Below are 144179 nucleotides of genomic sequence, written 5' to 3'. Positions count from 1 at the left end.
TCTTCTTGAACAACCGAAATAAGATTAAATTTTCATATAGGCCAAACAAAAAAATATTGGCTTGTTTCGTACCTCCTGACAGTATATACTACCATATAGGCCAAACAAAAAATATTGGCCTGTGTCGTACCTACTAGCAGTATATAATATCATATAGGCCAAACACAAACTATTGGCCGGTGTCGTACCTCCTGGCAGTATATAATATCATATAGGCCAAACAAAATAATATTGCCCTGATTCGTACCTCCTGCCTGTAAATGATATCTTGTAGTCAAACCAAAATATATTGGCCTGTTTCGTACCCTCTGGCAGTATATAATATCATATAGGCCAAGCACAAAAGTATTGGTCTGTTTCGTTCCTCCTGTCAGTAAATAATATCATATAGGACAAACAAAAAATATTGGCCTGTTTCGTACCTCCTGCCAGTATTTAATATCATGTAGGCCAAACAAAAAATATTGGCCTGTGTCGTACCTCCTAGCAGTAAATTATATCATGTAGGACAAACAAAAAAAATATTGGCCTGTGTCGTACCTCCTGGCAGTCTATAATATCAAGTAGGTAAAACAGTTATATATATTCATATATTTAATATAGACTATATAGGAGAAAGTTTTGGATATTATATGTGCTTACCAAAAATGCATGTAACTCATGTGGCGGTTGTCGTATGCTGCACATCATACTACTTGTTTTTCGTTTATTGTTTTGTGCATAAATCGTGGCGTTAGTTTTCACGTTTGAATTGAATTACATTTGTCATTTCTGGGCCTTTTATAGCCTGCTATGCGGTCTTTGTGTTGCTCATACTTGAAGGCCATACAGTGACGTATTGTTGCCAACTTCTACGTCATTGGTGTTTTTGTGGAGTGTTCATACCAATTTTTGTATTTTTTTATATAACCAACAACATCCATACGCATGAACATTTAGTTAATGTAATGCAGCTATGCAAGCAGGAAACACAACTATATTTTTGTTTGCCCTTGTATATATTGTATTCTCCCGAACAAGGCAAAATAAAATAATTGTATCTTCATCAATCGATACTATTGTGGGATATTTATAAATGTGATATGTCGTGTTTTTTACACTCTATGATCTTCGGATTGAAATCCTATCGAAAGAAATAAGACACAAAGGATACTGTTGAAAAATTTGTAATAATTCAACTATACGTATTCAATTGTAGAAATTGTTAGAATAGTCTGACATTTTTACAGTTTATCATATGCTCTCCACATATGCACACAGGAGAGAGAGAGAGAGAGAGAGAGAGAGAGAGAGAGAGAGAGAATACAATCTTACTTGATACTAATGAACAAAAGTATATACATTTTGTATTAAATGAAAATAAAATAATTATAAATTGCATGCCCTTTTTTGGATTCATTTTAAATCCACATTCAAACCCAAACATTTGAAAACCAGCAGCTCCTTTCACAAATAATCTTACGAGTAAAATCATTCGTAAATCATGAACATTTAGGAAAAACTTACGATCAATCTAAAAATTTAAAAGGGTGTCATCAGGAACGTTCAAATCCAAACATTTGAAAGTCAGGTACGTCATTCAGAATGTTCATACCCAAACATTTGAAAGCCGGGGACGTATAAATTCGAAGAAACGTTGGAAGCTGTGCGATCAAGGGGACTTGGACAGTAAAGCCAAATTCTCCAAAGAGTTGAAAAGTATAGTTTAGTTGTAACAGAAAATATGTTATAAAAAATATAGAGATCAAAATAATTTGAAATTTTGGAATTAGTTATCAAAGGTACCAGGATTATAATTTAATACGGCAGACGCGCGTTTCGTCTACATAAGACTCATCAGTGACGCTCAGATCAAAATAGTTATAAAGCCAAACAAGTACCAAGTTGAAGAGCATTGAGGAACCAAAATTCCAAAAAGTTGTGCCAAATACGGCTAAGGTAATCTATTCCTGGGATAAGAAAATCCTTAGTTTTTCGAAAAATCCAATGTTTTGTAACAGGATATTTATAAAAATGACCATATAATTGATATTCATGTCAACACCGAAGTGCTGAATACTGGGCTGGTGATACCCTCGGGTACGAAACGTCCACCAACAGTGGCACCGACCCAGTGGTGTAATGGAAGAGTTACAAAATCGGTCTAAGGTTCGAAAATAAGATGTAATATGTAGGATTTGTTTATTCATTGAAAATAAGATTTTCCGATTTCCAATATGAATATATATATATATTTTCAAACAATGATCTGCAAGTTTGGTGGCCTGCTTGTCCTTGAGAGTATCCCCAGATCAGTAGTAAGTACTTCGATTCTGACGGGATTTATAACATACTCCGCTGACAATTCAGAAATGATAAAGAAAAACTATAGTTCGATTTACCTCAGTCATAGTCGATTTCAGATGAAATTATTTATATTGTTTAGGTCATACAACTATTCACGTATTCAAATAACTATAAAGATATAAGCAGCTGTGGTATGAGTGTCAATGAGACAACTCTCCATCCAAGTCAAAATTTATAAAACTAAACCATTATAGGTCAAAGCACGGCCTTTAACACAGAGCCTTGTCTCCTTACTACCACCTTTAATCTCCGTACACCTACCGTGTATCACAGTACCACCACCGTGTATCTCCGTACCACCACCGTGTATCTCCGTACTACCACAGTGTATCTCCGTACTGCTACACATGTATCTCCATACTACCACCCTGTATCTCCGTACTACCAACGTGTATCTCCGTAGTACCACCGTGTATCTCCGTACTACCACCGTGTATCTCCGTAGTACCACCGTGTATATCCGTATTTCCACCGTGTATCTCAGTACTACCACCGTGTATCTCCGTACTACAACCGTGTATCTCCGTACTACCACCGTGTATCTCTGTACTACAACACGAGTATCTCCGTACAACCATTGTGTATTTCCGTACTGACAGTGTCCCCGTGCTACCACCGTGTATCTCCGTACTACCACCGTTTGTATCTACTGTTACTAATATGATAAAAAAAGAAAGGGAACATTTCGAGAGATATTGAAGGGAATCTATCAAGATTGAAGAACGGCAAACATAAAGATAAAGCAAGGGGACATAATTGAAAAAGGAAAAAGGATTATTTCTAGAGAAAAAGAGAGGCATCATTTCGGGAGATAATGAAGGGAATCGATTCAGATATTAGAACAGGAAACTTAAAGAGAGAGGAATAAAGGAAAGTGGACATATCGGGTAAAAGGAAGGACAACATTAGGCCTTACGGTCATACAAATTTCGAGCACAATTATCGTACTAAAACATTGGATTTGGTGTTTCCAGCACAAGTTTTATACTCCGAGTACTGAGTACAGTTTTATGACAGAGAGGTCAAATGAAAGGGAGGAGGCTACATTGAGAGGACACGAAAGGGAATATATCTGATGATGATGACCGGGAATATAGTGAGAGACAAATAATGGAATTTGCAAGCGATTTTGTTATGATAATAAAGCACCAATAATGTCACATCATGATGACAAAGTATTTCATTAATTACGATAGACATTTATTATTTAGTTTCTTATCCGAATGTTTACAATAAATTGTAAGATGTATGCTGTTCGCGTGATCTTCAAAAATACTTAAAAGCTAAAACGATTTGATTAAAGTTGAAGTCTAAGACGTCCCAATCCTCTATAAGTGTCTAGTTTGTCCTACAACCGCCCAGGGTCGTCATCTATAGAGTGTATATACACATAGTCCTCTGTGTACTTTGTGGTCGAATTCCAAACGCACTTCATTTACTTCTTTAATTTTAAAGAGCGGTCTCTTTGAAGGCTTAGTTTTAATCCCTTTAATACAAAGTGTAATATTTTGTTTTCTTCTTTGAACTCAACATAAACTAACAACACTACATCTGTTTGAAGATTTGGATAAAGTTTCTTCAAATGACTACATTTAAAACTTATTGTTGGTGCAAGGTAACCCCTTTTATATTGTTAAGACCATATGGAGTTTCCTTCTTTGATTTCAATAAAACAAACTGTCTATATCATTGCTCGGACCGTGTCTCTACTTTTAAATTTGGTCTATTAATTTACGACAGAAAACCACAGTGGCTACTCGCACGTGTTTGGGAAACAATATGTTGGTCTTAATCGAGAATTAATATCACAAGGAGATCTTAGTTCTTAACTTTACGGTCAAATGAAACTAACTTTTGATAAAAGTCTTCGATCGTCCAAACTGTTATATAATAGTATTATATTTTTAAAGGAAGAAACTTATGTGGATGTGTTTATCTGTATTCTTTCATGTTTTAACAATGTTCTCTTCTTTATATTTTAGTAACCAAATTATTCTCGTTTCTTTAAACTCATCTGGCATAAAAGGCCATGTGAGCTTTTACTTGGCGTCTGTCGTGGTCTTTCGTCGTAAAATTTAAAAAAAAATCATTTCCATTGAAACTGCTGAGCCAAATGCTACCAAACTTAACCTGTTCCTAAGGATATCTAGTTTAAAAATTGTACACAGGGACATCTTCAGAAAAATTGGCTCACCCATTTTGGAGTTATTGCCAATGAAATGTCCATGTTTTAGTAAATTTTAAAGTTTTTGGCTCACATCTCAAAATTTTAGGCTGAATGGCAAATGTGACATAAGTAGAATTGACCTGCAGGTCTGTCTTCTGCGCAAATTTTTAGAAAAATCAAACTAATTAATTTGGAGGTACTGTTCCTGAAATGTCATTTTTTGCAAATTTCGCTGTTTTTGCTTATTATCTTGAAAATATACCCTCACGACACTTACCAAAGAGGAAATCCTGGATAATCATAGGTCTGTTCTATGTTCCTTTGGAATTTCAACCAAAGATGAAGAACTGGATCTTCCATCACTGTATTGGATACCTAAACTACATAAGTGTCCTTACAAACAACGGTATATTGCTGGGTCTTCCAAGTGCTCCACGAAACCTCTTTCTAAATTATTAACATCTATTTTATCAGCAATCAAAGCCGGGCTCCAAAGTTATTGTGAAACTGCCTATTCTAGAGGTGGCGTGGCGTGAATCAGATGTGGATACTAAAAAATTCCAAAGATCTTTTAGAGCACATACAATCTAAGACTCTCTCATCTTGCAATAGTATTAAAACATTTGACTTTTCTACACCTTACACAAGTATTCCCCATTCCAAACTAAAAGACAAATTGAAAGAGTTGGTATTACTTTGTTTCATTAAAAAGAATGGCGAACGTAGATACAAGTATCTTGTCTTGGGGAGGGATAAATCCTACTTTGTAAAGAATCACTCTGATTCAAACAAAAAATTCTCTGAAACTGACATTATCAAGATGCTTGATTTCTTGATTGACAACATATTTGTTACGTTTGGAGGACGTGTTTTTCAACAGACTGTCGGAATTCCAATGGGAACCAATTGTGCACCTCTTCTTGCCGACTTGTTTCTTTATTATTATGAGGCTGACTTCATACAGGAACTTCTTAGGAAGAAAGATAAGAAGTTAGCAATATCCTTTAACTCTACGTTCCGCTATATAGATGATGTTCTCTCACTAAATAATACAAAATTTGGTGACTATGTTGAACAAATCTATCCCATCGAACTAGAGATAAAGGTTACTACAGATACAGTTAAGTCTGCCTCATATCTTGACTTACATCTAGAAATTGACAATGAGGGTCGGTTGAAAACAAAAATTTACGACAAAAGAGATGATTTCAGCTTCCCAATTGATAACTTTCCATTTCTATGTAGCAACATTCAAGCAGCGCCTGCATACGGAGTATATATCTCCCAATTGATACGATATTCCCGGGCTTGTGTTTCCTATAATGATTTCCTTGATAGAGGATTGCTGCTCACAAGGAAGCTATTAAGCCAAGAGTTCCAAATGGTGAAGCTGAAATCATCCCTTCGTAAATTTTACGGACGCCATCACGAGTTGGTTGAACGTTATGGAATAACCGTTTCACAGATGATACCGGATATGTTCCTTATGTCGTAACTACAATACCCTTCCCTTTTCACGAATATGACTTACCGAATTAGACTATTTACCGGATTTGAAATAACATAAGCAACACGACGGGTGCCACATGTGGAGCAGGATCTGCTTACCCTTCCGGAGCACCTGAGATCACCCCCAGTTTTTGATAGAGTTCGTGTTGCTTAGTCTTTAGTTTTCTATGTTGTGTCATCTGTACTATTATTTGTCTGTTTGTCTTTTTTTTTTACCATGGCGTTGTCAGTTTGTTTTCGATCTATGAGTTTGACTGTCCCTCTGGTATCTTTCGTCCCTCTTTTATAAATAGAGAGAAATTTTAAAGAGTAAGAATGACCAGAACAGTGAGATCCATAAATAAGTCAAATGGACGAATTGTCAATTGACCCCGTAAATGAGTTATTGCCCAAGACAGACTAATTTTACTGGTTTTATAGAAACTATTATAAAAGATCAAGAGAAATAGTAAAACGCAAAAGTGTATAGCAAATAAGATCAACAAATAAGTCAACATGGACGAATTGTCAATTGGCCCCTTAAAAGAATTATTACCCTTGAAAAATGGTTGTTATCTATTGTTTAGCTGATCGGGCCCGAAGGGCCCCATGTGAGCTTATGCCATCACTTGGTGTCCGTCGTCGTCTGTCGTCATCTGTCGTCGTCGTCGTCGTCTGTCGTCGTCGTAAACTATTTTAATAATCTTCTCCTCTGAAACTACTGGGCCAAATACCTTCAAACTTAAACTAAATGTTCCTTATGGTATCTAGTTTGTAAATTGTATCCGAAGTTTTGATCCATCAACAAACATGGCCGCCATGGCAAAAAAAAGAACATAAGGGTCAAATGCAGTTTTTGGCTTATATCTCAAAAATAAAGCATTTAGAGCAAATCTGACAGGATAACAATGTTTAATAGGTCAAGATCTATCAGCCCTGAAATTGTCAGACGAACCGAACAACCCATTGTGGTTGCTGCCACTAAATTAGTAATTTTAACGAAATTTTGCAGTTTTGGATTATTATCTTGAATATTATTGAAGATAAAGATAAACTGTAACAGTAAAAATGTTCAGCAAAGTAAGATGTACAAAAAAGTTAATATGGCCAAAATTGTCAATTGACCACTTAAGGAGTTATTGCCCTTTAAAGACAATTTTACACAATTTGTTCATCATGTTTGCTAACTTTTAAAAATCTTCTCTCCTGAAACTACCCGGCCTAATACTTCTAAACTTTAACTGAATGTTCCTTAGGGTAACTGGTTTATAAATAATATCTGAGGTTTTGATCCATTAACAAACATGGCCGCCATGGCTAAAAATAGAACATAGGGGTCAAATGCAGTTTTTTGCTTTTATCTCAAAAACTATAGCAGTTAGAGCAAAAGTGACGAAGTTAAAGTGATGAATAAGTCAAGATCTACCTGCAATGAAATTTTCAGACCAATTGGACCACCCATTGTAGGGTTACTGTCCGAAATAGTTTATTTTTATGAAATTTTACTGTTTTTTGGTTATTATCTTTAATATTATAATAGACAGAGAGAAAGTGTAAATGGCAAAAATGTTCAGCCAAGTAGGATCTACAAATAAGTCAAATGATCAAAATAGTCAATTGACTCCTCATGGAGTTATTACCCTTCAAACGTTTATTTTTTACATTTTTTCTTGCAAGTCTATTACTTTTTCAAAAATCTTCTTCTCTGTAACTACTGGACCAAATACTTCCAAACTTAAACTGAATGTTACTTAGGTTATCTAGTTTGTAAATTGTATCCGAAGTTTTGATCCATCAACAAACATGGCCGCCATGGCTAAAAATAGAACATAAGGGTCAAATGCAGTTTTTGGCTTATATTTCAAAAACTAAAGCATTTAGAGCAAATCTGACAGGATAACAATGTTCAATAGGTCAAGATCTATCAGCCCTGGAATTTTCAGACGAACCGAACAACCCATTGTTGGGTTGCTGCCACTAAATTGGTAATTTAAAGGAAATTATATCTCAAAAACTACAGCAGTTAGAGCAAAAGTGAAAGGTTGTTAAAGTGATAAATGTGTCATGATCTATCTGTTATGAAATATTCAGACAAGTTCAACAACCCATTGTTGAGTTACTGTTGGAAATAGTTTATTTTTATCAAATTTTACTGTTTTCGGTTATTTTCTTTAATATTATAATTGATAGAGAGAAAGTATAAATGGCAATAAATGTTTAGCTAAGTAAGATCTACATATAAGTCAACACGATCAAAATAGTCAGTTGACCCCTTAAGGAGTTATTGCTCCTAAAACTTTTTTTTTTTTTACATTTTTTGTGAAAGTCTAATCACTTTTTCAAAAATCTTGTTCTTTGAAACTACTTGACCAAATAGGTCCGTGTATATTTGCGTCCATTCGTTTTTCATTTTGAAATATCAAAAACAAAAAACAAAAAACGAGAGTGTTTTCATTTTTCGTTTTTGATTTCTCAAAAACCAAAACGAAAAACAAAAGTGTTTTCATTTTTCGTTTTTGATTTCTCTAAAACCAAAACGGAAAACGAAAGTGTTTTCATTTTTTGTTTTTGATTTCTCTAAAACCAAAATGAACATCAAAAGTGTTTCCGTTTTTCGTTTTTGATTTCACTAAACAAGAATTTTGTATTTAATTTTAATTATTTCTCGTTTTATAATGTACAATGTTTTCCTTTCTTGTTTCACAGTCATTGATAGTAATATTGCCAATGTAAACATCCTGGTGTTCTTTCAATATAATGTAGACAAAATAGACCGCCTGACTTATGAATTGAACTACGGTGATAAATGAATCAAAGCCTTTCAAATTACCTTGTTTATATCTTTAATAAAAAAAAAAATTATTATATTTAAATATTAAACGAATCATAAATTTAAATTGTACAAGACAATATTATATAAAGATGGTACATATAAATAGATTGATTACAACATCACAATAACAAGGGAGGTTACTACTTTTTAAAACTTATAAGAAAACTATCCCGGTCGTTAAAGTATACATGCACAGTTACTGTGGTTATCAGATCTTTAATCGAAGATAATGTCGACGGATGCAAAAGACTTTATCAATCTGAACAATAAGGGTGCGTGATCTTTACTTTTAAATTTAGAAATGTTGATCTCAGATGATAAGAATTCATGACCAAGGTCCATTATACGAACATTCAGGACGATAATGTGTTTTGCTTGATCAATTGATTAAAAAACAAATTTCCGCAATTTCATAATTCAAACCGGGATTAGCATTCAATCATTTTGCCATTCGGAGCCTACTCGGTATTAGTTTTGCTTATTTTTGAAAGCTATATGGTGACCTTACCTAGAGCCTGGGTGTGGATGGGGGTTTACGGAATAGAGAATATAGGGAAAAAAATATGAATAATAGAGACAATGGACCAAGAAATAAAAAAAAAATAGAATAATGAGGTGTTAAAATATAAAGAGAACAGAATAATTGGCAAAAAGTATAAAGAAATAAAGAATAGAGAAAAATGGCCTGAAACACTGATTAAAGAATAGAGAAAATCGGCATAGAATATCAAAGAATACAGAAATGAAGAACCCCGTATCCAGACCATCATACTAGTTGCCTAAACCAACGTTATTTTTTCTCCGGTAGATTGTTATTGGTTATCATACGTTTTCTTTTTATTTCTATGCCTATCAATTAAGACATGAGCTTTCATAATTTGCCAGCTTTTTACATTATAAAAAAAGACTAAGCCGAACATCACTCTGGATTTTTTCTCAAGTGGACCTCAGCTACCTACCCTACCACACCATTACCGAAAAGTTAATAAAAAAAATCTACGGCAATACTAGGTGCAAAGGAAATTTGGGTAGCTGAAGTCTACTGGAGAAAAAAATCCAGGGTGTTGTTCGTCTCAGTTTTTTTTTAAGTAGGTACAAAGTTGGGGTCCGCGGACACCCAACCCCACCCTTACCGAAAATTTAATAAAAAAATTTCTAAGGCAATACTTTTGTCCGCACTAAGACAAAGGGAAGCTTAGTAGCTGAGGTCTACAGTAGAAAAAACACAGGGTATTTTTCGGCATAGTTTTTTTTTCTAAAGTAGGTCCAAAGTTTAGGTCAGATACCCTACCCAACCCTTACCGAAAAGTTAACAAACAAAAATTCTATGGCAATACTTTTTTCCGCACTAGGTGCAAACGTAAGCTAGAGATCTAGCGCCTACTTGATCAAAATTCCCAGTTTGGGTATAGCACGGATTATTTTTTAAAGCTAATAAATAATTTCCTTACCCACCATACTTTGAGTACAAAAAATAAACCTTTCGTCCAATCATAAGTAAGCGAAATCCACTGTTTCAGAAGTAGAATGTCTGTCAAAACAGTTTTGTGTGGCAAAAAAAATAGTTAAAGCACGAGTGCAACTTTTTTTTTTCTAATGCAGAACAATTGTTCTTTTCATGAACTATTTGGGATGCCGAGAATATAGAAAGCTATTTCACACAATAGTGCAATTTTGCCAACATTTGAAATGTAAAGCGTGCAGCACGCTGTGTGATGTATTGAAAGCGATTTATATAATTAATGAACAAGAAATGAAATTTTGAAATTCATTGAATAGTGTCTTTGACTGCTTAATTATATATTAAAAACTGATAATATAGTGGTTATATATTAATAAAAAACATTTGAAGTACGTTTGAATCTTATGCAACATTTGGGTTTATATAAACATCTGAAAACTTGCTGCTAGCGAAGTGGCGCTGCTAGCGAGTGGCTGCTTGCTTGAACCTGGTCTCACAAACTCCGCATTTTCATTCACGTCTTCACATTACAGGTTTCAATAAACGTTTAGTAAATTATGTCAATGTGAAGAAAATGACCCGTATTTTGCCAACAACTGGTTTTAGAATTAATTAGTTTATTTCCGATGCAAAGACCTTATAAGTGAATCAATATTAATACAAAAATATGTCATCTTTAATGATTCCTCATGGGGTTTTTGATTATGTGATTACTTGACCGTTTTTTTTGTTGTTATTATGTGATTACTAGAACAAATATTTCATGATTATTTGATTATCTAGGACTGTATTTTAGATTAATTGATTACCAAGTTTAAACAATAAATTTGTGTGTATAGCATACATATAAAATTTGGCTTGAAAGACGTTATTTTTTTTCGAATTGCTCCGCTCGGTAAAATTGTTAAGAATTAAGTCCGAAGATTGAACGCGTTTGTCCAGTGATCTTATTAAAATTCATACAAAAAAGTTATATAAGTATAACGAAATCAGAGATATATCTTTTAATTAGATTGGTTCGTCTAATTTAGTATTTTTATCTGAAATAAATTTACTAACTTCTTTAATAAAGGATTTGAACAAGAATGTGTCCATAGTACATGAATGCCCCACTCGCACTATCATTTTATATGTCCAGCGGACCGTAAATTGTGGTCAGAACTCTAATTTGGCATTAAAATTAGAAAGATCATATCATATGGAACATGTGTACTGAGTTTCAAGTTGATTGGACTTCAACTTCATCAAAAACTACTTTGACCAAAAACATTAACCTGAATCGGAACAGACGGATGAACGGAAGAACAAACGGACGCACAGACCGAAAAACATAATGCCTATAAATGGGACATACATTCATAAAATGTGCTGAAATTGAATGAAGGTCTTGTAAATCTCAATTAGACCATAACAGGCATATCCAAATAAAGTTCCCTGAAGTCACAAACAACTTCCCTCACTTGTAGATCTATTTTCACTACTTCTGCAATATTGTATTTATCAATAATAATATAAATAGAAATTGTATGCAAAACGATCAGAGTAAACTTGTCAATCCTTTAAATAAACTTATTTTAAACGGTTACCAATTGAACACTGTAAATAGATCTTTGAACATTGTTTTTATTGGTATAAATATTAATTTTGATATCAGTAACTTAAAATTATACTACATATTATTGTTATACACATCAAGGTACTACAATCTGTTGAGACCTTTGATTTGGCATTGCAGCATTGCACAAGGTCATGTCTTTCTCTGACTGTTAATGACGTCTTTACACTAAATCCATTGGATGTTGGATGTGTACTGATTGATATTTTAGTCTTAGATACATGATTTTTGCATTAGTTGTTATTGGCTTTAAACTAGCTGTCAGATCTGTACTTTGTGTCCTTTTTTGTTTGTTAAGGATGTATAAATACCCTGCCACGTCCCGTCTGTGCTTTTGTTAGATGTTTTTTTCTGTTTTGTATCGATCTGATATGTTAAGACCTTTTCAACTGATTTTTATAGTTTGTTCTTATGTTGTTCTGTAACAAAACTCGTCCCAGGTTAACGGGAGGGTTGAGCCCTCACTTGCATGTTTAACCCCGCCATATACTGTATGTGCCTGTCCCAAGTTAGGAGCCTGTAGTTCAATGGTTGTCGTTTGTTGATGTCTTTCATATTTGTTTTTCGTTTTATTGTGTTATAAATTAGGCCGTTTTTTCTCAACTGAACTGTTTCATATTTTTCATGTCAGAGCCTTTCATAGCCGACTATACCAACTATACCCTACTGTTTTTTTTTCTCATTGTTGAAGGTGGTACGATTGCCTATATATAATTGCTTACATCTACTTTGAACTTTGGGAATAGTTGTCACATTGGCAATCATACCACATCTCCTTATTAAAATGTTGAGGGGGGAAAGGGGGGGGGTCGAAATTTGTATTTCTTAGGAGAGTTCCAATGTTTTCCTCCCAGGTCACCCAGTTTTAATTGAATATTTTCTCATTTTGCTGTGCCCTTGGATTTTTGTTGAAGGCCAACCAGAGCTTACTGCCTGTTGGTGGGTAGTTGAAGACCATATGGTAAGCTCTAGCTGTCTTTTTGTGTATTGTATATGGTGATTTGGTGATGTCTTCATGCCATTTTCCCATTACTTTATATAGACAGCTTATCAGTCAACCATATCTACCAAAGACGACAAATGATGGCCAAAGCTCTCCTGGCCTTTTGTATATTCAGGCGAGAAACAAGATAAACGGACTTGGCTTGGTATAAACATGTATATTTAGTAAATTCGTATAAATTCAAGTCAAATTAATATTTCAAAACAACATAAAAATATAAAAGTGTAAACTAAATTTTTTTTTGATAAATCTTGAAAATATTATTGTGTTTGTGTGTGGCCATGGATAAAGGCATGTTTTTCAGTCTGGGTTAAAAAAAAATATTGACTTCGGGTACAAATCCCTGCCCCACCACAGAGAATCAAATGGTTGCTTCCTTTGGAACAATAGAGATTGAAGATGTTGAGAATGAAGATCAAGTAATAATTTTATGTTTTGCGGCGACGTTAAAGGAACACCAATCAGTCACTCGATCTTTATGACTATGGCTTCAGTTGTAAAATATTCCTTGTTGTAAAAGTTCCTTTTCTGCTTTGTGTAGACTTATTAAGACTTGGAATAGATCTACGATGACTAATGAACGGTCGTGTATGGTTTGGCAATTTTACATGCCTACCGATAATAAAATTGACAATGGAAATGGGGAATATGTCAAAGAGACAACAACCCGACCAAAGAGCAGACAACAGCCGATGTCCAGATATGATACGATGCTACCGGACATAGAAAAAACTGTCCTTTTTTCATGGAAAATTAAACTGTTACAGTATATTAAAGAATACAAAACTAGCTCTCTTTTCTGTAAATACAAATAAAAAGCTGACATGGGTGAGATTAAAGCTAGAAATCCCAATCTCCCAATTCACTTAAAAAGACCATATATAGATTTAAGAAGATCTGGTATGAGTGCCAATGAGACATTTCTCCATCCAAGTCACACTTTGTAAAAGAAAAACCATTGTAGGTCAAAGTACGATCTTCGACACGGAGCCTTGGCTCACACCGAACAGCAAGCTACAAAGGGCCCCAAAATGACCAGTGCAAAACCATACAAACGGGAAAACTATGCAACGGTATAATCTATATAATAAACAAGAAACGAGAACACGTATGAATCACATCAACAAACGGCAACTACTGAACATCAGGTTCCTGACTTAGAACAGGTGCAAACAAATGCAGCGGGTTTAAACGTTTTAATAGGTACCAAATTCACTCTTATCCGAAACAATACTGTAACATATGACCTTTAATATTGAAGGGCTAAACTTGCATTGAGTCGTGTGTAGGCCCTAAAATAGAAAATAAAGAGATGTGCATGGGACAAAATCGCACACAATACATAGAAAAAAATACAAATTATCAATGAATAGGGCTTTTATTCCTGTTCTTCATCTTGAAAGTAGCTGGAGGGTCTTCAACGAGGAAAAGAACCATTAATACCTTGAAAACAACAGCCACACACTTGGCTACTAGTATGTGGATTACAATGTTTTGCTTTATCCTACACCCTGGATTTTTTCTCAAGAAGACCTCAGGTACCCAGCTTCCCTTTGCACCTAGTGCGGACAAAAGTATTGCCGTAGATTTTTTTTATTAACTTTTCGGTAATGGTGTGGTAGGGTGGGTAGCTGAGGTCTACTTGAGAAAAAATCCAGTGATGTTCGGCTTAGTCTTTTTTTATAATGTAATAAGCTGGCAAATTATAAAAGCTCATGTCTTAATTGATAGGCATAGAAATAAAAAGAAAACGTATGAAAACCAATAACATTCTACCGGAGACAAAATAACGTTGGTTTAGGCAACTAGTATGATGGTCTGGATGCGTATTTCTTCATTTCTGTATTCTTTGATATTCTATTCCATTTTTCTCTATTCTTTAATCAGTGTTTCAGGCACCTTTTCTCTATTCTTTATCATGTTTATTTCTTTATACTTTTTGCCAATTATTCTATTCTTTTTATATTTGAACACCTCATTATTCTATTTTTTTTTATTTCTTGGTCCATTGTCTCTATTATTTATATTTTTTCCCACTATTCTCTATTCCGTAAACCCCCATCCACACCCAGGCTCTAGTTAAGGTCACCATATAGCTTTTAAAAATAAGCAAAACTAATACCGAGTAGGCTCCGAATGGCAAAATGATTGAATGCTTATCCCGGTTTGAATTGTGAAATTGCGGAAATTTGTTTTTTAATCAACTGATCAAGCAAAACACATTATCGTCCTGAATATTCGTATAATGGACTTTGGTTATCAATTCTAATCATCTGAGATCTTTCTAAATTCAAAAGTAAAGATCACGCACCCTTATTGTTCAGATTGATAAAGTCTTTTGCATCCGTCGACATTATCTTCGATTTAAGATCTGATAACCACAGTGATGTGCGTGTATACTTTAACGACCGGGGTAGTTTCCCTTGTTATTGTGATGTTGTAATCAATCTATTTATATGTACCATCTTTATATAATATTATATTGTACAATCTAAATTTATGATTCGTTTAATATTCAAATATAATAATTTATTTTTTATTAAAGATATAAACAAGGTAATTTGAAAGGCTTTGATTCATTTATCACCGTAGTTCAATTCATAAGTCAGGCGGTCTATTTTGTCTACATTATATTGAAAGAACACCGGGGTGTTTACATTGGCATTATTTACTATCAATGACTGTGAAACAAGAAAGGAAAACATTGTACATTATAAAACGAGAAATAATTAAAATTAAATACAAAATTTTTATTCAGTGAAATCAAAAACGAAAAACGGAAACACTTTTGATTTTCATTTTGGTTTTAGAGAAATCAAAAACAAAAAATGAAAACACTTTCGTTTTCCGTTTTGGTTTTAGAGAAATCAAAAACGAAAAATGAAAACACTTTTGTTTTTCGTTTTGGTTTTTGAGAAATCAAAAACGAAAAATGAAAACACTCGTTTTTTGTTTTTTGTTTTTGATATTTCAAAATGAAAAACGAATGGACGCAAATATACACTCTCGTTTTTTGTTTTTTGTTTTTGATATTTCAAAATAAAAAACGAATGGACGCAAATATACACGGACCGTCCGTGTACATTCACGCCAATCATTTTTCATTTTAAGATGAAAAATAGATTTTGCAAATTGCTCTGCAACTTTTAAAGGTAGTTGGTTTGAAAAATGTAACAAAAATCTATTGAAGTCACTTTCGAAAAAAACATTTTCTCTATGAGATTTGAAAATTGTTATTTTCATGAAATTATATTTTTGATTTCACGAAGATATTGAAACAAATATCAATAAGTTTGTGTTAACAATGATTTTATTTTGTCAAAAGTGTAAAGATATTAAAACATTTGTATTTGCTTGTTTTAGAAAACAAAACATATTTCAATCTCATTCTTAAAAGCAAATATTGAAAATGCTGACCTTTAGCATTTTTCAATTTCATTTACAATATTGAAAAATGAAAAATGCTCTAACGTGGAGCATTTTTTCAATTCAACTTACAGTATTGAAAAATGAAAAATGCTCTAGTGTGGAGCATTTTTCAATTTGACTTCAAATATTGAAAAATGAAAAATGCTCCAACGTGGAGCATTTTTCAATTTGACGTTTGATATTGAAAAATGAAAAATGCTCCAATTTTTCATTTTTCATTTTGCTGTGCAATATTCAAATTTGAACAATTTTCATTATTTAAATGTCTAATAATGAGAACGAAATGTAATTTGTTTCAATATAGGCGTTTTAAATGTTTAAATTGGTGGCACTTTTTATTAAATGTTTTACTATTTCCGTTTTCTTTTTTCTTGTTTTAAGTGCAATATCTTGAAGATCTGTTTAAGGTGTGTGTGTGTGTGTGAACTATGTGCGGTATCAACAAATTCAGAACAAGAATGGTACACTGACAAGTACGATAATGACCACAAAAAATCATTCTTTCTTTTTATCTATATATCAAGCTGTCTTTGTAGCTACATGTTTATATTTCTATCAATCTGTCATTCATTGTTTCTATCTATCTGTCTATCTATCTGACTTTTGTTTATCTTTGTCTTTTCTTTCTTTGAATTGTCGGGGTTGAAATCTTTAATTTAGTTCTCTCGAAGTGAAGAAGTCACTTGTTAAAATACATGTACATGTACATGTTGTAAGAATGGAAGAACTTTTAGACCATCGATGTTTGATTCAACAAATGATACTTGACGGAAGAACACACCAAGACATTTCTCAACACTTGACTTCTTTAGGAATCAAGCATGTATCAGCGCGAACAATAAGCCGTTTTTGTTCTGAAAATGGAATTACTAGGCGATGCGGAGTAGACGCATTAAACCATATCGTGGCTGAACGTGTAAAACATGTTAGAAAAGAAGGAAAAATATTAGAATATAAGATATTGTCCATGTCAGTTTCTGTACATGTTCAAGGAGGAGGGTTCGCGGTGGAGTGGGGTGGGGAGAGATGGGTGTAGATGTTATATTATTTTGATCACTGTAGCAAAGAATATATCATAATTATGTGAATAGTATTTCAACAAACATAAAACAGTTCCCATGAAGTTCTGTTTTATGTACATTATATTACCTTTTATTCAATATGATTGTACATCTTTAATATGTGAAAGCAAAACGAGTATTATAGGACAAATATGTCGACACAAAAAATGGGTATCAGTCAGTGACAATCTTCTTTTGAAATAAAAAAGTAAAAAAAAAAAAAAAAACAGATCGACACAGATCGACACAAACGTATTCCGAACCATATACATCATGTTCATGGAAGATATACTAGTACTTACATTTAAAATATGATGTGCGCATAGTGTGTGTTATTTTCAGGTTGGACCCACATACGGTTTGAAAATGATGGCAGGCCATTTATCAAGCAAAGGAATCAACGTGTCTGAGGCTAGAGTTGGTAAAGCATCGGATCCAGATCTTTTCATAGGGGGGGGGGGGGGGGGGGGGGGGGGGCACTGACTGACCTAAGGGAGGCCGCTCCAGTCATGCTTCAGTGATTCCCTATTCTGATGGTTAAATGATGAAACCCCGGCGTTCATAACACTCTCCAAATCACACAATATTTTTAAGATGTAACATGTAAACCAATACAATACAATACAATATAATACAATACAATACAATACAATACAAAGTTTTTTTATTGCTAATTATGACGCCCAATAATTTGAGCAGTATATTTAAGTTCAATTTCATACAAGTGATTACATATTGATTATATTGATTATTAAAAAATTTAACAAAATCAAGTCTTTTTCACCAGAATAATTTCTACAGGAATAATATACATGATATGTATTGTTTTACAATATAATATACTAGTAGAAGGACAAACTACCGGCGACTAATGTATCTAGAATTAAATTTCTCTTTTTGAATTAAGTACACAATAATAAACTTACTTTTTTAATTATAACATTATCCTCAGATGACATTAATCATATTAATAATGATTTATTTGGGGGCTTTAAAAGTTATTTATATATTAAAAATATATAACACGGAAACAACACATGAACAGTGAAAAATAACTTTAGACAATGGAAATTGGAAATTGATAAAAATGGTTTCAAAAAGTGTAATATTAAAGTAATATTAATTTCATTCAAGAATGGTCGCATATATCATGTGAATTCTGTTTCGTTGTTATGAATGACACCAATTTGTCATCTACATTGGTAACCAGTATATACATCATTTTTATAGTTCATTCTTATGTTGTACTGTTATACCACTGTCCCAGATTAGGGGAGGGTTAGGATCCCGCTACCATGTTTAACCCCGCCACATTATGTATGTATGTGCCTGTCCCAAGTCAGGAGCCTGTAAATCAGTGGTTGTCGTTTGTTTATGTGTTACATATTTGTTTTTCGTTCATTTTTTTTTATATATAAATAAGTCCGTTAGTTTTCTCGTTTGAATTGTTTTACATTGTCATTTCGGGGCCTTTTATAGCTGACTATGCGGTATTTGCTTTGCTCATTGTTGAAGGCCGTACAGTGACCTATAGTTGTTAATTTCTGTGTCATTTTGGTCTCTTGTGGAGAGTTGTCTCATTGGCAATCATACCACATCTGCTTTTTTATATTAGAGATAAACGTCGTAATGTAACTAAACATCAGTAAGTAAAATATATTGGGATGCTAAAATATAAAGAATAGAGAAAGAATAATGAGAAAAATAAATAAAATGTAGAGAAAAGTCACATAACAATTTAAAGAATACAGAAATAAACAACACCCCCAATCCGGACTCTCATGGTATACACGAGAATCTGGATGGAGACGCAGAATATAGAATAATAGATAAAGACAGTAGAGAGTGATGCATTGCTATAAAAAGAGCAACATAACAATTGTTTAAGAATACAGACATGAAACACCCCTTTTTTACTATTTAGACCCTCCAAGATGATTGTTGAAACAATTTTGGCATTTATTCCACATCTCCTTATTTTTAAATTAATAGTATAGACAACAATATCTTTATAGATGCTTTGCATTTTTTTTTTTACTGTATATCACTTTATGTTATTTGAGACTGGAGTCCGATAAACATTGGCCTCCTGTACACCGCTGAATCTGATAGCTCAGTAAATATTGTAAAGTGCAAACAAAACAAAATTTCAGGGAGAGGGGGTGGTTGAAACAGTAACGGATTGCGATGTACTCAAATTGGTGACAAATGCTAGAATTTTACAAGCGCACAACTACAGTTCTCCTCTGCACTTATGTAGAAAGGAACTACACGGAATAAAATGAATTAAAACTTAAGATAATCAAATGTAGCTGTATTCGCTTCTTTCCATTTACTTCTTTAGAATGTTTTGTAAACAACATATGAATAAGTAATAGAACAAAAGAACCAATTGGATGATGCTGATGAATAGGGTTTAACGTCCAGTGGCAAATATCATGTCCATATGAGAACGACAACACGTTATATGTACCCGGTGTTGTATAAGACAGACACTTTCAGTCGGATTTTTGAACGTGCTTTTTTTAACAGACACAAAAATCAAGGCTGATTGAAAACGTTAATGATAAATGCATGCATATTCCAGCGGTCAATCCATATCACGCTATATTGCAGTGACACACCTTTCAATAAAATGCAAAGAAAGTCAAAATAAAAATGCTCTTACTACAAGGATACTGTTGCACCGTATTGTCATTTTTATTTACTCAAGTACATCTCATTCTTAACTTTTTTAGTGGGAAATTATAAAGGTAGCAAAACTATTGTCGTGGCTAAATAACTCTTAACTGACACAACTTTAATTGTCCAACCCATTAACAGACTTTATTCCCCTAATAGTCACTAAAACGTGGTATTACTCACGCTATATTACAATTATGAAATATTTACTAATTTCAATTTATTTTTTAGAACCAAAGTACTATTTTGTGTCCTTTAAATGATATACTAGTATAAAATTGTTTGTTTCGCCTTTTATTAAAACAATTGCTATGCGTATAAGCATAAATACCACATACTTGCGCGACGCCTTTTAGTTTTACTGAAGTTTGCGCAGACTATGAAATGTTTTTACAGGTGGAAAATGTTCTATGATAGATATCATTTTGTCAGACACTTTTCTTTTTTTTATTTGGTTCTTATAATATGCCAAAAATCTGTATATTTAACAGAGTTGAACACTTAAATTGTGCGTTTTACTCTAAACAGACGTATAACCGACCCGATTAACAGACCAACCGCCCATATAGCCGCATACTCAATATAGATTAACCGACCAATCTCTCGGTTAGCCGAGTGTCGGCCGTGATATAATGGTCCTTTTTTATAATTATTATTTCTCTGCAGGGAACGATGTTTTGGAATATTGTTTCAATTCATTTTGTAATAAGCTTACGGAAATATAATTGTGCAAGGTTTAACTTAATGTAAATGGCAGAAAGTTCATATACTTGGTAGCATAGCAGTCATTACTCTCCTTTTTATGTGACAATATTTTAGAGTTATGGAACTTTAACCACTGTAGGGTAAAATCAACTGTTTTATACTAATCACTTTCCCCTTAATTATAAATAAAAATCAAACTTTCCTTTCTGTTGTCAGAATAGGAACGAGAATTGGACAAAGAGACAACAACCCGACTAAAAAGCAAAAACATCCCAAGGCCACTAGTGGGTCTTCAATACAGCGTGAAAATCCGGAAGTCGTGCTCCAGTTGGACCCTTTACACAAATGTGTACTAGTTCATCGAAAATGGACGTCACATTAAATTCCAAAGCATATTAATAAACGTAAATAAAAAAAAAATATATATACAAAACAAACTAAGGCTACCAGCTTCTTCTTTTTTATTCTATTATAGTACTTAACTTATTTATAAGTAGTTTGTGCAAGCGAATGTAATTCCAGTGTGACTTTCAAAAATAACTTGATAGTTGCTTAAGGTATATCATACTTTTCAAACGATTCGGAAGTTGACATAATATATGTATAGAGACACCTGTCTTCTGTTGAATACAATATAAGTGCTTCGCAAGAGACTTTTGGTTATGTGTTTGGTTGGGTTGTTATTTCGCTGCCGTGTAAGCGACATCTTTTTCTGTTCATATCAGTATATATCAAATCGTCGTGTTGCGATGTAATAGATAAACGGTATGAAGAGAATTATAAAGCCATAGTGTTAATAGAGATTCTGCTGAGAATACTAACTTACAGAAAAAAATTGATAAAAAAATTAAGTGTCGATATATTTGATACATAATTGATTTATAATCGTAACAGGTGTCGATAATAAAATTACCGTAATTTTTTTGGTCAAAATCCATTAAATTGTAGAGGGGCCTGATGGGTTATTTTCGTTCTTCGTGACGGCGCATTTTCGCTATCGTGATCCGTTTTTCTACAGATTTTTTTTTTTATATTTTCGTGATCCGTGATCATAGAAATTTATTTTTCTGTGAATCGTGATTGACAAAAAAATCAACTCGTGAATCGTGATGAGACCACACTTCGGACAATTAATAAAAAACGCTTCCACCAACTTTTATGAAAATTTGTTGAATTGTTTATATCTATTGACGTAAGCTCCCTTTCGATTTTTATAAATTTCAAATTTTTCGTTTCCATATTATGAAATTTTATCCTTAAAAAAGGGGGGATTTTCCAGTTTTAGGACAATAATTCAAAAATGCTTCCATCAACTTTATTGAAACTTTGGTGAATTGTTTATATCTATTGACGTATGCTCCCTTTCGATTTTTATAAATTTCAGATTTTACGTTTCCGTGTCATGAATTTTTATGTTTAAAAAAGGGGGGACTTTCCAGTTTTCGGACAATCACTCATAAACACTTTCACAAAATTTTATGAAACTTTGGTGAATTGTTTATATCTAGTGACTTAAGCTACCTTTCAATTTTTATAAATTTCAGATTTTACGTTTTTCAGTTATGAATTTTTATATTTAAAAAGGGGAATTTTTCCAGTTTTTGGACAATAACTCAAAAACACTTTTACCAACTTTTATGAAACATTTATATTTTTGGAGTTATGCAGTATTATTCATAAAAATATGAGGCTTTTTTCAGTTTTTCGGATAATAAATCTAAAATGCTTTCAGCAGTTTATGATGAAACTATGGTGACTAGTTTATATCTATTAAACTAAGTACTCTTTTGTTTTTTTATATAATTTCTTATTTGATGTTGTACAGTTGTGGAATTTTTTCTTCTTACGCTAATCACGTTTTCATAACGACAATACATGCACGATTTATCCGATTGCAACACGATCTTAACACGCTTTTTCTGCGATTATAGAACGCTTTTACATCGGTCAGTCTACGACCTTTCCACTTTCATACCGTGATCTAACTACGCTCTCGCCAATAACGTCAACATCATGTTCCATATAAATACTGTTCCATTTAATTCCTTCTAATTGTCATTAATACGTAGAATTCTCGAAAACAACACAGGCATACCACCAAAATATACCAGAACTAGTGGGCATGATGGTAGGAATAGAGGTAGAATCAGAGGAGCCTCTGATACGAATACTGATCCAGTAGACATGTCGGATCAACCAATCTAAACTGAGTCACAACTCGTTGGCTGATCCATCGAGATCAAATGACGATATTTTATTGAACAATAGAGGAAATGGTATAGATGTGTCAAGCATGGTTGTGCTCATCAGACTTTGACCAAATTTCATGGTTCCGTGGTCAAAGTTAAGTTTTTGATATTTGGTCTTTTTTTCTAACACTATATTCAATATGTCATCTTTATTTGGTGTATGGAAATATTTAATGATGTGCATGTCAGTCTGGCAGTTTTTATTTGGCCTTGACCTCATTTTCACTGTTCATTGCTCAGTGTTCAGTTTTTTAGTTTTGGTCTGATTTTCTTAAACTATAAGCAATTATAGGTTAGCTGTACACTTCTGCCTGCCATGGTTCAGATCCTTGACCTTAATTTTATGGTTCATTAGTCAGTGTTTAGTTTTCTCGGTTAAGTCTGTTTCTTAGAAACTATTAGCAATAGGTCAACTATACTTAGTGATTTATTGTGAGGTGTACATGTATTTCTTGTTTTGTTTATATGACCTTGACCTCATTTTCTTGGACCATGTTAAGTTTATGTGATAGTTGTAGTAAAGCTTTATATTTAGGACTATCAACATAGAGGGTGGGCAGGACGTCGGGATTGGGTGTTTTTAAGCTCGGGATTTCGGGATTGACCCTTTCGGGATCCGGGATTTCTTTTTTCAAATTCCGGGATGTCGGGATTTAATTTTTATACGCCCGTCAAAATTTTGACGGAACGTATTATGGTTTACAAATGTCCGGCGTCCGTCTGTCCGTTCGTCTGTCCGTCTGTCCGGCGTAAACATGTCGCACCGTAACTTGAAAACGACTTATTCAAATTTCATGAAACTTAATACAGGTGTTCCTTATGATGGTCAAACGATCTGTATACTTTTTAGTGAAAATAAGATTAAAACTTTTTGAGTTACAGGACTTTGTAACTAAAACAGGGGTGTGTTTTTTTTTCACATGTCGCGCCGTATCTCAAAAACGATTCATGATACGTGCTTAAAACTTCACACACTTCTTAGTTATATTAATCTTAAGATCTGTATACTTTTTGGTTTTGATTCAAAATTTTGTTTTAGAAATATTGAGTTTTTTGTAAAAAAAAAAGGGGGGGCTTTCACATGTCATGCTGTATCTCCAAAACAATTTATGATTATTGCTTAAGACTTTACACACTTCTAAGTTATATTTATCTTAAGATCTGTATACTTTTTGGTGATGATTCAAAATTTTTGATTAGGAGTATTGAGTTTTTTGTTAAAAAATGTGGGTTTTCATATGTCACGCTGTATCTCAGAAACTATTTATGATTATTGCACACAAGACGAAGAGCGTATCATGCGCTCATGGCGCAGCTGTTTATTTTTAATTCGGGACCTCGGGATTTCATGTTTTTAAGCCCGGGATTTCGGGATCATGACCCATCCGACCCCCTCAACATAATATCAATGATAAGTAAAGAAGGCGAGACATTTCAACGTGCGCACTCTTGTCGTAATTTGAGAAATTTTAAATAATTTGATTAAAATATTTATAGATATTGCCTCTTTGTTGATACTATTATATTTTTTGTAGCTCGTCCGCTCCCATTTAATATTCGTTATGTAAACAGAAAGTCACAACTGTTTTGTTTTTTAACAGGGATCATATGCATGAAACTTTAATCCTGTTCCATATCAGGCTGATAATTTTGGGCATAAAATTCATCTTGATCAAAATGAATCTTGCAAGTAGCCCTCGAAGTGGGATATAGAGAGGGGGTGATGTTGAGGTTACAAAAAGGGGATGTTGGATATAGGATTATAAAAATTGGGGTAATGAAATCAAGGGGACAACAAAGGTGGGATCTGGAGAAAAAAAAAGAGAAATTTAGGAAAAGGCGCACACCGAGTCACTCCGACCTCATTCACGTTAATGAAATAAAATTCCATCTGTAATGTCGGAATAAGATTTTAGTGTTGTTCAGACATAATAATTTTTGTACCATCTATTATTTCAAACAGACAATACCCTTTTCTAAAATTGACAATGGAAATGGGGAATGTGTCAAAAAGACAACAACCCAACCATAGAACAGACAACAGCAGAAGGTCACCAATAGGTCACCAATAGGTCTTCAATGCAGCGAGAAACTCCCGCACCCGGAGGCATCCTTCAGCTTGCCCCTAAACATATATATATATACTAGTTCAGTGATAATAGACGTCATACTAAACAAATTAAACACAAAAAAACTAAAATTAAAAATAATACAAGACTAATAAAGGTCAGAGGCTCCTGACTTGGGACAGGCGCAAACATGCGGTGGGGTTAAACATGTTTTTTGAGATCTCAACCCTCCCCCTATACCTCTAGCCAATGTAGAAAAGTAAACGCATAACAATACGCACAGTAAAATTCAGTTCAAGAGAAGTCCGAGTCCGATGTCAGAAGAGGTAACAAAAGAAAATAAACAAAATGGCAATGATACATAAATAACAACAGACTACTAGCAGTTACTGACATGCCAGCTCCAGACCTCAATTAAACTGATTGAAAGATTATGTCTTCATCATAGGAATATCAGGCAACTCCCGGTAAGGGTTCAGTATTATACAATCATAAAATATTTAAGAGAAGAACATAACCCGTGTCATGCCAACAACTGGTTTTTAAATAAATGTGTTTAATTCCGATGTAAAGACCCTTTAAGTGAATCAATATTAAAGCCAAAATATGCAATCTTTAATGACCTGACAACAGTACGTAACTATATCCCTTCTTAATAAGTCTGTTCAAAGGTTTTGTTATCTTCTAATGTTCTTTGTTGTCGTTTGTTGATGTGGTGCACAAGTGTTTCTCGTTCTGTATATAGATTAGACCGTTGTTTTTCCCGTTTGAATAGTTTTATACTAGTCATTTTGGGGAAACTTTATAGCTTACTCTACGGTGTGAACCAAGACTCCGTGTTGAAGACCGTACTTTGACCTATAATGGTTTTTATTTTAAAAATTGTGACTTAGAAGGCGAGCTGTCTCATTGGCACTCATACCACATCTTCTTATATCTAGAGAAACGTAAACTAGCTTGACATTCGAAGTTCGTTTTTAACTGAAATGGCATCTCACATTCATTCCAAATAATAGAAAATCTGTCTCAAAATGAACAAAGTAATCAGCAATATCAGTGTTGACAACATCAAACCTATTATGACTATAAATTTACCAAATAAACCATACTATAAAAATAAAAGACCACAGGAACACTTAAATCTTCAAAACTTGTCTCCTAAAGACAGTCGTATCTAGTTCCACGAAGCACTGACTCAAATGTCTGCTTCATTCCTGATTAGTTTTCCCAAAATAATGTATTTCGTTAAAAACAGAAAAATTGCTGTAAAATTCAACATCCAACTCGCGGGACCAAAGTGTAGCATGAGTAATTTTGATTGAGATTCGGAGATGTGGACCACAGCTGGTTCTAGTTGTAAACAGTGACGATGGATGCCAAATGTTAAAGTACTATTGGTATCTAAATAGCTAAGTAAATAAAAACCAAAAACAGTGAAAATTATATCATTTTATCTAGTTAAGAAATGGAGCATTCAATGACTTCCAAAATAAGCCGTATTTAGATGGAATATGGCATATTCATCAACCTTATACAGGGAGACTGGGAAAAGAACAGCTTTCCTATGTGTTGTTTTTATCTTTACACCTTTTCTAGGTTGACATCAAGGGTATCACCAAACCCGTAGCCAGTGCATGAAAGTACGAAATTTATGTTTTATGTTAATAAAATTTCCTGTTTCAATATTTTTATATTTACTTTACATTCAGGTCAACTCTCTCGGCTTCGGGTAAACTATTTAGTCGTTGAGGGCTAAAGGCACATTGTTATTGCTTTCAACTATGATCAACTATGCATAATCCTTTGGATAGCAACAACATATACATGTTTTTAAGAGCAGACATAGTAATGCTTTGATCTACTCACAGGCACATTGCTCAGATTTTTTATTCAATGTACATTAACTTTTAAAAGAAGTTTACAAATGTTTTACAAAGATGAAAATACTAAACTTGAGAGTAAAAATAAATATCTTTACCAATGAATTCAACATACCGATATCTATTTGATTTAACATATATATAGAGAATATTTAGTTAACCTGAATGTAAATTACAAAATAGGGAAATATAAAATTCATGGTTTTAAACAAGGGAAATAACAATTGCATAATAATCCTGCGCCACATCAAATAATTTTGCTGGTGCGTTGTTGTTCTATCTTTTCGGGGTAAGGTAATAAATGTGTATATACGGGTTCACACATACACACATTTGTATTATATTTAAAGCATAAAAACAAAACTTCTAAAGTGTTAACAATGAATGAAAAAATAATTTGATTATCTATTTTTCAATATCTTTGATAAATTTGAAAAATGAAAAATGCTCCTCTTTTCTAAAGACGAAAATTCAACCAATACGGGACATTTTTCAATTTTCAATATTTTAAGGCAAATTGAAAAATGCTCCACGTTGGAGCATTTTTCATTTTTCAATTTTTAAAGGCAAATTGAAAAATGCTCCACGTTGGAGCATTTTTCATTTTTCAATTTTTTTTAGGGAAATTGAAAAATGCTTAAGGTTAGCAATTTCAATATTTTGTTCTTTAGAAGGAGATTGAAATTTGTTTTTTTCTGAAACAATCAAATTCGAATGTTTTAATTTATTCAAACTGTTGATAAGATGAAATCTTTTTAAGACAAACTTATTATTACTTTTTATATTATCCTCGTGAAATCAAATAATGTAATCTCATGAAAATTACAAATTCAAATCTCATAACGAAAATGATTTTTCAGAAGTGACTTCAACAGATTTTTGTTACATTTATCAAACCAATTAACTTTAAAATTTGTAGCGTATTTTGCAAAATCTATTTTTTCTGCTTAAAACGAAAAATGTTTGGCGTAAATATACACGGTCTTTCTCGTTTGAATTTTTTCACATTTTTATTGTCGGAGACTTTCATAGTGGACTATAAAGTATGTTTTTTTTTCTCATTGATAAAAACTTAACCTTTAATTGCTTTTATATCTGATATTTGGTGTCTGGTAGATGGTTGTCACACTGACAATCATACCATATCTCCGTATTCTTATAAGCAATATAATGATGTCGGTGGAAGACCAGATGTAGGTCTTTATTTTAGGACTGTTCCAGTCTTTTCGATATGTCTGCTTCAGACTAGACCTGTGGACAATAATATTCGCTTTGACTGGTCATGAGGATAGGTCAGCGCTCTTACCAGACATATAGATAGCCTAGCATTTGACAGATGTTCATATTCAGCATTTTTCATTGAAGAGTTAGCCTTCTGATTATGTAAACGATGGACGAATTTTACTTTTTATCAGTAAACGAATACTTACTCTATTTACACAAGTCCCAATTTCTTCGTTAATTACTGAACATTATTGTAAAAAGGAACGGTAATCAAATAGTCATTTTTGTTGTCAAATATGTAATGTAATGTATGCGTTATAAAAAAAAATGGAGACTCCAGGTCTTATACAGATAAGAATGTTATCAAATTTATAAGGAGCAATACATTGCAATAAGGGTATATTAACAAATTTCATTATAAAGTCTCCTTATTGTTATTTACTTTGTTGATCTTGCATCTATAGATCTATAGACATTTAAATATTTCATTTACAAATAGTGTCTTTATTCTAAAAAGAACTTCATTTTTCAATATGTTTCTTTTGTATAGAAATGAAAAACACATTCCTCTCTCTTTGTCATATAAAAAAATCAAGTTACATGACGTACACGTATTGTTGAGTACTTAAAAGAATATTGATTCAATGAAGTTAACAACAATTCGTTGCGTTTTATAATTTATTTTGCAATAGTTTTATGAGATTGTTGTAGTTCTAACATACACAATGTAAGATACTTTTAAATTGTGTCTTACATATTTGCTCGGGGCTTCCAACCTTTTGCATTTACTTCAAAAACATTCTAAACAGCTAAGCCGAGACCTTGGGGAATCGTATTTTGCTACTAGATGTCATATGCAAAATTTCAATCAAATTATTATTTTTGGAAACAGGCTGGGCAGCTCATATATAATTTTACCTACAGTATATATAAAATTGTTTTCAGTTTATGCATTTGTTATTATGAATATCTGTCATAGATTATTAATATATGATACATCAATAATGAATATATGAATGTTTATTATCCTATAATGCATTTAAAGTTCATCTCATTTGATGAAAAAAGAAGTTAAAGTCTCCATCAGCAAAAAAAAAAAAAAAATGAAATAATGAAGTGCTAGTAAAAAAGAAAGCAAACAAAAACATTTGAAAAAATAACGAAGTAAGTCCGATAAGCAAAGAAAAACCAAAGAAACGAAAGAACCGTGCTTCTGATGAATGTCAAAAAACATGGTTGTTTAACAGACAAATCTGCCAAACAAAAGAGACAGAGAGCTGTATAACCAGCAACACAAAGAAAAGAAAGTGGGAGCAGTTCAGACAATTTGAAAAATGAGGGATATATAAGTCAAACATGCTTAGAATGACAGTAACTTTACAGAACTATAAACTCCTGGCATCTTCAAAAAATCATAAGACAAAAACTAGATTGTCATTTTAATCATTCAACAATGAGAATATGTGCAACTTCCTTCCTTAATTATATTTAAGATTGAACACAAACTGCACCAAATATTGAATTCCTCAAAATCTATAGTTAGCTGAATTAAAAAAAAATCAATATAGCCACTAACTTGAATATTATTCTTTCCTAGGTAGAGATTTAATACAACGTCTTAGAGCCTCATGTTCCAAATGCTATTTGCAACCTTGTAGCTGATTTCGGTTTTGTGACTTAGCAAATGGAAATAACACTTTATCACTTTGTTGCGTCAGGGGTACTTTTCTGGATTAACTTCATTAGTAACGTTTATACCCCAAAATTTGAATGCTTATGATGCATACAAGTATCTACCTTAACAAACATAATTTACGTCAAAAAGTGAATCAATTTGAACGAAATGATTTTTAAATCGTCAAAGGGATTACAAAATAACCAAATCCATCTAAGGTAATTTTTTCATGAAGAAGTTGGAACCTTTTTTTTATAATTTCTCAATTGATCAATTGAAAATCTAAATGAAAAAAGTAAGTTTTGGACCATGTCAGTACAGAAGCACCGACTACAAGACTGATTAAACGCTCGGCCACTAACAGTCCGGCAAATGCTGTATCGATACAGTGGTAGATAGAAGTGAGAGAAAAATAACGCTTAATACAATGTTGAGGCCAAGATCCTTTCTTGATTTACCTTCATAAGGATCGGTCAAATCCATATGCTGAAAAAATGATAGCCAATCATGTATAACTACCTGAACACTTGACACTTACGACAAAAAGTGTATCAATTTAAACAAGATTTTTGCTTAAGACAATAATCGACAAGTAAAAAGGACAGAGAGCAAAGAACGACAACCTCTGAATTACAGGCTCCCGCGTTTGGACATATTGAACGTGAATCATTGTAAATGGTCTTGAATTATCTTTTTTTTAAATGTAGTCCCTTCTTTATTACTTATTAGGTGTAGATAGTATTCTCAAGTATGCCTCTACAATAAATAACATTGAACGATTATATTTTGTTAATACACTAACTGCGATATAAACAGATGGTAGATTAGGTCTTCAACGAGCAACTCAATGTATAAACCCATTAACAATCAGAAACCTTGTCTGGTTTTTTTCAAACTGTTTTTGAAGAAAAAACATAAAAGGAAAAATAATAACTAGACATATTAGACAGCAAAACAAGCACCACTAGCCACACAAAATAGCCAACTCCTCCGACACAAACGTATAAAAACACGCTCCGATTCTTTGTTTCAAAAATTCACAACTGTGTTTACTTTAGACGTTTAAAAACGTGAAATGTGGTTAAACTATGTGTCTAATGTTGTTTCATTTACAAATATTGCAATTTACGTTTAATTCATACAAATGTTGATTAACAATTGGATGAGTGACGAATATATAGTGTGAATCCGTCATCTGTTTTTCAATTTGTATGAAAAAAATTCATGCCTAATGAAAGCAAACCATGTCTAATAAAAACAATCCATGCCGCATGAAAGCAACCCGTGCATTATGAAAGCAAGCCACGCCATATCAAAATAACCTATTTTGTGTGGTTATAAGCTCCGGCAACAAAATTTATCAACACTATTTTTCGCATTGTTCTTGTACTTGTATAATTTGACAAATAGAATAAGACAAGTATTGTATAAATATAGATAGTTGATACATGTATAGATATATGACACTATACTATTATTCATTGCTATACATGAAAACAAAATAACAGTTTGATCAAATATTTTATGAACTTTCTTTCTTGAAATTGAAATTGACCTTTTGCCAATTTAAGCTATATGATGTATAGTTAATTTAACGTGGAATAATACTGGTTTTTTTTCTCATTAAACATAGCCTGCCGAATTTAAATGTTTAATTGTTTAGAAGATTCTAAATGCTAGCATAATTTTGTTCATTCAAAAAAATCTGTTAGTATAAGAGTTAAATTCTGTGTTTTTGAAAATGTATACAAAATGAAAGCAAGTTATAATCACATTATTAGTGCCTCAGTTTGGTGTGTTGACATAAACTTGTAGGATAAAACCAGTAATATGTTGTTTCCTCGTTTGACAAATAAAATATTCTATAAGACAGCAGAAGATACATACCAAAGGAACAAAAAAAAAATAATTGATTTATAAGATAGACTGAAGATTACTTACAATCATTCTGTTAAGTAAATGTTATATGTGTCCTATCTAAAACATACTGAAGAGTGAATAACTCATGTGTGTAACATTAATCATGTGTGTAACATTAAACATGTGGTGTAAATGAAAGCAAGGCAATGCAAAGGCTAAACACACTTTTTTGGCTTGGAATGGAAACTGCAGGTGTTAAATTCCGTTATAATGTGAAATACTGTCTTCCTTTTTTTCTCCCAAAAACATTTAGAGATAGGGAAATAAGATCATAATCTTTACCTTTGATTTAAAAAACCCCAGTGTTTATTGGTGTTTACACATTTAAAGATACATATTTTGTTCTGATTGCATTTAGTCCACATGCATTAATAACACGAAAATAGCAACTGTTCTAATATTAATATTTTAGGGAAAACATAGTTAGCGCAAATGAACAACTAGTAATACTAAAAGAATATCAAGAATTTCCAAAAGAGAGACAGAGTATGGGGAAGGGGTAAGGGGGTATATGATCTATATGTACTGCCAGATGACAATAAGAAGCAGTATCCAGGAAAAAGCCAGTAGAGGAGACAACATATTTGAGAAGAAATTAAAATATGAGCTACGTAGATGTGTCAACTCTTTGAAGCTCAAATACATCACGCAACATGCGCAATAAGCGGAGGAAACAATTATCCCACTTTTATGTTTTCTAGTCTTTATTCCCATATGTGACAATATGCTTGGTTCCATATAATTAAATCAACTCATAACAAATTAGCAATTAAGTATAAAGTAAGTTTGATATTTAGCTCACAAATATAAAACCAGTATGTCGTTCATGTATTGGCAGTAGTGTATTCCTTTTTGAACTTTTCGATTAAGTGTTAAATAGTCAAATACTTTTAATTTGTAATATAACTGATTATGATAATAGATCAGATTTTTTTAAAATCATGTTCTTCTTTTTGCTTATATCTGTTCATTTCTAGGTGTAAATATTACATAACATCTAAATAAAAAACCATCAAATGTAACTGTTTTCAAGTCCGAGATTAACATTTTGAGAAAATTAAAAAAAAATAAAATAAGTTTCAAACCTGAAACCGAAAAATTGAATAATGGTATGTAGTATGAATATAATGAGATGTAGTATGCCTGCCAATGAGAGAATATTCAATTAAAGTTCAAATTAAGTAGATGAAAGCAAGAATAGGCAACCGTACGGCCTTCAAACATGAGAAAACCCCAAACTGTTCGTTCGCCTATAAAAAGCAACGACATGGACATATGAAACAATTCAATTGGGAAAACTAACGGTTTAAGTTATAACAAAACAATTTACAAAAACCAAATATAACGGACATGTACCAACGACAATAACTGGCCTACATGCTCCTGACTTTGAACATGCACCTAAATAATGTGGAGGGGTTAAACATGTTTGAAGGCCACATCACTCTCCTTAACCTGTGATGGTGGTGTTACTGCACAATACAACATTATTCTGTTTCAATATCATTTTTTTTTTTGAATATCATTTACTTTGCCAATTAAAATGAAAAGCAAGTTTGTTTTTAACATGTTATCAAATACAACTATAAATGTATTAAAAAAACGCACTTTAAGTTTCAAAAGTTGGTCAGTTATAACATAAGTAATCGATTAAAAATACATGTTCAGTTAAATATTTACTTAATCACTACAATTATATGTTTGTTACAAAAGACAGATGGAAGTTGTTTTTGTTTAGTTTAAAAGAATAAATTTTAACTGTTTGTCCAGTGGATTGCTGAAGATTGGATAATATAGTTAGTTAGTTTTGTAGTTGGGTTACTGTATCATGTGCGTACAACCCCTACATCTCCTTTTATTCACCATAGACTTATTAAAAAAATAGACTGGTTAAAAACAACAGATGTAAAGATTTCTAGCAAAAAATGCAAAACACATTTTTTTATTTGACTAGCTGCTACGTTTTGCAACTTTAGGTAGACGTCTTTAACCATTTGACTAGTGCCGCGGCTCACGATATCTCCGGCAGAGTCCATCATGGACATACCATGCATACGGAGGAAAGATTCTAAGTAAAAACTTTCTGTTTTCATAATTATTTTATCGAATGCCAGCTATAAAGACCAGTGGTTATATTAATTATATCCAAGGAAACAAAAAACAGTAAAAATGTATAATGTACGGATTTTCGATTACTCCAAATTTGGTTAAAAAGGCCTTTTCTTCTTAGTCAATTTGTAAATTGTGTAACTTCATTTTTTCACAAGCGCCTTCAAACAAATTATCAATATTAAGGTAAACAAATATGTACTAATTAGACACTTAACTGAAACATGTTAATCGCTTAACCAAACCATATCATTTTTCAATATTTTGGTTTTCCTGCTTTAATTTCTTACAAACAATAATTTCAATGTAGATCGTTTGACTTACAATATTCAAACATGTTTTTTGCTTTTGATTTGCTCATTTGAAAAAAAAATCGAGGCAATCTTTCTGAAAAGTAAGCTAACTTAAACATGACCAACACAACCAAACTATGACAAAAGCACTATACTTAATGCTCCTCGATATGACGACGTTACTTACAGGGAACATTATTTCTATTGAATCTTCGAATGTAACATTACATCGTTAAATGACAGAATAACACACATTGAAACTATCGAAATGGACTTCCTTAATTTCTTTCACATTATAATTGAGCATGTCTTTTTTTCAGTTGATCGAAATATTCCACCAGAGTTGAATAGAGAATTGAACAAGCAATGAGAAAATAAATAATGATCTCTTCATCAATATACTTTTGTTCGATCATGCATAAGTAGACAAAATGAGCTACATAGGGAAAGATGTCACAGAAGTTACTCTGTACATGCTGATATGATAACTGTAGTGATCTATATTGTTTGACAATGGAGGCAGATCAAAAGGGGATTTGAACTCTCAGGTGTTTGTTTATCTTACCATCTTCTGTAGACTGCAAAAAGTGCACAGCAAACCCAGCAAAGTTTTAAATTTTATGAAACAAAAATGCATTAAATTTTATCTATCTAGATACTGTGAACACCCGGCATATCTAATCTTTTTAATGTATTTTATCTGTACATTTATTTTATGTGAAATAAACATTAAATGACCACAGTCCAATATTAAAATCCGTCGATCTCTTTAAAACTATGTAACTCATTTTAGAAAAATTGGTAACATGGTACTCTATGCTTTAAGAATATTCCAACTATGTACTTTTCTCCCTTTCTAAAACATTGCCCTTTCATTAGGCAAAACACAGAATTCCTAATGGAAGATTCATCAAGTTGCGACTCTAGCATTGCAAGGAACTATGAAAAATTAAAAACCAACAGGTAGACTCGGGGATGAATAACAAGATAAAGCATTTTAAATAATAAAAAGCACAACTGATCAATCTTTTAGATCAATGGACATCCTTGCTAGGAGTTGTCAACCTTCCGGACACTCCTATTCTGTATATCATTATTCAGAATTACAGTTTAAAAGGTTGAAAATTCATCTTCTTAGATTTGCAAGTAGCTTTTCAAGTCTTAAAGTGTTAAAGAGACAACAACCCGACCAAAGAGCAGAAAACAGCCGAAGGCCACCAATGGGTCTTCAACACAGCGAGAAGATCAAGCACCCGGAGGCGGGCTTCAGCTGGCCCCTAAACAAAATGTGTACTAGTTCGATGAAAATGGTCGTCACACTTAACTCCAAAACATATAAATGAACTAAAATTAGAAAACATACAAGACTAACAAAGGCCAGAGGCTCCTGACTTGGGACAGGCGCAAAAATATGGAGGGTTAAACATGCTTAAGCAAGTCAGGAGCCTGTAATTCAGTGGTTGTCGTTTGTTTATGTGTTACATATTTGTTTTTCGTTCATTTTTTGTCCATAAATTAGGCCGTTAGTTTTCTATTTTGAATTGTTTTACATTGTCATTTCGGGCCTTTTATAGATGACTGTGCGGTATGGGCTTTGCTCCTTGTTGGAGGCCGTACGGTGACCAATAGTTGTTAATTTCTGTGTCATTTGGTCTGTTGTGGAGAGTTGTCTCATTGGCAATCATACCACATCTTCTTTTTTATATTTAGTGAGATCTCAACCCGCCCCTTTACCGCTAGCCAATGTAGAAAAAACAAACACACAGCAATACGCACAGTAAAACTCATTATAAAAAAAGTCCGAGTCCGATGTCAGAAAAGGTAACAAAAGAAACTAAGCAAAATGACAATGATACATACATTAACAACGAACTACTAGCAGTTACTGACATGCCAGCTCCAGACCTCTTTTAAACTGATTGAAAGATTCTGTCTTCATCATATAAAAATCAAGCACAATCCCTCCTATTAGGGGTTTAGTATCATACTATCATAAAATATACGAGAAGAACATAACCCGTATCATGCCAACAAAAGGTTTTAGAATAAATGTATGTAGTTCCGATGCAAAGACCCTATGAGTGAATCAATATTAATACCAAAATATGCCATCTTTGTTGACCTGACAACAGTGTCGTAACTATATCTCTTCTGAATAAGTCTGTTTAAAGGTTTGGCTAGCTTTTGAGGTGAATGCCGATATTTTTGTGCTTTGTAAAGAATATTACCATAAACGATTGGATGTGAAATACCCGAACGTATAAGACATGTAAGATGTCTGCATGTTGAATAATATTTACGAATGATGTCCTTGTACCGATGATAAAATTTAGTAAATGTTTTGATTAGTTTGTGATATCGAAAACCCCGGTGTAATCATTTTTCATTAATACAGATATTTCTTTCGTTAAAATTAAATACGTTGTTACACACACGAGCGAATCGAACAAGTATGGAAATCATATAAACATCATAAGATGGTGACAAGGGAACGTCACCATCTAGAAATGAATAATCAACAATAGGAAATGAAAAATCCTCTCTTTAATCATAAATGTTGTTTTAAGCTTCCCGTTAAAAATATAGATATCAAGATCCAGGAAGAGGCAGTATACGTAGTACAAATCAAATGTGTTGAATTTCATAGCTCGAGTATAGATGTGCGTAGAAAATGAATACTTTTACATGTTGGGCTCACAAATCTTCCGTCAGCGGAACCCTTCTTCGGTTTATATGTCTGTTATACTTATCTTAAGTAAGGACTGTGTTTATGATTAGTCCGCCTCCGATCCAATCTTATCATAATTAATATCGCCTAAGATATTTGAGCTACCGATCGAATAGGTAAAAGATCTTCGACGTTTGGTATGCGCTCATATACTATTGTGGTTTTCAATGGTCATGATTATTTCATTTGAAGCAAAAATCTTTACAAATATTCAAAAACTATCAACGATAGCTGATTTAAGACTTTTGTTTGCGTTACAGATAAGTACATGTATGTTCTCATTGTCATAGCGCCATCCGGTTCTCTTTATATCGATTGTGACACGTCCTTTTACATTTATAACCGAAATCACATTTTTAACCGAAATGGTATTAACCATTTATAACACAACGGTTGCTACATGTAATTCTAGATCTTATTCTTATCTCTGAATTCATCTACAGCAGTTTTATCAATAGCACTGGAAAAAAATATAATTTAAAAGGCCAAATCAATGAGACAGTTACAAATGACATTCAACGAATATATAATGTCTTTAGTATATTAAAATTCTTTTGCTACTAGGACACCATTCCAGTAAAAATAAAATATTCCTCTTTAATACTATTTAATTTTAAAATCAAATCAAATCAAATCAAATCAAATCAAGTTTACGAGCATATCAGAAATTCCATAAATGATTTTTACTGAATTGAAAAAAAAGTTTTAACAATGTGATCATTCAAGAGTAGAAGACTTCGCCCAGTATAATATTACATACATTGATCTGTGTTTTCCAAATACATCTTGCGTGTTAAGTTAAGTTGTTTATTTTCCGTGTCTCATGTTTCGTTTGTATAGAAATTAGTAAGACGTTACTTTTTCTTTGTTCAATGAAAAATGGAAATTCCATGACGTACACGGAATGAATTATGTTAGTTTTTTTAAAATAAATAATAAATAAGGAAGAAACGATTTAGTTGAATTTTGACAGTTTCTATTTTTAAATAAGTGTTCGCATAGTGACAAGATGAAAGAAAAAATAGTTGAATTTCAAATGTAATTATGTTCTTCAATGCAAATCATATTTAGAATTGGACTTTGATTGGTGGGACTGTTCCACTTTTGGTAAGAAATATGCAAATATAAACTCTTTGAAATATTAAGTTCCAATCCATATGAGTTTTCATATATTCTTCTATCTATGACACAAATAACAATATTGTATGGACAAGAAGACAAAGTAAAAACACAAGTGCATGTAAGTTGAACGACTTAAATTCAAAATTAAAGGAAGGGACAACTCAACAGACATACAAGTTAACAGGAAGACGATGAATCAAAGTTTTAAAGGAAATTAACGTGGGGAATATACACTATCAAAACCGGCAAAGATAACATGCTGGATAAAAGAAACCAATGGGACTTGTTATACATGTCTCAATCGTTCGTTCCGTATCCAATGTCTTGTAGCAAATATTTATGTCATGAATCTGTAAAAGTGATAAAAAAACCAAACACGCTCGTCATCGATATATGAAATATATTCGAAAGTAAGAAAAGTATAACAACATTAAGTAAAGGACATTTACCTTACTTGGATATAATCTACCTGATATCCTCCAACGTATCATTCTCATACAAAATGGATACCCTAAGATACAGTTCTCTTTAGAAAAAATTCAAACCAACATATCTTCATCGTGACATTTTAAAATCTACAATTTCTACAATGTTCTACACCGAAAATATATTGTAATCATTCACACACTTCAGTAACTTTCAATAGATCTCCATTACAATCAGGAGGTAAACGTATATGAAATGTGTGCTATTAAGATATCAAGGTTATGAGTAACGCGAACTCAAAATATAAAATTAAATTCATTTGTAGTGCATTTCCATCCACTACGCATTTCAAACGTTATCGGTACGCTGAACCATTTATAAAACAACGACTATCAAGGATAGGTCAGAGAAAACTGCAGATGTTTGGTATGATTATTTATTTTCATATTTAAATGCCTTTGATTTAAACTAACTATCGATACCAGTTCTGAAAAAAGTATGACGTTACAACATGGAAATCGTATTACGTAAATTACGTAAATCGAAACAAATCTAAAAAAGAATGGTAGACTGAACTGAAAAAAACAAAACAACCATCCAAAAAAAAAGCCAAAAAAAGACTTAAGCAAAACAATCAAACAAACTCAATAACAACAAGGATAAGGTCAGGTGTTCCAGAATTTGTTGTATAGATAAAGGCAACAGTAGTATACCGATGTTCAAAAGTCATAAATCGATTGAGAGAAAACAAATCCAGGTTACAAACTAAAACCGAGGGAAACACATCAACTATAAGAGGAAAACAACGGAACAACTGAAACACTGAAGTGCAACAAAAACAAACGCCAATGCAACATACATAGAAACGAATTATTTGATAACAATAACACTCGTAATATCACTCAAAGTATTATATATACTAGGTAATTCAATTTTGGAAAGGTTAACATTCATGTAGTGTTATTGATTTTCATGATCATTTAAATCGATACTTTTTTTTCAATTTAATTGTCTCTATATTATTGTATTTTCAAATTATAAAACTTATATTGACTGAACATAAAATTGAGTTCATCTTAAATATTTGTAAAAGTAAGAAATGATATATTTATAAGTAAATAGTTTAAAAGAGAAGACAAAAGGTGTGACTGCTTTCTTTGTCATTGGATGAACTTTTGGTTTTTGGTTTTCTGCCTTTTATTTATTTCTTCATATGTATTAATTTTGTACAAATGTATCTGATATCAATATGTCGTGTTGGAAAATGACTTCATGCAATACAGCTGACTAGGATTATATATTTCCATTTTGGTATACCTAAATTATGTAACTCAGTTAGCAATAGTTGCATAAATGTTTCCATATGATAAATTTTAAAGTAAGGTACAATGTATACATAATGTGGTAATTTATTGATATTAAGGAAATTATTGATACAATGTATAGATGTTGAATTTGTTACGCATTCGTACAATTAGTCATAGAGTAGCGTTTATAATAAATTAATGTTATCATTATTTATTTGGTGTTTCGTATTTAAATAAAAAATATTGTTTCTTGTCGTGTGTAGAGACTTGCATAGGATACGCCTGTTTGCTATTTATATATATGAATAAAACAAAACAACTAAAACCTACCTAATAGTTTCCCCCTAAAGCTTGGGTTTAATTTAAATTTACAATTACATAATGAAGTTCTTCTTTAGGCATTGAATTTGATATTGAAAAAAATGTACTTTTGTCATTATAACATGTCGATGGTAATATACCTGTTGAGAATTTGCTTATTTAATTGATACCATTTAGTACTGAGACAAATGTTAATTAACTTATGCACCGTTATTCTATAATCAACTGGATGCGTCTTATACTTAAAATCATTTTTCTTCTGTTAATATATTATTTCATTAGTGTATAACAATATATCTGAATGCGATAACCTGAATGTGTAATATATTCCATGAGCAGAACCAAAGCTGTGTCTTGCTAAGAATGATAAGTTAATTTTCTAACATATTAATTTACCTACTATCTTCAATTTTATGCATAATTGCATATGTTTCAGTCAAAGAACCAAGTATGCATATTTGTTACTTTTTACAATATTTTACTGTAATATTTAACATTCAACAGTGCCTTCAAAATTTATTTGCAAATAAACTATGTGACTTTATTTTGGGTCATACGATTTTCTGTTTAATCTGTATTATTTCTTTAAATAAAACAATCAATAAAAAATTGAAACGAAACTTTAAATTAATCAGTAACATGATCTTTATACATGATATGGCAGAAAGTTCAGTTCGATGATAATTTCAGCTTCATATTTCTTGAGAAATTCCTGGATGGTCTTTGATACAAGTCGAGAAATAAATCGAGAGAAAGAGCAGCATAATTAGTTCCTATAGAGTAGCAGAGTATCTTTTGCAAACAAGTTCTTCAACAGAAACACATACAGTGTAAAATTAAGGGTCTAACAGTTTGATAATGTCAGTTCAGATATTTCTTTTTTTATAACAAGATCATATTACAAAGTATGCTTACTCGATCTCGGCTATCCCTTTCTGTAAAATATCTGTTCAGCTGTCTGTAAGTAAAAAATTAGCAATACTTTAATTATTTGGATGTTTCTGCTCAAAATGAGTGTTTTGTATTGAATGCCTTTGGAATTAAACAGTATTTACATTCAAACATCCCCGAAGCTGGGTTTTCAAGGTTGCTCTGAAGCTTGATTTTCATAGGATAAAATATATTTGGAATATTAGTAGTTATATAGTATGTAAACAAATTCGTTCATCATTATGCTGATCCAAACAACATATCATTGTTTCTTAAGATACGGATGTAAATAACTTTAAGATTTGTACATTATATATCATGCAGTGAAAAGAAAGATTTAATAATCATATTTAGTGGAATCCTTTTAAGAACATCACACAATTTGACAACCAACATTACCATGGTTATTTCCTGTTTACTAATGAGGTACTGGTAAAGATTTATTTCAATCTTGTTTAATAAGGGGTATTCAATGCTGATAACCGTCATTACTGCCATTTGACAAGTAAGGACACATTTAGGTTAATAGAACTCCACCCTTTCTTGAGACCTATCCTAGCTTATTGCCATCGTGCCAATAAAAAAATGTATACATAACACAACGATCTGCACAACGAATATATCATGTCTACAGTATATTAAATTATTTTGTTACTAGACCACCATTCCAGTGAAAATGAAATAATCCTGTTTAATACTATTTATTTTTGAAAGAATATAAAACTGAATAACATATTGAGTTTACGAGCATATCAGAAATTCCATATTTGAAATTTGACTGAATTGAAAAACTTCAACGATGGCATCAATAAAACGTATAGAACATCGCCAAGTATATCATTTAATACCTTGAAATTGAACAGATTTCCCTATTTAAAAAAAACAAAAATTATATGACATGTGTGTTAAGATAATTATAAAATTGGTCTTCATTTATGTATCATGTTTCGTTTGTATAGAGATTAGTCCGATACTGATTTTTATTTGTCCTATCAAAAATGAAATTCAACGACGTTCACGGAATATTTTATGTTAGTGTTTATAATAAATACTACATCAGTAAGAAAAGATCGATTTGTTGAAGTTTGAATACAAATGTTCCATTGACAGATTCAGTTTTAAAATACGTGTTCACATAGTAACAATATAAATACGAAAAGTTGAATTTCAAATGTAATTGTATTATACAATGAAATGCTAATTAGAATTGGAATTTGATGGGTGGGGCTGGTCGATTTTTGGTAGTTAATATAAGTCAACAGGTCAATATGAGTTTTCATATATTCCTCTATCTATGCCAAAAAGGAGAATATTTTACAGACAAGAAGACAAATAATAACACGAGTATGATGTACGGCTTACATGCAAAATCAAAGGAAGAGGCAACTAAACAGATATACAAATAAACAAGTTTAACAGTTAATAATTAAAAAAAAAAAACACTTGAAGTATGAACTTATCAAAGCTATCAAAAAGATAACATGCTGAAAAAAATGAATCAACAGATCTTGCTGAACAAGCCTTAATCGTCCTGGCTCCACTCTCGAGTAGCAACACTATATTTTATGAAGCTGTAAAACTGAAGAGAGAAAAAACAAGCACGACTGTCATTGATAAATGGGATAGATTCACGACTGTCATTTATAAATAAGATTGATACAAGAGTAACAACACATATCACATAATTGAAAAGGATGGTAAGTATATGTAAAGATAGCTTATCCATGTTATCCTTTGTCATCAACGATTCATTCTCTTGGGAAATGGATTTCCTTAGATAAGTTCTCATTAGAAAAAAAAACAAACATACGTATCTTATGCATGTCATTTTGAATGTACTATTTCAAAATGTTTAAAACAAAAATCTATGTTACTGTCATGCACACACTTCAGTAATGTTGAATAGATCTCCATTTAAACCAGATGGTAAATGTATATGATGTGTATGCTATTTATATATATAAGAAAGTAATAGGTCAAGCTTAACATGCCTTAATCGTCCTGTTTCCAAACTCGAGTAGCAAAAATATAGTTTGTAAAGCTGTCAAACTGAAGAAAAAACAAGCACGACTTTCATCGATATATGGGATAGATTGAAGAGTAACAATAGGTATACCATAATTCAAAAAGGACGGTAATCATATGTAAAAATAATTTACCCTATATTGTCAACAATTAATTCTCCTTAGAAAAAAAACCAAACACACGTTTATTCTGCATGTCATCTTAAAATGAACTATTTCTACAATGCTCGAAACCAAAACTATTTCACGATTATTTACACAATTCAGAATAGATTTTCTCTATTTAAAGCAGTTGGTATATGATATGTATCTTATTTATATACATATAGTGACATGAACAAACATGTTTAAAAATCCATTTAAATAAGTTTGTAGTGCATTTTAACCGAGTTCATGTTTTAAACATAATGGGTGCACTGAAGCGTATTGAATACAATAAATATCAAAGTTAGATCATCTTAAAAAAAATAGTAGTGCATGGAAATGTTTCCTTCTAGGACATAATTTTATAAGAAACTTCATAGTAAATGTGGCACATGTTTAGCCGTAAAAGGAGTTCAAATTGGAAAAAGCATTATTTACATTTGTCTATATTTTCAGAAGTCCAACCTATATATATAAATGTTTGAAATAACATATACAAAAAGTTAAAATACAGTAAGTATAAAAGATGGGTCAGCGTAAACATTGAAAAAATGCTAGTAACAATTTAAAAGTCTTTCATCGAAAAGCCATGTACTTTGATATGAAACTATTAAAATCGAGTTTAAAATGTCATGTTAGTGTCAGATGATAGCTAATTGAGTGCTGATTCCAAAAATATATGGTTTTTGTACACTTTTGTTTGAAATAAGTAAGATAATTTGTTACTTCCGGTTTGAAAAATGTCTCTTCCGGTAAAATATGATAGTTTACTTGACACTGATTCCAAAAATATATGGTTCTTCTTTATAATTTTACATTGAATAAGTACAAAAAGTAGCTACTTCCGGTTCGCACAAAATATCTTTTCTGATTGGATGTTTCAAAGTCATATGGCTTGCAACCTAATTCAAGAAGTCCCTGGCTTTATCATGTATAAATATGAATAATAAAGGCAAGAGTAGTATACCGTTGTTCAAAAGTCATAAATCGATTGAGAGAAAACAAATCCGGGTTACAAACTAAAACCGAGGGAAACACATCAACTATAAGATTGAATTAAACGTAAAAAGTAAAAATCTAGCAGGTCAAATTTACCTATGACACCACATAGGCAACCGTACGGCCTTCAACAATGAAAAAAAAAAACATACTGTATGGTCGGCTGTAAAAGGCCCAATGATGAAAAATGTGAATTGAATGTTGTTTGACAGCCAATGTGAGTTTGAATGCGTTTCAGTTTTGATCGAAATAATACAAATGTCAAGATTAAGGATGAGAGGACATCATTATTTATCGCATCCGTCATTTTGAAATACGTTCTGATTGTTCGATGTTCCTGGCACTGTTTAATCGGGTTAGATATCCTTCGGTGTATCCAATCCCGAATAATAACTATATGAGATTTGATAAAAACTTTCATTTGATTTTATTGTTCACCAACATTCTTTAAACCCTCATGGTAAACATCTGTCTTATCATGATCAAAGTGTTTTTGTCGGTATTGTTGTATTTGCTTTTGCATTTCTGTTGTCTTTATGTTATTGTTTTGTTTTGTTCCTTGTATGTTTGTTACTTTTTGTTAGTTTGAATGCCCTTTTCTGACGATTATATTAAACATAGAGACAGGATTTTTGTTGATGTTTGTAAGTACAATGATGTAGTAGCTGTGGTGGATAGTGATTGATTGAAGGTTTTACGTGTAATTATTTTTAGGTTTTTACATATCGTGAAGCCATCAGTCCTAGACTACAATGAATAAAATTACACAAAATATTGGACAAATGTTAGGATAAAATTGAAAAACAAAGGAGCTCGAGGAAATCGAAAATCATGTCTTGAATAAAATCAGAAAACAACATGAACAAGAAAAACAAACGACGTATTAGCAAACGACAATTTCAAATCACTAAACAAAAGACTGAGCAACATGAACTCCAACAACAATCGATTGTAATCACAAGTGCTCCTGAAGGATAATAAGATCTAGCTACACATGTGACACCCGTTGTGCTGCTCATGGCAATAACAAATTATGAGATGGGTCCCATTTATGATGTCGCAATGGCGAAAAAGAGGACAGCATTGTGGCTACAACGCATGGAATTTATTTTGGGTCATCCTGGGACACAGATATTATATAACGACAACAAACACGATGTCGTCCGTTGATCTGCAATTCAATTTTACCACTAGGAACCCTTAGTTCCAAAGTGTACTTGTTAGAAACTACCTTTAAATAAGGACAGTTGGTAGTAAAAACGGCATTAAGAAACGTATCGACTTGGACATATATGTCTGATATGCATTCGTTGCGTTTATATTGGTAATCATCTTTTGCCGTTAAACATTGCTCTTAACCTACCCTTATTGCCAATATGTAAACACATATATATATCTATATTACTAAAGGAAAAGACCGATTTCATTGAGCCGCAACTCCTCTGAAACCATACAAAGTCGGAAATATTTGTGATATGACATATAAATGTAGTGTTTTGTACTTCCTAAATTAGTTTTTGAAACAATTTTTTTTCCACAGAAACGCCAATTTTTTAGAAATATCTGAAATCAGAGACCGTTATCGATCCGTGTCTTACACGCTTACGCGCATGCTCAGTCGGCGTACTGCCCAACAACTCGGCCAACGGCCAACTTGCACTACTCAAAGACTTTCACCAATTATTACAACTTGCATCACTTCATCAAACTTGCACCACTAAAAAAAAAAGAAATATAACAAACTCGGAGAAATGTGTTTAATCATTAGATTGTTTTCTTCTTCTTTTAGTTAATTCCTCCTTTCTCGGAGCACCCGTGTCACACAGAGACAGAACTCACACCACTCGAAAAAAAAAATATACTACAAACTCGCACCACTGAAGAAATGCTTTAAATCATCAGAGAGCTCTATATTGTCTTCTTCGTTTCTGGGTTATTTCCTCCGTTCTTGGAGCACCCGTATCACACAGAGACAGAACTTGACTCGCACCTTTCGAAAAAAAAATATATTGATGTCAGTCAATATATGAAGCAGTCTTTACTACATCTGTTTTATAAAGTATTTCAAGTTCGATGGGATAAATACCTTCAACCTAGATTCCCAATTCTGCAATCTTTAGATACCGAACATACACTATAATTTGCGTAACTTTAAGTTAAAGGATACTACCGGATTTGTCCTTCTTCTTTGGAAGCTCATAAATAAATAGTCACCAGATGAATAATTGAACATGAAGAAGAAAAAAACAAAGAGGAGCACCGTTTGTTGACATAGGAATGTTTATAGTCTCTTGAAAAACACTTTTTTAAAACTCAACACGTATAACATGTATAATGTCGACAAAGAAATTGAGCATGCTGATGATATCAGTTTTACGGAATGTTGTGCCTGAACCATATTAGTAATCCGTTCCTAAAACAGGATATTTGTATCTACGTTGTCATACATTTTTGTGTCTTCCAATCTGTCTTTAGGTTTAGAAAGGAGAATGCTAACGTAAAGGGGAAAACAGTCAAATATTTCGTTTTACTATTGCACGACTAAATGGTCTGTGATGATTTGCGCTCTAACAGTTTCTTGGTTGTTTTATTTTCCACATCTACCCTAGAGAATATATAGTTTTACAGTAACTCTCAAAAGCCCTGATTTGATTGTTGGGAAAACATTAACTGACATTGGAGAGCTGATGTTAACGAAAAGAACCACAATTATGGTTAACGAACATATATTTCATTTACTTCATAATATAGTTTAGGAAGATGGGGTATGAATGCCAAAGAGACAACTCTTCATCCAAATCACAATTTGTAAAAGTAAACCGTTATAGGTCAAAGTACGGTCTTCAACATGGAGCCTTGGCTCACACCGAACAGCAAGATATAAAGGGCCTCACAAAAATGATTAGTGTAAAACCATTCAAACCGGAAAACCAACGGTCTAATCTATATAAAAAAAAGGAGAAACGAGAAACACTTAAGCGCTAGATACCCTCGTAAACAAACAGTCTATCATCAGTAGTAAAAATCACAGTAAACGGTAACAATTTTGCTTAGCCATATGCATGATATGTGCTTCTTGAATATTGTGTCTCTTCAATGATGCTTGCGGCTAAATTATTTCAAAAACCAAAATATAACAGAAACGTCGAAAGTCTAATACAAGTGAGCTGGACACAAAATAGTGCCACACCTCGACAAGAAACCAGAGACTTGCACTAGGGAGATATATTCCTTGATTTAATTTTATTTAATGTTTAACATTTTCGTAATTGGCAGACCCAGCAATATGACGTTGTAAAAAATAAACTTATATGATTTGGTTATCCGATACCTCGAAAACTATTAATTAACTCGTCTTCGGTCGAACTTCCAAATGAAAATAGCACAACCATATCATGTTTAACGCGATTGCCTTTTCCTGCATCCGATAGTATTCATTTTTGTCGAAAAACTGTTGCAAGGAAACTTTCAGTCTTATGTAGGAAGGTAGGAAGGATTGAATGATAAAATCTACTAAACTGTTAATAAACAATGTCGTGTGCATAGTCGTTAGTGTCAAATATATGCCCAATCAATCTTGTGTTTATTCTACATTCACATTCTGCTCTACCAACATATACTAATCCCCAAAGATGTTGTTTTAAGGCTTGCAGAATCATCAGGAATAACAAGTTATTCTCAACATTGACGTGCAAATGTACTACGGGTGTCATCAGTAAGCAACAAAAATTGGGCAAATAATAGCGATCCAAAGTTCCATTTTACACATATATATGTAAATTTTCAGGCTGTTATTGAATTAAAGCGTCCGAATTACCACTCATCAATAAACATATAAAGGACAATTCTTAGATACATATCAGAAAAAAGTCAAATAACAAACATACCCAATTTCAAGGAAAACTGTATAGCTAGCGAAACCTCTCACTTGTATGTGGAAGAAATACATCTGAGTTCGTCTCGCAAAACTTCTGACACACTATTCAATTTTCGACATTAACATGATTAAAGAGAAACACACTTTTATTTATAGCAGTTCAGTGTTTATGTTGTTCCGTTGCTTTCCTCTTACAGTTGATGTGTTTCCCTTGGTTTTGGTTTGTAACCCGGATTTTTACTTCTTCGCTTAATCGATTTATGACTATTGCACAGCGGTAAACCACTGTTGACCTCATTTATGTCATGCTTTATATTAATATTCTTATTTTAATATTCATGCTTTATAATATATTTCCAACTAATATTTGGAAGTTCATGATTATCAAAACCGTTGTTTATAGTGCTTTCTTTCACGTCCCCAATGCGGTCTGTAAATAGAAGTTGAGAGAACTAAAATCTAATTATAAGTTCTTTTTTTTTTTTTTTTTGCGGGATTGGAATTTTGTTAATAAAATGAAGGAAATTACTGGATAAGTGGATAAGAGAGAAACTTGAATGAAAATCGTAAAAGGGGAGAGAGGACATTGACGGTAAACAGACGAACGGGAATTAAAATGACAATTTCAAGAAGAAAGAAAGATTAAAGAAGCTTAAATGTTGCTTTTGACCTACTTAAAACGAAAAATGGTGAATAAGAAGCTTCAAGCACGAAATCACGTGAAGTGAAAATTGCAACACCGTTGCACAAAAATTACCATTTCCATCCATTAAACAAATTAACAATGGACACCAAAGTTCATATACTTTAAAATTTCAGAGATTTTTGCTTGCATTTATTTTTGAAGCTTTTAAGAATGAACAAAATTTTGTGACTATTTCAGTAAAAACTGTAAACATATATTGCTATCATTTTTGCAATATCCATTCGTTTGAGTAGCAGGATCTGTTTACCCTTGCGGGGCACCTGAGATCACCCCATTTTTTGGTTTGGTTCGTGTTGCTCATTCTTTAGTGTTCTATGTTGTGTTTTGTGTACTGTTGTTTGTCTGTTTCTTTTTTAGCCATGGCGTTTTCTGTTTATTTTCGATTTATAAGTTTGATTGTTCATGATCAGTAATTATTTGAATTTTCCGATATTATTATGTCACCCAGTACCCGTAAGCGATAATATGCCATTGATCTATACAGTTTAAGTGCTGAAAACGTTATTTAACTAGAGGCTCTAAAGAGTCTGTGTCGCTCACCTTGGTTTATTTGCATTGTCAACAAAGAACACTCTCCAACATTGTAGACAGGAATAGAATTCATGACAAAAATCTGTTTTGTTGATCTTGTATTGCTGATAATTTAGCTTATTTAGTTTCTTTCTATCTTCTTTTGTTTTTGCTCAAAACACAAAAGAGGACAAAAAAAATCCTCATTTAAGGACAACCACTCCTATAAAGAGTGACAGTCTACTAAACTATATCGGCAAACTTTGACTTGTTAGTAGATCTTGACTTGCTGATCATTTTTGTGATTTAAAGTGTATCTTTATCTATCATAATTTTCTATCATAGATGGTAAAATGCAAAAATAAAAGTGAAAATCGCCTTTAAAGGGCAATAACTCCAAAAAGGAGTCGTCTGACCATTTCCTCCATATTGTCTTCATTGTAGATTTTGTATTATGATCATTTTTGTCTATCTGTCTATTATAATGTTAAGATATAAGGTAAAAACGCAAAAAATGGTCAAAATCATCATCAAAGGGCAATAACTCTAATAAGGAGACGATTGACGATTTCGACCATGTTGACCTATTTGTAGAACTTGTCTTGCTGATTATTTTAAAGCTTCTATGTATTTATTATAGGTTTCAAGATAGTAGGCAAACATGAAAAAAATGGTAAAATTTGTCATTTAGAGCAATAACTCCTATAAGAAGTCATCTGACAGTTTTGACATGTACGGACAATTGGTAGAGCTCCACATTTTGAACATGTTTGCTCTTGTCAGATTTTCTCTCTTTATAATGGTTTTCAAAATAATAGACAAAACTTGCATTTTACCCCATATGATCTATTTTTAGCCATGTTGGCCATGTTGGTTGACAGGCGTGGTCATCGGACACATTTGTTTAACTAGATACCCCAATGATGATTGTGGCCAAGTATAATTAAATTTGGCGAAGTAGTTTCAAAGGAACAGATTTTTGTAAAAGATTACAAACATTTACGAAATAGTTAAAAATTTACTATAAAGGGCAATAACTCCTGAAGGAGTCAATAGATAATATTGGTTATATCAAATTATTTGCAGATCTTACTTTGCTGAACATTATTGCTGTTTACAGTTTATCTCTATCTATAATAATATTCAATATAATAACCAAAAACTGCAAAATTTACTTAAAATTACCAATTCAGGGGAAGCAACCAAACAACAGGTTGTCTGATTCGTCTGAAAATTTCAGGGCAGATAGATCTAAACCTCATTAACATTTTTAAATCTTCTCAGATTTGCTCTAAATGCTTAAGTTTCGGAGATATAAGCCAAAAAATTGCATTTTACCCCCATGTTCTATCTTTAGCCATGTCGGCCATGTTTGTGCGCAGACGGGGTCATCAGACACATTTTCTAATCTAGATACCCTAATGATGATTGTGGCCAAGTTTGGTTAAATTTGTCTCTGCAGTTTTAGAGGAGAAGATTTTTGTAAAAGATTACAAAGATTTACGAAAAATTGTTAAACTTGACTATAAAGGGCAATAACTCCTTAAGTGGTCAATTGACAATTTTGGTCACGTTTGACTTATTTGTAGATCTTATCTTGCTTAACCTTATTGCTGTTTACAGATTATCTCTATCTATAATAATATTCAAGATAATAACCAAAAACTGCAAAATTTCCTTAAAATTACCGATTAAGGGGCAGCATCACAACAACGGGTTGTCTGATTTGTTTGAAAATTTCAGGGCAGATAGATCTTAACCTGATGAATATTTTTACCCTGTCAGATTTGCTCTAAATGCTTTAGTTTCAGAGATATAAGCCAAAAACTGCATTTTACCCCTATGTTCTATTTTTAATCATGTCGGTCATGTTGGTTGGCAGGCGGGGTCATCGGACACATTTTTTAAACTAGATACCCCAATGATGATTATGGCCAAGTTTGGTTAAATTTGGCCAAGTAGTTTCAGAGAAAAGGATTTTTGTAAAAGTTAACGGACGACGGACGACGGACAACGACGACGGACGCCAATTGATGAGAAAAGCTCACTTTGCCCATTGGGCCAGGTGAGCTAAAACGATTAATGTAGATCAAGCCCATGAATAGAACTACACACTTGTAAAATGAGAAAGCGGGCCAATCAATTGACCGACAATGTCGCATTACTACAACATTTAATTGTGTTTTGTCTAGAAATGGCCATGGTAATTAACAAGTTTCAATCCACCTTTGAATTTATATTAACCTGATCAGGTAACTCACATGGTGTTCTACATCAAGAACGGTAGAAAAGTAAACACACATAAAGCTTTAAGCAAGGAAAGTTTCGGCCTTCTACGAATGATGTTATGAACGGTCCTTTTTTTAGATGATACTAAAAAGAGATACTTAGTTACTTAAAAGTAATAAGTAAAAAAGAAAACAGATAAGAGAATGGAAAAAAAAACGCATGATAAGACTAACGGCAGTCAAGAAATCGCTACACAAAAATCTAACAATTGAGGAGGACCAACTCCACTATCAACCGAGGGTGACTGAATGTGCTGAAGAAGGGTCAGCAGTTCCAGTTCAACAAGTTCAACAAGTGACACCTGCCTTGGGGCTCCTGATCAATTAGATTGGTGAGTCATAACCAGTAATTTGGTATATATCATATTATAATGGATTTATTAATGTCTCTTTTCTAAACCTTATAATCACAAAATTTAAAATATGTAACCTTTGGTACATGTTAATTATCTTAAACGTGACCGAATGTGAACGTTTGAAGTTGGATAAGGTTTCCAAGGCTAGTACGATGGATAGACAAGACTTTTACAGGTGTCACAGGAGGGTGCGGAGTTTCTGGACAACTGACACCTATTGGGTTGTTACTCATTGCAAGTAGATATTCGGTGATCATCTTGATTTTACCACACTCGACGAATAAGAAAGGATTACGACAAGGAAACGTAGAAAATATTCATTATCATTCATGACTCATACGGTCCTAAACGTTCAAACAAATCCTAATGACGTCCTGAAAACGTTCGAATGTTTCCATTTAGAGGAACTTTTATTAAATTGTCTTTCAAGCAATCTCAGGAATATTGTATGAACCGCAAAATGCAATTTAATAGAAGTAATTTCAGCAAAGCCTTGTCTTAATCTTATTTATTTTTCCTATTTGGTGGCCATTTTGAAAAAAATGAAAAGTCCTATTTAACGTCGTGACTTACTAAAAACGTTGGATTGCATTTGATATGTTTTCAAATGATTTGATTTGAATATTATTTGCTTGAAATTATATATAGTTGTGAAATATGGACTTTTGAGCAGACATCTTGAAAATGATGGCCATATTATATTTTCCAGAGTGGGTCCATATCTTGAATATATATCTACAATTGTGCAACGTTTCATGCTGTTATCATTAAACCCACAATTCATATAAAAGTATTCACGAATCAGCAGGACTCTATACATATTTGAGAGATTTGTTGTTATTTTCTGAACTTACGTAATTATAGTTTCATCAAGGTACCTTTTGCTTATATACTTATTTAGATTGAATTGGGACAGTTGGTGCTAAAGAAAACTAACCCGTTAAATTTCTCCGCATGTTCATGTGTCTGTCAACGGTTTTAAATATGTGTGTCCTTTATGAAATTGGTATTCATTTTGATGGTACATTGTAGTAGATACTATACTGTCAGCTAAATCGATTCAGTTTATTAGACAACGAAGACTTTGCTGGACATTTTGTCAACGACATTTTTCTATTGAAGATCATAAATTAGTATCTATAATTATATTAATCCTTTGATTTGTTACGTATTGTTTCGTTTTGGTACTTTTGTTTCGCTTTTATATCGCAATTAATATACCCGCATTTCATTATTCTTTCCCAGATGAAACCTAGAGGATTATAATTCAAATCCAGTTTCTTCCACTACGTAACACGACCCAATCCCAATGTGAAGGGGCGTAAATGGTTTCACTCGAGCTAAAAGAGTGTCCCATTGGTAGCAAGAAAAAGACCCCTGCGAAAATCTCGTTATGAGTAAATCTGTTTCCCTTCCAAATTCTATATACATTTCTATTGGCGGTAAAAGTAATTACCATGATTACGCCTTTATCATTGTTTATGTCCCAACCATCCATTTCTCGTTCATTTTCGTTTCATATTTATTACATACCATCTAATTATTTCATGGACATTTTCTATTTTGAGTTGAATGGCGTGATATTCCAACAATTAATCGGCATCTATCATTGTATCTATATACATGTATTCATAAACGTTTAGACATTGTTTGTATTTTTTGTTTAAACAAATTAAAAGATAACAAAACAAGCACTCCAAATCCGTAAATACGTAATCCTCTCTTTAATCTTGAATTAAAGTTTTCTTCAGTTTAAAATCAATCTATTTACGAAACACTAATTTGACAAGTGAAATTAATCCTCCCATTATATCAGACAATAATCCGTCTTTTTCGTTTTCAACATTATTTCTTTGGTTTTTTCTTAACGCATTTTCTGTCATTTTTTGTTGGAATTCATCTTCAGTTTTCTTTATTTGATCTTGCAATTCTTTCTCTTTTTTCTCCAGCTCCCGGTTCAGTTTTTCACTTGCTTCTTGAAGTTGTTTCTGTAGATTTACTTTGTTTTTCTCTGATTCTTTTTTATTGGAGTTTAAGGCTTCTTCCAATCTAGTTTTCTCTTTCTTTTCCTGTTCAAGTTTTTTCTTGTATTTATCTTGTACTTCATTTCTTATCGTTTGTTTTTCTTCTTCCTTTTGCTTTTCTAATGCTTCCTTTTCAATAAGCATCCTTCTCTTTAGGCCAGATTCTGCTTCTTTGTATAGTTCATTTGTATAACAGTATCCCCCATTTTCACTGCACATCGCCTCTATCATTTCAAAAAAGTCATCAACTTGCTCCGTTTTCGAATGTCCAAAAGGATCATTGTAAAACGCAATGAATCTATTTCTGCACTGACTCAGTATAGTTTTTAGTTCATTCGGAACAGTTTCAACGTATTGATCAATCGATTGATTATGTCTGATAAGTTCATCCTTCTTAGTGAAAAGAACAATCATATGGCGAAACACACCTTCACCAAAATGATTAATAAAGTGTTTGACTGTATCTTCTTCTTCCTGCGTAAATCGACCGACACTTACGACAAGGACCATTGCATGAGGTCCGGGTGACGTCATAACGATACATTTGACTATCTCCTTAGTAACAGCTTCATTCGTCGTTTTCGTATCGAATAAACCCGGGGTATCAACTATAACTACGTTTTTCCCTTTCCGTTCAGATTCTCCGCGTTTACAATTTCCAGTCACTGAAGTACCGGAATTTTTGGATAGAAAATAATTCCGACCTAAAAGACTATTTCCTGTTGCACTTTTCCCAGCTCCTGTTCGTCCAAGAAGTACTATTCGAATTTCTTTATCTTCTGCACTGGCTTGTAAGTCTACAAAAGAATGAAATGCAAGTTATGATTTATTTAATCAAAGTGTATTACACGTTTATAATCTTTAAAAGTTAAATATCCTATTTTAGGAAAGGCTTCTTTTTTGTTATTTTTGGAAAATCTTGAACTAATATAAGCCAGGTGTTACCGTCCGAAAGAGTCCGTATACATAGCTAATTTACACTGATTTTTGCAGAAGTGAAACTACAGTTATATTATTTTGATTATTGTTTATTCGTATTACTAAAGCCATCATTTTTTTTTTTACATTTCACAACGTACATGAAGTATGAAATTACAAACAATCAGTATTATCATGATGGATAAACTTCTTTTTAGCTCTCTGCACATATTTCAGTATTGAGAACATGTGTTGGAATTTAATCTTTCATAATGTGAAGTCAAAAGCCAAAAATATTAAGACTTTTTTTTTTCTATCAAAATCTGATGACTCTTTAGTGTATATATGACAACTATTAAGTGTTCATGATCAATAGAGACTAGGTAAACTTAAATTGTACATTCCTCGAATATGTGTTGGATTTAGATCTTCAACTTGTTTTTTCATTACTTCTTCCGTTAGTTTTTCTGAAAAAAAATTAAGTTACTCCAATAACAATACATCAAAACAAAACATTTATTATGCATTTCGTTAGTCTGTTTTTAGTTCTAACTACGCACATGTTTTGAATAAGATTATCTTTGATGTTTTAATATGAAGTTTTATCAATGTGTCCTATTGTTTTCTCTGTTTCTGTGGGTTTTTCCCCTTTTGTTTTGAACCACTAATATATGAATAAAAGTAACTAGCTGTTAATATACGCTGCTAAAATTTTTCCACCTTCTGTCGAATAAATAAAAACAAATCGAAGTATAAAAATAATGTCAGCTTTTGTTTACTATCAGCTAATCCAATTTTATTGGTTTGACACTATCTAGTAATTCACAGTTTGCATGTTAAACAACAAAAGAATATTCCAGGTTATTCAATCAACCCTGACGTACATATGTATTAAGTTGTTCTTAACAGTCCTAGTGATTGGATAAACCGTATACAAAATTCAGACACTATGTGGACCTTTTGTCTGTATTGTTTAGGTAAATATGTTGCAAGTTTGCTGTCTGCTCATGTTTACCCAAATTATCATCTATTACCAAAAAGCAATTTCTCTGTAGCCGTTTAAAATCAGAGCATGTGATCTTAAGAAATATGTTTAATATTTTCTGAAAATGTATTTTGTATTACTTAAACATTGGAAATACTAACTTATTTTTTCATCTTGTTCCTCAGTTTTCTGAAAGAAAATATTGAATAAGAACATTTTACTTGAAGCTTTAATTCATATTTGACTATATCAAAAAAGAAAGTGAACTCTGGCGCTTTATAATAGTAATTTCTTTTTTGTCTCTACCGCCTTATAAATACATGCTAATTATTGGAAATAAAGTCGTCACGTCATAGAGGATTTTATAATAAAAAAAAAACATTCCAATAATAAAACGATATAAAATATGCAGAGAGATATCATTTAAGTATCATTCTTTAAAATTTGATTATATTATGTCGAGCGGTTTAGAAGAAAATAAGAATGAAATTAATGACATCATGATGTACTAAAAGACAGACCACATGTGTGTACTACATTTTTCATTCAATGCCACTTTGATCTGCCGATTATGGCAATAGCCAATTCCCTTTTTTATACACAAGTAAGTAATACGTGTGTTATAGTCCTTGTAGACAGAAAGTAAACGGATTGACGTGTCCAGAACATATATAACTGAAACTGTTTGAAGTGTATTGGTTATGCCATGGTCACATATATTTTTTTCTTCAAATTTTACATACACTTTCTAAATTTCTTATCCTTTCCCATGTTTCCTGTAAATCGTTTTCTAAATATTTTAATTCTGTCTGCACTTTGATGTTCTGATTGTAATTTTCAGTCGAACAATTCTGTACATATTCACTGAGAACACGTGTCTGTCTGCGTATTTCACACACTTCCTCTAAGCCAAGCGGTGTTCCACTCAGAAATATCAAACCTGACAAAAAAAGAAAGGCTGTAGAATAACTGTTGCGGTAACATACTGATAACTTAAGAGGTTTGTTATGTGTTGAAGCACGGCATGTTTTGTGTTGCAACTTTCTGTGATTTTGTCATTGAAATTTATGTTGTGTTCTCAAAGATATGGATGACAACAATGTGTTGTGTGTTGTACATGATATTTTGGACAGTTTGGTATTCATTTTGTGTTATCTGCAATGACAGTCATGGCAAATATTTTTTGTGACATCTGTACTTTTGGTCACTATCAATATATTTTGTGTCATCTGGAATTTAGGTCAAGATAATAGAGTGTGTCTTCCGGAATTTTGGTCATTACAATATATTTTGTGACATCTGAAATTTGGTGGCTAAGTTGTATTTGATGTGATCTGTAATTTTGGTGAATGCAATAGATTTTGTGGCAGCTGTGTTTAAAACAGTACAATAGATTATGTGTCATTTGTGACTTTAGTCATTTCAATATAGTTTGTGTCATTTTTAATTATGCTAGCTACAACATTGTTTGTGTCATCTGTGATCTTGCTCACTAAAATATTTATGTGTCTGAAATTTATATAATTAGATTGCAATGTGTATTCGATTTTGTTGAGAAAACTTAATGGTTTGCCGATTCTTTTTTGGGTCACAGCAATATTTATGACTGTTGTCTATGTTTGGGTCACAACCATATATTTTATGCCATCCACATATATTTTGTCATTTGTTTGTTTGATCACATAATTATGTTTTACGTTGTCTGTGATTTGGGTCCAAACAATACATTATGTATCGTTAATATCTTATATTATGACTGCTATTTTGATCAAAATATAGTGTTTTTAACAATAATGGTTGCATTTGAAGCGCATAACTGGATTTACCTTCGTCAAGAACGCTTAAACCAAAACACTGTTAACCGGGACTGCTCTAATCCGCTATATGACCGAAAAAGACGTAAACAGAATTAGCAAATCAATCTGAGGTCAATTTGCCCCAGGGAATTGGATTCGTGGTATCTAGATAATTTCTTAATTTATGAATGAGGAACTTTCTATCAGAATATGTTGTAAAGCATGTCAGTATCAAAGCACTAATCAACACAGAGCTTCTGTCCAATTTCATAAAAGTATATACGTTTTGACAAAAGTTATAATGACTGAAATTTTAACCTTATTCTGGATCTTAATGTTTAATGCAAGCAAATTAGGTCAATTTATCAGTGAAATACGAACAAAAATAAAATAAGTGACACCACTAACGCCAACGACGAAATTTAGTATGGCTATTTTTCGCTTTCGCGACAAAATGTTGTAGGCTGCGACAAAAAGTTCATTGAACATACAATACATTTGTGTCATTGTGTACCATTTGTTTCCCATGTGTTTAGTTGACTCAATATTCTCTTTTCTTCTTCGTTACTCAAATCAAGGTCCTTAACAAGTTGGCTCATTAACTTGAATGAATCTGTATATTTTCTTCTAGTCCATTCTCTAAAGTCACAATGTGCCCAGGGATTACGTATGTCTACTCGCATCTGAACAATTGAAAACATGTGAACTAGTTTAACAATTCCATAAATGAAGAAATCAAAATGTCTGTATTTGAAAATTAAAAGGAAAAAGTACTTCTTAGGAAGCAATTGACGGTTGTCGTTGGTATGTGTCATATTTGTTATTTGTAAATTGTTTTGTTATACATTAAGTCGTTAGTTTTCTGGTTTGAAATGATTCACATCTTTCATGTCAGGCCTTTTATAGCCGACTATAAGTTATGGGTTTACCTCATTGTTGAAGGCCGTACGGAGGTCTATAATTGCTTTCTTACATTTCATTTTAACTCTGCAAATAGTTGTCCAATTGGCAATCATACCACATGGCCTCATTTTTATACTAAAACCAAATATATTTCCAAATCTTATCAATTAGAAAAAGTATTTGTTTTTGCTAAATTACATATCGCATTGCTTTTAAGGACACAATATTTATATACTATGGGTTATGTGGCTATGCTGGTTGAAGATACATGTAGTATCAAAAGTACACGAACAGTCATGCAATTACTCGTCTATAAAACTATTTCGAAAATTGTTACCTTGTCAGTACCCGTCGTCTGTACACCCGAAGAGAAGGAATTGATGTTGATAACCATCAACTGATACAGAAGCTAGCTCGCATTGCTAGTTCATTACTTTAAATTGAAAATTGTCCTTTATATTTTTTAAATGTATACCTTTTTAGCATCAGTCCGTACAGTTGTTGAAAATGTACTGATGTTGATGACCATTCCAAGCAGAGCAGATGTGTCACATGACTCATCAATTCCAGAGTAATGAACCATATGAGGCTGTAGGAACAACTTTGACAGATCCACATGGCTTGTTACTTTATAATCATATTTCTGGTAATCATTAACCCATTTGTGTCTGATCATTTTTTTCGCTACATTCATGTTGTTGTTGATTGATTTGTAAATAAGAAAATGTTCGTTTGTTGCTGGGTATTTTTTCATATATCCATTATACCCCTGTGTATCGACAGAGTCGCTTGATACCAGTGAGTCATACAATTTACTAATTATAGGATTAACAAAGTTTCTTAGAAGTGGAGAAATAACGGAGTGAAGACAGATCCCTACAATCAGCCATCTTTTCTTTTCGTCATTCAAATATCCAGGTGGACCTAGAATTTAATCAACATAAGAGAGGTGGAGCTCACACAATCGACAAAATGTAAGTGAATACAATTATATACTATATCATCTATCCTTCCATTTCCGTTAACAACAATCGTCCTTTTTCTGGTTATAATTTCTCTGTTTTTGAAGAAAACAATTATTTGTTTAGAAAGGAAAAAAAAAACTATTGAGGAGTAGACTAATCGTATGTCTTTTCAAAGGAAAGCAAACTAGTGCGAACAAACAAATTGATTCTATTGTTACCAATCCTACACTAACAGATTTATACTTTCTTACAAAATTATTTTTTTTTAATTCCTTTATTTTTTAAAAAAAGTGTTTCATTATAAACATATTTTCTTTAAAATCAATCGCCTTGATGGTTTCCAGGTAGCGCGCTAGCTTTGAGTGAGCATGGTGGGTTGTTGGTTACTTGAAAATATGTATTTGCACTCTCTGCTTAGCTCATGGAATTGGGTTTAACATGAGCAACACGACGGGATGTGGATCAGATTCTGCTTGCCCTTCCAGTGCACCTGAGGTCACCATTGGTTTTCAAACTGGATTTGTGTTACTCCGTCTTTAGTTTTTTCTATGTTGTGTTTTGTGTACTGTTGTATGTCTTGTCGTCTTTTCCCTTTTTTTTTGCCATGGCATTGTCAGTTTGATTTCGACCGATAAGATTGAATATCTCTTTTGAATCTTTTGCCTCTCCTTTGACATATATTGTCCTTATATGCATGTATTATTAATCACTCGACGATAAACACAAATCCATTATCATCATCCCTTAAAATTTATATGTTAAAATGTGTTTACCTGTTCATCATCCTTCCCTTGCTAAAGTTTAGAAATAACAGAATGACACAAAATATTAAGTCCGCCCGTGTATGATAAAAACACAAGATGTATACAGCACTCAGTTGACATAAGAACAATGAGTCAACAATGACAATCAAAATATGAAACTCACTTTTTAGCACATATCAAAATCCCTGTGTGTGGTTTTTTTTTTCTCTCAATAAAAACGTTTGAAAGTCAGGGGAACTTCTTGTACAAGTATCATATTATTTATAAAAACAAGTGCATAATTTCGGAGGTACAGTTATCTCCCTTAGATAGACTTTTCTCCACTTAAATAACTCAGAAAATGTTTTTTTTTCTCTTCAACAACTTTACTTAATAGCATTGTTCTAATAGAGTGTTTAAAAATCTGCCATTACAATTCATAAAAATACCATTCCATGCACAATGAAAACATATTTTTTTATGTTTTTTTTTTCTTCAAAATATTGCCTATTTACAATCCTCCAGAAGAAATTTTTAAGGTTTTGCACAATTACGTATCATCTGTGTTTCGATTGTTATAATCTTCTTAAAATAAACGTTTAAATAACTTGTTTAAAAGTGATGCGAAAACAATGAAAGAATTATTCTAGGGTTGTTTTGCCTTCCAAAAACATTCATATTATAGGATTGGTAAAACAAATGCTAGTAACAATATTTAGTAACTTGTATGGAGAGATTATTAAAATATTGATCACAAAATCTAAATGGAACGGATTTACTTAAACTTGTAGGTTATTATAACATATATCTTCAAATATGTTAACAACAATTGTATAACTGTATCCTTGACTGATTTAAAGTCAGGCTTATCCAAAAGTGTTTTGTATTCAGCTATATGTTAAACATGTTAAAGCTATACACACTTTTGCTACCATACATTTTGGACTAAGTAAACCAACTCAATAGTCTCGGAGTTGCTTCTTTGCCTAGTGTCTTGGGATCGTGGTTATGATGCCCAGCTAGATCAAACCCAACAATTGAAATTGTTATTTTCTGTTTTTCTCTTATACATGCGGCACTGTGGATTAAACAGCTAAGACTGATCAGAATGTGTTAAACAATTGTACAAGTCCTTCTATACATTTTCTTGTTTACTGGCACTTTAAAACTCCTGCTCTTTGTGTCGTTCTGTTATAAAACATACTCATATAAGATAAACTCTTTCTCATGCAGAAATGCATGCAATATTTGCAATGCAAATTAATTATCATAATGTAAATAGGTTTGCATGTTTTACAATAAGAGTACACGTGTTATTCACAACCTATTGAGTACCTGTAATCCTTGGCACTTTATTCTGATCGTCTTGTCCCTGTAAACCAGGTGTAATTATCCGTTTTAATGGACTAGCTGCAGCTTGTGCGTTCATTCTGTAATGTTTAATATATCATACTCTTCTTTTCGTTTAAACATTTATCTTTGGAAGAGATATTCCTGTCCTTCACAATATTAAACAAGAACTGCAAATATAATAATACAAAAGCTATAATTCCAATCCCAAAAACTATCAAATTACACATATTTGTTATACATATTGTCGCTGGGCTTCCAAGTCCAAAAACTGCTTTTTCCTTTTTCACGAAACCTATTTGACGGGAGGAAATCTCTGATATTCCAAAATATCATACATTAAAACCAACTAATAGTTACCAGTACCAGTACCAGGCTTATAATTTTATACGCCAGACGCGCGTTTCGTCTACATAAGACTCATCAGTGACAGACATTTTTTAATCCCCGAATGCATTTAATATGTACACATGTAACTATTTAGCGTATTTGAATGATAGAGATCTTTTCAATAAATACAAAAAAAGCTATGATCGATATACTTTTATGGATTCATTTTGGATATACTTTGCCTTTTTTCGGAGTATGACCAACATGACACCTCTATAGCCTCGCTTGCCCTTATTAGACCTTGGGAATGATTTTAAAATATAATAATATGTTAATATAAAAATAAGAAGATGTGGTATGATTGCCAATGAGAACTCTCCACAAGAGACCAAATGACACAGAAATTAACAACTATAGGTCACCGTACGGCCTTCAACAATGAGCAAAACCAATACCGCGAATAGGCCCCGAAATGACAAATGTTAAACTATTCAAACGAGAAAAACTGATTTAAGTACAAAATAAACGAAAAACAAATATGATATACAGCAACAAACGACAACCACTGAATTACAGGCTCCTGACTTGGGACAGGCACATAAAGAATGCCTACTCAGGAAAAGCTTAATTTCCCTTATATTATTCTCATGTAAAATGTTGCTGGTTCGACCCAACGAAATGAAAATCTTTAGAAAAAGACATCCTATCATATTTATTCACAGTTTTAAAACATTTCGAATTGTAGTTTTGAGGTCTGAAATAGTCTAACACGTTTAACAACCCTTTCAACCAGTCCGAAAAGTCTAAGGCATGTTGTTTCTTAACTAAGTCATAGGAAAAAAAGTGTAAACTGAAATTGTAATTCCTCTTGTAAGGGTTTTATGTCAAATGTCACTCGTTGTTCGCCTGTTTGACATCCTAAATACATATTTCAGCATATTTCTATTTGAGGTTTCTGTTCGTGCTTCAAGTGCACAAATACATGCTTAGATACCAATTCTTTGTGGAATCAATACACTAAATACTTCTAAGTCGACCATAGAAAAATTGCGACAACTACGTGGCTGGTGGGATTAAATGCCCACAGCGCTTCGGGGGCAATTGATAGCAACTGTCATGCCATTTAGACCACACACGGAGCCTCGGGTACAATTTTATTCCAGATACCGGCATTGCATACATATTAAAAATTATAAAATTGAGAATGGAAATGGGGAATGTGTCAAAGAGACAACAACCTGACCAAAGAGCATAAAACAGCCCAAGGCCACCAATGGGTCTTCAACACAGCGAGAAAATCCCGCACCCGGAGGAAGGGCTTCAGCTGGCCCTTAAACAAAAATGTGTACTAGTTCAGTGAAAATGGACGTCATACTAAACTCCGAAACATATAAATGAACTAAAATTAAACAACATACAAGACTAACAAAAACCAGAGCCTCCTGACATACGCATGTTTTTCTGTGGACAATATATACATATATAAGAATCATGTACATTTGTTTTTGTAAAATTCACACGCAGTAGTTTCGTAGGAAAACAGGATGATGCTCAACAGTTTAATTACTACCTTCAATTTACCAGTTATGGAATTAGATTTCCCCTTGGAATTTGTCATTTTAGGCAATAAATTATATCGTATGTCGTTCTCCGCTCGGTACCCTCTATATTCGTCGTAAACTTAGAGCTACATGTAGACCAAGAGCAGAAAGAATAGAATGTAAAAAGTGAACTTGCGATTATCGTTCGGGATTTCGGGTATATGTTGAACACGCTATTAGCCGCTTCAAAACTTTCAAACTCAAAATCAACCAGACCAGACTGTGAAGCTTTATACGGGTTTAGTAGACATCGATTGGTTGTTGTTTGTTGTTTGTTGTTCGTCCAGTGACAAATATTTCATGCATTTTTCAGGAAGAGGTTAAGTAGTTGAGTGTCAGATTGGAAATTATGCTCGAAGAACAGTAATTAATTTTTAAAAAATCAAACTGGCTTATTATGTAATTTTATTTCAAATCTAGAAGTGCAAACTTGAATAACGATCAACCCCCTCCCCCGCACACAGTTACACATTTCCCGGCCTATAAACATAACCAATGATATCAGAAAATAATCATTCTAAATTAATATAATTTTAAATGAACGAAAGAAGTGTGTAAATACCTGGTTAACATCACGCAAATTGAATTTTACCTGTTGTAATCGGTAACCAATGTTTTTACACAGTCCCCACATTTAAAGTCTAATTTGTCAACCTCAGCGTCGAGTATATACTTTTTCGTAACACGTCTATTGATTTTATATAATTAGTTCAATAAATATACTTGTTTAACTTTTTGTCAATATGCAACTTAATGTTAACATTATAAGACCCTGAACATTAAATAATAGATGTAGCGTGTGAAACACTTATTCTCCGCAAAAACGTTCATCCTGATCTTTGACCAATATACATTCTATTAATGACAATTGATTTTGTAATTTCTGAAAGTTATCTTTTAAATTAACATGTTTGGTGAAGGGAAGTCTTCAGGTGAACGCACACTGAAGCAAAAATAGCGTATAACGAGCACCTTGGGGGACACATTTTCACCGTAATTATTCATTTTAAAATATGTATTCCATTTAATATTGTATAATATGTAAATGCTTGCATTTTTCACGAAAAGGAACACATATGAAACAGAAATGAACTTACATCAAATAGCCTACTCGCTGTGCATCTGTATTTTTTCCATATATTTGTCTCCTGTCCGAATAGAAGCGCATGCAAATCTCTTCAAATGAACAAATGGATATCCCTGGAGGGGAAAAGATTAAATTGCCCATGAAAAGATTTTACGCTTTATTTTAGTCACTACGCACATGAGCGTAGAAAAATGGAAGGCGCGAAAAAGAAAGAATTTACAATTGAAGTTTGATTAAGGGTTATTTGGAAACACAAGAAGCTTCTCTTATTCATTGAGCAGATGGATACCAAGCATTTGGGTCATTTTCAAGTAAAATTTGATGACAGCTGTCCATTTGATTAAGATGAGCGGTTCATGGTATTTTTCAAGAGGTATTTTGAAAGAGATATACACATGTTGTGTAAATTTTGTCTTCTTCCCTTTTGTTCTCTCAACGAGAGGCGAAGTATACCAAAGGCACATTCAAACTCGAAATAAAACTGATAACGCCATGACCAAAAAAAAAAAAAAAAGACAAACAGACAAACAACAGTATACAAAACAACATGGAAAACTAAAGACTGAGTTATACGAACCCCACCAAAAACAAGGGGTGATCTCAGGTGCTCCGGAAAGATAAACAAATCCTGCTCAACATGTGGCACCCTCAGTGTTGTTCATATAGTACAAATATGTCTAATTCGGTAGGTCGCATTTGGGGAAAGTGGAAGAGATTGTTATTACGACAATGGAACATATCCGTCGTCATCTGTGAAACAGACTTTCCATAACGGTCAACTCGTAATGGCGTCCATACAATTTACGAAGGAATGATTTCAACTTCGCTACTTGGAACTCATGGTTAAAAAGTTTCCTTGTGAGCAGCTACCCTCTATCAAAGAAACATCGTATCAACTGGAAGATACTCTGTATGCAGGCGCTGCTGGGATGTTGCTAAATAGAAATGGAAAGTTCACAATTGGGATGCTGAACTCATCTCTTTTGTCCTAAAGTATTATTTTAACCGACCCATCATTTTCGATTTCTAGATGTAAGTCAAGATATGAAGCAGATTTAACTGTATCTGTTGTATCCTTTATCTCAAGTTCGATGGGGTAGATGCGTTCAACAAGGTCACCACATTTTGAATCATTTAGTAAGAGATCATCTATATAGAGAAAAGTGATATAGGGATACTTTAACTTTTTCCCTTCTTTATAAGAAGTCAGCCTTGTTTGAATAAAGGAATAAATCGGCAAAAAGGGGAGCACAGGTTGTTCCCATGGAAATGATTGTTTTTATTGGAAAAACACGTCCTCCACACTTAACAATTATGTTGTCAATCAAGAAAATTAAGCATCTCGATAACAATTGGAAACAAAACATGACCAAATCTTCGAATTTGTCTTTTAGTTCGGAATGGGCAATAATTGTGTAAAGTGTAGACAAGTCAAATGTGTTAATACTATTGCTAATACTAATAAAGCTGTCTGTTTTCCGTCTAGTGCAAAACAATTCATGAATATTAGGGACAAAACCAAATTAACAAATAATCAAAACAGTTGGTTCTGCAAAGTGGTTAGACTGACACGAAAAGTTACAAATGTAGACTGCCACATGTTGGATAGGGCAGATGTGTTAGCTGCAGCAGACCTACAATGTATGGCTGATCAAATTATAATACTTTAGAAGAAGTTTAAGATTAAAATGAACTTAGTCTATATGAAGTGTGCCAAACCCTCTCTGGTTTTGGGTGACTGAATGTTTTGTTATATATTTTCACAACGAAGAACAAGGTCAAATGCATCAAAATCAAAGTTTTTTTTAACTCCGTTTCTGTACAAATGACGAAAGATCAGCATAGATCACAGATTACTGATTTATAACTCCAGTCGGGCGTTTTGTCTACGCGGGACTTAAAAGTAAAGCACTTTTTCAAACTTAACTAGAAAATATAATCAATGACAACGGTGACATGCATACACACATGATATGACATTTAACAGAAATTAAAATTATTTTGTAACTGCAACATTTTTCTAGCAAAATGGAAAAAATTGTGTTTAATATTCTCAAATATTTTAGCAAACAAATGCAAGATAAAGTTTTAAAATATTATGTTTAAAGAGTCCTTGAACATGGTTTCTATGTAATTAATAGATAAAACATATAACATTTTGACCGTGAGATATTCAACGATCAGATCATTTGAGCGAGTAGTAGACCTAAACCATTAATTTAAATTGACCTGCTAAAGATTAAAAAGAAATATGATCATTGTTTGCCAAACACATTATTGTTTGTCAAGTTTAAATGTAATAAAGGCCTACATTTTTTTCAACTTGTTTCGTTTGTATAGAAAAACATTAAACATTCATGTATAATGTATGCTCTTTGTCGTACAAAAAATTAAATTGTTGAACGTATACGGAAACTTTTGAGTGACTTAAAAAACAATGAAGCAGGAAGAAAACGTGATTTAGTTTGATCTTGATTAAAATATGTTGTACAGACTGTAGCAGTTTTCAAATAAAGGATTAACTTAGTAACAAGATGACAGTTTAAATTACTAATTTTGCCTTTATATTTGTTAATGGATACTTGTTCAAATATGATTGAAAAAATGCTGAAACATCTTAAGATTTCGATTGTTCATGCAATATCAATATGTTATATTGTAGACGATCCAAAACGAGCACAGCAAATAATGACACACATTAAAAATTTGTGTGGCAACTGCTTTTTTAGCAATTTAATGCATTATTATAGAATGCAAATATTTATAGATAGCAATGATGCAATAATTATTAATTATATGAAATTTTAGTGTTTCCATGAGAAGGTTTTATCTCAATAAAAGAACATTCGAGGTTATTTATAGTATCTAGTGCATACACATTTAATGCAACAGAGCGCTTTGCAAGGTAAATCAAAAACAACAAAAGAGGTAGATAAATGTTCCAACTTGCATGGCCAACATGACAAGCGCCAAGTGTGATCATGAATCTGCTTACTTTTCAAAAGCGTAAGAGGTCAATCCCAATTTTTGTTCGGTTCGTGTTGATCATTTTTGAGATTAATATGTTGTGTTTAAGTACACTGTTCTTTGTGTGTAGTCATTTTCGTTTTTATATCAAGTCATTTTCAGTTCTTTTCGGTTTATGACTTTGGCTATTCCTTCGATGCCTTACGCTTCTTTTAAAATAAATTTTGATTATTAGATATGTAAAGGATAACTTACTGGACAAAAAGTAAAATAACAAAAATACTCCGAGGAAAATTCAAAACGGAAAGTCCCTAATCAAATGGCAAAATCAAAAGCTCAAACACATCAAACGAATGCCTAACAACTGTCGTATTCCTTACATGGTTCAGGCATTTTCTTGTGTAGACAATGGTGAATTAAACCTGGTTTTATTGCTAGATAAACCTGTCACTTGTATGGCAGTCGTCTAAAATTCCGTTATATTGACATCGATATGTGAACAAAACAAACAGACATAATATGTAAAATGTCAAAACTAGGGGTACTGCAGTCAGCATTGTGTTATAATCTTAATCACTATAAAAACAAACAAATAAGTCAACAAAGAAAGACAAAAAGGCATATATCATGTATAGACAAAGCACATTAGCAAAAACGAAAGACCAGAATACCAAAATTTACCATAGCACAATAACACAATGACAGGATGTATAAGTACCGAGCCACGTCCAATGGATATTACCAAAAAATAGCCTAAAAAGTAAAAGTACTAATATACATAGACAAATAAAAGAATAATATAACACGTTATTAAGATGATGAACAACGTCAGTACCTATAATCTATACTTCAAGACCGTCGTGCATTATTAGTGAAGTTGATACGGAATATTTATCAACAAGGTATCTTCCGATAAACGTTTCTTAGTAAAAGAATGAGACGTTCTTTGACAAAACTTTTGTTAATCAACTTTCTGCTCAGACACCGGTCACGTTTTACAAAGTCTGAGTAGCAGCTGCAAGCTCTTGAATACAGATTTAGCTAAGGAATATATATCCAATATGCAGGTGCAGTTGGTATATTGCTACTACGGTGGGGGAAATTGATAATTACAAAATTACAATCGTTTCGTTTGTCATAGATTCTGGTACTGAGATGACCGCTGTTGTCAAATTCGAGGTATAAGTCTAAAAATGTGACAGAGGAAGCCGTGTCTGTTTTTTTTTTTTTTTTTAATTTCTAGATCTAGATGATATATTAATGGAAACCAATCAAAAAAGTTCTTGCTTTTCGACAAATGTCTGAAGGAATTCCGACTCATATGAACATAAAAAGAGGTCGGCAAGGAGAGGCGGACAGTTCGTTCCCATAGGATTGCAAAGGTCATTAGCTAGCTTGTAATGAATGATAAATCATATTTCATCCTATAGTGTTCGAAAAACAAAATCAAGTTTATTGAGTTTGCTAATCTTCAAATTATCCATACATGATCGTGTTTAAAATATTATTAGAGTATATACACAAGAGATTCAAAATATGCACGTTGAATGTAGAAATTAAGGTTGTTTTCTGCTAGAATAACTTACCGATGTCCATAAAATTTCTCCTCCTCAGAATTGAATTTCTCAAGATATTGTTAAAAAACCTAATCTTCCTGATGACACTTTTAAATGTAAAACGTCTACAAAGGTCTTATCTTATCATAAGCATTGACACACTTCAGTAAATCTTAATAGCTCAATATTTAAATAAGTTGGTACAATGTAAATGATATGTGATATATTTATATCAATGCTTTTACGTAGTTTAATATAGATTATACTCGAGAATACGATATGTCTTCACTCCAGCTGGTTTAAATCTAAAATTAGTTCACTGTAGAGAGTGGAGTGATATTGTTTTCACGATTTCGTAACATCACATCAGATCAGAGGAAATGAAGTAAAATTTGACATAATAATTGACTTGTGGCCAATGCAAATCAGGAATCAAATACACATCATAATCAACTGTCTGGGGGTAAAAATAGATCAGACAGAGTGAACTTACGGAAAAAGACGATAAAATACGAAGTGAGTATGGATTCAAATAAAGGCAACAGTAATATACCGCTGTTCAAAAGTAATTAAATCGATTGAGAGAAAATAAATCCGGGTTACAAACTAAAACCGCGGGAAACATGTCTACTTTAAGAGGAAAACAATGAAACAACAGAAACACTGCAGTGTAACAATAGCTAACGCCAACATACATAGAAACGGACTATTTAATAACAACTGCCATATTCCTGACTTGGTACAGGGCATTTTAAGAAACAAATTGTGGGTTGAACCTAATTTTATGGCTATCAAAACCTTCCGCTTATAAAGCAATATTTAAAAATATCGCTAAAATGACAACACGACGTGACAGGAATACAGTACAAACAAACGCACGAACAGAGAAACGCATAAATAAATAATATAATAGTACATTTCAACATGTAAACCGCAGAATAACAACGGACATCTTCCTTTTACAACAGCACACCACACCACAAACCGTGATGTATTTTTGTGACGTATATATAATCTTGAATTTCATACAATTATATGAAACCAGATCCAAAAATTTACAATTATTTTCACAATACTAGTCCAAATAATTATCATGATTATAACGGTCTTGAAAGGCTAACGTTTCACTTGATAACTGTTGGTTTCAAAATCACGTATTTCCCCTGACACTTTTTAAGTTCTTTTCAAACAACTGTGTTTTATAAAAGTTAGCGTTTTGAAGAAACAGTTAGCATGTATTGGTGAGCCTCACCTGCAGCCTTAAACATGATTTTGATATTAGTCATAGATAGATATAAAAAGATGTGGTATGAGTGCCAATGAGACAACTCTCCATCCAAGTCTCAATTTGTAAAAGTAAACCATTATAGCTCAAAGTACGGCCTTCAACTCGGAAAATTGGCTCACACTATACAGCAAACTATAAAGGGCCCCCAAAATGACCAGTGTGAAACCATTTAAACGGGAAAACCAACGGTCTAATCTATTAAAAAACGAGAAACGAGAAACAGTTATGAACCACATCAACAAACGACAACCACTGAACATTAGGTTCCTGACTTAGGACAGGTGCAAACAAATGCAACGGGTTTAAACGTTTTAATATGCGCCAACCTTCACCCAACCTAAAACAATAGTGTAAAATCACAACAAAGAAAAACACACTATGAAATATCAATTTTTCTAAACATAGTGTTTAATTCAGATTTAAACTTCATATACTAAGTAAAGACACTGATCGTATATCATTGTGCACAGGAAATCACCAAAGCCGTCAATGTATAACTTTATCATTAAAAAATTAAGAATATGATATAAAGAAATGCATCGAAAAGGAAATTATTTGAAAAAAAAACATGTTGGTGTGAGATGTTTTCTCTGCCATATAAAGAAGTATAACTACCATTGATGTTCCGATATTTGTCGGTATTAAATTCGCACTTTTCTAAAAAATTTGAAGAATTTAGATTTGATTTAAATAAGGATATACTTGGCATTAGTAAAGTATTATCCTGTCCAGTACTACAGACAAAATATCACATACATTTTATTGCATATAAGATAAAAACCACTCAATGGAAGTTAACCAATCAAATTGTCACCCCCTTTTTCCAGTTTAAAAGATTTAGTAACCATGTAACCTCAAGTTTTCAAAATATTTTATTGACACACCAAATTAAAAATAATGATTACATGTATTTGAGACGCCCCAGATATATGTTTATGACTCAGACTCTTTTTCTGAAATGAAATGCAGGGTTAAATTTCTACCACTCTCAAATTCAGTTGAATATTATTGTTCGACCCTCTGTCGTGTGAAACCGGAGGTGACGTTCTATAATTTGGCAGTATTACACCCAAAGGACACCTCTATATTTACAACTGTCATACTTTTAGAATCCAAGGCCATGAAAAGTGTAGAATGAATATCCTTAATTTGCATGTCATCGAAAGGAAATGCATAGTTTTTGGGTTACAATACATATATTTGCTTGGTACTTTATAGGATATGCAGAAAGAATGATAATTACGATGTGTGTACATTAACGTTCATGTGTCCTTCGTTATGTTACCTCCTATAAATTTCTAAGAATAACATTGGTTAAAAGCGAACACGTGGGAACCGTGAATATTGAATATATGGTCAGTGGACGTGTTATATTTTAGCTACACAATCAGTGGGCGATGTTCAAATAATTGGTAAGTAGCAGAGTAAGTTTTCTCTTGTAAAAAACTCAAATTAACATTCATTGTAAATCTACTTAATTATGACGAGTTCATGCTTTTAGACATAAACATATCTGAGAGACGCTGACTTTCTCGGTGTATATTACTCATGTTCTGTTTGATGTTTTGTAAAAATTGTGATATCAAACTACGTCTAAACTTTCCATATTAAGGAAGTCGGTAAGATAAATTCGTCACATAAACGGGATCAGTAAATAAACGCAACAGTAGTATATCGCTGTTCAAGTCATACAGTACTTGCAACCTTAGGCGTAACTGTTTTAGCGATCAGTCAGCGGTCATCGATCAGTCACCGATCAGTCAAGTTTGCGTCAAACTCACGTCAGCAATCCGTCAGACTTATAGTAAAAATATTTGACTGATCGGACGGATCTGACGGATCGGACTGATAGACCTTTCTGACGGATTGAACTCTACTACGTCACATGATTAACTAATACAAATTACGGAATCTTAGTTTCGTTTCATTTAATTAAAATGGCGCCACGGAAAATACGAAACGTTCAAGTACAATAGATCAACATTTTTATTAATAATTATTCGGCAAAGTTTTAAGAATTTAAAAATAAAAGAAATATACAAATAAAACTGATTTTAAATATTATTATAAAAGAATGGTGATTTTCGTTATTATTTAGGTTATAAATTTTCATACCCGAAGAGTGCTAAAATGATTTTTATCGCGATTGGGAATTTTTCCCCGAAAATGCTCCATTAAAATAAAGAAATGATAGCATTCTTATTCAACAAAAACAAAAGTGTATGCATATTTATCCTTCAATTATTCACATTGTTTACAAAATTACTTATCTAAAGGTATTTATAATGACTGATTGCAATTGACGTTCCATTATTTCTGATAAAAAAAGAAGAAATATTTGCATTTTTAAGCAATGCGAACAAAAATTTAGTATCTTTTCCCTGAAATTCAGCATAATTTTTGAAAAACAACCAATTCTGATGTACATATACATGTAGTACTGAAATCAAATGGCGGTTCATTATTTCTATCAAAATAAAGAAATTTTTGTATTATGTTTTCAACAAAAACCAAAGTTAAAGTATTATTCTACTTTCATTATTAAAATTCTTATAAAAAAACTTATCTCGAGGCCATTGAAATAACTAGTTACAAATAACATTGCATTTTTTTTATCATAAAAAGAAAAATTGGTAATTTTAAACAATGTGAACAATATTTTTGTATATTTTCTCTGATATTCTTTTAATTCTATGAAATACAACCAATCCTGAACTACAAAAAGTACAAAATCCAATGGCGGTCAATAATTTCCATTCAAATAAAGAAATGATTGCATTCTTATTCAACAAAAACTAAATTTTATGCATATTTATCCTTCAATTATTCACATTTTATACAAAATTACTTATCTAAAGGCATTTATAAAGACTGATTGCAATTGATGTTGCATTATTTCTGATATAAAGGAAAAAATATTTGAATTTTTAAGCAACACGAACAAAAATTTAGTATCTTTTCCCTGATATTCAGCATAATTTATGATCAAACAACCAATTCTGATGTACAAAAAGTACTGAAATCAAATGGCGGTTCATAATCTCTATCAAAATAAAGAAATTATTGTAGATGTTTTCAACAAAAACAAAAGTTTATGTATTATTCTACTTTCATTATTAAAATTCTTACAAAAAAAATTATCTCGAGGCCTTTGAAATAACTATTTACAAATAACATTGCAGTTTTTGTTATCATAAAATGAAAAATTGGTAATTTTAACCAATGCGAACAATATTTTAGTATATTTTTCTCTGATATTCTTTTAATTCTATGAAAGACAACCAATCCTGAACTACAAAAAGTTCAAAATCCAATGGCGGTCAATAATTTCCATTCAAATAAAGAAATGATTGCATTCTTATTCAACAAAAAACAAAAGCTTATGCATATTTTTCCTTCAATTATTCACATTTTATACAAAATTACTTATCTAAAGGCATTTATAATGACTGATTGCAATTGACGTTGCATTATTTCTGATATAAAGGGAGAAATATTTGAATTTTTAAGCAACACGAACAAAAATTTAATATCTTTTCCCTGAAATTCAGCATAATTTATGATAAACAACCAATCCTGATGTACAAAAAGTACTGAAATCAAATGGTGGTTCATGATTTCTATCAAAATAAAGAAATTATTGTATATCCATTCACCATAAATAAAAGTTTAAGTATTATTCTCCTTACATTATTGAAATTCTTATAAAAAAAAATTATCTCGAGGCTTTTGAAATAACTAGTTACAAATAACATTGAATTTTTAGTTATCATAAAAACAAAAATTGGTAATTTTAAACAATGAGAACAACATTTTAGTATATTTTCTCTGATATTCTTTTGGTTTTATGAAAAACAACCAATCCTGAACTACAACAAGTACAAAATCCAATGGCGGTCAATAGTTTCCATTAAAATAAAGAAATGATTGCATTCTTATTCAACAAAAACAAAAGTTTATGCATATTTATCCTTCAATTATTAACATTTTATACAAAATAACTTATCTAAAGGCATTTATAATGACTGATTGCAATTGATGTAGCATTATTTCTGATATAAAGGAAGAAATATTTGCATTTTTAAGCAAGGCAAACAAAAATTTAGTATCTTTTCCCTCAAATTCAGCATAATTTATGAAAAACAAACCATGCGATCCTAATGTACAAAAAGTACTGAAATCATAATTTCTATCAAAATAAAGAAACTATTGTATATGTATTCAACACAAAAAAAAGTTTAAGTATTATTCTACTTACATAATTAAAATTCTTATACAAAAACTTATCTTGAGGCCTTTGAAATAACTAGTTACAAATAACATTGCATTTTTTGTTATCATAAAAAGAAAAATTGGTAATTTTAAACAATGCGAACAACATTTTAGTATATTTTCCCTGATATTCTTTTAATTTTATCAAAAAACAACCAATCCTGAACTACAAAAAGTACAAAATCCAATGGCAGTCAATAATTTCCATTAAAATAAAGAAATGATAGCATTCTTATTCAACAAAAACAAAAGTTTATGCATATTTATCCTTCAAATATTCACATTTTATACAAAATTACTTATCTAAAGGCATTTATAATGACTGATTGCAATTGACGATGCATTATTTCTGATATAAAGGAAGAAATATTTGAATTTTTAGGCAATGTGAACAAAAATTTAGTATCTTTTCCCTGAAATTTAGCATAATTTATGAAAAACAACCAATCCTGTGTACAAAAAGTACTGAAATCAAATGGTGTTTCATGATTTCCATCATAATAAAGAAATTATTGTATATGTATTCAACACAGATAAAAGTTTAAGTATTATTCTACTTACATTATTAAAATTCTTACAAAAAAACTTATCTAGAGGCCTTTGAAATAACTAGTTACAAATAACATTGAATTTTTTATTATCATAAAAAGAAAAATTGATTAGTTTAACCAATGCGAACAATATTTTAGTATATTTTCTCTGATATTCTTTTAATTTTATGAAAAACAACCAATCCTAAACTCCAAAAAGTACAAAATCCAATGGCGGTCAATAATTTCCATTCAAATAAAAAAATGATTGCATTCTTATTCAACAAAAACAAAATTTTATGCATATCTATCCTTCAATTATTCACATTTATACAAAATTACTTATCTAAAGGTATTTATAATGACTGATCGCAATTGACGTTGCATTATTTCTGATATAAAGGAAAAAATATTGGAATTTTTCAGCAACACGAACAAAAATTTAGTATCTTTTCCCTGAAATTCAGCATAATTTATGAAAAACAACCAATTCTGTGTACAAAAAGTACTGAAATCAAATGGCGGTTCATTATCTCTATCAAAATAAAGAAATTAATGTATATGTATTCAACACAGATAAAAGTTTAAGTATTATTCTACTTACATTATTAAAATTCTTACAAAAAAACTTATCTAGAGGCCTTTGAAATAACTATTTACAAATAACATTGCATTTTTTGTTAGCATAAAAAGAAAAATTGATAATTTTAAACAATGCGAACAACATTTTAGTATATTTTCTCTGATATTCTTTTATTTTTTGATGAAAAACAACCAATCCTAAACTACAAAAAGTACAAAATCCAATGGTGGTCAATAATTTCCATTAAAATAAAGAAATGATTGCATTCTTATTCAACAAAAACAAAAGTTTATGCATATTTATCCTTCAATTATTCACATTTTATACAAAATTACTTATCTAAAGGCATTTATAATGACTGATTGTAATTGACTTTCCATTATTTCTGATAAAAAAGAAGAAATATTTACATTTTTAAGCAACACAAACAAAAATTAAATATCTTTTCCCTGAAATTCAGCATATTTTTTGAAAAACAACCAATCTCATGTACAAAAAGTACTGAAATCATAATCTCTATCAAAATAAAGAAATTAATGTATATGTATTCAACACAGATAAAAGTTTAAGTATTATTCTACTTACATTATTAAAATTCTTACAAAAAAACTTATCTAGAGGCCTTTGAAATAACTAGTTACAAATAACATTGAATTTTTTATTATCATAAAAAGAAAAATTGATAAGTTTAACCAATGCGAACAATATTTTAGTATATTTTCTCTGATATTCTTTTAATTTTATAAAAAACAACCAATCCTGAACTACAAAAAGTACAAAATCCAATGGCGGTCAATAATTTCCATTCAAATAAAAAAATGATTGCATTCTTATTCAACAAAAACAAAATTTTATGCATATCTATCCTTCAATTATTCACATTTTATACAAAATTACTTTTCTAAAGGCATTTATAATGACTGATTGCAATTGACGATGCATTATTTATGATATAAAGGAAGAAATATTCGAATTTTTAAGCAATGTGAACAAAAATTTAGTATCTTTTCCCTGAAATTTAGCATAATTTATGAAAAACAACCAATTCTGTGTACAAAAAGTACTGAAATCAAATGGTGTTTCATGATTTCCATCATAATAAAGAAATTATTATATATGTATTCAACACAGATAAAAGTATAAGTATTATTCTACTTACATTATTAAAATTCTTACAAAAAAACTTATTTTGAGGCTTTTGAAATAACTAGTTACAAATAACATTGAAGTTTTTATTATCATTAAAGAAAAATTAATAAGTTTAACCAATGCGAACAATATTTTAGTATATTTTCTCTGATATTCTTTTAATTTTATGAAAAACAACCAATCCTGAACTACAAAAAGTACAAAATTCAATGGCGGTCAATAATTTCCATTCAAATAAAGAAATGATTGCATTTTTATTCAACAAAAACAAAAGTTTATGCATATCTATCCTTCAATTATTCATATTGTATACAAAAGTACTTATCAAAAGGCATTTATAATGACAGATTGCAATTGACGTTGCATTATTTCTGATATAAAGGAAGAAATATTTGCATTTTTAAGCAACACGAACAAAATTTAGCATCTTTTCCCTGAAATTCAGCATAATTTATGAAAAACAAACAAATCCTGATGTACAAAAAGTACTGAAATCATAATCTCTATCAAAATAAAGACTGAAACTATTGTATATGTATTCAACACAAACAAATGTTTAAGTATTATTACACTTACATTATTAAAATTCTTATAAAAAACTTATCTCGAGCCTTTGAAATAACTATTTACAAATAACATTGCATTTTTTGTTAGCATAAAAAGAAAAATTGATAATTTTAAACAATGAGAACAACATTTTAGTATATTTTCTCTGATATTCTTTTATTTTTTGATGAAAAACAACCAATCCTAAACTACAAAAAGTACAAAATCCAATGGCGGTCAATAATTTCCATTAAAATAAAGAAATGATTGCATTCTTATTCAACAAAAACAAAAGTTTATGCATATTTATCCTTCAATTATTCACATTTTATACAAAATTACTTATCTAAAGGCATTTATAATGACTGATTGTAATTGACTTTCCATTATTTCTGATAAAAAAGAAGAAATATTTACATTTTTAAGCAACACAAACAAAAATTAAATATCTTTTCCCTGAAATTCAGCATAATTTTTGAAAAACAACCAATCTCATGAACAAAAAGTACTGAAATCATAATCTCTATCAAAATAAAGAAATTAATGTATATGTATTCAACACAGATAAAAGTTTAAGTATTATTCTACTTACATTATTAAAATTCTTACAAAAAAACTTATCTAGAGGCCTTTGAAATAACTAGTTACAAATAACATTGAATTTTTTATTATCATAAAAAGAAAAATTGATAAGTTTAACCAATGCGAACAATATTTTAGTATATTTTCTCTGATATTCTTTTAATTTTATGAAAAACAACCAATCCTGAACTACAAAAAGTACAAAATCCAATGGTGGTCAATAATTTCCATTCAAATAAAAAAATGATTGCATTCTTATTCAACAAAAACAAAATTTTATGCATATCTATCCTTCAATTATTCACATTTTATACAAAATTACTTATCTAAAGGGATTTATAATGACTGATTGCAATTGACGATGCATTATTTATGATATAAAGGAAGAAATATTTGAATTTTTAAGCAATGTGAACAAAAATTTAGTATCTTTTCCCTGAAATTTAGCATAATTTATGAAAAACAACCAATTCTGTGTACAAAAAGTACTGAAATCAAATGGTGTTTCATGATTTCCATCATAATAAAGAAATTATTGTATATGTATTCAACACAGATAAAAGTTTAAGTATTATTCTACTTACATTATTAAAATTCTTACAAAAAAACTTATCTTGAGGCTTTTGAAATAACTAGTTACAAATAACATTGAAGTTTTTATTATCATTAAAGAAAAATTAATAAGTTTAACCAATGCGAACAATATTTTAGTATATTTTCTCTGATATTCTTTTAATTTTATGAAAAACAACCAATCCTGAACTACAAAAAGTACAAAATTCAATGGCGGTCAATAATTTCCATTCAAATAAAGAAATGATTGCATTTTTATTCAACAAAAACAAAAGTTTATGCATATCTATCCTTCAATTATTCATATTGTATACAAAAGTACTTATCAAAAGGCATTTATAATGACAGATTGCAATTGACGTTGCATTATTTCTGATATAAAGGAAGAAATATTTGCATTTTTAAGCAACACGAACAAAATTTAGTATCTTTTCCCTGAAATTCAGCATAATTTATGAAAAACAAACAAATCCTGATGTACAAAAAGTACTGAAATCATAATCTCTATCAAAATAAAGACTAAAACTATTGTATATGTATTCAACACAAACAAATGTTTAAGTATTATTACACTTACATTATTAAAATTCTTATAAAAAAACTTATCTCGAGCCTTTGAAATAACTATTTACAAATAACATTGCATTTTTTGTTAGCATAAAAAGAAAAATTGATAATTTTAAACAATGAGAACAACATTTTAGTATATTTTCTCTGATATTCTTTTATTTTTTGATGAAAAACAACCAATCCTAAACTACAAAAATTACAAAATCCAATGGCGGTCGATAATTTCCATTAAAATAAAGAAATGATTGCATTCTTATTCAACAAAAACAAAAGTTTATGCATATTTATCCTTCAATTATTCACATTTTATACAAAATTACTTATCTAAAGGCATTTATAATGACTGATTGTAATTGACTTTCCATTATTTCTGATAAAAAAGAAGAAATATTTACATTTTTAAGCAACACAAACAAAAAATAAATATCTTTTCCCTGAAATTCAGCATAATTTTTGAAAAACAACCAATCTCATGTACAAAAAGTACTGAAATCATAATCTCTATCAAAATAAAGAAATTATTGTATATTTATTCAACACAAACAAAAGTTTAAGTATTATTCTACTTACATTATTAAAATTCTTATAAAAAACTTATCTTGAGGCCTTTGAAATAACTAGTTACAAATAACATTGCAATATTTGATATTTTTTATCAAAAGAAAAAAAATTAGTAATTTTATACATTGCAAACAACATTTTAGTATATTTTCTCTGATATTCTTTTAATTTTATGAAAAAACAACCAATCCTGAACTACAAAAAGTACAAAAAATCCAATGGCGGTCAATAACTTCCATAACAATAAAGAAATGATTGCATTCTTTATCAAAATAAGAGAATATGAAGTAATACATATAATTCGTGAACATTAATTTATGTATTTTTTTTATGTGTTATTGCGACTAAGTTGATTACATATTAACGAGTAAAGGTGTCCTCGTAGAGGTCCGCGTATATCGAATGTACATACTGTGGAGTTCGTTTTACATAAGAATTTTAATGGAAGCAGGACAAATCGCCCCACTGGCAAATCGCCCCACACCAAATCGCCCCACTTTTTCACCAACTCGCCCCACTTTTAAAAAAATCACCCCAAACTGGTTTACCAACTCGCCCCACTTTTTAAAAAATCGCCCCATTTGTGAAAAGGGTTAAATCCCGTTAATTTTTCTCCTGCCAACTCGCCCCACTTAATGAAAAAATGGTAAAATCTAGATGAATATATAATTTTCAGGTCTGCCAACTCGCCCCACTTAAATGAAAACTAATCTACACAGAATACTAAAAAACTATGACAATCTATTGTATGCCATATATGTGTATTCATGTTCATGTTTCTAGTGCTGACATTTTATCTAGTACTTCGTTTTATGTTATCATGCCAGTCATAATTGATTTAATGTATGTTTGTTTAAAATGTTATTGTTATGCATACTTATGTAGATGTGCAAACCTGTCATCTGAGAGTAAAATTATGTAAACACACATGATTCTTTACTTATCTTATAAAACATTGAATATATTTACCAGTAAAAAAAAAACGTCACAGAAATGCTGATGCTTACTTCTTTCTGCTTTACTATGATTTCAACCAAAAGAAAATAACAAAAAAACATGATGCATTTCTAACGTTTTCACAAGTGGGGCGAATAGGTTAAATTCATTGCAGTTTTATTCTTTTATTCATAAGTGGGGCTAGTTGGTAGGCTTTAATTCTGTACATACTTTTATTTATCAGTGGGGTGAGTTGGCAGACGTAAATTCAACGGCATTACTTCCTTTTTCATAAGTGGAGCGAGTTGGCATGACTCAATTCATCAGGATTTTTCTATTTTTCATAAGTGGGGCTAGTTGGCATTCAAGTCGCAGAAATACTGATACTCACTTCTTTCTGCTTTATTTCAACAAAAAGAAAAGAACTACGAAAACATGTTTATCTAAGTTTGTATAGGTATTGATTTTATTTATAAGTAGGACAGGAACACAGATATACAACGGGATTGCATCTTCAAGTTTTCATAAGTGGGGCGAGTTGGCATTACTGAATTCATCGTGGTTTATCTATTTGTCATGAGTGGGGCGAGTTGGCATACCTTATTTCAGCGGTATTTTAACCCTTTTCATAAGTGGGGCGAGTAGGTAAACAAGAGTGGGGCGATTTTTTAGAAGGTGGGGCGAGTTGGTGAAAAAGTGGGGCGAGTTGGTGAAAAAGTGGGGCGGTTAGGTGTGGGGCGATTTGCCAGTGGGGCGATTTGTCATGAATTCATTTTAATTATATACGTATCCGTCCGATCCGTGCATATAATTACTTTACTGATCGATCGCTGACCGTTGTCACGGTAACTCTCACATAGCTAATTTGACGTATCTGACGGATTCTATGGGTCATCGATCACCGATCAGTCATCGATCAGTCAAACATCCGTCACCGATCATTCACCGATCAGTCAAGTTCACGTCAAACAGTAACGCCTAAGGTTGCAAGTACTGTAAATCGATTTAGCGAAAAACAAATCCGGGTCATAAACCAAAACCGAGGGAAACACATCAACTATAAGAGGAAAACAACGGAACAACAAAAAAAACTGAACTGCAACTACACATTGGGGCTCGCTCTCACCCAATATGGAATTTACTGACCCCGTAAAGATCATATTAGGGGTAAATTCAGTAAATAAACATACGGCATTACGGACCAGCCATTTGGGAGGGATGAATGAGCGGGGGTGGGGCTTTCTGTATAAAGCTGATGACCTGTGCTCCACTGGTTGGTAAATTGTTTCTGATAGCTGAATCATTGAATATTGAATGCACTTACTATTTTTACTACATGGCTGAAAAGTAATGATGTCAGTGTAGGTATTTTGTATCCAGAATGAAAGAAACAGTAAAAATTACCCTTGATAGTTATAGTTTAATGTAAGACATACATATTCTCCGTATTTTACATCACATTTTGCACATTTTTCTATTTCCCGTCAAAAAGTACCGTCTTAGTGCAAGTACGGTAGATTTTTTTTAAAGTAAACAAATATAGACAAACGTTAAAGAACTATATGGATAAGTTTAAGAAGAAGGAGAGGCCGTTGTGGTAATATACGAATAAGTTAAAGAAAAATGGGAGACCGTTGTGCTAATATATGGACAAATGAAAGAAGATTGGGAGACCATTGTGATAATACAGTTGACCCTCGTTATCTCGAAGTCCGCCGTATATGGATACGTTAGAAAAAGAGTGGGAGAGCGTTGTGGTAATATAAGGGCAAGTTATAGAAGAATAGGTAACATACTAATGTACGGATGATTATACGATACTTTTTCAACGGTATATAATGTACAGGTAACTCTCTCCCATGCAGAGTTATCGGTCCTTGCTCTCTAGTAGATAACTCTACATGGGAGAGAGTTACTTGTACATTATACACAGAAGTAAAACATAGTGTCTTTGAAAAATTACTGAGAAGATCTATTTTTGGCTGAGCCTTTATAAATGGGTACCAGATTTTGATGAACAGTTAAGAATTTCTGTTAACATTTTTTTTCTGATGTTTTGTTGTTACACCACTTTTAGTGGAGGGTTGAATAATGAATATGATGAAAACATAATAACCCCGTAATGTTCTTTGTGCCTGTCCAAAATCAGAAACCTGCAATTCAGTGGACGTCGTTGTTTGCTGATTGTTATATTTGTTTTTCGTTTATTTTTTAGTCATAAATCAGACCATTTCTCGTTTGAATTTGTTTCATTATTTTCATGTCAGAGACTGCGATAGCTAACTATACTTTATGGATTTTACTCTTTGTTGAAGGCCATACGGTGCTTTATTGATGCTTTCTGGTGGATAGTTGCCCCATCGACAATCATACTATATCTATCTCCCTGTGTTAATAGTATAGAGAAACATTTAAACCGGCTTTGAGAGTCTGCTACTTACGAACTGTTCCCTTTGTCCTGGTTTCACTACCACCGGTGGAGCTTGAATAATACACCATTTATGTATGATTCGGGGTAAATCAAAGGGTATTTGGTCCAGTTTTCTACTTACACCGTACATGCAACACTATAACCGGAACCACCTAAAAGGCCATTAAGTACACTTGCACCGGCAGTTACAGCATTGGCAGCCGTTCCAGCCGCTGCTATAGCAACTGCACAGTCTATTAAACCAGTCACTCTGGCAAATAGCCCTGAAAGTTAGAAACATCTAAAATTGTTCAAAGTAAAATATAACTGTTTTTCAAGGCATTTTGAAAATAGAACTTTGTGAACGGATTTAAATTTTATAAATCACTAGTACCTTTATGTCAACATATTCTTAACTTCAAAATAACACAGATTATATTCGATTTCACGTTAATTAATAACATCTCTGAAGATTCTTGCTATCACAAATGCCTTACAATCGGCAAATTCCGCTACCTTTCATTTAAATCTGCCAAATGAAAAGCATTAGTGATTGTAAGAGTTGTCTTCCTTAACAAACGTAATTCAATTACAAATATTCATTTATATTACATGTCCCTCTGTAATTGTCCATAGGCTAATCAATCATATGTAAGAACTATTTTAAACTAGTAATCTTAGATCTGGATGCGCTCCCGATTTACCAAAATGAATGCGTTGAAATATGAATTTAAACAACTCCTCAAAGATAGCTGTACATTACTGAAGATTTCGATAATATGAAGTATTTTCTTTTAAAATTAAGTCCATGTACACGTGTTTTATAATAAAAATTGACATTGAACTATATAAAACAGATTCAATTTTTTTTTCATAGTTTGAAGTATCATAAATAAAAAGTAAAATAACAAGAATACCGAACTCCAAGAAAAAATTCAAAACGGAAAGTCCTCTATCAGATGGCAAAATCAATAGCTCAAATATACCAAACGAATTAAAAACAACTGTCATATTTCTGACTTGGTACAGTAATTTCCTTATGTGGAACCTGTTAAATAGCTAGTTAATTTTGTCACTATTAACAAAAGTCTTTAACAGTAAAATGAGGAGAAAAAAAAACAGTTTATCAATTCAAAATTTCTAAATTTACCGGTACCTTCAACTACGGAAAAATTGACAAAAAAAATTTCAAATTTTGCTATTGTTACTGTCTGTTGGTCATACAAATGATTTTCTCCAAATTTAAAAGAAAGAAAGTTTAACAAAGTTAATGATTTCTAAAAAAAATCACTTAACAACAGACATGCTAAATGTTGATGTCACAGCTGCCGCAGATGACGTAATTTCAAATATCCCACCTTTAACATGTTGACCCGGTTCCAAGTTGTGTTCTACAATTAGACAGACAGAACGACGAGCAAACATGGCGATTTATATATACCTCCAGACTTTTTTCGGGGGCATACAAATATTTAAACACTTAAAAAAAAGACTGCCTCAACATGCTCAATGCAAATATTGACAAAAAAAATGTCTGCCCGTACATACCAGTAAGACAACATAACAGAAGGTCAACTCTCATGTTTGTGGACGTTAGGATTAAGTTTAAGTGGCATATGTTGATAACCTTTTGCTCCAGACCTGTTCTTACTATGTTGATAACCTTTTGCTCCAGACCTGTTCTTACTATGTTGATAACCTTTTGCTCCAGACCTGTTCGTACTATGTTGATAACCTTTTGCTCCAGGCCTGTTCTTACTATGTTGATAACCTTTTGCTCCAGACCTGTTCTTACTATGTTGATAACCGTTTGCTCCAGACTTGTTCTTACTATGTTGATAACCTTTTGCTCCAGACCTGTTCTTACGATTTTGATAACCTATTTGATTTGTCCTGCTAGATTACAAACCAAGGTTACACGGTTAATGTAGCATCTGAGATCATCCCAGTTTGTTGGGTTTTTTTTATTTTGTTGCTCAGTCTTTGCTTGTCTATGTAGTGTTTTGTGGAATTTTTTTCTCAGTAAGTCGTCTTTCGGTGTATGGCTTTGTCAGTTCCTCTTCAACTAATAAAGTTCGATGAACCCTACCAGACAACCAAGTACGCCATATAATCATTCTATATACAAAACACAACTAACCTTTTGCTTATATTTTTATAGTACTTGAGAAACTAAGAAACTAATCTAATCATGAACAATAAAGATTGACTTATGAACAATGAAAATTAGGTAAAAGTCAGATGAGTCCTCCCAGACAGACATATACACCCTTCACTCATTCCATGCAACACATACAGTTGACCTACTAATTATAATATAAAAATAAGAGTGCACACGCTGAAATGTGTCGCCTGCTTTACTTGTCATGATTGGTTGTATGTTCATAGTCCTAAAGATAAAGTGTTACTAAAAGGATAATATAAACTGAACATTATCAATCATCCATGAAAATGATGTCAAAGTCAGATAAACCAAGCCAGACATACAAGTAAACCTTACAATCATTTCATACACCAATTGTAGTTGACCTATTGCTTATACTATACAAGAAACAGCCCAAACCATGAAGACTTTATATTGTCCAATGAACCATGAAAATGAGGTCAAAGTCAGAGCGACATGTACACCTTACAATCATTCCATTCTCTAAGTATAATTGACCTATTGTTTATAATATCCAAGAAACAGACTAAACCAGGACAACTTAGCATTGACCAATACACCATAATAAACTGTTGACACAGATACATGTCTCGCCTGTCGGCATTAAATTCAGAAAAAGACAATATGATGGACAGCAACATTGCTAATCAATTCAAAGTTGTTGGACCATGAACTAGTGGGCATGGCCTCGAAATGGTCAACCAACTGAGATGTACTGACAGTTATGTAATTTTATAGAAAATATCGTTGACTATTGTAAGTAGTTTCTATTAAACTAACTTCAGCAGAAAACTTAATGTTGAAAATTGCAAAATAATTCAAGTTCACCGGCCCATAACCTACGTACCTTTAAATTGAGGCCAACAAAAGACACAAATAAATAATAAAATTAAACAAGATTTATTATACAAAAATTTAGAAGATGTATTACACAAATATAAATGTCAACTTAACTGTCAAACTATATGTCCGATTTGTTGTCTTTTCTTTATCCGGAATTCTTCTCGGGAATCCAAACAGAATATTACGTCCAATAGGTCACAATCTAGTATGATGTAGTTAACGTGAATAAAAATGTCATTGTAAAATAACTCCAGACAACTTCTGAGAATATTAATGTCTATGTCTGATCTGTAATTTCGGTATCTGTATATATATAGTTGTCACGGAAATCTCTAGAACACTGTAGAAGGGTTACTCCTAGAAAATTTTAGAACGGAAACTTCTAGAATAATATAGACGTTTAAATTACGCATCTTTTATTATGATCATTCTGGAATCGTTATGTAAGTCAAATAGAAAGTTCTTATCATTCCATCAGCATCTATGATTGTTCCAATGATTTCTAAACTGCACAGTTATCAAATTATTTTGTAAACAACTATAAGGCCTCACAAAACAAATTAGGCCAAGATAAACAAATATGATTGTTACAATATCATAACATTGACAATTGGTAATTAATTGAAAGTCACTGGACCATGACCTAGGGGGCAGAGCCTCAAAAATGTCGTCAGACTGATGTGTACCGATAGTAATGCATCTTCATTAAACATATCATTGATCCATCACAAGTAGTTCTTATCAAACTAACTTAAAAAGAAAATTTAATATTGAAAATTGTTAATTTATTCAAAGTCACTGGACCATGACCTAGGGGACAGAGCCCAGAAATTATCAAACTAGTTTAAACAGAAAACTTAACAATTGCTGACGCCGTCGTCGTCGTCATCGTCGCTAGATAATCAATCTCAGGATCTCGCTTTCCGCGACTTTTGTCATCGACGAGTCAAAATGAGGTCAAGGTCAGGTGATACCGGAACCCATATACCAAATATATTTAACCTTATTGCATAAAGTATCTATGAACAGATTTACTCATCATTAAATAAGAAATTTACATGACAGAACAACTAAACTTTTTTTTAAAGCACAATGGACATACGATTGACAGAAACTTCGTAACACAAGCCATCCGTATATATATGCGGTAATTTGATATTGTTCAATTTTGATAAAACGATTACAATAAATGTCTAGAAAACATTTTCAGCCGACTACGTGACCAACACTGTAGAAGACGTCGTTTGCTTTGTTACTGTCTCTGGTTGTTTGTTAGCTTGTTTATGTTGTTTACATATTTATGAAGTTTTCTATAAACTTATACACCATGTCATGTTGAGTCAATCAGACATTCATTTTTCTATTTTTCTTTGTTAGATATTGGTTGGCTGCGGTATGTTTTCTTGTTTTTCTCTATTAATTTTCTCCTTTTGCCGTTAAGTTTGTTGCAACGAACACAAACTCTGAGATGGACGTCATTCGTTATGTTAATATGTTTAGTTGTATCTAAGCTCGAATTGTCTTTTACTAATAAAATGAAGTTTTGAATTTACTTAAAAGCTACTACAAATCATGTTCAGTCATAAAGAAAAACATTTGTTTTCTATTAGATATCGGTTGTGTGCGGTATATGTGTGTTATTGTTTTGCTCTGTTTATGTTCCCGTTTCCAGTGCTGATGAATCCGTATCAAGTATACACTTATAGTACATGTATCACACTGTTTAATTTACTTCTAAAAGTTCGCAAAACAAAAACAAAACCTATTCAGTCTGTTGATAAAAACAACCTAAATGCATGTAAAACCTTATCTTCCTACAGGTTTTGCTGATATACCTCTTTTTCGGAAAACATGTGAAATTATCATTGGTACGTAGTCTCCCATACAAGAGTATATAATGCAATTTGTTGAAGTGTTCGATTCAATAATTTATTACGTTTTTATGTCATAGATGCCCTTGAAAATAGCAATCAATGAAATACACCCATATACAATCACTAGGGTATTAAATTTACAAGCCTTTTAAATCAGAAATGAATTATTATTAGTTTGAAGTGTGTAAACATGTATCTTGTTTTTGATCTGTAGTTAGAGGTTATTTCCCTCGAATCATAACATTCAGTGTCATGTTGATAATCTCTAAACGGATAACATACATAGCATTCCGTAATTTAATAAAATAATAATGTTATCATGACAAGGATAACAGAAAATCGTTACTTACTCGAATACTACAAGTATATTTTAAAATCGCGAAATTAAATCAAAAGGACCTAACGCGAAATGAACATGATGAAGTATCCGCGACAATAAGTTGGTTTACAGCACTAACATTGAAGAATGATCATTGTTGATGAAGGAGGAATAAGTAAATATACACTATTAAACTGTAATTTTAATTATCAGTCACATGTAGAACTAGAGGCTCCAAGGAGCTTGTGTCACTCACCTTATATTTTCGTTAACAAATGATGCATTAAACAAAACTTTTTTCAAAGGAATTTGTGTGGATCAACATCTTAGCTTCCGTTTGATTTAACTGTTTTCACTTCTATTTATTAAAGTATGAAATAAAGTATACAAGCATTATTTTCAAATTGTGTTGTAACCTTAAAAAAATGTTACTCCATTCTACCTTTAAATGTAAAGGTCCAAAATCAAATGAATATTGTCAAAGGCAACAAAGTTCAACAAAACACTGCCATTTTTAGACACAATTAAATGGAAAAAACTACAAAAATACTCTGTTGACATTTAGATATTAATTAATTTGTAATTCTTGTCTTGCTGACCATTTATTCCTGTTATAGTTTCTTTCTATCTTTTATACTGTTTATGATATCAGCCTTAAACACCAGAAATTGGTAGAAATCGTCATAAAAGCGCAATAACTCAGTTAAAATTTGTCTGATGATTTCAGCCAGGTTTGACTTATTAAGGGATCTATCTTGTTGAACTGATCACTCTAATACAATTCGTTTTTAACGACAATTTTTATTGGACTTGACAAATATTTACGCGTCGCTAGGTAAACTCAATTTGCGACAGTAAAATATACGTTTTACGAATGCCAAGCTTGAAATACAATACAGTTATTTCCTAATATACATGCTGATTTAGGTTTCTGATAATCTATAATTGTTTTCAAAATGATGTGCAATAAAAAAACCTAATTTGTCATGTAAGGGCAAAACTCATATAAGAAGTCATCTGACTGTTATGACTTAACGAGACAGTAGGTAGATCTCAACATTCTAAAAACATTTGGTTAAATTTGGCCAAGTAGTTTCAGAGGAGAAGATTTTTGTAAAAGGTAACGGACGACGACGACGACAAAATTGTATCTTTTTATTTTCTCCACCAAACTATCAAAAAACATGGCATTTCGAAAGATCAATATATATATATGCGCTTATTGAGATCAAGCTTATTGAAGACCAGTCGAGACTAAATGTGAAAGTCGCGTCTGATCGTGTCGTCGAGACGTATTAGGAACTGATCAAGGCAAGATGCGATATATAAAAACACCTCGTACTTTTTCGAAAAAACCTGGAAGATACCAAGACTTGTTGATGAATATTCAGTATCAACATCACAAATAATACTTGATGGTCTTGAAGTATAGATTCTAAGTAGTGACGTGGTGTTTCATCCTAATTACGTGTTATATTGCTCTGTTTACTTGTCTTTCTATATTTTTAACATAAATCGACATGTATTTACACCTACTGCATGTCATAGGTTTGTAACTGTTCTCAGATTTTATTTTCTATTAGTAAAAGTAATATTGGACTTGAACAAAATAACTTTCAAATTGTAAACTTGTTTACTCATTTAAAAAAAAATTAACATTAATATTAAACAAAACTAGTTCTTTCCGGTGATGGTCTTTTTTGTAAAGTAGTCTGCAAACGACCTGGTGCTGGGTATCTTGTCCCGAATTATGACAGTATGTTTTTAATTAAAAAGAACAACAATATTTAAACTATATGTTGCTTTATTTTAGGAGGTGACTCAACCGAATGAACAATTGCAAAATGGCTGTTTATCGCGTGTGCCAAATGTCTATGTTTTCACCATGTAAGGTGTTGATTTTAATCCATAAAACTAAATCCGGCCTGATAAACAGATAAACAATACTTTTTGAAGAATGATGAGTTAAACACTTCACTTGTCGAAGTGGTAGTAGTATTAGTTGAAGTATTAGGTGTTAAAAATAATAATAGATGAATTAAACGTAGTATTTACGTTATGATCATACCTATGCTCAAACCAGATACTATTTGTGTATGAACATTTGTAAAGGTCTGTTTTTCAGTCCCATTTATTCTTGCTCGCCGTATTACGTTATGTGAGGTGTCAATTATACTGTAATACACCCATCTGTAATGTAAATGATAAAATTATTTGAAAATTTCATGAAAGATGCAAATCTATGTATAGCACTTTATATTCAAAATGTACTCCCCCCAAGGGTGACTGGGGAATAGAAGTATGGTCACCATTGGTCTTCCTTCGACCGGCAGTAAAACCCTTGCTAAAGTGGGGCGACCGTTTGGCTGTGCGGGATGTACAAATTTGCAGCCACGTCCGGTCAGAATGAGGACGTAAAATCCGATGCTTCGTGTAAAGAGAGTGCCACGCTCTTTGCACGTTAAAAACCCTTGCAACAACTCTTTGAGGGGTCTGTAGGTGACCTGTTGCAAGGCTAAATTTCTGTCCCTATCCAATATACCCTCATTTCCCGTGGCAGTCTAAATTTCTCCGACCTTAGTCCCGGACGCCCCTATTACAGAACCTACCTATTGTATTTATTGTTAATTTGTTCTCGTCCTGAATATGCATGAAATATTTGCCACTGGACGTTAAGCAACCAACAATCAATCAATCAATCAAAATGTACTAATACTTGATTTTTTCGATCCGATCAGTCTTTTGTAAAACACATGTTTAAGTGCATAGATATACATTTGTCTATAAACACAGAAGATAACATATTGTTTTGAGGACGAATTTTCTTTTAATATTGCACATTTAAATGCATTTCTCTTAAGTCGAGATGTGTACGAGTCACAGAGCAAACTTGCTGTGTGTCAAAGAGCGAAACGACATGAGGGCCAACCAGTATCATTATGACACACAGGGCGGTTTGTTCGTTTTTTATCCTTGTCTAGATTACAAAAAAACTGTATCATTATGTTAAAAAGAAAATCAATGTTGAATGCAATATCAAGAAAGCACATTTTTATTTTAACTAGTATTCTTAAATAATTAGGCCACTCGTGATTGCAAAATGTATGGTTTTAACGATCATGACACAATTAACCTTGTCTCTGTGTTGAAATTGTTTTTTTTTAAGAAATAGACGTGTTTTATGGCAAAAAGATGTGTAAACAATGTAGCAGCATTTGTTTTTTTTTTATTGTTAAAATCAGAATTCTCTATATATTTGATAGACATAGATTCACCTGTTCGAAACATCTAATGTTAAAGCAAACATCGGCTCGTCCTGTATAACGGGTCAATTGCTATACCAATTGGGTTATTTGCCATTGTCACATTTTCTGTCTGCTACGTATAGTTTGATGGATAACGAAATCTTAAACAGAAAAAAAGTACGAAACATCAATTGGTTTAAGTACTAGTATCATTATGTCATTTTTTATTCGTGTGTATCTGATATAAAGGAATAAAATTCTTTAAACTAGATCAAATGAATTGTAAACTCAAAGCAGAACACGAGACTGACGTGTATACATGTATATGTTTATCTTACCTCCATTGCATTTCTATCAATATGATTGGTTTTAAGTATACACGTGGAAACCGTGTATATTTCATATAGGTTAATGGGTTGCACTTATTTATATAGATATAAGAAGATGTAGTATGAGTGCCAATGAAACAATACTTCATCCAAGTCACAATTTATAAAAGTAAACCATTATAGGTCAAAGTAAGGTCTTCAACACTGATCCTTAGCTCACACCGAACAGCAAGCTATGAAGGGCCCCAAAATTTACTAGTGAAACAGTTAGTGGTGGTATTACGTCACTTTATAAAAACCACACTGCGTTCATGAAATTTTAAAGGTTTCAAGACGAAGACATTGATAATGAACAATTCAAATAAATTCATAAAACACATTTATGGATAACAAGTTGTTATTGTTCGCATTAGTTTTTGTATAGACAAATGTAATACTAAGCATCGAAGACTTATTCGCTCTGATAGGCAACTAGTCTATCTACCCTATGCTTAGATATTCGGTAAGATAAATTTGTTATATAGTGTGCTATGGACCGAATACGATATATATATCGGGTCAGTAAATTACATATGGGGGAATCGAGTTTCGCCGTATTTGGCACAACTTTTGGTAATTTTGTTTCCTCAATGCTCTACAACTTTGTACTTGTTTGACTTTATAACAATTTTTATTTGAGCGTCACTGATGAGTCTTGTGTAGACGAAACGTGCGTCTGGCGTTTTCAATTATAAGCCTGGTATCTTTGATATGCATGTAAAATAAAAGTTGAAAATTTAAGAAAAACGATGCTAACATAGTCATACACTTTAATACTATAAATCCATAACTTATATTAATTATATTGATTTATCATTCAAACAAGAATGTGTCTCCAGTACACGGATGCCCCACTCGCACTATCATTTTATATGTTCAGTGGACCGTGAAATTGGGGTAAAAACTCTTATTTGGCATTTAAATTAGAAAGATCATATCATAGGGAACATGTGTACTAAGTTTCAAGTTGATTGGACTTCAACTTCAACAAAAACTACCTTGACCAAAAACTTTAACCTGAAGCGGGACAGACAAACGAACAGACAAACGGACGAACGGACGCACAGACCAGAAAACATAATGCCCCTCTACTAACGTAGGTGGGGCATAAAAATATTTCAAAATAAGTTATAAATAGTTTGACATACCTTAATGTCATTTTTACTATATCTTGGAAAACAGATATATCCATTTTTATAATCATAATCCATAGAATTAATTTCACTCCCTAGATAGGTCAAAAGATGTGTAACTGTTCTAGTCTGCAAGTTGACTTCTGTAATTTTACCAAGTGTTGACACAATAAGCTTGAATTGAACACCAAGATTGTGAATAACAAAAAATGCATACACAATTTTAATGAATAGATGTATGTAAATTATTTCATAAATCTTTTATTTTCGGAAAGTTAAAATAAGTTGATCTTGGAATAAATTAACTGAACACATTTACTGGAGAAGGAAGTAACCAAGAAACACTTTAATTTTAAAAGAAATTACAGGAAAAATTCAAATCTTATGTAATAGCAAGGGTTTACATGCAATTTATCAAATAACGGCTTTCTTTTGTTATTCAACATATACCTTTTTGGGGATTTTTACGAATTTGGTTTTGTCAATTATTTTTAATGGTACTTACCTCGACAAATAAGGCAGAATGAAATAACCAATTCAGACAAAACCCACAACTTGAACGTCATGTTGATCTAATCTAAAACTAAATATATGTGTGTTACTCTTCAGCATGAACAGTTTCATACAAAATAGATTCAATAATACTTGATTTGCGTTATCCATACTTCTTAGTCTACAGTGTATGTAATGTGCGAATCCTGAAAACCCATTTTCAATGTATCCGCTATGAATTTCTGATGTAGAATGATAAATAAACAGACGACAAATTCATGAAATAATATACAATATGTACTGTTTTTATAAATTCATCATCTAGGTAAGAGATGCGAGTTGGTTTTCATCGCGCCTTCAGCCATCCAGGTGCTCTATGGTCGGCATGTTGTCTCTTTGACACATTCCCCATTTCTATTCTCAATTTTAGGAATATTAAGAATAGTTCATGAACAGAGCATGCAAGAGATTTAAAAGCAGCAGTTAAGTTACATTTGCAGAAAAATGTACCTTTTAACATAATTATCAATGTTGTTTAACTTAAAACAGGTTTTGTTACTTAGTTTGTTGGTATTGAATAAAATTCCACTATTGCTGTTTTCGTTATGCGATTCATGTTTACTGTCGAATAATGATACTTGAATTTCATTTTCACTGTAGGACGATTCATTTCTATTGTATATGCAATGCATTTTCACAGAAGGAAATTCATTAATTTTCATCATATAAAGTCTTAATTCGTCCGACTCTCTGACAAAATGTATGAAGTCCGAACATTGATTATATATTCATACTGTGTGAGGCTAATATTTTTCACCACAGACTAATTGACGTACTGTTCAGTTAAGTATTCAATGTTTAAGAAAACAAAGTTTTGTTCCTGACAGCATTGCTATTATTTATATTACATGAACACCCTGAGAATATTTCAAATTGACAGGTCTGTGAATTACCAATTTGATTCAACATATATATATTGGCTCTTACACTAAATGCGACAGTGTATTTTGTGATTTGTTTTTGTTTAAAATATACATAATGCGAATGAGAAACCCGTTGTTTTATTTTATTTGCAGACATTTAATTGAATAACTGAACTCAAAATTTGGGCACTGTACGATATATTCTCTTTGGAGTTTGTTTGCTTTCTTTAGTACCGTTCGTTGTACATTCTTGTACTGTCCGTTGTGCCTATCAATATGGTAGAAATGTGTATGAAACGGCGTGACAAATTCTCAAAGCTTTGTCCGCTCTGTGTTTTGTTAGATGTACTACTTTTTATCAATCTGATGAGTTAAGCCTTTTTCGACTGTTTGTTTATAGTTCGTTCTTATGTTGTACTGTTACACAACTGTCCCTGGTTATTGGGGGAAGGTTGGAATCCCGTTAACATGTTTAACCCCGCCCCATCCTGTATGTATGTGCCTGTCCCAAGTCAGGAGCCTGTAATTCAGTGGATGTCGTTTGTTGATGTGTGACATATATTTGTTTTTCGTTCATTGTTGGTTCATAAATTAGGCCGTTTGTTTAATTTTCTCGTTTGAATTGTTTTACATTTGTCATTTCGGGGCCTTTTTATAGCTGACTATGCGGTATGGACTTTGCTCATTGTTGAAGGCCGTATGGTGATCTATAGGCATTTGGTCTCTTGTGGAGAGTTGTCTAATTGGCAATAATACCACATCTTTTTTTTTTATTAACCATTTTAATGAAATTTCGTCATAAAATTACGTTATATGCAAGGATGTTCTACTCCAATATATTTTCGGATCATATATTTGAATACGCAAGATATGAACGTGCATCACGATGTGACGCATATCACCTTGATATATGTGTGAGCTTGACCTTTGACATCAAGATCAAAATACAGGATTTCTTAGAAACTTGATTGCAATCAGGCACGATGAGTTGGCTTCTCTTGCTGTAGTAAGTTCTGTTTCGCGTCAAACAAATACAAAACTTATGTTGTTTAATCTTCAATAGGAAATGTTAGAAATGTCAAATACGTATAGTTGTTACAAATGCTTGCTAAAAATAATAGAATATATGTATCTATACTATTTAAGGAAGAAACCGATTTTATTAGGCCGCAATTCCTCTGAAACCATACCAAGTCGGAAATATGTGTGATATGACGTATACATGTAGTAATTTGTGCCTCCTAAATTTGTCTTTAAAACAATCTTTATTCCACAGAAAACGCCATTTTTTAGAATATATCCAAATTCGGAGACCGTTATCGATCCTTGTCTTATACGCTTTCGTGTATGATCAGTTGACGTACTGGATTCAATCATTGTCACATTGTTTCCTATGGCACTGTGAAATCAGCACGACCTTATGAGATGACACTACGAATACTAAAAATCAAAACTTAAAATAGTATACGGCATATAGGAACAGTTTCCATTTTGTTAGCCTGCATGACATAAAAACGGTGAATAAAAGAAATCAACTTTATATATAACTAATAAAGGCCAATGGTGTTGATTAAAAATTAAACCATTCCAGTCCCTTTTGGTTTGCCAAAAAATGATATTACAAATAAGTTTAAAGTTCCAGGTCTACGGGTTCGAACAGAAAAAAAATGAATACAGAGAAGACAGTATATCTTATAAAAAGCACGACCTAACAGATGGCATACAGGTATTCAGGCTAAAATAAGGCTTATATATAATAACTCTAATTCAGTCACGAAAACCCGATGTCGCGGGTGTTTTCTAGTTTCAATAGAAACAGCAAATTATGTTCTTGATGTTTTACTAACGGACAGTGCAGATTTATAACTAAATCACGCAACGAACGTAAACAAAAAAAATGACGAACGGCCGGTACACAACGCAAAACATCAGGAATCAAGCATACGTTGGTTATACCCGTGTATGTTCAAAGACGCATCTGCGACTAGCTTGCATTTCCAATTGTAAACATTACCAATATCAAAGTCATTAAAAGACTATTTTCAGTTGTCGCATGTCGAATTATCATATAAAACAAAAATGAAAATTCATCGCACCTTCAAAAATTCCACATCAGAAATGATTGCCCTTACAGTGATAATTCTTCGCATCTATAGTTAAAATGATTCGCATTCAGTTATCAATATTATGGATTCTGCTGCTTTAATTACACTTTTTTGGACTTCAATCGTGTTATTATACATTAAAAAGTTACATTCTAATGAAATTTAGTCAAACAATACTTTAAAATCATTTATTTTGTTTTTCAAGATGTAAACAAACGCAGTTTTTCCCATCATCCTTTATTCTACAATAGACATACTCGCATACGATAGTGACAATGAACTAACTGGATTCGCACTTAACATACACTGGTCTATTCGTTAAAAAATGAACTTGATGATTTTCTGAAATTGTTAAACATCTCACACCTTATTTTATTGATATGTGTATTTACATTGTGTCATAGATCAAATGTATTCGTTCAGTGCATATTCACTTGTTTGTCTTGATATGTATTTTGATTGAGTTAAGTCATTTCAATTGATATTTTATAGTCTATATTGTGATGTTACACTATTGTTTCAGGTAAGGTTGAAGGTTGGTACCTATTAAAACGTTTAACCCCGCTGCATTAGTTTGCACTTGTCCTTAGTCTGGGACCTGATGTTCAGTGTTTGTCGTTTGTTGGTGTGGTTCATAAGTGTTTCTCATTTGTCGTTTATTATATAGATTAGAGCGTTGGTTTTCCCGTTTGAATGGTTTTACACTAGTCATTTTGGAGGTTCTTTACAGCTTGCTGGTCAGTGTGAGCAAATGGTCCGTGTTAAGGAGTGTACTTTGACCTATAATGGTTTACTTTTACAAATTATGACATGTAAGTGGAGAGATATTTCTTTATCTTGTACAGAGTATGCACACATCATTATACATCAACAATAAAATCAATCGATCTGTTGAAGTTAAGTCAAATATGTATAATTTGATCCTGTAAGCCATAAAAGTGGGACGAAAGATACCAGAGGAACAGTCAAACTCATAAATCGAAAATAAACTGACAAAGCTATGGCTTAAAATGAAAAAGACAAACAGACAAATAATAGTACACAAGAACCAACATAGAAAACTAAAGACTGAACGACACGAACCCCACTAAAAACTGGGGGTGATCTCAGGTGCTCCGGAAGGGTAAGCAGATCCTACTCCACATGTGGCACCCGTCGTGTTTCTCATGTTATTACAAACCGGGTAAATATTCTAATTCGGTAGGTCACATTCATGAAAAGGGAAGGGGATTGTAGTTACAACGTAAGCAACATATCCGATATCATCTGTGAAACGGTTATTCCATAACGGTCAACCAACTCGTGATAGCGTAACTGAATAGGTTTGCTGTGCATAAAATTCAATTATATTGACAACAATACGTAAGCAAACAAACAGACATACTAGGTTAACATGTGGAAAATTGGGTACTGCAGTCAACAGTGTGTAATGATATTTATCACTTTCAATTCAAACAACTGTTTCAACTTAGAAAACCAAAGGGAATTAACAATTGTAGAAACCCTATAGATAAAGCACATAAGCTAAATTTAGAGACAAATATATAAAAGAATGACCATAGCACAATAACACAACGGTTTAATGTTTAAATACCAAACCACATGATCTTAACATTAAAGTGAAGAAATATAAAGCTTTTTGTTCGGTGTGAGTCAAGGCTTCGTGTAGAAGACCGTACTTTGATATATAATGGAATACTTTTACAATTTATGACTTTGATGGAGAGTTGTCTCATTGGCACTCATACCACATCTTCTTATATCTATCTAGAGACCTTATCAAACGTGATCAATTTAGGTGTACTACATAAATACTGGAAATACAGGTTTTGAACTGGTCTAAACAAGATTTTTACTTCCAGTTTTTGGTTAAGAAAAGGTGTTAACTTTAAATGTTTGATTTATCGAAATATTAGATTTCAAAAGTTTGATGTGAATGTTGTTGTGTTTTTATATGTTATAATATATTTACCTTAGAGATGTACAAATATGGACTGAAGAAAGTGTGAATATCAAAATTATCAAACGTAAAAGATTATTTCTCTGAGGACGAAGCCCGAGGTGAAAACATTGTAAGGGATGGCAATCGTCGATTTAAAACACTTACGACAGTCACTTATGTTTAATTATACCAAACAAGCAATACAAGAGCATTTCACAGACCATTGAACAAGCATGCTAAAGAAGAGCTTGCACATATCTTATAATCGTTTCATATTGTCAAAACATTTGCGTCATAGAAATATGTTGAATCCCCCAGATCCGATCTCCCCAAGAAAAACAGAGTGGTGAAAACATTATAAACAAAAACCTACTAAGTTTACAGTGACTTCAGTTCAAAATGTGTAATGGTGCACAAATAAAAATTCGTTTCGTTTTTCAGTTCTGTTTTTTACGATATAATTTAGTTGAAATTCACTAAAAATTCACTACCAATTAAAGGGAGTTTACTTTGTAATTTGCAATCATTCTAACAAAAACATTCATTGAGACCTATCGAGTTATGAGACACACAGAAATGAAAGACCTACCATTTGTTTTAATCCAGGATGAGAGTAAACTCCAAAAATGTATGGTTTTGTTTGATTTGGTGTGAGCATTTTGTTCAATTCAAAAAGGAAAATCACAAAAATACTTAACTCCGAGGAAAATTCAAAACGGAAAGTCCCTAATCAAATGGCAAAAATCAAATGATAAAACACATCAAACGAATGGACAACAACTGTCATATTCATGACTTGGTACAGGCATTTTCAAATGTAGAAAATGGTGGATTGAATCTGGTTTTATAGCGCTAAACCTCTCACTTATATGACAGTCAATTTTCTTTGACTGTCAAACAAAAATCAGTCTTGCTACATTTTTGTTACTTTTCTTGATGATTGTAATGTTGTTGTGTACGAGAACTCATTAAACGTTGTTATACACATAATGCCAGTGAACGTTGGTATGTAAAGGACACTTCATATTGAACGTCGTTATGTACTTGAAGTCATAGAATGCTGTTATGAACATGAAGTCATAGAATTTTGTTATGCACATGGGTCATAGAACGCTGTTGAGTACATGAAGTCATAAAATGCTGTTATGAACATGAAGTCATAGTACGTCGGTATGTACTTGAAGTCATAGAATGTTGTTGTGTACATGAAGTCATAGAATGCTGTTATTAACATGAAGTCATAGTACGTCGGTATGTATTTGAAGTCATAGAATGCTGTTGTGTACATGAAGTCAAAAAATGCTGTTATGAACATGAAGTCACAGAACGCTGGTGTGTACATAGTCATAGAAAAAAAATATTATCACCCGAGGCTATGTAAAGCAACTTACCTGATCAAACTTCAAGAAGCTTGTATTCCAGATAATTATTTTTCACAAGATATGTTTCACCATATGCATTAGTATCTCGTAAATGCAAAATGTAAGTGTGACTTTTGTCTGCATCAACGTTATTGTAGGACAAATTTCGATGTGGCTCAGTAGTTCTGATAGTGATATATTTAAATGGGCGGTATTGGATAGGTGATTTTGTTATAAACATGTTTCTAGTATAGTAATTTTGAACGTATATAAGTGTGTTTCAAAACTTATGATTGATATTACTTTTAACGGAAACAGTATAAATAAATAAACATGGAAACAAATATAATACAAGACCATTTTATGAGGGATAGGGTGTCGCATGACATGTTCATGAAAAGGAAATTGAAAATTGAAATTACCTGACCTTTATTTATTTCTATATATTGTATGTATTTTAAATTTTTTCTTATCATGCACACGCATAATACAGTATCTATTGGACGTTAAGCAAACATTAATTAATAATTTCTTCCATTCATTTTAACACCCTCAGGTATTCATTTTTATTGATCAAACACGCTAATATACTTTGTTATTTTACTTTTTATATAACTATTGTATTTTATTTTTCAAATTATACAGTAGGAGCCGCATGTGGAGCAGGATCTGCTTACCCTTCCGGAGCACATGAGATCACCCCCAGTTTTTTGTGGGGTTCGTGTTGCTTAGTCCTTAGTTTTCTATGTTGTGTCTTCTGTACTATTATTTGTCGTTTTATTTTTAGCCATGGCGTTGTCAGTTTATTTTCGATATATGAGTTTGACTGTCCCTCTGGTATCTTTCGTCCCTCTTTTAAACTATTTCCGTACCATATGCTGTCATACAAGATATCATATTTAGCTTCAAGCAACACACATCATAATTAAAGACAAGTTTACTAGAACTGAACTACTTCTCAATGTTTGTATAACAATCATGTTTTGTTCTTTGTACCGCCATTTGTAATCTAGCAGTGAAAAACTGCGGTCAGGTTAAAATCAATAAAGCGTTTTGCAATTTAGAAAATAAAATTGATTGTGGCCGAAACAAGCGGTTTTCTGTGGACACTCCGGTTTTCAGCGCCAATTGAAACTGGCTCTACGGTATAACCAATAGTTCTAAAAGTGGCATTTAATACCAACAGTTTATCAATCAATCAATCATGCATATATACCAATAATAAATAAAAAGTACAGAAAATATCCCTTATCAAATGACAAAATCAAAAGTTCAAACACATCAAACGAATGTTAAAACAACTGTCATATTCCTAACATGGTACAGACATTTTTATGTAGGAAATGGTGGCTTAAACCTGATCGTATTGGTAGCTAAGTTAGATGAGTAAAGCCTATTTCAACTGATTTTTATAGTTCGTTCTTATTTCGTACTGTTAAACCACTGTCCTAGGTAAGGGGGAAAGTTAGAATCCCGCTAACATGTTTTACCACGCCATATTCTGTATGTTTGTGCCTGTCCCAAGTCAGGAGCTCATAATTCAGAATTTGTCGTTTGTTGATGTGTTACATATTTGCTTTTCGTTCATTTTTTGTACAAAAATTATGCCATTAATTTTCTCGTTTGAATTGTTTTACATTTGTCATTTCGGGGCATTTTATAGCTGACTATGCGGTATGGGCTTTGTTAATTGTTGAAGGCTGTATGGTGACCTGTAGTTGTTAATTTCTGACTCATTTGGTCTCTTGTGAAGAGTTGTCTTATTGACAAACATACCTCATCTTCTTTTTTATATCATAACTAGCTGAACTAGTTTCTTATAAATACATTCAATGATGAATTGAAGAAAATACAAATATATTACAGTTTCTTGCACATTATTCACAATTTACTTTTTTATATTACTAATCGCTTAGTGTAAATATATTTAAAAGTTGTTTTCCGCTTTGTTTTCGTCAAGCGCAACCTTTGTGTGTGTGTGTGTATGTGTTTGTTTTATCCTTCACAACAGTATGACAAAAATACCGCATTCAGTGTATGTGAGTCGGGTTTCTTACACATCAATAACGATCTTTTGCCGAAATACAAAAAAAAAAAAAAAAACAATAAAAAATAATTTTACAAATTTTCTTTGTGTTACGCGCATTTCTAGTGTTACCATGCCTGAAAAACTCAAACCAAAAATTCAAAAAGCCAATAATGCTTATTCTGATACAATTTAAGCTGTAAGACCAATAACGGTAATATTTGTTTTTTCTTTAAATATATATTTCACAAGAATTGACATGTAAGAGAACGGTATTGCATGTTTTTTTCAGTGTCCATATCTCTTCCAAGTTTAAGAATTAAATATTACATTCAGGGTGTGTGCTTCAAACATTTATACCAACAAAACAGTAAGAGAATCAGAAATTCATTCGAGATTTGACTGGATTGCGTGAAATTTCACTTGCAAAAACCTAAAAATTCACGGCAAACAGAAAACCACGGATTCTTGGGGAGATAAAAGAAAAACGATGAATATTTTCAGTAACATAACATTAAAAGGAAAAACAAATGTGACACACATATCGAACTCCATGGTAAAATCGAAAAACGAAAGTGCATAAAATATGGCTACATTTGTGAATCAACGGAACGTGTGAAAAATATTGTATAGACCTGTTGCTGGTAACATTGGAAATGTGTGTTCCATCAAATCTATTTTTGCTTATTTTTTTATTAAACATACGAATAACACCACGTGATACATTGTTAATACAATAACCAAGTTGTCGAGATTTCATTTCAGTGTGTACAAGTAGAAATAGTTTATCTTTGTTATCTTAATCAATACTAGTTTACATAGATACTTAAATCACATGTTGTTTTGTTCTAAGTACTTCGTGTTAATCTTAATATAGATATTTTATATTGCGAACTACTTGTTAAGTTCAAAATACATAACGTGGGGTATAAATATTTACTTAAAGTAGGTTAGATCAAGATATCAAAGATAAAACATATCTAACTGCACAAATAAAATGAAATCTCGACAAATTGGTCACTGTCCTAACATCGTATTGTGTAGTTGTTATTCGCACGTTCAATCGAAATTGAAACGAAAGTAGATTTTACGGAAAAAAAAATTACAGACAAACCCTCAAAAGGCCAACAAGATGGAAGGTTAACACATAAATTTATATTTTCTCCCAAATCTGTAAATATAAAGATATTACCATGTCATTAATATACTATTGTTAGTTTCTGTTTTCACATGGACAACATTGTTTAAATTAATGATAGATACTGTATATTTACTCATGTCACATTAAAAAACGATTATGAATTTTAGATATTTGTTGTTAGGTACATGAGGTAGTGAATCCACTATTTTCAGTCAATCTGTTTTCCTTTTTTTTTTCTAATTCTACACTTGTGTATATTAAAATCACTTGGTAATCAAGTTAAACGTCATTACGGTACTTTTTTTTATCAATACGCACAGTGTTCAGTAAGTTCATACATGTCTGATAATATACATTTACCTTTTTGTCGTATTTTTTCCATTTTGGATTTCAAAAAAATTTAGTATTTATTTCCTTTCAATAATGCAATATTTTTTTGAATAAGTGTATATTAAGGCTTCTAAAAATTAGAAACAATGTCGGAACTAGTTCTACTCACTTGCCCAAAACATTTTGCAAATTTTAAATGTTTTCCTGAACGATATCAGACGCGGAATATTGGAAGGAGATCCAATGGCTGGGAATAGAAATATAGATAAAGAAAAAGTCATCAGCACAGTATTTTAATAATAATTTGAATATAACCTAATGTTGATTTGCTCAGAGCATTTATCTGGATTTACCTTGACGAGGAACGTTCAGCCAATGGTGTTCAAGTCTAATATATCAAAAGGAAAAAATGGTTGCTAAAGATATTAAAAAACATTTCATCTGAGGTGATATATCAAGAAAAAATTACAAAATGTCTTAACCACCTTTTAAGAATTCATTAAATTGGCAAAGTTCCTGCATTTGGCACACAAACTATATTTTAGTGAAGAAAAACAGAGATTCAAACAACAGATAGACCAAAACAATAATTCAAAATGATGATCGTTCTAATCGCTTGATTAATCACTTTTTAACTGGTTTTAGAATTTTTACATCGATTAAATACGATCACAAGGATTTAAAAACATTCCAGAAGATACAATAGTTCTATTTTTGATAATTGTTGCATCGATATCTGATATCTCGAATATCACAGTAAGATTTACATTTATGTGTTGCCCTTGGTTTTGGTTTCTGACCCGGATTTGTTTTCGCTTTATCGATTTATGACTGTTTAACAGGGTTTTACTAATGTTGCCTATATTTTTGACAGTACCAGTTCTATAGTATGTTAATAAAGATGTTCCTTTTGTAATTGATATGGATTTGATAATCATTATAAGATCTTAAACAACATTACAAAACTAAAAAAAATCAATTTCATTAACACGCTTTCTTCTCTTAAATGGTTAACATTTTTGATGTACAGAACAGGCCTAGGAGGAGATGATAACAAGGGAAAATAAAAAAACCATGTAGAAAAGATTCAGAGAACAGCAATGCCACAAACACTCAATAGAACAAAATATCAACAGTCAGGGATACCAGAAATGAACCCATATACTCCAGCATTTCCTGGTCCTATAGTGTGACTTTTCTGTGTGCTTATGACAATTTAACATCAGGTCAGATTGCGCATTCAGTTATGTCACAATTGAGGAAAACTTGATGGATTGGTGTCACAAGCAGTGGGACTTTTATTAGGTCATTAATAGCAAATTCAGATATATTGATGATGTTCTTTCCATTAACAATCCAAATATTTCTGATTCGGTTCAATTAATATATCATTCAGAACTAAAAAAAAAATGAAACAACAGACACGGCTTCCTCTGCCTAATTGTTAGACGTATACCTCGCATTTGACATAAGCTGTCATCTCAAAACCAGAATATATGACAATTTTTTTGTATATTTGTCTTTAATACTGTTTTGAATTTTCTCGGAGTTCGGTGGGTTTTTTTTCTTTAACTTTCTTTATAACTTAATAGTCAACCAAATAATGATTACGTCCGAAAAACGTCTGTAGAGGAAATCAATAAATACAATCCTGCACATTTTGCCCCATTTTAGTTCAGCAGATTGCAAAAATAATTAGAGATTATACAAGTAAAACTATGTAAAATGTTTTAAGAAATTTCTGACTAGAAGGATTCTGCTAGGATTCTCAACCCATCTTTTTTTGGCAAAACAGATGGAAGTGGTACATAACCATAGCAATCATTAAATTTATATGGAATATAATCACTTACAAGGCTAACAAGACAATTTTGAATTTGTTAAGTATCCAGTACAGAAAAAAATGTTTTTTTTTAAAAGATGTACTTCAAAATAGTTGATTTTAAGTTTTCATAAACGATACCGATCACAGTATGCAAAAAGTGAAATGAAAAAAAAAGAACGACTCCAATGAAAATTCAAAACGGAAAGTTCCTATCAAAATGCAAAATCAAAAGCTCAAACCACCAAAAGTATGAATATCAACTGTCATATTTCTGACTTAGTACAGTGATTTCGTAATGTAGAAATTGGTGAGTTAAACCAGCTTTCACTTGCATGTCAGTTGCAACACACTTGTTAAGTCATCTTCTTATCAATGGTATGTTTGTCCTGTTTACTTTGTCGGTTTATCTACGTTTTTGTGACATTCTTAATAATGTCTGAATATGTCTTGGCACTTTCTTGACAGTCTTAAAGCTGTCTGAATATACTTCGACACATTCTTGACGGTATTAAAGATGTCTTGACACTATTTCAACAGTATAAATTTCGCCTGAATTGTGAATAGACACATTACGCACTGTTTAAACATTTTCCTTTGCTTTATTATCGCTAAACTAAAGTTATAAAAAAGTAGGATACAATGATACTTTGCTTTTTATAAAAATCACATTTTGGTACTATAATTGTGTATTTACAATATCAAAATTGATTATTTTGCATGTAGAATGAAACATGTTTACAGTATGATCGGTTTTAATAATTTGGCAGTTATTTATAAGATATAGGAATCAACATTTATAATTATTTACAAACCCACTTTTAAATTGGTTTATATCAACATACCCACATTTGTGTTTGTTAATACTTTTAATTCCATACCCATATTTGTTATTTATAATAAAAATATATATACCCAAATTTTTAATTATAAAAATATTAACATGCCCAACTTTTGTTTTTGTTGTAATAAGTGTAACTTGAAACAACAGTATATTATATAAAGAGGAATAAAGATAAAGTTATATCATGTATATTGGTCATAATTTGTAAAACTCAGAATTGTCAAGTAAATTTAAGAAACAATTCAAAATATTCAGAATATGTCAAGCCATACTGAGAAAAAATAAGAATGTCGAGAACTTGTCGAGAAATTTCAAGACAGTATTCAAATGTCAATAATGTGTCAAGAAATTTTGAGACCATATTCAGAATGTCGAGAATTTCTTGAGTAAATTTCATATAAATTTTATATAAATCAGAATTGGTTAAAAAATTAAGACACCAGTCATACTTTTGGAGAATGTCGGGTAACTGATCATGTAAATTAAGACAAACATTGGTCTTTTCGGACTTTTAGACTATTGTAGTGAGTCCATCCATAGCATATATCAAAAATACTTTGTGTACAATCTTAGCATGAAGTGGCTCACATGCATATTAATTTCTAATGCATCAGAATATATTATATACAGTGAGAAGAACACAATGTGTACCTTATTATTTAAGTAAATTACAATAAATATATTACAATGCATATATTTTTGATAAGATGTTAGATATACTTCGTGTAAAATATGCTTTCTTTTATAATTTTATGATACTTTATTAACAGTTGTCCATTAATTGTTCTATTGCAGACATATCAATAGCACTATATCGATACTTGTGTCAACATGTAGTTGGTTCAGAAGATCATGTTAAACAAATCAGATTGATGAATTCTGTCAGGGATATCCTGTCAAATGACAGTGCTACCAGTACTATAACAAGTGGAAGCTTTGGCGAAGGACTTAGCATGCGAGGCAGTGATTTAGATGTAATGTTTGTACGTAAAGATATTGAGGTTTACGAAAATGTAATACCCAACCTTCGTCCAAATATATCATATTTTTCACTAGAAAGAGACAACGTAAAAGCTGGGTTTACTCGGTTACAACTAGCATATACCATATGGAAGAATATTCTAAATCAATGTGAAGAACAACATGGTAAATATTATTATTCAAGTACATTATATAAACAACATTTCTTGCAATTGAAAGGAAGTACGATTCATGGACCGTGTTTAACTGACGCAGATGGAACTTATGACTTTGCATGGTGTTTACATTGTAAAACGTGGGTATCACCTGCAGTAAAGTGGGTTTCAAGATCAAACAACTCATGGCCGAGTGATGACGTTAAACTCAGTATTATTAAACACGGAGTTCTATTTGTGCCGATCGGAGTTAAGGGATCACCTAACGAAGATCTTGAATGGCGAGTATCTTTTTCAGTTGGGGAAAAACTTCTAATAAATACCTTTACACACACTCAATTACTTTGCTATGCTCTCTTAAAAATTATTTTGAAAGATCTAATAGATACTTCTTTCGGATGTAAAGATTTACTTTGCTCTTATTTCATGAAAACAATAGTTTTCTGGTTATCAGAAGAACTTCAACAATCGGCTTGGAAACCTGCTAATTTTATATCTTGTTTTATTCGATGTTTCAACAGACTGATTTATTGTGTTGAGACTTCAAATTGCTTGAATTACTTCATTCCGGAGAACAACATGTTTGAAAACAAAATACAAGGTCGTGCTCGTGAAATACTTTTAGAGAAACTATATACGTTACATAGCTATGGTTGGCGATGCATCTTATTTTCAGATCAAGTATCTAAATTTGATGTATCAATGTGGAATTTACCCATCGAATCGCATGCATTATATGTAAATGATGTTGAAAAAATGCTTAAATCCAACGTTTTATCATCTGCAATGAATACAATAGATTTACCAGAATCCAATCGATTTAATATAGGAATGATTCATCCGATTTCGTATACACAGTCTTTAATAAAAAACGTCTATACATATTACTTTTCACAGTTGTGTAAAAGACTTGCTCAGGATACACCACTGTTCAGTTCATTTAGTTGTAACAAATTCAAATACAAACAATACAAATCCTGTCTTAGTACTCTGCTGAAAAATATCTATCATGACGCTGTATCTGGATGGCTGATGGTAGCTTCCCTTTTCTATAAGACAAAACAATACAATAAAGCTTTACACATTATTATGTATTCCATGTCGAAATGTACTCCAGAAAAACTGCACCGCTTCATGACTATGTCGGATATCCATTACCAGTTACTAAAACTGCAAACATTTCACCAAAAGAGTTTCGTATGTTTGCAGAAAACAATGTTTGTTGATTGCATGCAATTTACGAAAGATTCTACGATAATACCAGATGAACTTCAAATTAACCATAAGAACGGACGTATGATCTTTCCATCTACTGTGTTTGCTTATTTCCTTAATTGTCTTTGTCATTATCATCTCAATAATGTAAGACAATGTCAAGATTCCCTTCAAGGTTTAGAAATGACTACAGATGAGGAAGATTATTTCATTGCAGAAGCTTACAATATGTTGGGAATAGTTCTAAATCTAATAGGCGACAGGGAGTCTGCAAGACAAGCATTCTTAAAGTCTGTTGAAATACAGCCAGATGAATCGATAAATTCTGCCGGAAAGAGGCTTTTATTTATGAGTTGAATAAAACAAATTATCATTCTGTTGAAATGACGACGTCAGTGCACTTTTTGATTCTATGAGATGAAGTTTATTTTTATGAAAATGAGTTAAAAATGTCCGTTACTGGTATGCAGGTGAATATAGATAATAAAAAAAATAAGACATTTAGGACTTATTCATGATATCAAAGAAATGACAATTTTGTTGCTTAATTTGTTTTTCAATTTTGAAGCCAACGTGTCATTATCTTTTAAAAATAAAAAAAATACATAGTGTGCTATTGACCGAATACGAAATATATATCGGGTCAGCGAATGACATATGTGGAATCGAGATTCGCTCTATCCCAATATGAAATTTACTGACCACAAGTATATCGTATTAGGTCATTAACACTATGTAACTAATATTATATAGCAATCCTATAGATCGCCACTAGAGCAAACTATAACTCTTCTGCTGAAGGCTGTATTTTATATAGCCTAGATGAATGAGGGATTGTGTGGCTGAACACATCCGGTGCTGCCACATTTTCTGAAAAGTAGTGGTAAGAATCCTGCTGGAAGAAGAACAGAAAGTTTTGCTGATGCTAATTTACAGATCTAGCACATTCTATCATCGATATTTGAATCATTTATATTATTTTGATAAATGAATGAATATTAGGGATATTATTTTGAGATAAATTTAAAAATGGATACAGAATGAAGTTCATCATACATGTCGATACAATGATTGACATTTTATCCGATATACGCGTTTCGTCTACAAAAGACTCATCATTAACGCTGGATTCAAACAAAGTCAAAAAGACTATCCAAATTTCGATACTGGACCCACAATACCTAAAAGTTTTGCAGAATACAATTAAAGTCATCTTTTCCTGGTAAAAGGGTATTACAAAGCGCCTATTTCTAGATTATGACAAACTTCGAGTATAGGTACACGAGAAACGGTTTGTGTTCGTTCCGGTCGACAAAGGAGCGTGGTAAGTCTATGTTGATAAACTCATCATATATACCAGGATTGGAATTTTGTATTTGAGCCAGACGCGCGTTTCGTCTACTAAAGACTCACCAGTGACGCTCGAATAAAAATGATTAAAAAGACCAAATAAAGAACAAAGTTGGAGAGCATTGAGGACCAAAAATTATACTGTGTAAGCAAGCGAAAGAACAGACATACTAGGAACACATGTGAAAATTGGGTACTGCAGTCAATAGTGTGTAATTGTATTTATCAATACAAATCCAAACAAATATTTCAACTATGAAAACCAAAATGCATAAACAATTGTAGAAACCCTATAGATAAAGTATATACGCTTAAATGAGAGACCACTACATAAAAGATTGACCATGTCACAATATCACAACGGTATGATGTATAAATACCGAGCCACAACGAACAGATATTACCATACATGGTCTTAACATTAAAGTTAAGAAATATATAGCTTATTGCTCGGTGTGAGCCTATGCTCCGTGTTGAAGACCGTACTTTGACCTATAATGGTTTACTTTTACAATATATGATTTAGATGAAGAGTTGTCTCATTGGCATTCTTACCACATCTTCTTATATCTATCTAAAGACACTATAAAACGTGATTAATTTAGGTGTACTACATGAAATACTGGAACTATAGGCTAAACAGGGTTTTTATTACTGGTTTTTGGTTCAGAAAGGTGTCAAAAATAAATGTTTGATTTAGTGAAATATTTGATTTCAAAAGTATGATGTAAATGGTGTTGTTTTTTTATATGTAATAATATATTTGCCTTAGGGATATACAGATATGGACCGAAGGAAGAGTGAATATCACAATATTCAATCTTAAAAGATTATTTCTCTGCGGACGAAGCCCGAGGTGAAAAAAAATTGTAAGGGATGTCGATCTTCGATTTACAACGCTTACGATGGTCACTTATGTTTAATTTTACAAAACTAGCAATAAACGAGCCTATCACAGACCATTGTACATGCATGCTAAATGAGATCTTGCACTTGTCTTATAATCGTTTCATATTGTCAAAACACTTGAGTCAGAGAAATATTTTCAATCCCCCAGTTTCGATCTCCCTAAGTAAACCGCAGTGGTGAAAACAAATCAAATAAAAACCCAGTAAGATTACATTGACTTCAGTTCAAAATGTGTAATGGTGCACAAATAAAGCTTCATTTCGATTTCCAGTTCTGGTATTTTACGATATAATTTGGTTGAAATGCACATAAAATTACCAATTAAAGGGAGTAAACTCTGTAATTGGTAATCATTTTAACAAAAACAGTTCGAGTTATGAGACACACAGAAATGAAAGACGTACCATTTGCTTTATTCCAGAATGAGAGCAAACCCTAAAAATGTATGGTGTTATTCGATTTTTTTCGGCCATGTAATGCATGCATGCAATTTTCTTTGACTGTCAAAAAGTAAAATCACAAAAATACTGAACTCCGAGGAAAATTCAAAAAGGAAAGTCCCTAATCAAATGGCAAAATCAAAAGCTCAAACACATCAAACGAATGGATAACAACTGTCATATTCCTGACTTGGTACAGGCATTTTAATTTCTTATGTAGAAAATGGTGGATTGAACCTGGTTCTATAGCTAGCTAAACCTCTCACTTGTATGACAGTCGCATCACATTCAATTTTATTGACAACAATGCGTGAGGAAAACAAACAGACACAATAGATAAAAATGTCAAAAAAAGGGGTACAGCAGTCAACATTGTGTTATCATCTTAATCACTATAAAAACAAACAAATGTAACGAAAAAGCACAAAAAGGCATACATCAAATTTAACATCCTTATATTGCTTTATTATTATACGATTTTAATTATCTATGTAAAATCCACCCATAAAGGATGGAAGGTTTTAAGTACTGGCGTAAAATCACGCGTTTGAAATTCGCACAGGTTGACATAAAATAATTTTGTCGTTCAAAGTATGACGGTATACATAAGTATAGAGTCACGTAAAATGGATATCACAAAAAACAGACTTAACAGTAAAAGTAATATTAATGAATAAAATAATATTGTGGTTCAAAGTATGACGGGATACATAAGTATAGAGTCACGTAAAATGGATATCACAAAAAACAGACTTAACAGTAAAAGTAATATTAATGAATAAAATAATATTGTGGTTCAAAGTATGACGGGATACATAAGAACAGAGTCATGTCAACTGGATATCTCAAAAAACAAACTTAACAGTAAAAGTAATATTAATAAAGACAAATAAAAGAATACTATAACATGTTATTAAGACGATAAACAACGTCAGCACGCAGAATCTATACTTCAAGACCATCGTGTATTATTTGTGAAGTTGATACGGAATATTTATCAACAAGGTCTTGGTACCTTCCTATGAACTTTTTTAGAAAAAGGACGAGACGTTCTTTGACATACCCCTGGTTCATCAACTTTCTGCTCAGACACTGGTGACGTTTTACAAAGTCTGAGTAGGGGCTGCAAGCTCTTGAATACCGAATAAGTTGGGAAATGTATATCCCATATGCAGGTGAAGTTGGTATATTGCTACTAAGGTGGGGGAAATTGATAATTTCAAAATTAAAATCGTCTCGTTTGTCATAAATTCTGGTACTGAGATGACTGTGTATGTCAAATTTGAGGTATAAGTCTAAAAATGAGGCAGAGGAAGCCCTGTCTGTTGTTTCTTTAATTTCTAGTTCTGGTGGATATATTAATGGAACCCAATGAGAAAAGTTCGGATTGTTGATGGAAAGAACATCATCAATATATCTGAAAGTGAAATAAATTACCTGGCTTCTTTGATCTTCTTGTTTTTGACAAGTGTCTTAAGGAACTCCGATTCATATGAAAATAAAAAGAGGTCGGCAAGGAGAGGCGCACAGTTCGTTCCCATAGGAATGCCGACAATTTGTTGAAAAAGTCTACCTCAAAACAAAAACCAATCTCGCCACACTTTTGTTACTTTTCTTTATGCTTGTAATATGTTGCTATGCACTAAATTCATTAAACCTTGTGATACACATAATGTCAGTGAACGTTGGTATGTAAAGGACACTTTATATAGAACGTCTTATGTACTTGAACATGTTGCAGTCATATAACTCTGGTGTGTACATAAAGTCATAGAAAAACATTATCATCTGAGGCGAAACTGTGTAAAGTAACTTACCTGATCAAACTTCAAGTAGCTTGTATTCCAGAGTTTTTTTTTCACAAGATATGTTTCACCATATGCATTAGTATTTCGTAATTGCAAAATGTTAGTGTGTCCTTTGTCTGCATTAACGTTATTGTAGGGCGAATTTCGATGTTCTTCAGTAGTTCTGAAAGTGATCTATTTAAATGGGGCGGTATTGGATAGGTAAGTTTGTTATACACATGTTTCGAGTATAGTAATTTTGAACATATATAATCGTGTTCCAAAACTTACGATTGTTATTACTTTTTACGAAAACTGTATGAATAAAAGAATAGAAACAAATATAACACAAATCAATATTTGAGGGACAGAGTGTCACTTGACATGACTTGTTTATAAAAAGGAAATTGAAAAATTATTTTCCGGACCTTTATTGATGTTTATATATCATTTATATTGTATGTATTTTAAATGTAGTCTTATCATGTACAATTATAATATATTTGCTACTGGACATTAAGCAAACAATAATTCTATCCACTCCTTTTTAACAAATTCACGTATTAATGTGTATAGAGCAGAGAGGATCAAGAAAACTAGACTCAGGAATCTCCTTGTATGGACTTATGGATAATTATTGAAATCATTTAGTAAGCATTTCATTTTTAACAAAATGGTATTCCCGTCATTGTTTTTGTCCTTTATCTTCATTGCTCAACCCAAGTCACAATGTATTTAAAGACTTAATTTAAGAATTATACGTCAAGGTATGGTCTTCGATCACACAGATCCTTGGCTCACATCGAACAGCAAGCTATACACTTAACACGTATAGTATGACATTACTAAGATAAATAGTATCAAGAAGAAAAAAGCTTGCACAGAGAGACCTATTTTGTTATATAATATTGACCTTGTGTAAAACAATTCAAACAGGAAACACATAGGTATATATATATACAAAATGAAAACAGCTATGAACCACACCAAAAACAAAAAGGCTCCTGACTTAGGACAGTTGCATAAAAATCCAGCGGGATAGTTTTTCATACAGTTGTAAATGTGTCTGTACGAAAACGTACATCTCCCTCAAATTTCTGTATTCTAACAATGAAAATCGGCATGAGTTTATGAAGAATCGTACTTGCCTTTGAGAAGAAATATGTGTTAATGTTCAAAACAGTTTAAAGGGTCTTAATTTAACTAAAACTTTCTGTCGATCGTTTGTTAATGTTTACAAAAAAAAAAACGATGTTTGAAATAGACACGATTACTTTTCCGGATGCCCAAAGCTAATATTTGAAAAAAAATCGTTTTGAAAAAAATATGTGCGGGCGGTTCCGTCAATCTAGGAATATCTTATGTTGCCTAAAGTAATAGTGTTTGTGTCATTTCCTTTTTTCTTTCCCTTTTAATGTTTTGATTTTGCTGTATACTAAAACGAATGCAATACGTAGAACATGTCAGATTGTTTCCGTGTTTCTCACTTAATTCAGAAATTTCAAACTGATTTGTTGGTTGTATTCTGAACACTGTTTATCTCATCTCCTTTAATTATTTTACATGCAGTGAGTGTACTTGTTTAAAAAATGAAAAGAAGGAAGAAAGCATAATTATCTTTAATAGAAAGCAAATCATGTTAGATCTAGTATCTTAGTATCATAAACAAAGTGATTTCGAATGTTACACCTACTTACTGTAATGTAATGTAGTTTTTGATCAATTTCATTCTTTACAGAATAGCTTATACCTTTGTTCAAACAGAGCAATGATATAATCAGTTTTGTGTTAATAATTGCGTGTTAAGGAAGTTCAGCTACTGCGTTTTAAAATTACATGATTTTTTTTAAATATTGTTATGTATTGATAGTATATTAATAATAGAATTAAAAAAGACCAGCATTCGTGTCCTTGATTTTGAAATAGAATCTATTGAACATTTGGCAGGAACTGCTGTTTTTTTTTTCTAAATTGTCCAGCTCTTCATCATTGGCACATTTGTTCTTTCATAAACTATAAAAAAAAATAAAATAAGGATTTAATGAAATTTTCAATGATAGCTTTTTAAACTTGATGTGATTAAAATATGAAAACAAGGATAGGAGCTAACGGGAAAAAGAAAGTATTGCTCTTCGTGGATAAAACCAAAGGAATCCGAATATCTAAAATAAAACAAAATCAAAAACAACTTTTAATATTCAATTGTAAATTGATAGAAATTTAGGCATTACATTGATCAACATATCTAAAGGACATGACCCACACTTGTTGGTTTGAAAGATATCATGACCTTATGTGGCTCATCATGAAGTATAACCATATGAGGTTGCAAATGATTTCATCATCTGATTTATAAATAATATCCCCTTAAAGCAATTTTTTATATTTGCACTTTTATTCAAAAATATTACGAATAGAACAAATTTGAAAATGGCAACATGTACTGGCAATGATATTAAGGTGGCTCGGCCCTTTAACAGTGCGCATATTTTAACGCATGTTTCTTACGACGAGTGCCTTGGAAACGGTTGCTTTTAGGGGTCTTCTAAACAATACCTTTGACGACATTGAAACGCGGGCGTGTATGAGAGCACTCTTTACGATGTAAACAAGCGACGTAAAACGTTCTACAAAACAGGAAATACGTACGGTCAGAAATTTAGAGTGCTTTTTTCATTTTTCACATAAAGTTTAAAAGGACAGAAATATACATGATTTAAGGATAACATTTAAAAAAAAAAGAAAATATAAACACTGACATGTACGACGTCGACGGTATCTGGTGCGTTCGCTCCCAAAAACACATTCTCATCATTCACGTTCGCCCCTTGGGTCCGTTCGCACTCTATTTTCATTTAAATACCGGTTGAATTAAATGATGTCTTTAAGATTTATATATGAAACTGTCTTGCCAATGACTCAAGGTTTAACCGTAAACTAGGATAGCAATGTAAACAACTGCATGTATTCGTTCGGCTTTCAAAAACAAGTACAAACCCGTATAGTATGCTTTAAAGGTACCGGGGGTTCATTTTCAAGCTATCCGTTTGGCGTTTTATAACATGTTGTTACTGTCATAAATCTCTTTTTTACTTGAAAAATCTTAATTTCAAAGTATTTTTAGGATTTTATACCCGAGTATGTGAAATATTTTTCCACTGCAAAATTTTGAAAATAGTTAAGTATTTTTCATTTTCCCCTAAAAAAAATTGAACATGCCAATGTTCTAACAAAGACTTTCAAAAATACTTGACAGTTTCACGTAACATTTTCATTTAAAGATTTATTAACTTTATCAAATAATGAGCAAGAAATTATCTAACAAATGTTCCCGTATTATAATTCTATTTATTTCCGGAACATACTAGTCTTATGATATAAGAACTCGGGGTCAATGTTTTCTATTTAATATTATATTTTTCTATTACTTATTTTGCTAATTGTTATTATGTTAATTTGCAATTTTCTGTTGTATCTATCAGTATGCCAATCGAGTTCGCATTAAAAAAAGAGGAAATATCAGCGTGAAAACTAAAATAATTGAATCAGAATGTGTTATTATAATAGACCAACGGATCCAGCAACACATTTCACTATATTGATTATTTTTTTCACGCAGAAATAATACGACACTTCAATAATTTGCTGTTTTCCACCTTTTCATGGAGATGAAAATTGATCAATAGTAACTGGGACCTAGTATTCCGAACTTATATATCGGTCTATGAGGACCGCAAAATATTTGGTTTGACCATGCCGGGATTTTGCCTATAGGACACACACCCGCAGTCAACCGGGCAGTTCCAAACACTACTAAAGACTTTATCAATAAAAAAAATTTATACTACTCACTAGGTTCGGGAAAAGTTGGGATTGTGATTTTAAAACTCCGCCCAGTACACAGGGACGCTATATTAGTCGGTGATGTTGGCAAACTTTAACTTCTGTTTTACTTTTTGAAATGTGTTTTTAAAAGGGAAGATAATAAGGAAAGTTCTTGATTCAAAAAATTAAAGTGGAGTGTGTCATTGCGGCCAAAAGTATGAATGAAAATGTTCTTTGTGAACACTGGTTTAAACAACCTGTTGCAAAGAAACGTTATTATCGATCTATGCAGGATGATAATAAGGAGATGACGTTTTTTTTTTATAATATTGACTTTTAAATTTGAACTTTGGTGGATAGTTGTCTCATTGGCAATCATACCACATCTACTTTTTTTCATATTGTATAGGGTTAACATAGAAATATGACTAATCTGACAGATAATCCCTTGCTTAGACAGGGTGTTCATACAGCTGGATGTATAAATACGAAGCCTCGTAGGGTAGAAAGGGGGAATTTTGTCCATACCAAGCATACATTGTCCATTCATTTTCTTATGGCAGTCCATATATCGAGCTCCTCCTACTTTACATAACTTTCATATGATACTTATCATCTAAATGTTCTCATCCGTAGTATGCTTTAAATATTTGCCAGTGAACGTTCAACATGCACAAATTAAATTGTTTTTATGTGCAATATAAACAAAAAAAAATATGTTCTGGGCCTTTTATCATTGCTGACTACGCGGTATGGGTTTTTGGTCATTGTTGAAGTTCGTAAGTGACCTATAGTTGTTTTCTTCTATGTAAATTGGTCTCTAGTGGAGAGTTGCATCATAAACAATGATACCACATCTTTCTTTTTTTTTATATTTCACACATCTCTCCAACCTTTGTAAATGAAAATTTACTTTGATAAAGTTTGCCAAAGACAACATATTCATTTCATGGTGAAAAGTTTTATTTGAGGGACCTGAACATCGCAGTTGTAATATATCTACAGGACCAACTTGATGTACCAAATTTGAAAATGGTGAGTAGACAGATTTGTTGGGATGACAACGATATTGATTTCAACCACGATAGCTGTAAAAAAAATATGGAAATAAGTTTCCTGAAAATATATAATGCTAATACAAGCAAACGGTGTCAACTATAAGGACTTGTACCAATACAAACAAGAAGCATCAGGATAGTCTAGATCACATATTTATCAAGTTGTTACGACATATTCCTAGATACATCTGCATGTATGGGAGTCACGGCTTTCAGCACATATTTTGTGTTAACAAAAGTGCACAAGCTGAAATGTCTCACCTGCTTTACTAATCACCATTCATGATTGATTTTATGTTGATATTCTTAAAGGTTAAAGTTTTACTACAAATATCAGAAAAAAAATATTATAAATGATCATGAAAATGAGGCCAAAGTCAGATAAATCAATCCAAGCCAGCCTTACGTACACAGTGGCGGAACCAGAAATTTTCATAAAAAAAGGGGGGGTTGGCACTGACTTCTTAAGAGAGGCCGGCTCCAGCTATTCCATATATAATCAACCAATGAGCCCTCCCCCTAAATCTGACTCTGTTACAATCATCCCATCAACCAGATATTTTGAACATATTTAGTATTCAAGAAACAGACAAAACCATGAAAATAAGGTTAAGTTCAGATAAACCCTGCAAGCCAGGCATATTTGTTTTTCATTTATTATTTTGTACATAAATCATGCCGTTAGTTTTCTTATTTGAATTGTTTTAAATTGTTCATTTGTCATTTCAAGGTCTTTGATATCCAACTATGCAGAATAGATTTTACTCATTGTTAAAGGCTGTATGGTGACCTATAGTTATTTCTGTGTTATTTGGTCTCTTGTGGAGTGTCTCATTTACAATCATATCACATCCTCTTATTTAATATTCCAAACTATACATTTAATAATAATTCCATTCACCAAATATAGTTGACCTATTGATTACACAATGTAGCATATTAAAAGAGGACTTACTATTGACCAATGAACCATGCAAATGTGGTCAATGACAACTGCCAGACAGACATGTACTCCTTACATTTGTGAATCATTGCATACATATAGTTTATCTACTACATGTACTTATAGTATTAGAAAAACAAAAAAATTTAAAACTTGACATTGACAATTGACCTATTACTAACAGTATCTAACAAACAACCATAATCAGGTAACTTTTACCTAGATCACTTATCCATGAATTTGAAATGAGGTTGAGACCTTTGTTGCAATCTGTATCAATTTAAGTGCATATCTAATTTTACAGAACAATATTTATTTGATTTCTAGATCAGTAAGCTGGATCATTATGATACTGTAAATTCAGAAATTATTGTGATGTTTTAATTAATGCAAATAATGTGACAGAATGAATATCGCAATAATAAGAATAGCAGTCTGATAACTAAATTATAGATCTTTATGCACAATTTTTTGCAATCGCAATAATTAAACTAACAATTTAGACCATTCGTGAAAAATTTCAATAGTAAATGCACGCAATAATTTCAGAATTTACCATAGGTAAAAAGGTTATCAGTTAGCGAGACATAAGTTTTCCAGACAATAAATAATCCTTTGATGTTTTGTTTGGTTGCTGTCTCATTGAACAAAACTATTGTATTTCTCCTTATATCAAGAAAATAAAACTTTTGAAATCAAATAGAAACTGAATAGCATATGGATGGACAACAAATGACAAAATGATGTAAAATAATTCAAGTGGCCATTTAGGTCAGAGGTAAAAGATGAAGAAATGTGCATTTACCACAACTGCCACTTGGTATTACAAAATGTATAATTTAAAGAATTTACAAATCTCATTAGCTACCTTCTGCATTACAGACTACTGCATATATTGCAGTTTGCATATCATGAATAATGTTTGCAGAAAAATTCACTACAGGCAGCAAAATATTTTAAATTAAAACAGCTCTTTTAAAATTCATTTTTTGAAACAATTTTGATTTTTATTCCTCATACGTATACAAGATCAAATTTATGAGACATTTATTAACAATGTTAATTTCAATATACTAGTAATAGTTGACATGTATACATCATGTACATGTACAATCCTTAGCTGATCAGTTCTATATTTTCATTATCTTTATATCAATATTCTTCTTCAGTGTTTTTTTTACAAGACTCGATAATCTGTATTCATCATTGAGACAGGTAGGTAAAGTAGGTCCTTTTGATTTTGTTTTTTTTAATGAATTTTGCCAGCACCTAAGCATACAGTTCCAAATTAAAACTGATCTTTGGCTTCTCAAGTGCATGGATTCTGACAAAACATTGCATATACATGTACACAAAAGTGAAGATTGGTTCTCATATGGATTCTGACAGTACATGTACTTTGATTATACATGATGATGTAGTTCCAAGTATTGTTGATCTTGGCTTCTAATGTTGTTCTCAAGTTTCAGCAGTTTACATATAGTTCCCAATTGCAAGACAAGATGATAATGGCTTCTGGTATAAATTCTGTCTGTACTTTGCCAATAGTTTCCAAATAAAGTTGAACATTCCAGGATCTTTCACAATAAATCACTCCTTCCTCTTACATGTTATTAGAGACTGAAATTAAATATCAGAATAATTCTGTCAGAAAATCAACCATGATTGACTTTTTAAATACATGGGGGAATGTATGCCCCCCTTGCATAATGATATAAAGTTATAAAGGTACAACACTAAAGAACGTTAATAGTGACAATACCCAAATTTTTACATGATTTAAGTTTTTTTAATTAAGCAGGGACAAGTTAAATTCTAAAATGCAGCGGAGCTATATTTGTACAAACCAAATCATGCTGAGGTGTCTTGTAACCTGTTTGTAATATGGGATACACAAATTTTGTATTTAAAAATACCAAGCACAAAACAATTATGAATTTTTCAACTAAAATGTATACATGTGTTATTTGGTAAACTATATAAGCCCTACATCATCTACCTGAATGTTTAAACCTGATCCTCGACCTAAGGCCAAATAAATTAATATGTTTGTTTCCTATTACTACTTTGAATTACTGAAAAAAATAGGGTAGGTATAGGTTGACATTTTTTTTTATTTAACAATTGTTTTTTCATTGAGTCTACCCAGAGAAAATCTGACTTAAACATGTTAAACAATGCTTATTAAAAAATGAAGAAAGAAAAAAAGCATTATTAAAGGAACAAAAATGTAAGCTTAAAATATAGGGTACATGATCAAGACGAATCCATCCATAAAAATGTATCGCCTCTTACTGCAGGGGTTATAATTTACAAATTAGGCCATTTATATTCTCAAAAAAACAAACAAAACAATCGAACCCCTTGAGGAGGTGGACAGGGGTAAGGGAACATAAGAATGAGGGATCAGGAAGCAGGGAATGGGAATATCAGGTCTGTTAGTTAGCCTGGTCTAAAGTGAAAATAAAAGTAACTAATTTGGTAGAAGTAAATCTTATGAAGATTATAAATAGAAAAGACCAGATAATTGTTTTAACAGCAGGTGCCCTTACATCTCGTGCGAGTCACTTTATTTTTTTATGGAATTAGAAGTAAGGGGGGGATTTGAGAGGAAAAAGGGAAGGTATATAGGAGTTGCGGAGGGAGTGGGAATCATGGACCCCTGTCCGAGGGAAGTTATTGGGTACCCCACATTACTCTTGTGACCCTAACGTGGATACGAAATTAAATTTTACGAATAACGATAAATCAAGACTTATTTGACGCTAAAAGGACATTTTTAGATCCTTCATCCCTCTTCTTTTGACTGTTTGACACGGATATTTTTCAACACAGGCTATACATGTTCACAACTTGCCAGTTAAGGTTCAAATAAACACATGAATAAGATACCATCCATAAAGATTATACGTAGAACAGAAATTTGGCCCATGCAAGGTTCCTGCCGCAGTGATTTTCTACAGTAGTGAGTATTTTGAGACAACTCCCAACTTTGTATTTTTCGTGATACTGAAAACATTTGGCTGCCTAATATATCGAAATCCATGATTTATTATGTAAAAACTCTACCTTCATCGTTGTCTATTCGCTACCATGTCTGCTATTTATGTACATGGTCGTATTCATCAGTGAAGAAGACTGCTCAGCAATGGCGACCCTGAAATTTCTGTTGTCCGATTAAAGCGCCAAATTAGAGGGAGGCAACTTGCGCTAGAAAAAAAATACCGTATTTCACCAAAATAATCAAAATTTCACTTTTTTCTAACAAATAGTAATACGTTAATCACATTTTATATTCAGTTATCGTCCATTGATATAAATATAAACATTATTTTATTAAAGCCATCAATAAAGAATTCACAACAAAGGAATTAATGGAGTGCATTGAAATCAGACCTCATGGGGTAGAAGGGTTAAACAAAAGTTTCTAACTTTTTTAAAAGCCTGGTGACCCCCATTTCATCTTACCTTAAAATGTTGAAAATATCATAGCTTTGACATATCCGTTTTTATAAAAAATCCACCGGGGAAATTTTACGAAAAATCGATTTAACCAATATTTTTAGCCTTAAACTGAAATAAGAAAATGCTAAATGTTGAAATAAATCTGAAAATAAAAGGATTTTTAAGTCTTAAACAACAAAGGGAAACGTTTACATTTCAAATTTTAATGTTTTTTCACATAATAATCATACTGGCTTGGTTCTAAAAGTCTATGAATTTGATTAAGCTGGTATTGTTAAAAGGGTGGAAATATTTGGAAATAGGGTCAAAATATCACTTTTCGCTTCATTTTGAGGGAAAAACGAGCCTGGTGACCTCCTTTTTTCTTTGCATTTTTGGATTTAGCGTAACAAGATTTACAAAATATGTGAAAATAAAAAATTCTACCGGGGGTCCTTATTAGGGTGAACCACCTTAAATCTAAATATCTTTTTTTATCAACCCTTTCACGAGTTATTTCTCTTATCTTTAGTTCATGTTACCTTTCATTTGTATCCCAGGTCAAAGGTTACTGAGTGCAAAAAACTTTACGATGTTATTTCAGGCTCACAAATAACAATTGTATAAGAGAACAATAAGAGATTGCTGCACACATTAAGTGTGTAAAATTTTCCTATCGACGAGCTGTACATTTTATACATATTAAAGTTCAAAGCTGTTTGAAAATCCGTGAAAAAGTTAAGACGAACTAATTCTTAAAAGTATTGTTTTTTGTGTACATCTTTGAAAAGGTAACCAATATCAACCTACTATGAATTGTAAATTAATCAGTATTATAATACCTTCAATTTGAGGTCAATGTCAAGGTCATGATCAAATTGTATCTTGAACTTCAAAGTGTATGTTGACCTTGACCTTGTGACATTTGAAATAAAGATGTCCTGAGTTTAATGGTGGTAGTCTGATATCTCAACCACTTTGGGTCCTCATGTTTGGTATCGCATCATATATTTGGTTATTCATTGTGAACTTTCATGTTTCACATTGACTTTGTAAATTTCTTAGGTTGTATTTCTACATGGGGTCATTTGGCATATCAAATTAAACGTCTAGATGCACTCTACTTAAGAATGACATTTTAATCCCGCTTTTCATCCCAGTGGGAGGGTTGGGGTAATTTAGTGCAAACACATCAAATTTCTCAGACGGTTAGGTTATCGCATATCAAATGAATGTCCATAAAGCGTCAATTTCCATTTCAAATATCAAATTGACTCCCTCCCCCCAAAAACATAATAAGTTTGGTGAGGTCATTGAGTGCAAACAATTAATTGTATTTTAGGGTAAAGTTGTCAATGTGTACGTTTGAGATATTACATTCCTGTCCTGCAAAATTAAGTTGGATGGGGTTATTAAGTGCAAGAATCAAACTTTCTAGAAGATAATGTTTTTGTATAGCAGATGAAAGGTCACCAAGTCAACTTAATAGATATCATACTTCCGAACTCGAACATTTAGATGGATAGGATCATTCAGTCTGAAAAGTGAACAGTTTCAGATGGCATGCTTGTCGCATATAAAACGAAATGTCGTAAAGAGTGCATTGCAAATACCAGCAGTAAACCTACTTGTAGTGTGATGGTAATTGAAATAATACGAAAAGAACCAAATGTTTTATGCCATTGTTGCATCGGGAGACTAGAAACAATTGTCTGGTAGTCTTCATGTGTGTATCCTTTCATATATCATCTCAAATTTCTCAAATTTCTCATTATTATCTTTTATTTTAAGTTTGTATATGGTAGCAACCCATTACTGGCTATTCTTTATAATATTGCAGCCTATAATTCTCTATTTGTGTTAAACTGTACATTCCAATTTTTCTATATTCTTAATAAATAATGAAAACAACACGTATTTAATAAATGCTTCCGAAGCGCTAGTTCTTCTTGATGTACCTTCATCAGGCACGCACACAGGAGAATAATGGAAACCAAACGATGTATATATAAAACCAAAACAGTTGCAGAGCTATATTATCACAAATGACCTTAGATAATAGCCAAATAATGTAGAAACTTATAATGGTCTTTTTTTATAGTACAGCAATCCATTTATCTCTATTTATAAGTCACTAGAAAAATATATAAGTTCATGTTTTTCATTTACCTTAACTCTACAACTGTCTATAGCATCAACATGCAAGGTAAAAACTCATCAATTATACCTGGCTTCTTATACGCTTGATTTTGACGTTATATTTCTTCTGTGTTCGGTTTTAGGTAACGTTATTTGATGTCACGTGTACGTTTGTCTTGCATACAATCGACGCAGTATGTTAAGGAAGAGGGTGTATATTGTAAAGGGGAAACGTTCCACTTGACTGTTTAAATAAATGTGTTCAATGAGGACATTTGTATATTTCTCTTTTTTCCTTCAGGGTTGGATAAGTGAACAAAAAGGTAAATGATGTTACACGATGATGTACAGAGTGTAGAAACTTATAATGGTCTTTTCTCTATAGTACAACAATCCATTTATCTCTATTTGGATAATGTCGTACCCTATTAATCGTTATTTCTTGTATATAAAGCACCTCATCTACTCTTTGAAATCTACATGTACCACCAGATTAGTCTCTATATTCAATTGTTTACCACCCTTTTATACTCTGTTGTTCATAGTTTAGCACCTTATAGTTCTACATTGTACATTCTTTATATGAAGCACTTCATTTTTCCCTATTTCTTATTGCAGTATCTCAATAATTTGTAATCTCCATGTTGTAGCACATGGGTATTTTCTATTGCTGATATAGTTTCATACTATTATTTTCATACTTTGTATTATAAATGTAGCATCACATCATTCTTTATTTGGTATTTAGTCGCACCCCATTACTCTCTTTTCATTGTATTGTCACACCCCATTATTCTCTATCTTTTGCAATGTCGCACCCCATTATTCCATATTCTTCGTATTGTCGCTCCCCATTATTTTCTCTTTGTTGTTCAATAGAATTCTAACATTTTCTATTCTTTATTTAGTGTAGCACCCAATCATTCTATATTCATTATATTGTCACGACCCATTATTCTCTTTTTCTTTGTTTTGCCGCACCCCATTATTTTCTATTTGTTGTTTTATAGATTTCGAATATTCATTATTCTTTCCAAATGTAGCGCGTGAAGTGTAGCACTCAATATTTCTATATTTTTATAGTGTAGCACCTCAGTAGTGTCTATTTTTTATAGTAAATCACCCCTGTATGTTCATGTTATTGTCTTTTCTTTGTATTATATGATCACAGTATTCTCTATTATTTGTACTGTAGCACCTCTTCAATATATATTCTTTGTATTGTGGCATCCTATTATTTTATTTGTATATCATAATACCCCAATATTATCTAATCTTACTATTTAAGAGCCCTGTTATATCTATTCTTTATACTGTACCATCACAATATACTATGTTCTTATGATTCAGTGTTTATCCATTCATTTGATGTGTTTGAGCCTTTGATTTTGCCATTTGATTAGGCACTTTCTGTTTTGAATTTTCCTCGGAGTTCAGTCTTTTTTTTATTTTACTTTTGATCACCTCACTGTACTCTACTCTTTATAGTGTTCATCTCATAATGCTATTCTTTATATTGTAGCATCCAATTATTTTGTTTCTTCCGATACTTATTTCAACAATAATGTCAACATATTTAAACACTTAGGCTATCCTTTTAAACATGACTTTATACTATATTTGTATGTATCTGTATTATCTTGCTCCAACAATAGAAATGTATAATAGGTTGTAGTTAGTTTGATACAGTCCTTTGATGGTGTAAACTGCCAACTAGCATCATACACTATTACACCATTCACCATTCACTATAACACCATACACCATGTGCCATTACACCATACACGTTACACCTTTGCACCATACTCCTTACACATTACACCATAATGTAATTTATTTCAAAGAATTTTAAGAAACCGTGAGACTACAAAATTATTCATTTATTTAAAAAAACGAATGTTGATCACAATATTGTAAATTAATGTATTAAATAAAAAATCAGTTCTTATCAATATTTTGCATAGTTTTAAATGTCGTACACCTTTCAATCTCACCATTCCTGATCGCACGTTACACCATTACACCATTCAATTTACACCATACACCATAGCCCCATACACCTCTTATCATTGTACCATATGCCATACACCATTACACCATACACGTTTTTTGGGGAAAGTTTACACCATCCAAGGGTTGTAACTTCTCCATCAGAATTTAAAGAGAGTTCCCTTATTTGCAATGAATGATGATGTCAGTCAGGGTACATTGTATCAACAATAAATTCATGATTGGTATTTGTTAATTTAGTATGCCTTAAATATAATCAATGTATAATGCAGTTAATGCTTATATGTTTACTAAATGGCTTTCAATGTAATGTAATTGTTTTAAAAAAAATTGCTGTTTGTGAACTTTAATAACGTATTAAAAATCAAACATGTAAGCCTAATTTTGATAGGACTTGAAGAAGAAAACAAAAGTATGAATTGCCTGTTTTCGAACTTCAGCACCAAATTAAATAGCATTGCGTTTATAAATCCTCGGTCAAGAAATTATTCAACAAAATATAGTTTATCAACTGCAATATATTGATGATAGTACAATTAAATTGCATCACGGCATAACACACATTGGTTTAATGCATGCACATTCTGTCGTATTGTCCACTGTAAGAAGCATGGGCATTACAAAATGTCGTGCCAGTTATCTTGAAAATACTGCAATGTATATTGTATCTCAGAATACATTCACTCTAAATTTAACTTTTTTTAAATCTTTTAATGAAAGTTCTAACTAAACAACTTATGTATACGCCTGTCATGTATGCATCTCGAGTTTTGCATGCATATGGACTTGAGTTTACATATTTGCTTCTTCTTTCAAAACCGCTTTTTTCATTTGAATACGGTAAATGTTTTTTGCTTTAGACTATCATCCATATTTTCCAGTAAAATCAGTAAGAGTGAGATTAAGAACTATTTTAACACAAATAGGCATATATTCTACTTTGGTCATTAACACCATTGTCCCAAATACTTCAGCAGTATTGATAATGCATTAATATGTAATCATAATTGACATTTCGAATGTCCCCTGTTTTATATACTTATTATTAACATCATAGTCCTTGTTACGTTCACAGACTTGTCCGATTGTGTTCCACTAGTGTTTATTAGGAATGTTCTGTGGTAATCATTCTTGTATGTTCATATACTGTTTTTATTCCTTTAATGTTTCATGAAAATTAATGAAAGACCTCGTAATCATTCTTATGACGAAAGTTAGAAATACGAGATAACGCCAGAATTAGGCTCCGTCGCAGTCTTTCCGACATGTAGTGTGTTCCATTTCAAACCCATGCGTCCTTCTATCGTACCATTCAATTTCAAGTTTAAGAAGGGTTATTGTTATCAATTATTTTCACTGCTGACATATCTGTCAAACAAACATAAACATAAATATAAAAATATGAAGTTTTTGTATGATTTTCAGGGAAACAAATCTCCATTACTGACAAAATTGCATGTAGATTATCAAAATGTCGGTCATCGTGTAGCCTTCTATATAGTTAAACAAGAGTTATAGGTCACTAGAAAAAAATATATAAGTTCATGTTTTTCATTTACCTTAACTATACAACTGTCTATAGCATCAACATGCAAGGTAAAAACTCATCAATTATACCTGGCTTCTTATACGCTTAATATTAACGTTATATTTCTTCTGTGTTCGGTTTTAGGTAACGTTATTTGATGTCACGTGTACGTTTGTCTTGCATACAATCGACGCAGTATGTTAAGGAAGAGGGTGTATATTGTAAAGGGGAAACGTTCCACTTGACTGTTTAAATAAATGTGTTCAATGATGAAATTTGTATATTTCTTTTTTTTCCTTCAGGGTTGGATAAGTGAACAAAAAGTTAAAACATGTTACACCATGATGTACACAGGAGAACAAGTGATCAGTATGCTGGAGAATCTTGATGACAACATATTTGCTGAATTGATTGCAGGATTTGTCAACTAATTGCGGCATTCCTATGGGAACGAACTGTGCACCTCTGCTCTTCGATCTCTTCTTATTTTTATATTATTCGGAGTCTTTCAGACACTTGCCAAAAACAAGAAAATCATAGAAGCCAGGTCATTTAAATTCACATTTAGATATGTAAATGATGTCCTGTCCATTTACAATCCAAACAAAAGGCATGGCTTCCTCTGCCTCATTTTAAAAAAAGTATACCTCGAATTTGAAATACACAGTCATTACAGTACCATAAACTATGACAAAGGAGACGATTTTAATTTTAAAATTATCATTTTCCCCGACCTTAGTAGCAATATATCAACTTCACTTGCAAATGGAATATGCATTTCTCAACTTATTCGATATTCATGAGCATGCAGCAACTACTCAGAATCTGTAAAATGTCACCAGTGTCTGACCAGAAAGGGGTATGCCAAAGAACGTCTTGTCCTTTTTCTACAAATCAGAAGGCACCAAGACCTTGTTAATATATGTTCAGTATCAACTTTACAAATAATACACGATGGTCTTGAAGTATAGATTCTAGGTTCTGACGTTGTCTATCATCGTATAATAACGTGTTATAGTATTCTTTTTTTTTTTTTTTTTTATTAATATTACTTTAAGTTTTTAGTCTATTCTTTTGGTGGTATCCATTTGATGAGGCTCTATACTTATACATCCCGTCATTGTGTTATGGTAAATGTTTATTCATATATCTGTGTTATAGTTAATTAAGATAATAACACAACATTGACTTCTGTACCCCTATTTTTGACATTTTCACCTGTTATGTCTGTTTGTTTTGTTCATACATCGTTGTCAATATAATGGAATTGGATACGACTGTCATGCAAGTGAGAGCTGTAGCTAGCTATAAAACCAGGTTTAATCCATCATTTTCTTAAGAAAATACCTGTTCTATGTCTATTCGTTTGCTGTGTTTGAGGTATTGATTTTGCCATTTGGTTAAGGTTCATTATTTTCGTGATTTGTCATTTTGTTTATACAAGAAAAAATGGTGTTTCAAAAATGGCAAGGAGGCCACTTGTCTGTGAGTTTCAAGATGACAGGATTAAGTTATCCTATCAAACATTCAGAAGACCTGATAAATCCTCGTATAGTGACGAAAGATACGACAGGGACATACAAACTCATAGATCAAAAATAAACTAACAACGCGATGGCTAAATAAAGGCAACAGTAGTATACCAATGTTCGAAATTCATAAATCGATTGAGAAAAAAACAAATCCGGGTTACAAACTAAAACTGAGGGAAACACATCAAATATATGAGGAGAACTACGACACAACAGAAACACAACACTAAAATTTAACACACACAGAAACGTACTATAATATAACCATGGCCATTTTTCTGATTTGGTACAGGACATTTTAAGAAAAATATGGTGGGTTGAACCTGGTTTTGTGGCTAGCCAAACCTCCCGCTTTTATGGCAATGTTAAATATAACATTAAAATGACAACATTACATGACAGGACTACAATACAAATAAATGGGAGAACATATAGGACAGAGAAACACACGTTTAATAGCTATCAAAAGGTACCAGGTTTATAATTTAATACGCCAGACGCGCGTTTCGTCCACACAGGACTAACCAGTGACGCTCAGATCAAAAAAGTTCGAAAGTCAAACCAAGTACAAAGTTGAAGAGCATTGACGACCAAAAGTTCCAAAAAGTTGTGCCTAATACGGCAAAGGTTTTCTGCCTTGGGATAAGAACATCCGTATTATTTAGAATAATTCATACTATTGCTAACAGCAAATTTATAAAAATGACTATATAATAGATATACATGATAACACCGAAGTGGTGACTAACTACAGAATAAAATCGAATACATATAACAACCTAAACTAGCACATAAAAAGTCACAGACGAGTTAGCCAAAGAGATCAACGAACAAAGTGACGTCACATTTGAATTTCTAAAAATTTCCCCAAAATAGGATAGCATTAGGATAAAATTCAAGATTAGGTTTGTAATACTGATATAACATTTATTAATAACAATGAAAATCACAATACTAATTAATATAACATTGTGGTAGTAATTAGATAATTAATTGTTTTATCTAGCTATGTCGGTGTTTCTTCTAAATCAAACTGTAAACCAAATATATCGTATAAAATCTAATAAAAGAACTGGGTGATTAATTATCTTAACCATAACACACGAATGCAACAGGAAAAAATAAGATTTACAACTACAAACGATAAGACATTTGACAAAATCCGATGAGAATAACAAATATAACATCAAAACTAAATACATGAATTTTGGATAGAAAAGTACCATGACACGTCTTATAGCAATGCGAATTAATACTCAACAAAACAGTCACAATCGGGAATAAGTCACGTTCGGTAATTAAAAGATCAGACGACGTAACGACACCATAGTTACAAAATCTTTAATTTTCAAAACTGCAAGACCCTATTACCCTACAGCAATATGTACACAAAACAAGTATTTATACAGACACAAGGAATGAACTAAATGTAAACATAACTATAAATTTACAGTTCATTTCAATAATCTTATTTATAAATGATTGCAAACAACAACCTTTCAAATTATTTCACACCACATAAACGGTCTGGCATGTTTATGTTTCCTATATATTTACAAAGTTTTCGCATATATGCAAATTTTCATAATGCCGTTATATTTGGATAGCTTATAAATTATTCACAAATGATAAGGATGCCCATTACTTCATGTTGGTTGGAAATATTTATATACTTTAATATTTGCTTTAGCAGGTCACCAGGTTCAAACTTAAGATGCCTAACCATATTTGCATATGTATGCAAATGAAATACTGCTTATACCTATACACAATTTGAAATTTAACTTTAACACAAAACCTGTAAAATTAAAACAAAATATCAATATTAAAGAAACATTTAGTGCATATAAAAGATAAACGACTTTTAATTGATATATTCTCAACATATAAATCATTTTAAAAAGACATATTTGCATGCACTAAAAAACACTCACCATTGCAAATTTCACTATTTCCATACAATACCACAGCTAGCAAAATTTAGCACATGGTCACGTTTAATAGTGGTGTGATTTTTTTGCATTTGTATTAAATTCAAAACGATTGCTCAGGATAGAGAATCGTACCGAGTTCACACAATTTACCCACGTTTTATATGATATGTAAAAGGCGGCCGCGCCTACCTGCAACACCATGGATGTTTATGGGGAAATATTAAGAATTATTGTCAACAAAGATAGCACAAACATATTTACAGCCTAGTAAAGTTTATCTAATTATGTGACTTTATTTATGTTTATAATATATTTACATATAACGTATGTTTATCGACCTTTTCATGCATTGTAACACGTGGTAAAAATGTCCTTAGTTAGTTTCGACAAAGACACATCGTATGGATCAACCAATTTGTGATGATGTCCGTAAATTTTACGGAGTGTCATTTTTAATCTGTCCTCCTCATAACTTTGATAGAGCAGTTTCTGCGTTAGGAGCACACTCCTGTATATGAAGTCCGTATAGTATGAACATGCACGAGCATAACGTTTCAACTGAGATATGTAAACACCATACGATGGAGCAGAGGAAATGTTACTGCTGAGAAATGGAAAAATGATAGTTGGGAAGTTGAAATCGGCCCGTTTATCATAGATTTTAGTGTGAAGTCGTCCATCTGTGTCAATATTGAGGAAAAGATCAAGGTATGAAGTAATCCTTCTAGTATCAGTAGTATCCTTAATTTCAAGTTCACTGGGATATATGAGATGTAAGTATTGGCTGAAATATGGGTTATTCAATGATAGGACATCATCAATATATCGGAAAGTAAAATTAAAGAATTTCGAAAAAAGAAAAAGACAAACAAAAGTACACAAAAATACACAAAACACAACATAGGAAAATAAAATTAAGAAACACGAATATGAATTATACGCATTGGGTAAGACATCATATGACACTAAAATATTTTTGGAATATCGAAAGTTACTATTTTCACTAATTTGAACATGTACTTTGAATTAGCAATACTTACAGTGTTGGATATATTCAACAGATGGTTAATTTTAAAACTGTAAGATCTGTCATCAACTGTAAGTCGGGTGCGTTAAGCAAAACCTTCGAATGAAAAATAAAATGTCTGTGTTCAAAGTACAGATAAAACAACAGATTCATGTAAATACTTTTTGTATATTCATATAATATTAAAAAAAAATATGTACGGATTTTGTTTCATCGTTGGATACTCTATATTCTTTTTTTTTTATAATATATATTTTTTTTATTTTGTAGGCAAGTGTTTGTGTTATGTGATGTACTTTGTAAAGTGTAGTCTGAGGATAAAAAGCTGTTATGCAGTTGATCCAAACTTGCCAATATCAACGCATCTGCGCGAAAAAAACAATAGGAAAACAACAGGATTTTCAGTTTAACTGTAAATATAAGAAGATATGGTATGAGGGCCAAAAAGACACGTTACAATTTGTAAAACTATGTGTATATTTTTATATTTCAAAATAAAAAGAATATATCTCCTTACTCAACATATATTTGAAATTACAATCATTTGCTTGTGCTGATGTACTTTGAATATAAAAAACATGTGTGTCCTCGTTTCTATAATGTATTTTGAATTACTCACCTGTGAATACAAGTGGAGGTAAATAATGTTATGTTTGTAAATACCTCATACATGTACATTTTAAACATGTCCTTAAAGGAAAAGGGAAAACATGATTATATTAAATATAAAAAAAAAACATATGTATTTTTAAAATCAACATACTAACATGTGCAAATTTAGAAACATGTCTAATCAAATATCAATTAATTCATTAGATAACGTTCATTGATTTAAAAATCAATTGTTCATGGAAGTAATGTCTTGTCTTGTGAATATATGTAGTTCAATGGAGTAAACATGATATTCATATGACCTTCCGAATTAGAATTGTTACAGGTTTGTACCAAAATGAGCAACAAGACGGGTGCCATAAATGGAGCAGAATCTGCTTACTCTTTAGGATCACCTGGATACACCCTAAGTTTTGGTGGGGTTCGTGTTTCTTAGTCTTTAGTGTTCTTTGTTGTGTTCTGTGAACTATTATTTTTGTGTCTGTCTTTTTTTCTCTTCTTTATTGAGCCATAGCGCTGTCAGTCTATTTTCGATTTACGAGATTGAATGTCCATCTGGTATCCTTAGCTCTTCCTTTCTGAATGTATTACAAACGTGCATTTACATAACATTAAAACATGTTTTTGTTTGAAACATTATAAGTAAATAAAATATAAAAAACCCTGGTTATGAGGTATAACGAACTAACTGCATCCATCTGCATTTAAACAGTGTTCATCGTCAAACCGCTCGAAAAAAGAGTTTCGTGCGTATTTTTTAGAATAACAGAAAAGATATCTGCTAAACTAATTTTCTGAATTTTGTGTACCTTTTTTACTGCAACTGGGATCACTTGACTGCGTCAGCGTATAAAGTAGGATAATTTAATTCATGTGTACTAGTTTTGTGTCTAGGTTTCATTTACTATTGATAATAGCTGATGTCCGAGATGGGAAAGTGAATATATGACTGCACTCTCATATGCATAATGTATGCAGACTTACCATTAACAAGGAAATTAGATATCCCCGAAAATGCAAATTTTCCTCAATCCACGGAAATTGGTAACCACGAAAATAAATGAATCAAAAATATTGCATTCATTAAGTTAGATACAAGTGTTAGTTAATTTTACATTCTTTAAATTCTTTGCAAATTAACAGCTATGAGATAATGCTGATCATATAGTTTCATATAGGTACAAGCAGTACATAACTATTACGCAATATTGTGACATAGACACATACAAAAAAGCTAATAGCGTTAGCTAATGACAGATTCAAGTTGCAGACGAAATTATATAGATAGCATAATTATATTATTTGAATTATATATTTAGGTCAATAATTCAAAAATGCATTGCAAACATTTTTTTTCAGACTATGTATACAGTTCATCATTATTGTGCAGTAAACATTGTGGGTATGCATGCAATTGTTTCATTTACAGACTAACATGCATTTGTACATACGTATTCCGCTTTTTTTAACAAGTCAGTATTTACAATATTAAATTTTATATAATCAAATTAAATGACAGTGCCAACCATATCTGAATTGATGCGTTAAGAAATATAGTTTGAACCAATATGGTTTATGGGACTGATAATCATCTCATTCAAAGCTCTGAATAGAAATCGACAAATGCACGTATACATGTACATGTATCATACTTTGAATGACTATGGAATATTCAAATACGAAATAAAATATGATTTGTAGTCTATTTTGTAGGTTTCTTATGTCGACTTAATTGTAAAACAGTATGAGATTTACAACCCGAAGTGTGTTCATAGATGTGTTGATTATCATTTGCAATATGTGGAAATGTGAATTTTGTGCTGAAAAATTGGTACCGTTAATGTGATTTTATCTCGACTGACTGAAAAATTGTACTCAGTATACGAATATGTCAGAATATTTATCTTTAAACTTTTCTTCCAACAAATATATTCTTACCATCATAAAAAAGTACACTATGGATTTCCGCTGTATCTGCCATTTTAACTGGGGATACTGTGACTCTTAATATTTGAATATTATTTAACCAATATATTTTGCTATCATCAGCATATATGCCTATGTTTTTCCTAGTTTTATTCGTGCTGATAACTTTGATAGCATTAGTTCCATTGAGATCAGAAGATTCCAAATCACCTTTTTGATAGTCCATCAATACAGTCGTTTAGTGTTAGCATCTGAAATAGCAATGGTGTTCTTGGATTCACTAACACCAGATTTAGTAGAATTTTCAGCATGTTGTAACTGGGCATTCGCGTCGTCACTGTATTAAATCAAAATAAACAAGACTATCACTTCACATTTGAAACACGATTAAATACAGTGTTCAATGATAATTGATACATAACAAAAAATGAAATAACTGCAAAAATAATACCAGTTTTTGAATTATAATGATAAAGAAATTGTTGATTACCAGCCTAAAGGCCTGTTTCGACAATGATTTTGAATGTAGTTTCGAAGTAATAAACAGTGATCTTTAGTTGCTCAAATTCGAATGTTGCGATAATTGTTGAAATTGACATATTTTATGATTTTCTTGTCAAAAGCGGCCTGTTATTGGAATCAAACACGAGTCTCACATAATTACAAGTAGCGTTTAACATTACAACTCAAACTTGGTTGGTTAGTAAACGGTGATTTTAGTCAAAGAGTGACTCAGTTACTCTTTTCTTTCATTAAATTTCCAGAATACATTGTCGTATGTTCTTTTCATGTTTTTCTTGTATATAAAACATGATTTAAAAAATATGATTCTGATAAGCATTCCACAAAGAAAAGAAACACTATGTCTTTGGCATATTATGAATACTAACTACTTGTTCAAAGCTTCAGATTTATAAATAACACATATTCTTGTCATTATATTTTAGGCAAATAGATTGAAAAAGTCCGGCTGCAACCTCCAACAAAGGATGCCAGAAAATTATTGAAGGCAATCATCTATAATTACACCAAATTCAAAGTCTTCTTTCATCATGGAGGCTATCGGTCATCGGTACCACATATTTTTATATCCATGTGGTCGTTTCGTTTTTAACACAACTATTGAGTATACATACCTATACCCTAACCAGATACATCAATCGACTCTTTCACTGTCTGCTTTTCACCACTAGTTAATCTTGATCTTCTTATTTTGTTTGTCTTTGTACTATAGTAAAACCAGCTGCAATCACATAATAGAATGGAATAAAAAAACGTAGAAGAGTTATGAATAAATGGTGGAAGTCGACTTCAGATTATATTTATACCTGAAAAAAATTAATACGTTTTAATGAATGCGTATTACGTAGTTGTATTTTTCTTTTTATTCGTTATTATTTAGTTTTTATCAGGTGAGTACCCTTCGATGATAATGAACAGCACATCTGTCATGATTATAAGCCGCATAGACATAACAAACTGACAAACATATTTGAACCTAATTGATCATATAAGATGTATATAAAACCCTTTACTATCAGTTGATTTTAACAAACTAATTTCAAACGTTATCACGAGTTGGTTGACTGTTATGGAATATCCGTTTCACAGATGATAGCGGATATGTTCCTAATGCCTTTACTACTATCCCGTTCCATTTTCACAAATGTGACCTACCGAATTAGACGTGTTACCTTGTTTTTACCCAAGAGCACTCCAATTTTTGTTGGCTAAATTATTTCAGTAATACATAGATTACACTCATTCAAATTCAAATCGTTACCTCAGACACGAGTAAAGTGAACGAGTTGTGATGTTTAATTACCGTTTGATGGTGCTAGATGAGCATCACCTGCAAAAAAATAAACAATGGGTTCTTTTGTCGTAATTTTTTGTTTAGACTTCTTGTGTAAAACTGATAAATACCTTAATCTAGAAAAGGACAGTTTTTGCTGTTAATATATACCTGTTTTCATAATCTAATGTTATAACATATAGTTGGTCATTTTGCAGAATGAATATCTTATTTGTCCCATCAAAATTACATCTGTATATCTATTGTTGGTATATTTCTGTCCAATACACATGATTCAAAAACGGGTCATTAACCAGAGCAATTGGTTCTCTTGCAGCTGCTACTAATTCTGTGCTATAAGCTGTATCTGATGGATAACGAAATCTGTGAAGAGTAAATGTAATTGTTTTTGTAATATTTCACACTTCCTTAATTGAAAATATATTCCGTGCGCTTGAAGCGCTTTTCATGATTTTCTTCTTGAAATGCCCAAAATTATTGCAAAAAAAAAAAAAAGTATACCAGAATAAAATAATATATAAAACAAGCGCCTGCATACGGGGTATATCATTGATACGATACTATCGGGCTTGTATTTCCTATAATGATTTCCTTGATAGAGGGTTGCAGCTGACAAGAAAGCTATTGAACCGAGAATTCCAAATGGTGAAGTTGAAATCATCCCTTCGTAAATTTTTCGGACGCCATCACCAGTTGGTTGACCGTTATGGAATATCCGTTTCTCAGATGATATCATATGTATTATTAATATGATCGTAACTACAATCCTGTTCCCTTTTAACGAACGGAACATACCAAATAAGATTATTTTCCCGGTTTTTGTAATACAATGATCAACACGACCGGTGCCACATGTGGAACAGGATCTGCTTTCCTTTCCAAAGCACCTGAGATCACCCCCAATTTTTGATGGGCTTCCTGTTGCTTAGTGTTTTGTTTTGTGTACTATTGTTTGTCTGTTTGTCTTTTTCTTTTATAGCCATGGTTGCATATCTTAAATGCCCATGTACCACCTTCTGTGGATATAAGAAGATGTGGCATGATGCCAATGAGACAACTATTAATCCAAGTCATAATTTTTAAAAGTAAACCATTGTAGATCAAAGTATAGTCATCAACACGGAGCCTTGGTTCACACCGAACAGCAAGCTATAAAGGGCCTCAAAAATGACTTGCGTAAAACTATTCGAACGGGAAAACCAACAGTCTAATCTATATAGAAAACGAAAAACGAAAAACATTTAAGAATTTATCAACAAACGACAGCCACTGAACATCAGTTTCCTGACTTAGGACAGGTGCAAACAAACGCAGCGGGTTTAAACGTTTTAATAGGTACCAACCTTCAACCTTGCCTGAAACAATTATATACTTATATTTAAAAGTTATTGGCGTTCATCCTATATATTTTATTATTTCACCGTTACATTTGTTGTTATTGTAATACCATTGGTTTCATTGATTGACAATCACTAAAAGGTATTGTAATGTATTATAGAAATCAAACTAAGATGGGGTAATGTTATATAGTGTAACGATTGCAAATAGGACAGCTAATAATAACAGACAGAATAACGTGAATATATGTATAAGTATTTAAAGGTTTATTAGGTCTGTGTATGGACTTCAACAATAAGGGAAACCATTACCGTTAAGTAGCTAAAATATATCAATATGGACAAATCGAAATTAATATAAACAAGAAAACATAAGATAAAAAAGACAACTCAGAACTCCATAAAATGCTACCGAATTAAAAAAGGCATTACATGAATGCAAATAGGTTACACAAGATTGTGTCTCTAAGCTGGAGCAATGGTGTGACAGGACAAGTGAAGAACCAATGTTTAAATTCGTTGAAAGTGATTTTACTGATAAAAACGGAGCATATCACAAAACTATCAAGTCACTATCAAGTGTTTGCTAACACGTTTTCCTTGATAGTAAACCAGGAGCTACAAGTTGTGAAGTTGAAATTATCCCTTCGTAAGATTTACAGACGCCATCACGAGTTGGTTTAACGTTATCATGGTCGTAGAATATCCGTTTCACTGATGATAACATATACATGTATTTTAATAATGTCGTATCTACGGTCCCGTCCCCATTTACCGAATTTTACTTATCGAATTCGCCTTATACAACATACACATCCATATATCAATCTCAAGATTATAAGCAAATACTTTTAATTGATTACCTTAAAATGTCGTCTTTATTGTGCCTTGGGAAAACATATATCCAGTTTTATAATCATAGTCTAAGGAATATATATTACTTTGCAGATTGGATAATAAAGTTGATACTACTCTATTGAGCAAGTTTTTTTCTTTGATTCTTGCATCTTTTTTTACTCAGCCTAGCACCAAAAGATGTGACTATGGTTGAGGTATTTTGTATGCGTGTTTTTGCGAAAAATAGGCTAAGCTTAGATATCTACCTAAGTTATATACACCACATTAAATCACTAGAAATTATCGTTCCAGATGCTATATGTGGTGTAATAAGTTTTTTTTTCGGAAATTATGTTCTCTGTTGCAATCTTTATGTTTTTATACCTTATTTTATTTCTTATATTAACTCAAAATAAAAACATCTACAGTGGTAACATAAAGAGTTCAGGTCCTTGTGAGCCTAGCAGATTCATTATACGAGGGCTTCGACATATTAATGATGTTTTTCTTAAAAACAAAGTGTCACTGTTTCTCTGTTAAGTTTTGCTTTTCATAATATTACGTGCACCGGGAATATGCTTGCCTACCAATGCCGCTGGACGTATATTTGATAAGAGCCAAGAAAAAAAAAAAAAAAAAAAACACATCAACTAACCATGCTTACCATGGCACGTTTATTTAAAAAGAAACAAACTAACAACTTATTTTTACTACACTTAAGGTCAAGTTAAAGTAAATGGGCTATGTCACAGATTTTCTTATAATTTTGTATACATCTTTGCCTTGTTGAACTGTATCTGAAAATCGAAAAAAAAATACCTTTATTTGACCATATGTTTATTTTATATCATTAAAACGGGAATTTGTGTATCAATAACATATAGCTTTTTAAGAAAAGTATATGGAGTAAAAATTGTTTTTTTTTTTTTATTTTAAGGTCAATTTATTAAAGTTTTTCGTCGATTTTATGTGCTTCCTATACAAATGTTCACCTATTTTGAATGAAATTCAATCATTAAATTTTCTAAAAATTATTGAGTTAAATGAATAATTTTTTTTCGATTTTCAGATATAATTCAACGAGCCCGAGTTATATGCAACATTTTACCAAAATCTGTGACATAGCCCATTTACTGTTCCTTGACCTTAACTGAAACGTTATAAGTAACATACGATTGTTACCATATAACCTCGTTTTCAATAAATGATCATTCCTTTGTAAGAAAAATATAAATGTATTTAACGTACAAATGATCACCTTTCAACTTAATACCAATTGTATTTATTATTTGTCGTAAAAAGCATTGCGTGATCGTTTTTTCTTCCTTTAATTTAAAACTATTATGTGAATGTCTATTTGAAAACGAGTATGTGCCTTACCTCCACTGATGAAGCAGACAAAAATAAGCAACACAATAAAAATACAAACACTGTATTTCATCACGATGTTATCTGCAAAGCATACAGAATTATTTGTTAATAATTTTAAGTAAAAAACAATCCTTAATGCAAATTGTTATAATATATTAAAAAATCAAATTTTTGAATGGTGAATGAAAATATCTATTATTTCCATCGGGCATTCTATGTCTATATTGTTGGTTTTTTTTTATCCAGGCTGTGTTGAGTTACTTTTCTGTTTGATAAATGTCGTTATATTGTTTGCATTTTCTTTCAAATAAATAAAGGCAACAGTAGTACACCGCTGTTTATAAAATTGATTAAGCGAAAAAAAAATCCGAGTTCAAACTAAAACCGAGCGGAAAACACCAATTGTAAATGGAGAACAACGAAACAACTGAACTGCAAAAAAAACCAAATTCAAACATATATAGAAACGGACTAGTTTGTAGCAATTGCTGACTTGATGCATAGATTTGAGAAGATTTGGTATGAGTGCCAATTAGACTCTCAATCCCAGTCACAATTTTTAAAAGTAAATCATTTTGGTCAAAGTACCGAATTCAACACTGAGCCTTGGACTCACACCGAACAGAAAGCTATAAAGCACCCCAAAATTGACTAATGGAAAACAATTCAGACAGGAAAATCAACGGTATAATCTATATAAAAAAAAAGAGAAACGGGAAAAACTTAAAACCACATCAAGAAACGACAACCGCTGAACATCAGTTTCCTGACTTAGGAAAGGTGCGAAAAAACCTTCACCTTTACCTGAATCAATAGTGTAACAACACAACATAGCAAGGCATACTATAAACATAACAAATATTATGTGTCGGTAGATCATTTCATGCATAAAAATGTCACGAGTTCACTATCACTTACCCTGAGAGGGACTATAAAATAAAATGCAAAAGCATTATATGACCAAACTTAAATCCTATTGACAAGCAAGGTAAATAATGAAATGCAAATATAAAAAGTTGTTACTAAATTCTTCCCTATCAAGTTCCCGTTTGATGAAATAATGACCTTTCAGTTAATCATATGCCTCTTTTGTGTAAAAACTAGGTTTGACGTTCCGCATCCTTTGTAATATTTAAAGTTTTTAAAATATCTCGCTACGAGTGTATTTCGTTAACATTTAACATAATTAATGAATACAAAAAAAGTATTCAACGATAAGGACATGGATACTAAGATTTGTTAAAAATAAACTATTCTAAACTGTGTACCTTTAAAACAGATACTATTCATATTATTGCTCTTAACCATGTCATATGTACTGTTCAACCATTGTATCTAAATTCAAGTAAAAGAATGTGATATGCTTACACTTTCATTTTGTTGAGTTTGTAGTAACGTTAATAAAAAAAAGTTGCTTTCAGCACAAAATGTATAATCAAAAATATTTAGAAATACTTACCAATTATATCAGCTAGTTAGTTAATACATGATGTTCCAGACCGGTACAACTGATGTCACTCTGTACAGTAATCACTATTTTCTCATAAAAACTATATGTGATACGGTCGACGCAATTCAGAAACATGATACAACGAAAATATAAACCATAAGGTATGATGTCTTATATGAAAGGATTAGCCAATTTACGTGTGTTCATTAAATATTTCACGTCCACACAAGTAAACATTTTTGATGATTGATTGCCAATGAGACAATTATCAGTTAGAGATAAAAACAAAACGCAGACGAAAGCAATTGTAGGCTAATGTACGGTCTGCAAAAATGAGAAACACATATGTGTACAGTCAGCTATAAAAAAAACCGAAATAAAACTAAGAGTACAAACAGTGTACTTGCAATTTATACGTTACCTTTTTATAATCATACCTTGTTACAATGTAGATATTACCAAAAACGTACAGATAGTATGTAGTTGACTGGTATTAACCAAAGTTTGTTCTTTTTTCAGTGCTAAGAATTAAACATTTACAACGCTAAAGATGTAATAAACTCTCTGTTTATTGAGAAATAGTTGAACACATTATACGGAAAACCAAAATGTGCAAAACATAGATGGCTTATTCAAACAATTAGGTAATTATCAACTCATACACTAGACTTATAACCAAACTCTGGAGTATGATGGAGTTGTCTATCTTTGTCCTAATCCCAGCATTCAATGCCAAATATCTTCCACCAGTCAATCGAAGAGTTAGTTTATCTCTATGGACTTATTCAATATCAGATAAGGATTGCATAAAAATCTTCCATAATATAACCATTCTGTTTGTGTAATATAATTACTATTTCTCGTAATGTTACAACAACCAATTACACTTAACTGCGGCCAAGCTTAGCGAAAGGCCGTGGGACGTAATCAGTCAAACAAACTGTATTAGATTAACTCGCTAAGGAACGATCGTTGTCATTGGTCAATTCAAACCTTCGACCTCACATAAACTTTCAATCCACGCCGCTTAAGCACACCTGCGAAATTAGAACACGCGTTCTTTTTAACGATCATTGAATCGACTGATCACGTACAGAATTGTGTACTTGATTATCTCATGGCAATGCTAGCTTATATAAAGTGCATCGTCGGATGTACAATTTATTGATACTATGATTTGTGCGATAATTTTAATGAGGTCTTTTGATTTAAATTTTTCAATTTGTTATATACAAAGACTTAACGGTTTTCACGACGAAATATTGAATCCAACTGTCTCATCTCGAATAGTTATGGATATTTATTTAACTATTCATATTCAAAGCCAGTTATCACAGCAACCTCATCGATCCTAAAACTAGGTTCACTTATACATAACTTTTGTGTAGATATCAAACTATATAGAAATAGACAAAAAAGGAATTCCAATGTCTAGTTATGATGACAACTAACATTTACATCATTGCATGGCATAATCTAGTACCTTTTTAAGGCAGGGAGAATTGGGTTTTAGGGATTCAACTTGGGATAGTACTTCCTTTTGAAAATAAATCCCGAAAATCTCAGTAAATTCAGAGCAGGTAAACCATGCTTTATTTAGAGAAAAATGGATAATGCAAAACATTTGCGCAGTGAAAGGAACTGTAACTACGCTGATAAATAATAGTTGATTAATTTATAACTATTTGTGTTGCTGTTCTCAATTGAAAAACTGACACCCATTATATATTGTAAATATTTACATAGAAGAACAAGTATCATGTGCAATGATCTGCAATCATATGTCATCTCCTTATTTTTATATACTACATATGTTTACCTATAATTCTATTGTATTTCTATTAATATTGTATCTTTTGAGAAACCTATACTTTATAGTATTGGAAAACAAAATATTATTTAAATGTACTACCAGTATCTCACATCTGAATCCGCTAATGAAATATGTTTTAAATACATCGTCTTCACTGTGTATCATCGCCACCGGAAATTGGGTACTAACGAAGCGAGGAAAAATGAAGGCCTAATAATTTAAAGAATTATATATCAGAAAATCATTTCTTAAGCGGTACCCTCGTCAAATCAGAAGAAATGCTTAAATTTGAATGAATTCTTACCTTGTTTACTTTTTTTCCCCATTTCTCTTCGCTTCGTTAGTATCCAATTTCCGGTGGCGATGATACACAGTGGTCTTGATAACCTTGTGACTTTTACATTTTATCCTCGGCATATAAAAAATATTTTAATATAGGTTAAAACTATTTAGATACTTTCAAAGAAAATGTGGATGGTTCTTTTAATATTTCAATTATATTCATGATTGATTTTGTATATACTTTGTTTTGTATTTGCACAAAACAACACGGACACAAAAATTGTATGCAAAGATCTATTTTTCGGTAGGTTCATCTTAATATGAAATCAAAATTCATTTGAAATCAAAAAAGT

General features: G+C 31.9%; 2 protein-coding genes across 3 annotated transcripts; one reads left to right on the top strand and one right to left on the bottom strand.

Annotated features, from left to right (window-relative positions):
- Positions 1–53582: 53582 nt before the first annotated feature.
- On the bottom strand, positions 53583–69344 carry LOC127718967 (reticulocyte-binding protein homolog 2a-like). 2 transcript variants are annotated; one of them, XM_052225038.1, is made up of 8 exons: positions 69204–69344; positions 61618–61802; positions 59050–59498; positions 58186–58354; positions 56619–56815; positions 56037–56064; positions 55297–55357; positions 53583–54771 (listed from the first exon to the last, which is right to left on the bottom strand). In XM_052225038.1, exons 2-8 carry the CDS (start codon positions 61709–61711, stop codon positions 53712–53714), a joined length of 2058 nt encoding a protein of 685 aa, XP_052080998.1. In that variant the 5' UTR covers positions 61712–61802; positions 69204–69344; the 3' UTR covers positions 53583–53711. The 2 variants fall into 2 exon arrangements, with proteins under 2 accessions (XP_052080998.1, XP_052081000.1); XM_052225040.1 differs by lacking the exons at positions 61618–61802; positions 69204–69344 and adding an exon at positions 61206–61546.
- Positions 69345–69458: 114 nt separating this feature from the next.
- Positions 69459–108943, top strand: LOC127718971 (uncharacterized). Its single transcript, XM_052225046.1, has 2 exons — positions 69459–69689; positions 106901–108943. Exon 2 carries the CDS (start codon positions 106978–106980, stop codon positions 108811–108813), a length of 1836 nt encoding a protein of 611 aa, XP_052081006.1. The 5' UTR covers positions 69459–69689; positions 106901–106977; the 3' UTR covers positions 108814–108943.
- The last annotated feature ends 35236 nt before the right edge of the window (positions 108944–144179 follow it).

The sequence above is a fragment of the Mytilus californianus genome, unplaced genomic scaffold (assembly GCF_021869535.1).
Source record: "Mytilus californianus isolate M0D057914Y unplaced genomic scaffold, xbMytCali1.0.p SCAF_10, whole genome shotgun sequence".
In the NCBI taxonomy this organism is placed as follows: domain Eukaryota; kingdom Metazoa; phylum Mollusca; class Bivalvia; order Mytilida; family Mytilidae; genus Mytilus; species Mytilus californianus.
Note: the sequence above shows the minus strand (reverse complement) of the source record. Positions and strands in the feature narration are given on the sequence as shown.

Excerpts from the sequence above, each read along its gene's own strand:
- LOC127718967 (XM_052225038.1), bottom strand. The coding sequence starts at position 61,711 with ATGAACGCACAAGCTGCAGCTAGTCCATTAAAACGGATAATTACACCT. Across the intron at positions 56,065-56,618 it reads GGATAAGAAATTTAGAAAGT|AAAACTGAGGAACAAGATGA; the intron begins GTATGTAAAATT and ends ATTTTCTTTCAG. Across the intron at positions 54,772-55,296 it reads CTAAATCCAACACATATTCG|AGACTTACAAGCCAGTGCAG; the intron begins AGGAATGTACAA and ends TCATTCTTTTGT.
- LOC127718971 (XM_052225046.1), top strand. The coding sequence starts at position 106,978 with ATGAATTCTGTCAGGGATATCCTGTCAAATGACAGTGCTACCAGTACT.